The following is a 116800-nucleotide window of genomic DNA, read 5'->3' as shown; positions in this document are numbered from 1 at the left end:
ATGAAAACTGTCCAGGTGAGGTAACCCTTGCTTGCCAAGATGCACACAATACCGTTGTACTCCCTGCACTCCATCACTAGCATTAACAAATTCAAGATAATATCTGTTCGGGGGCAACGATTTTCCCCTCGCACAGCTCGGGGGTTTGGCACTTGGTTGGTTGTCGGGCTTGGTTCTTGCTGGGTATGCTGCAAGACAGATTAGTAGTTAGTCTTGAAAGGTGCATTTCTAGGGTCTTAGGTGTAGGCCTTGAGGCTCACAATCAAAACTAACAAGGATCTTGGGGTGCCACTGCTATCTCAGTATAACAAATGTTGAATAGATGTGATTTAAGTCAATTACTTGCGCCCCAAGTTACTTAAACTTCTTGTTATCAAAGGATTGTCACAGATGGGTCAAGTCTGCATTAAGTTCTTTTTCTTGCCTTGTAAACAAGGACTTTTAGTTTATAATCTTGTATGTTCAAAATGAAGGGAGTTCAGGGCCCTTTTAACCATTTCCTCGAACACAATTTGTTCCTTGTGAAAACATGTTTGTTAAGTTAACCATATTTGAATGCAAATGGACTTTTAGGTAGAAAACAGTTGGAAATAACTTGAATACATGTTAAAAAGTACATTAAGCGATAGATCTACTAAATGGAAGTACAAAACAAAGAGACTCAGGCAAGATTTCACCTTGTCGGGCAAGGTTAAACTTCTTGCAGCCACTTATCCTTTAGTTTACAGAGGTTGTAAGCTAAAAGAGATGGATGGTAAACAAGTTTTACATGAGGGAATCGATACTACAACACTAAAGGAAGGTAGTAGAGCTTTTACACTAGACAAAAGATAGCTTTTCTAAGGGAGATATAGCTAAAAGGACTAAATCTGGACAAGTTTCAGCTTTCTGGGTCCGAACTGGCTTAGGAGTAGAGTTTGTATATTGATTGATTGATTGTTTGAGTGTCATTGCCTCTGATGTCTCTTTCCCCTTTTATAGACAATTTAGCCAGACTGCTTTAGCTTCACTCTTGGCGGATGGCTCTCGGAGGGCAGTGAGTCATCATCTATTTACTTGTAATGCCACTAGAAAGTGTTTTTTCGCTGGTAGTGAGCTGGTCTCTGTCATTTGTCACTTCAATCATAGGTACATGGCTTATGCCTTGGATGAGAAGGCTTCAGTTTTCTTCAGGCCCCATTGCTGGGCTTCGGGCAAGTTCAACTTGTTTTGGCGCCTTTGGGCCTTCCTTAATGCAAAGCCCAATGTTTAAATATCAACCCAAACAATATCTACGTGACATGCCAATATATATATATATATATATATATATATATATATGATGTGGATCAGATGGTAGAATGAAGTGTTCATAAATCACCGCTTAGTTGTGACATATGATAAAATTTAAAGACATAAATCAGCCAACAATGATATAAAAAGAAGATCAAAATTAGGCTTAGATATCATAATAACACTCAGAGAAAGTATGAAACAGTAATCTAGGGAGAGAAAGTAGTGAGAGAATGAAGAAAATGATATATGTTTTCCCGATTAATTAAGGAATAAAATGTTTTGATATTTTGTTAATTGTTTAATTTAAATCCTATTTGGACTCCCAAGGATCCTAGGGCTAAGAGAGATTATAAATAAGATCTTTATGAGTGTTTTTTTTTTTTTTTTATCTTATCAATTATCAATCAATAAACTTTGATGTTTATATAATACTTTTTTGTGGATCGATTCTAGATTTCTTGTTCTTTTAGAATGTTGTTGAATAACCATTTTAATGATGCGTCAATGTGTCATATCTTACCTCGGTTTACCTTTTCTCATGGACATGTTGATTGACCGTGTCATGAGAGAAAGTGTATGTGCATGAGAGAGAGATGTGAAGGTTTGGTGGTGGTGGAAGGAGTTTTGTACGGTTGTAAGTGGGCGGGGGTGGGTTTGGAGCTATAGATCTCTTTGTCTCTTTCAATTATTAACATATCCACATATATGAGAAATATGAATGTATGACTATGAAGAAATGAATGTTAAGAACACACAAAGAGAGAGATTGAATCTTCAAGAGAAAGCTATTGTATTGAAATGAGACTTAATGATACACAATGACGCATGCACAAATTATATAGCCTGCAATAGCTTGCGGTATAAGATAAGTTAGCACACCAATTCTAACAAACTTAAACAACTAATTGTTAACAATCTAACTAACTGCTAAGCTGGCATTGATGATCTGGCATTGCTGAGCTATCCAGGTACCGTCAACACTCCCCCCTCATTCTGAGCTGGGATTTCCAGGCTTCAGATTGTAAAAATGTCTAATAAAGGCAAGACTATGAAGACCTTTTGTAAGAACATCAGTAGTTTGCTCTTCAGTAGGAATATACATCACCTCAAGATCACCTTTCTGCACTCTCTCCCTTACAAAATGATAATTTGTATCTAAGTTCTTTATTCTTAAGTGAAACACTGGATTTGAACTTAATGCAATGACTAACAAATTATCATAGTGAATAACAGGTGGTTGAGACAAAAAAAAAAAAAACAATTCAAATCTTTCAAAATTTGCCTAACCTAAGCAATGTTTGTAGCTGTGCTTGCAAAGACCTTATATTCAGCCTCTGTAGAGCTTCTAGACACAGAAGTCTGTTTCTTCGATTGCCAAGAGATAGGGCTATTTCCAAGATATACAGCATAACCTATAACTGATCTTCTAGTATTAAGATCAGTTGCCCAATCAGAGTCAGAAAAAGTTGTGAGATGAGCTTGTGACTGAGAAGAATATACAATCCCATGTTGCAATGTACCTTGAAGGTATCTAAGAATTCTTTTAACATCACTAAAATGAATATCAGTGGGAGAATTCATGTACTGACGAACTAGAATTACTATAAATGCAATGTCATGTCTTGTAAAAGTTAAGTATTGTAATGAACCATCAATGCTTTTATATGTGCTGGGATCTTCAAGTAACTTTCCATTAGTCATCATCATTTGATTGTGTGGTTTACAAAGAGTTGTAGCAGGTTTTCAAGAGTCCATTCCTACCTTATGAACCAAGTCTTTTATGTACTTTGACTGATTAACAAAGATGTCCCCATTTGGCTTGTATTGTATTTGTAAACCAAGAAAGTATGTAAGTTGTCCCAAGTCTTTCAAATCAAACACAGTAGACAACTCTTGAATCACAATTTCAATTTTACTCACATTTGATCCAGTCAAGATTATATCATCAACATAAAACAAGAGTATGATGATATATGTGGCATTAGTTTTCATGAATAAGCTGATCTCAGAGACTGATGCAGTGAACCCCATTGCTAACAAATAGCTAGTGAATTTAGAATTCTAGGCCCTTGGTGCCTATTTGAGGCCATATAAGAATTTGAACAATTTACACATATGATTTGGATGACTTGGATCAATGAAACCCTAAGGCTGCTTCATGTAAACTTTTTTCTGCAAATCGCCATGCAAGAATGCATTTTTAATATCAAGTTGTTTCATTTCCCAATGATTCATTGTTGCCAAAGCAAGAATAACTCTCATAGTTATATGTCTTACAACTGGACTAAAAGTATCTGAATAATCTACATTATGCTCTTGTGAAAAACCTTGAGCCACAAGTATTGCTTTATACCTGGAAATACTACCACCAGGATTTTTCTTCACCTTATACAACTACTTGCTTCAAACTATTGACCTATTATCAGGAGCAGACACTAAAGACCAAGTACTTTGTACTCTCAATGAATCATGCTTTTCTTGCAATGCCTTCTGCCAATGTGAAATAGATGCAGCTTTTCGAAAACATGAAGGTTCTGAAGAATCTGCAATGTCTGAGATAAAAGAAAAACCTCCAACAAATGGATCGTCATTTGTTATCTGAAAAGTGTCTAACTCAGGAAATTTAGCAACCAATGCTGCATAATTTTTCCTCTATATAATACCAGACTTCAACCTTGTCACCATTAAATGCTTAAGTACATTTGATGGATTAATTGTTGATTCATATGAAGATTCAATTAATGGATAGATGGGAAGAATTACCTCTAGTTATGAATTGTTGTGGATAGGCAACATAGGTGAACTGTCAGGTGATGTACCAGAGTGATGGTGATGGGGAGATTGAAGTTTAGAATTCTGAGGTGCTGATGAACCTGAAAACTGAGACCTTGAATCACTAGAAATTGAGAGTCTGATGAATTAGACAAATCTGAGTATGAATTAATCTTTGTAGCTGACAGACTCTCTGTCTTAATGTGTTGATGATGAACTTGTTATAGCTTTTGGTAATTGTATCATAATAGGCCTTGAGTTTTGTTGATGTGAAGATGTACACTGCTGTGATCCTGAAGACTGTTTAATTCTATAAGGGAACACCTCTTCATCATGCACTACATGTCTAGAAATAACTAACTTTCCAGAACTTATATTGTAACATGATACTCCCATATATCTCATCACATATCCTAAAAACACACATTGAGCTATCCTAGGTTGTAATTTGTTTTCATTATATGGTCTCATAAATGGGTACACAGTTGTGCCAAATATCTTCAAATATTGAATCTCAGGTTCTTGTCCATTTAACAATTGGTAAGGTGATTTCATATTCAATACTCTACATGGCATTTTGTTGATGAGAAATGCAGCATGTGAGCGTGCATGAAACCAAAACTAAGCTGGCATATTTGCTTCTGTCATAAGTGTCACTGCTGTTTCAATTACATGCATATGATTCCTCTCAGCAAGTCCATTTTGCTGAGGAGTATAAAGGCATGAAATCATGTGATTAATTCATTTATTTCCCAAAAAATCAATAAAAGTTTTACTTGTAAACTATCCTCCTCCAAAAATTGCAAACACTTAATTGTTGCATTAAACTGGTCTTGTACAAAAGCATAGAACTTGGCAAACATTGAGAAACAATGGAACCAATATGAGTTACTGCTAAACCTGTACAATTCCTAATAGTGATCTTTGCATCACCATTATAAGGACCGATATGATTGAGATTATTTAGGTTTGCAGTCATATGATAAGTTGCACCTGAATCCAGTATCCAATTTTCTTCTGTGGTAAAACCAATACCATGATCATTTGTAAAAGTTGCAGTAGAAACTTCATTTGTAGATGCATTGGTTTAAGCAGTCATAGCAGCAAGAGAGGGCGGTGGTGGAGCACCCTGATATGCTAAATTGTTTCTATGATAACATTCAAGGGCTATGTGACCCATTTTTCCACAAATTTGACAAATAGAAGCCTGTTTATTTCCATTTTCAACCCTATAGTAGCAATTAGATGCAGTGTGCCCTCTTCTTGAGCATATTTGACACTCAAGTGAGACAGAATACTTAGAAGTAGTATTACCATTCCAATTTGTCTTGGTTGATCCATTTCCAGCAAATGAACCATTAGAATCATTACTTGCGGATCCATTACTTCGAAACTGAACACTTTTGCCATTTCCAGAGTAATTGTTGTTACCAATTCTGTTATTAAACCTTAAGGAAAACTTTGAATTACCATTTCCATTTCCATATCTCCTATTATTAAAATTGCCTATTTGTTGTCCTTGAAAAGATCTGTTATTATTGTCATTCCCATTTCCATTACCCGATAAGCCAATTCCTCCCTGAAAATTAGTACCAGATTGATCACCATTGAAACCATCTTGAGATCTTTGAGTATTTGAACTTTCACCATGTTCATATCCTTGAAATCATTGTGAATTGGACCCTTCTCCTTGGACATATAATGCAGACATTGAATTAGACAGATAATGCATTCTTGATTCAATACTTCCTTCAGCAACTAACAACTGAGCTCTAAAATCTTTTAAAGACATAACAGTGTCTCTTGCCAAGATCGCAATCCTAATCATCTCAAAATCAGCAGGTAAACCAGATAAAACAGCAATCATAAGATCATTATCAGTAATCTTTTCTTCTGCAGACACCAATTGATCCCTTATGCCTTTCAATCTCATTAAGAACTTGTCCACGGATTCCCCACCTTTTTGTGCAGTATACAATTCAGTCTTGAGTTGATTTACTCGAACAATTGAGACTGATGCAAAACGTTCTTGCAAGCATTTCCAAGCTTCATGAAAGGATTTGTAACCTATCACATGTCCCATAGCATCATCTAAGAGAATAACAATGAGTAAACGTAATAAAGCAAGATCTTTCTTTACTCATTCTTTGTAAGCAGTTGTTATCTCCTTTGTAACACCAGTTTCTATATTCAATACAAACTTGGGTGGCCATGGTGGTTCCCTAGTGAAAAAGTCAAACAAATCATATCCCCTTAGTATTGATGAGAATTGATAACTCCATTTCACAAAATTATCATCTTGTAGTTTAACTGTCAACATCCCTAACAAACCCTCAATCTTAACATTCGATTCAGCCATTATAACAAGCAAGAAATCAACAATACAATAATTTTATCAAGATCTTTGAACAAGAATTTCACTCCGGCTATCGGCCTTTGTGGAGGAACAAACAACTTTTGAAATATTTCACTTCGGCTATCGGCCTTTGTGGAGGAATAAGCAAGATTCTAAAGAGGTATTGGCTTCGGCCATACAACCCCTAATCAAGATCGCAGAAAGATGGCATCGGCCTTGGTACCTTTCGCAAAAAGCAACATACTAATATCGAATAAACCCCAACGAATCATTTACACAAACACTTAGAGAGCATAGAACCATGATGCAGAAAAACTTGAAATTTGTAGGAATCACGAACTCCAAGATCTGCGAACACCCCAATCTTAAAGCTTTCAGTAATGGAAGACGCCTCTTGTCAAAAACGGCAGTAGCGGAAGACGATAGCCACCATAGATCGTACATGGCGATGATACCATATTAACATATCCACAGATATAAGAAATATGAATGTATGACTGTGAAGAAATTAATGTTAAGAACACAAAGAGAGAGAGATTGAATCTTCAAGAGAAAGCTATTGTATTGAAATGAGGCTTAATGATACACAATGAAGTAAGCACAAATTATATAGCCTACAATAGCTTGCGATACAAGATAAGTTGGCACACCAATTCTAACAAACTTAACCAACTAACTGTCAACAATCTAACTGCTAAGCTGGCATTGATGATCTGGCATTGTTGAGTTGTCCAGGTATTACTATCAACAACTGGTATATAATGTATGGGTAATTTTTTTTTCCAAACAAACAATATTATTTATCCTAAGAGCGTGGGGCACTTAGCTAAGCCTCACAATAGGCTAGCAATAATGTGGTTCAAATTCGCCTTTGGCGAGAATCAAATATAAGACCTCTCCTTTACAAGTAAAAATGAATGACACTATACTGTAGTTACTAAGTGGCATCGGTAATGTTAAGGTGACTAAATTTGCAAACTAAATAATGTATTACTAATCAGAATTAAACACGTTAATCAACACTTTAATAATAATTTAATTATCAACTTTGATGTCATTTGGTTTACCAAATTTAGTCACCTTAGCATTACTAAATATATATAGGGTTCAAAGCTAACTTACCAAACCAAAGTTACTTTTGACTAAGGCTGGGCATAGGCCGGGCCAGGCCCAAATTCGAAGGAACCGGACCTACCCGTTTTAAAATGTAACAGGCCGGGTAGGAGGATTTTGAGTTTAGGAACCGAACCTAACCCAGCCCGTTTCAAACGGGCCGGTTCGGGACGGGTCCACGAGTCCAATTCTTTTTTTTTTTTTTTTTTGGTTTTTTTGTTGGGTCTGACAGTGGGCTGCTTTTTTATTACAAACAACACACATTTACAAACCCAACAACAAAAGTATGGAGTATGGACCTCCAGAGGACAACGAAACCAAGCCCAACAGAAAAAACCCTAACAACCTGCACTGCATCATCCGCCGTTGCATCCTCTGCCGCTACATCCTCCGTCGCTGCTACCATCAATGGCCTGAAATCAAGCAAAATCGAGAGGGATAAGAGTCAGTCTGGACTCTGGGAGAGAAAGATCGAGAGGGAGGACGTCAAGGAGAGTCTTCGAGAAAGATGTGATGTGTGTGAGATTTGAGTGTGTGTGTGTGTGTGTGTGTGTGTGTGTGTGTGTGTGTGAGATTTGAGAGTGTGAGGTTTATTGGATACGGTTCGGGCTAGGGGCCCATGACTTCAGAAAATTGGATCCGGCCCGCCCCTCTGTTCACTTAGACCCTACCTGCCCCGCCCCGTTTTGTATATAAAATAATATGGATCCGCCCTGAACCGCTAATACACGCCCATACCCGCGGGCCCAGAGCCCATTTGCCCACCCCTAATTTTGACACCTCATTAAAAAAATCGACTTTTCAGATATAACAGCAATAACTAACTTTTATACCGTGACTTACCAGTTTTCAAATTTACACTCCGCCTTTTTATTTTAATTAGATTGCATGTAAAATAACTCCATTTTCGTCCTGCGTACCTCAAGAAATCCACATTCGATCTTGAATTCTAGCATCGCATTGAAACATCCAAGGCTTTAATTAATCTTTCCTGATTCCCATATACGAACCAATTTACATATTATATATGAAATTTGAAGAGAAGAACGACTTTACATAGCAGTTCTTTATATAACAGTTATTTGTATTATTTACTTAGCTTCTTATTATATAAAACCCTTTTCCTAGTTGGGATTTAATATTTACCTTGCTAATCTTTTTCTTCTTTGTGTCCTTTCTACCTCACAGTATTATTTTTCTGTTTTCTTCTTCTCCTTTTAGCCTTCCACTGTATTTGAAATTTGATTGATTTTTATCGAAGAATGGATTTGTTGGCTTTTTTCATTAAATTTCTTATTCTGTTCAAATTAGCTGGTTTCATGGTCAAAGTTGAATCTTCATTTGAGTTGCATTTCCATCCAAATTAATTGATTTCATGGCCTATAATAGTCGAGAGATTTTTCAGGCACACAAGGTGGTATACTATGTGTCACTATATAAATGGTGGGATATATGTGTTAAAAAGTTAATAACTTAAAAAATAAAATTTTCCACCACTTACATAAAAACACATGATGTACCACTCGTGTTCCCGTTACAATAAAAAATTTAACGGTACATGTAACACAGGATTTCTTGTATGACCTACCTCTATCATAAACATATTGTATATTTCTATGTTTATTATCCATCTCTTTCACGAGTAGCTTCCATTTGTTGTATGATAGAGGTAGGTAATTTGTATTACGTATAATGGGTGCCAGTTTCATACCAACTTTCTTTGAATTGGGAAAGGGGCAGATGTCACTTTTTACTAAGGCTGGAGTAAATAAAAACGAAATTTGGTATGAACGTAGAAAGTTTTTGAGCTCTCTACATGGTTCTTTTGTGAGCTTGAACTATTGAATATTTCATTAGTACCAAGTGAAAAGGAAATTTGACTCGTGAAGTGGACCAAAATTAAAATGAATCATAAGTTAAGTTTTTCATTCAAGAAAGTATACGAGTCAGATTAGGTGAGTTGTGAACACAAAAGCTGCCTTCTTAAGATCTTCAAAATCTCACCAATTTTAAAACATAACAAGCAATTCACCGAAGTTTAAATCTCTTGGAGTTTTTTGGCTTCCAACATCAAATTGTTGACTCATACATTTAACATGAAAGAGCTACAGGAGTTGTTGAAAAATGTAAAAAACCTCGTATAAAAATTAAGAAAACAAAAGCACAAGATCATTATTGATAAAATCAAATACATAATAAAAGATTTTACCGCTAATACTACCAACACTTTTTGTGATGATTAAGCGACTACTGGTGTAATTAGTTACGGTTCGCTGGTTCGTCTATGAAGTTTTAGTGGAAGCAAACAAACTCCAATTTAGAGATGGTCATGTGGACTAAGGTTGAATATCTTTGGGCCAATAAAACGCCCCAACTCAGACCCTGCTATTGCTTTTGGGTTGACATTCTAAATCCAACCCATGAACAAAGCATCTTCAAAGAAAGCAACTTCACTACCATTTATCTCCCACAATTTCTGCAAGAGTATCCACCAAGTTGTTAAGAACAATGTTGCAGAAACGTCGTTCAAGTCTGTCTGTCCTGCTTGAAACCTTGTCTTGTTGGATGGGTCCTTAATGTTGATTGAATAGCACATTCTATATCGCAAGAAAATGCCCAACGAGAAATGAGATGCCGTTTTGGGGGAAGGGAGACAGAGCAACATGGATGGAACCCTGCTCTTGAAGTTTCTTTATGCCTTAAATTTATCAGACTACCAAAAATAGTCACTATACTCGTCCTTGGTAACACATCCATTTTTAAGGTAAAGGCTTAAGCTTATTAAGACATTCGTCATAATACCATAGCTTTCAATTATATGCTCACAAAGTGCCTTGATTTCCACATTAACAACTCATTTTTATAATACATTAGTATTAAGGGGAAACACTATTCTTCTCACTCGATCACCACCTCTCTGACAATCAACACCTACATGAATATTCTTACAAACACAATATTATTATTATGGGTTCCATCTAATTCTTATATGAGAAAATAAAGAAAATATTATGGACCCTTAATCTTGCATACAATTGTTTGAGTTGCCCTATTAGTGGAATTCCAACCTGCAGTCTATTTTAGAAATTATATATTGTGGTCATTCACGCTTCTTTCTATTATTAATTTTGTTATAGAACATAATGAATTGTGAGCATATCATTAAAATATGAATATCATTATGACATTATCTAAAATAAAATAAACCGAATGTATTTTCAACACGCGTGTATATATCAACTTATGTTAGTTCACATCATGCATTTAGGATTTCACTATTTCCAAACTACCAAAATTTCATGATTGAACTCTCGATACACTTGGGTTGCTTTGAGCTCAACTTGATCATTTGAGCTAAGCTAGAGCCGAGCTTGATTCTTAAACACCTTAGGTCATCCTCCAGGCAAACTTTAAATAATGCAATAAACTTCGCATCAGTCAAAATCTCTCCCACCCACACTTGCTCGTATTTTATTACATCTTAATTAATAAAGCTGATCTTGCATTATGTAGTTTAAACTTGAGTTCATAGATTTCCTCGTCAAACAAACGGCACAACATCCAGACGGGCATTAGGCCCCAATTGCCTAAGACAATACTTTCAGTTTCCATACACCCTGGAATGAATACATCTGCATATTTAAACCCTTGTTTCCTCTGTCCTAGTCGGATGATTAACCTTTAATCACTTTTTTTTGTTTGCCTTTTGCTATACATACAAATAAAATAACCGAAGTGATAATGCACTGCCATTAATTCTTAATTTATTATTATTGTGATTATTTGTCTGATTAAGAATGGTTTTCCATCTATGTGTGTATTGTGCCGTGTTCGTTTATGTTTTTAGGAACAAATGGGCTGGTTTACTGTTTAGGGCAACTTTTATTCATCTCTATGTAGAGTTCAACCGTGATGAAGAATAGACCTCATTATACTATATTATATTAAAATTGTCTCGATGGTGTTAATTATTGTGCTAATTATCCATGCGAATGGGCAAAATAGTATAAAAAGTTGATAGAAGTTGTCTTGTAGAGAAAATTTAGGCTAAGTTGTTTCATACAACGACATACTTACTAATAGAATTGTAAATTTCATTCGAATTCTCATATTTATGAGTGAGCTGCCACATGTAACAAACCTAACTTATCCAAAGTTTCTCCTATAAAACCGGTCTTAATCACCTAGTTGTATTCATTATTAACTTGATATTATGTTTAATTGATAAGAAGGAGCCCATAGAATTTCTCCCCTACGAATCTTGAACTGTAAGGGAATAATGGTAAAAAGCTCATGTTTCCCAATGTGACATTAGCATCATCAAAATAGATGCATTATAAATGAGAGTGGCAAATTAGATGCTACCATAACTTTGGTCACCTCAAACAATTTGATCATATATTCCATATGAATATGTAGTACATTGACGTTTCAAGTTGGTCCCCCAAGAACTAGTTCATATAATATGGGTCACACGATTCAGACATCCACACATCCACAAGGCTGGAAGTATCTTGCACATAACCATCACCAAGTGATCTGTTAGGAATTTGAAAGGTACCCGAAGTCAATGGAAGAGGAAAATAAGGCTGATCATATCATAAAGAAATATATTTTTTTTTAAAGTAAGGTTTATGCTCAAGTCCTAATCAAGGGTAGGCAGTGGTTGAGCAAAAATTTGTCTTTTAAATCTACGGTGCAAAACGATCTGCCTACTCATCAAGTCCAAATGTCTACTTATCCTGGGAAATTGTGGCCTTATATAAATTGTCACTAAGGACTAGTCCAAGAATGTGGCCCTGTATAAATTGCCACTAGGGACTAGTCCGAGGAGATATTCTTTCCGGATCTCTTCCATCAAGGCCACTGGATCAAGTGATCCAGGCTTTTCAAATTTCATCCAACGGTCAAAAATTATTATAGCTTTTAAGGGGTGAAAATAGGTGGGCCGTTGGATGAAATTTGAAAGGTTCGGATCATTTGATTCGGTAGCCTTAGTGGAAGAGATCTGGAGAGGATTTCTTCTCAGACTAGTCCCACCAACACCAGCAAGCATTCCCACAATACCAACAAGCATTCCCATTCTTTCACTTCATCATAGGGGAATTAGAAAGTAAATTAGGGTATTATTTGATTTCTTGGTTGAGAAATATGATGTTATAACTTGGGATGTTTAATTAAAAGTTCTATTCGTCCAATCAAGAATAACCTATAGATATCAAAAGTCAATCATGCAGAATTTATTGTTTAAATTACTTTCTAACTATAATTTTAGACAAATATGGATGACTAGATAAAATGAGAAATTACAAGATATTGGCAGTGAGGGTGTGTTGGAATATATATGTATTGGAAACTTTTAACAGAAGGAATCTTCATTTTTTTTTTTTATAATAAAAATAGAGATTAGTTGTGCAGTCCAAGACACATCGAACTTTAACGATTCGAACCATCTATTTTTCAAGTTGCACCTTATAGATCATCCTTACAAAATATTAGCCAAATCGGAAATGTTAAAGACATCTAATTGAGTTCAAAGAAATTAATGAATACTTTGTTATATAAGAAACAATGAAATTTTATCTTGATAATTAAATAGGCAAATGGTTTCGGATTGAATTGAATTTTTGCAAGGATGATCTATAAATCGAGACTTACAAAATAGACGGTTCGGATCGGATCGTTAAAGTTCGATGTGGAGTGGGCCCACAACTAATCCCCATTTTTTTTGAAAAAAATGGGGATCCCTTTGCATAAATGGTCTATATAAATATGTATATATATATATATATATATATAATTAATAAGAGATGAGGGTTCGAAACTATGACAATAAGGAGTTTTGAACTCGGACATGAGTAAAAAGCTCAATGCCATATTCACTAAGATATTGCAATAGCATTTTTTTTAAGATATTATGAGAGCCATTTTCCATGCTAACCTTTTGAGGGTGATAGAGGGATCGTACCATTTGAATCTTTGTTTCATATGCTGATTTTTAATTTTAGTCCTATTCTTATTTGGAATTGGTAAAAATAGCACATTTAACATAAATATCATACTTGAAGATACTTACATGGGCTAAACCGCGCGGGTGCTACCTATGCATTGAAGAATTAAACCCTTTATAATAATTTAGATTTAATTTAAAGCAGAATATTATTTTTATAAAATAAATAAAAATAACGAGATCTGTTGGAATGTAGTAAAGTTACAAGAATTAGATGAGTGGGGAATAAAGATATGTAATTGAGAAAATTCCAATGGGGAAGGTCTGTATTTTCCCCCCGAAATAGGAACTGCCGATAATATTATCCAAAGATTTATGATTGAAATTAATACCAAACTGGTCATTGTCCTACAAAGGTTCCCACAGCTTATGCTTATCCCTGAACTCCAATTCTGATTGGATGTGATAATATTGTAGGCTTATCCTTGGGTGGAAAAGTAATTAGGCCTGCATGCTGTTCTTGTCATTGCGATTAATAAAAGGCTCAGCCTTATCTGCAGACAATTTTCAATGCCTAAATATCTTCACACTGCTGACTATCACGTCCAAGTTCTGATTAAGTCCACCACTGCAATCACGTGATGAAAAAAAAAAAAAAAAAAAAAAGGGGACAATTTTATGCTTCAGAAGAAAAACAATTTTGTGCTTCAGAAGAAAATGAAATAAATAAAGAGGAGGAGGAGGACGACGAAGGTGAAAGTGCAAGATAACAGATTTTAAATTGCTGTTGCTGGGTTTTAATTGGATTCACGATAACCCTATCCAAGGAAATTTTCAAAGTAACAGTGTTTTGGATGTCTGCTTCAGTGACATCTCAACTTTATCTACAAGGAGAATCATTGGGTATGGTTCAAGGAAAAAGAAGATATTAGCTTTGCTAGAGTTAAGTAAATAGGCTAGAGCAATGTTCAAGGAAAAAGAAGTTAGTCCCCATTCAGCTTTCACGGGTTATGTAGTTGTATTGGTAAATTGGTAATGTTCTATTCTGTTTAGTTAATTGAGTAATCTATTCATTTTGTTTTTTGTTTTTTCGTTTGTTCATTATCGTACTCTAATTTTTCAACCAAGTATCAGAGCATGTTTGATCCTTTAGTATGCTCTTGTCCTGCATCGGTTATGAAAAAAGAGATACTTCATTAAATAGAATGAACAGGGTTACATTTAGTCTTAATACAATCAAATAAATAAGTTTTTTTCGCAACAAAGGCCAAAGATCTATTCCAAACATGAAAATCATTGAACCGAGAACCAGTACTAATAACCGCATTTGCCATGAAATTTGCTTCTCTAAAAACATGGACTTAAAAATGATGTCAAAAGAAGTTTCCAAGCACTTAATATCTTTGATAATGGTTCTTAATCGCCACAGAATTTTTGCCATCCAAAAAGCATCCTTCAAAGCAGTCCCCACAGCGGCAGAAATCATATTTCCCCCCAGACAACGACAACCAGCAATAATCAAGGTTCCATCTTCATTCCTAATTATAAAACCAGCTGCAGCCTTGGACTCCACGACTGAACCATCAAAATTAATTTTCAAGAGCCCACTTTGAGGCGGCTCCTGTCTAATACTTCGTTTTATTTTAGCAGTTTTCTTACTAGTACTATTTGCTTTAAGATGATCCTTACCCATATTTTCAAGCTTACGTAAACACCGTGTTTGGTAATATTTTTCCATTTCTATACACCACCTGGTTCCTTTTCCTCCAGAATTGCCAGCAAACAATAAGGGCCATACTTAATTGAGGCAAATTCTTTTTATCCGAACTATCAAGATTGTTTAACCAATCCAAAAGACTCAAGGGATTATCAATGTCTATATTACTGAAGGGACAATTATCACAAATCCTATTAATATGGATCAGAAGCCAACTAAAAATCATTAACTTACGAGGATATTTAGTTTCCACATTTTCTTTAACATCAGATTCCTTGAGTTATGTTTTACTGTACTATTTTGAATCAAAGTAGCAGATTTCACTGTAAAATAACCATTAGCATTGAGACCCCAATATATAGAATCTTCCTTTTCAATCATTGCCAAAGGAATGCTATAAATTTATTAGCAATATCAGCTTCCACATACTGCAGTAATAAAGTTTTGTTCCAGTTATTATTGGATATAAAATGACCAACTTTCAAATCTCAATCTAAATTACTGAGATGTTCCTCAATAAGATGAAAGAAAAAACCCAATCATGAATCCAGAATGAGGTATTTCGAGAATTCCCCACCATCCATCTCATACACTTCTCAATTACTTAATTATCTTGCATTTAGAACTTCATTCCAGGCAGTTGAAAGGTTTTGTTTAACTTTTGTTTTCATACTTCCTTTGTGACATGAAGATGCTACTCTTTGAATCGGCCACTTCAATGTTCAAGAAATACTTCAATGGACCAAGATCTTCGATCTCAAATTCGTGTGCCAAATAACTTTGCAATGCTTGTCGCTCTGCATGATCATCACCAGTTACTACCGTATCATCCACATAGACATTGAGTATCGTAGTATTACCTTTCTTCTTCTTTAGAAATGGAGTCTGATTAGAATTAATTATATTGTAACCGAAGGCTCTCATAGACTTTGTGAATTGCCCAAATCATGCATTCGGTGACTATTTGAGACCATACAATGATTTCTTCATCAATCGACATACTTTATTCCAATGTTTGGCCGACCTGTTCGAACCTGGAGGGAGCTCCATGTACACTTCTTTAGTTAATTCTTCATGCATAAATGCATTTTTCACACCAAACTAGTGCAATGGCCAGTCGAAATTTGCAGCCAGTGACAAGAGAACTCCAACAGTGTTAAGCTTCGCTAACGGAGCAAATGTCTCACCATAAACAATTGTATATGTCTGGGTGTATCCCATTGCCACAAGCCTTACTTTGTATCTATCGATCGACTATCAGAATTATATTTCATCATGTATACTCATTGGCACCCTACAAGGTTTTTACCTGGTGGAAATTCAACGATCTCCCATGTCTCATTCTTCTTTGAGCATTTCATCTCTTCGTCCATTGCTGCTTTCCACCTTAGATCGGCAAAGACTTACTGCACATTGTTAGGGATAAATGGATAAAGATAATTGATTTCACAAGTATTAAATATGACTCCGATAAGATTTCATGCATATATTTTTATTTTTCTTTTGACACTCTGTTTTAATCGACTAGCTTTTATTTTAGCATAATTTATTTGTCGTTCTTTAATAAGATTTAATTTCCATTTAATTCTTATAGTGCTTAATTCTTCCAGCGATAAAGCAGAAATCGAACTCAAAATTTGGAAAGTAAGAATAGATATTCTTGTTTGTATCATATTATATCGATTTCGAAATTTTTGAGTACCGATCGACTATAAAGCATCACAAATCTGCCGCGAGGTCTCTGCTTGGACAGATGTCGAACCACATGAACCAACCTCACAACAAGTGAGAGCCACAATACATGGTGATCTATTGAGAATGAATCTCATATTAATAGGAGAAGGATCCTTGTATAAACTTATAAGTAAGTTGGGTTATTCTCCATATTGCCAATTAGTTTTATGGTAGAACCTTAACTTTTTTTATGGTATCAAAGCAAGTTGTCTCACATGTGAAGCAAAACGACCACACACCCTCCAAGTCACCCCATTTTGTTGTCCACGTGTTAGGCTTGAAAATTCATCACACATGAAGGAACGTGTTGAGAAGGAATCCCAATTGATGGAGAAGGATTTTGCATGAACTTATAAGTAACTTGGGCTACTCTCTATATTCCTAATTGATTTTATGATAAAATCTCAACTTTCTTCACGATCATTCATTGGATATCCCCATAACCAATAAGAGATCTTTTTCCAACTTGAAAACCAATCACAATGTGACAAGTGGCAACACTATTTTAACTACGTTCAATCTCACATTGACCAAGTCAAGAAAGTTCTTCCAACTTTGTCTCTCCTCTACTCCCAAGGTTATTGTTGATTACTATTCAACACTACGTTACTGCTAAACTTACAATACGTTGCTAACTTAAGCATCAGAGGCTCTCAGCCCAGTGCCACATCAGTGCCCTTCGATACTTGTTTTTCCTTCTTTTGTAGGTTGCTTCATCTGTCTACCCTTAACTGAAGCACCCTCGCAACCTTTACTACGCTTTATGTTGACTAACTGTTCACCTGAATTTTTGTACCAACAACTCTTTAACACTTGAGTTACCATTCTTATTAACCCTTGTATTTAAAAGCATATAAGTTATTTAGTACTACAGTTTAGTATTATTCTTCTTCACTTGTAAGGTGAGAGGTCTTAGTCTCGATTATCATGAATGACAAATTTGAATTACATTATTACTAACCCATTGTAAAACTTAACCCAATTTTCTATCTTATTAGTGTAAATAATATCATTTGATCGATACAGAAAAAAATAACAATTTTCCAATTAACAGTCTAATAGCCGTTCCACAAGAATCCAATAAAAATTGAGTAGTACACGGTAGTGTAGAGGAAATAATTTAGGTTTGGTGGGATAAACTGTGGGGCCGTGGGCTAAACCATGGGCTTTACTGACAGGTCTTTGACACTTTTTTTTATTCTATGGAACATGTCTTTGACACTTATCCACATTGGACCTTTACGCATCATCTTTTTCTTCTCGGGCAACATTTTCATATTTTATCTCTTTTTCTTCTCCTGCTCGATGCTGACTGCTGAGTTATGCTCTTTACCAATAATTTCGATCCTGTAAACAAAACAGAAGAGAAAAACAAATTGAAAAAAACTTCAAGAATTGGGGAGGGAACTGGGGGAGACACTAGTTTGAACAAGGAGCATTGAGTATCTCATAAAATAAAGGACAAAGTTTGAACATTAAAATCTAACTGTTACAGAAAAGATAAATCATTTAGTTTTAAATTTAAGACAATTAAGACCGTGGGGCATCGTAGTCACTAGCGACACTTCGAAACAACAAAAGTTTCTACCTAAGCCACATTTAAGAAATATGTTTCAACCCAAGCACAAGTAAATATGGAATGATCCTTAGTCTTTACATCACCAAAGATGCACATCGACTACCACGACAGACTGCAAAACACGCATTCTTCTCATCCCATATACTCACCAAGTCCCACAAGTTTATTTCGCAGTGAATCATGTTTTGCTTAAAGGTTGAAAAGAAACGGAAAACCCAAACGAAAAAAAAAATAATTAAAATAAAATCCCATTACTTACGCCTCGTTTCGTGTCCAGGATCGTACTGGATTGGAAAATTCACTTGATTTTTATGTACCAAGTTCTGAAATGGATGCCAGCTTTTAAACTTTGCCCAAATTAAAAAGATGAATTAATCAAGTTTATTAATTCATCTTCCACCTTTAACTGAAGTCAAATTTTGAAATTCATATCTATTTCTTCATTCTACATTCACTAAATCTAATAATATCCAATCTAATCCTGGAAACCAAATCAAGCCTTATTCTTTGTATTTCTTATGTTTCCTATATTAGTAATTTTTTTTTTTTAACAAATCTATATTAGTATATTAGATAGAGCATAATTAACGTCGTATTCTTAAATAAACAACCTAGGAATAGGATTAATTTGGTTGTTAGACAAAGAAGCAGGACTAGCACTACTTGAAAAGTAAGTAAATTATAGATTGCAAAAGTTTTAATTAATCTCATCAGAATACTATAATGCTCATTAACCAGAATAATCTAAACACTATTTCCTGTCCCATTAGTATAAAATATGTCGGAGTGATGTATTTGCACCATTTTGTATTGAGTACGTTAATTACATTTGTATGCTTACTCCACATGCAGCTCATCCACGTTGATTTGGTTGATTATATTTTCTTAATTAATTTGTATGCCAACAGAAATATGGAACCGTACCAGGGGCCACCCATGGTTTTTGGAAGTTAGAAGCTTGGACCCGTTATTTTTAATTCTAATTCGGAATATATGAGCTGATAAGTGGTGGACCAAATAAACTGAGTTGATTGATCACAACTGAGGAATCCTTTTTACAAAAGGAAAACCATTATTTGATATAATATTTGCAAAGAACTAGTACGTTAATTAGAGTTGATTATTGTTTAATACAATCCGATATATGATTACACATGTGGCTGTATCTATATTACCTAAAACGGATGTTTTTCTTTTTATGAGTTCAAATTTTCTTTCTAACAATTCAAATTAGCTTAAAGTATGACACCGCTTGTATTCGTAAAAAAAATAAAAAAAATATAAAAAAACCCCTCATATATATGACTTTATGAGTTATTTATTTTACAAAATTTGTTATTGAGAATTGTTAAGAGTACTCCTGTGATGACCCGTCCCGAATAAATATATATATTTTTCTCTCCAAAGGTGTAAATGATGATTATGCCCTCATTGGCTTGGTGATGTGGACGTGTGTATATAGTTTTAAATTATTTATCTCGCTGGTGTGATTAAATTGTACTCAACATCACGAGAGTGTTGACGCGAGTTTGGGTCGAATCAAGTTCGTAACGAAAATGTTACAGATGAATAAGTGAGATTGGGTTGGTTTTGTTTCTATTTGGACTCAATTGTTTAAACCCTAAATTCTATAGCCCAATTAGGGCTTGAGGCCAAATTGGCCAACCCGTGACCACTTTCACACACACACACGTGCCATTCTTTCTCCCTCACCCTTGTTCTTGAGACTTCCCTATCCGTACAAATCGAGGAATCATCATTCCAACCACCACCAAATCGACACAGATCGTTCCTAAATTGGTCATCATCATCTTCCTCGTGACTCCACGAGTTTATCCATACCCATAGTTGAGGGAATAGATGACGGGAGCTTCGAAGCCTAGAACTTTGATGAAGGGTCCAATATCCTCCGACGCGATCGTGAAGAGATTATGTGGTTTCGAGACTCAAAATGGTATCCACACAACTCCTCTAGTGTTGTAGGCTAGTTTTGGTTAAGGTTGAACGTCAGAATAAGTTCGACCGTGGGTTTCCAAGTTTAGCCGGTTACTCCAAGTCACTTTCTGGTCGTCTTTTGTCGGTTTTAGGACCTCTAAGAGGTAATGATTTATTCTCCTTGTTGAGAGCTTCAAATCCATACAAGATTTGTGAAGTTTGGTGTTGAATTGAAGGAGATATTAAAGTTTTAAATTTTTCTAGAAACCGACGACGCAGCTGCGATTGGCGCCAGAATCTGGCAAACCACAGGACAAGGAATATTTGACGGAATATACTGATGGCGTCAGGTAACTTTAACGGAATATTCTCTAATGCCGTTAGGGAATCCGTCAGTGTGCCAAGCACGTGCCTGCGCATGGTCGGCGCGTAGGACATCATAAATTTTTTTTAAAAATATGGGGATGCTCGAGTAGGCCACGATGGTATATTCAAACACCCCATTGAGCAACATATGAGAATTTATTACACAATTTTGGCTATGTGCTTAAAATTAACGTTAAATTAGTTGTTTCACATATAGGTGAGATGTTTCCAGATAACGAGCATAGCCAGGCGAGACTCGGGGGTTATGACCCTGCTACAAACTAGTGAGTGGGCTTTTGGTTTTCTATATATACGTATATATGCTTTACATTTTCCTAGAAACCATTTTAAAACGAGCGTATTCTTTTAAATGTCATGTCATGCTTGAATTTCATTTTATTATATGCATTGGTATGTATATGCATACTATTGTATGACGCTATGGAGGCCAGGTAAGTTTCATGTGAGTACTGCATGATGTTAGTGGTTGCATTGGTTGTGGGGAGACATGTAGAGCTCATTATCCTGCACCTCGGTGTTAGTGCTCCCGCCTGTGGCCAGGGCACAGTCCTTCACGTGATGTTCGCCTCTTGCACCACACACTCACCTTGGATCCAAGTTTGGTGCACAGCTCTATCGTACAGACCATAATAGGTGGTTTCGACTTATAGGTGACCTGCGATTATTTGCACAACTTTCACGTAATTTTAGCACTTGAGCGTACTTATTTACACCCAGCCCTATCGTACATACCACAATAGGTGGTTCCGACTTGTGTGCAGGCATATTTGATGAGCTATAGGTTCAGCCGTATAGATCACGTTAGGTGACTCCGGCTGACATATCATTTATATTCATTTATTTCACCTGGCTTACTTATTTCATTGCTGAGATACTTAACATGGCATATACTCGGTTTTCATTACTCTCAAGCATGATTTCTACATACGTATGTATTACTATTTTCTTAGAAATTATACGGGTTTTACGATGGGGGGTTATTATTTTCAGAAAGTGAAATGGTTTTAAAAAGCTTTGTTTTTGCTCACTTACAAGGACTCTACGGCGGTTCTAACAAACTTCAAATAATGTAGGGATTTCTATCGTGCCTTGTATAATTATTACCTAGCTGGTTGGACTGCATCTAGGTTACCTATGCTCTGAATATGTGTATCTACACTTTAAATACTTCCACGTGCACTTGTTTACTTAACTAGTGTAAGTTAGGTAGTTCGGTTTTTATTTACTCACATATTCATATCATTATCACTTCCGCACTGCATACATGGTTACGTCATCTTCACGTGATGGCCAACATGCCTCGATTCCGGTTGAGGTGTGTCAACTCCAATTCTTTTACTAGTGTTTTTCATTACTATTTTTCTTTTTTTGTTCGTAACATAATTATTTTTCTAATGAATTAAATCAATATACTTTTTTTCTCAAATACCAAGAAAAATTTATGTGAGATTTTTTTTTTTTTTAACAAACAATATTATCTATTCTTAGAGAGAGAGGGTGGGCTTAGTCTTACAATATGCTAGTAATAATGTGGTTCAAATTCGTCTTTGACAAGAAGCTTACCACTAAGTAGCAAATTTATGTGAGATTTGAATTGTATGATTGTGGTTTCCCCATCATAAAAGGTCACACATCATACTTCAATTGTATGATAGTCTAACACAGGAATGTAGACATGTAGCTTCCTACCGGTGGAAACAATGGCTACTTGCGTACGTTGAAGGGCCAAATTAAATTTTGATTGAATCTCATACGATTGTAATCATTAGGGTCTAAAACTAACAAAAATTACATCATAAGTTAAAGCCTTGCACCTAATAAATCGGGTGATGAAAGAAACAGATTGCAAATAAGATAGAAATTGAGGTTCCATTATAAAACTAACTAATAATATGAGAAGTAGCTTAATCACTTATAAGCACATGTAAAGTTCATTCTTTTCTCACTGTGGATTAATAGTCTCAATTGCCTCCTCATGGTGTCGTGAGTTTTCAAGGGACAACACAAATTGGGTGACGTGGAGCATATATGACCATTGTGGGATGAATACTTTCAACACGTCCTCTCAGGTGTGACGAATTTTCAAGAGACAACACAAATCAGATGACATGGAGTATGTGTGACCGTTGGACTTCACACGTGAGACAGACTACTCTGGTACCATGAAGAAATTGGGGTTTCATCACACGAAATTACATAACATATACAATGTCCATTCTTTTCCTTATATGAGATTAATACTCTCAGCAGAGCATTCATCTTGTTATATCAAAGTTCATTCCCAATAAAGAATATACTATGAAGATTAGTACAACTTAATAGGTTGTAAAACCGGTGGTTTATTTCTTATTTAGAGATTTCTAGTGATAGTCAAGGGATGATACATAACTTCGTGTTCACTTATTACTCATATGGGGTACGCGTAGGAGAAATATAGTTTAACTTTTGGTAATGTTTTCTTGCGCACATAATCTTTTCCAAGTTTATTTTATAGGAAAAAAGCACATTTACAGTTAGGGAAGAAGATTTTTTACAAGATCCTTAAAACCTTAGAAATGATTTTAATCCGGTTGAAACAAAACAAATATCACGCATGCACCAACAAATTACACATTATTAATTGAGTATAATGCTAGGAGATTTATATTTTTGTATGACATTGGAGTGTCACACAAAATAACAAATTGTGCATATAATTTATATCGATCCAATTATATAAACTTGTTATTTGATATTACATTTAAACATTAGTTGACAGATCAAATGGTACACTGATATAGTACAAAAATGCAAAATCCCTAATATTTTTCTTATTAATTACTATCTTCAAGCAATAAGTCCAACATTATATTTGAAGGATCTTCAAACCCAAACTTTCTCATGCGACCTTTTCATACCATATCGAGCTAGTCGATATGCTACTATATATATCATTTTAAAGTCTAGAATTGAGCAATTTTATTAGGTTTAAAATTTAGGATAATACCGAAAAAAGACATAGATAGATACTTGAATAAATGCAGCTGTAGACCTAAGCCACCGTACATGCAATCCAAACAAAATCAAAAGAAATAATAAATAATAAATAAATAAATAAAACTTAGGGTGACGCTATAGTGATCATCTTTTCAGACCATATTTTGTAGACTACATGATATGACGGTTGATGACTAAATTTCTTCTTTAAATCATCAAAATAAAATTCAACCATCAATCACCACATCACACGGTTTATAAAATATGCTCTAAACAAATGGCCTCCCTAGCACTTTTGAGAACGTTAATTATGTCATTGATATCAAGTTTTTGTTTCGCTTTGATACATCTTATTGTTATAATTTGTTTCCGACGATTATGATGATTATCATTATTATTTTTCTTTAGTTTTCTTTAATTAACACTTTAAAAAAATTATGCACTTCTTTTTTATGATAAAAACACTTTAGTGATAAAGTATTGCATGATACACAGTCGATAGTCAACACCAATCCACAACCTAAATGTTAACATCATAAATAAAAATTTAATTGTTTTTAAAAGATTCGATGCCTGATTACAATCATAGGGTAAAAAAAAACAACCTTGATGGAAACGATGAGCAAAAGTAGTTAACTGATGAAACCTGTTTAAGAATCTTTGCAACCAAAACCTAAAACCTAACTAAGCAACACTGAACTCGAGATATTAAAGCAAAAATAAATTGTATCAATTATTCCTCAACTTTAATCAAATTAGAGTAATAGTCCATCAACTAAAAATTCATTACTATTAGTCCCTCAACTTATCAAAACGTGCAGCTATGATCATTTTCGTCAACTTCATCAGAATTTTGTCAAAATGAGTTATGTTAGAGGGACCATTATTACAATTTACTCTTAAAGAAAAACTTAGAAAGTGGTATTGAAAACAAAAAGATAAAAGTGCTTAAAGCAAGAGAAATGGTCGCTATTAACTTGTAAGTTCGTAACCGGAAAAACAAAATAAAAACAATATTGAGTAAATGGCAAGTAATTAAACCTACTTCAAACTTTTAACACCGGCAAAACAAAATGTTGTTGAAGGACATCAAATTTCCAACATTTACCAAATAACAAATCTTGTTTTTGTTTTTGTTGGTAAGAAATATATTTGCTTTTTCCTTCTGTTGTGTTGGTTTAAACAGATAAGAAATTGTTGTTGAAGAAATCATATTTTCACATTTACCAAAACATCCCTCTGTGGTTAGGTTCCGAGGCAAACAACTCCAGTAATTTCGCAACAAATCCAGAAAACCTAAGAAATGTCCGACGTGGCACAAAATCATAACCCTAAACTAAGGAACACCCAGACAGCTCCGCACCTGACAACTCCCTCCTCAATGATTAGTGATTTTTTTACCGTGCACGGAGCACCTTAGAACACCCCATGTCGTCATATAAAGTAATACTTAAAAACATTAATTTATAAATTAAATTGACAAACTAAATAATATATCATTAATAGTTAATATTAATAAATTAATCATTAACACTTATATTATTTAATTTATAAAATTTTATTTACAAATTTAATCTCCCCATTAACATTATATAAATAGAGAAACGCATTTATTTTTGAATTATTAATTACACAATTATCTCATTACTTACATAATAATATAATGTATCACTTCGGAATATAGTGAAAATCTCTCCACGATTCATCCCTAGGCTTGGTGGCTCGACATGTACTCGTGATGCTGGCTCGTCCGGGGGTCCCACACGGCACCCACAGGTTCGGGAATCATCGCCACCCGCAGGTCCCACCCACCACATGCCTCATCACCCTTGATTGGATTATTCCTTTGAAAAAAGCGAAAACAAACGAAAAAAAGAAAAGAAAAGAAAATTTCTATAAAAATTACAACAGAAAAAACGCACAATCATCGCTGGTACAAAGACGAGAATACCCTCGCCCTCTTCCTATATAATAAACCCTGCCCTTCCGTTGCTAGGGATCCCATTTCCGAGTTCTCTCTCAACTCCATAGAAACTAGAAGAAAAGAGTAGATTTTCCTTCTGTTTTTCTGTTTCGATATTTTAGTTAGAGATCAATCATGTTGGCTGTTTTCAGCAGCGCGATCGTGTCGCCGCCAGACGAGTTGGTGGCCGCTGGCAGCCGAACTCCGTCGCCGAAGACCACGGCGGCGTCGCTAGTCAACCGCTTCGTCCAGACAAATGTCGCCGCCGTCTCCATACAAGTCGGCGACGACGCTCAGCTGGCCTACAGTCACAGCAACGAGTCACCGTTACAGCCTAGGTAAGACAGACACACCGCATGTCGTTTCTCTACAACTTTATCTGTAAATCACACGCTGTAGGAGATTTATTAATCGAACTGGATCATGCAAACCACGCTCCAATTCGTAATTAATCAAACTGGAGTAAAATTGTCCAAAGCACTCATTTTTTTATTAGTTTTTTTTTTTGGGATTTATTGTAATTAATTTTATATTTTGTGTGGCTGATTTGTTGATCACGGTTGGAGACTGTGATGATCATGATTGTGAAATCGTGATGATTTTTCTTGATCTGATTTTTCTCGGAGCTTTGGGATCAGCGAAGAGAGTTTTGGCGGTTAGTGCGGTGAGGGAGGTCTTGCATGACCGCCAGGGGATGTTATCTAGAAATAAGATTCTGTTGACTAGATTGTTCCGAATGAACCGCCACCCACTGGATGCTTCCACGTGTCAGGATCTAGTATAAGTTTCACAACAATAAAGTTACAAATGTTTGTGGGTTTTTGGTCCCTTCATTTTTTTTATAAATATTTCATTTTTGTCAAAGCATCTAATGTTAAAATCTTAAGTCAAATGTCATTGTACATATTTAACTTCAAAAATATTTCCAACCAAAGTATTATTTACTGATAGAATTTGAAGGCTTTCTGATTTAGAGTCAAATTTAACATTAATGTTAAATTTATTTTTAATTCATTTTAATAACAAATCTCTTATTCTACTAACATTTCAACTAATAAAAATTTGAAAATTTTAACGAAAAGTTCTCAGTAATGTTTACTTTAACGAAAAATCATATTTTTACACTAAAAAGTCAATGTTGATACTATTCAATTTACCTTTTATTTTGTCATTATTTTTAAAACTTAAAATTTTCAAACTCTTTTCATTAGTTTTTCTTAAAAAATTTGATTCTAGATTTTTTTTAATAATTACAATAATTTAAAACTCTTTAAATAATAAAATAACATTTGACAATTCGGTTGAAGAAGTACAAAATTTGACATAAGACTTCATATTGCCACATCAACAATCATTTGTAATTTGACTTATATAATTTGACATCTCTTTTAGAGGTCGTCTTAGTTGTGGTAAATATTTAAAAGAAAACTAACGAAAAGTTTTCAAAATTTTTATTTTTAATCAAAATAACTAAATAATTGTGTAAGTAAATAGTATCAGAAGTGATTTTTATGTAAAAAATATTATTAACGTGAATAGTATCAAAAATGTTTCATTAAAACTTCCAATATTTGAAGGACCAACTAATATATATTGGGCTGTGTTGTCCGCTTATACTTTTTAGCTTTACATACTTTTTCATATTTTTTTAATTTATTTAATTTAATGATTGAGAATTGAGGTAAGTGTGAAAGTTAAAGAAAGGAGTGAAGCTATCACTAATTTATATATTTTTCAGACAAAAGGAAGCTCCGGGCCAAAAAAGCAGACAAAAAAGCTAATATGTTCTTTTTTAACCAGACAAGAAAAATTGTTTATTCATTAGGTTCTAAAAAAATATTTGGCATAAAATTAAGTGCAGTAACGTTTTAGGATTCGTAAAGCCAATCACACTTAATGAGACAAGAGATTTTGTTGTTTATATTAAGTTCTAAAAATCTTCTCTAAAAAAGTTAAAAGTTTTAAAATTATTATTCTTCCCAATCAATCTCAAAAGTCTCTTTTGAAATAAGAATATCAGTCTGGAAGTCTCCAAAGAATTGTAGTGGAAGGATCTGATGAGGAGGATGATGCAACCGAATATAGATTTAACTGGTGTCATGGGTTCAATACCTACATGATTCAAAAAGTAAACTAATTTGTTTAATAGCCAATTGGTGACAAAAGAATATAAGGATCGATATTGTTTGTCAGGTGTGTTTTTTTTTTTTTTTTTTTTTTGGTTAACAACTGGTGTCAAGCTACGATTATCCATCATTTGCAAGCCCAGAAAGGCTATGGGGATCATTGCTGTTTGTTAGGTGTGATTTGATGCAAAGAAGATGGCAAGATGATGTGTCATGGAGGTCCCTTAAGGAACATGCTCTGTTTTTATCATTTCTTTTATTTTACCTATAGAGATTAAAACTTATATTAGTACTAATTTATTAGATCACAAATTAATTTATGGCTTGCATCATTGAAGGACACAGACAGTAACAGTTGTTTCCATAGGTGAGGAGAGTTGGGATCATATTGTTAACTTGTACATGGACTTGTTTGGTCTAATCATGTGAAAGTTTTCAGGTCATTTGCAGTGAAGGATGAGATATTCTGCTTGTTTGAGGGAGCACTTGACAACTTGGGAAGTTTGAGGCAGCAATATGGACTAGCCAAGTCTGCAAACGAAGTGATTTTGGTGATCGAGGCTTACAAGGCCCTGCGCGATCGCGCGCCTTACCCGCCAAACCATGTTGTTGGCCACCTCAGTGGAAACTTTGCTTTCATAGTATTTGACAAGTCCACCTCAACCGTGTTTGTGGCATCTGTAAGTCATCCTTCCACACCAAGCAAACAATGATCTGCCTTGGTAAAGCTAATAGATTTGATTCGCATCTAACAACAATTGGGTTTGGTTGTAATTGTGACAGGACCAATTTGGCAAGATTCCGCTCTCGTGGGGAATTACTGCTGATGGATATGTGGCCTTTGCTGATGATGTAGAACTGCTTAAGGGTGCTTGTGGCAAGTCACTTGCTTCATTCCCGCAAGGTGCGTAAAAGTTTTAGTGGATGCATCAGGATCCAAGTGGCACCTAAGTCTTTGAGTTTTTGGTCCACCAGTAATTTGACAAATTATGGCATGATGTATGAGTAGTTACAAAAAAAAAAAGAAGACCGTTCTTTGTTAATAATGGTGTTATTAATTTGTACAGGATGTTTCTACTCCACGACGGTTGGAGGACTGAGAAGCTTTGAGAATCCTAAAAGTAAGATCACTGCTGTGCCTGCTACTGATGAAGAGATATGGGGTGCAACATTTAAGGTAAATAAAAAAGTGCCTATTTTTCGTTTTGGTAAGAGAATAGACTAAATTCTGAGCAAAAAGAAAAAAGTGCATGTTTTGAAGATGAAGGTTGTCCATTGATTTGAGGATCATTTAGAAGATCTGATGAAGCCAGTGACTAGGGCCAGGCATTCGTGATTGCAAACCCCTCTTCCATCCCTATAGTTGTACAATTTATTTACAGGGACTAGGACCAGGACTAGGCCATGAAAATTCACCAACTTTATTAATGTTGATTTGGACCACATTTGTCGTCAACTTAACGGGGCGAAATTTCAGGTGGAAGGGCCATCAGTTTTTGCAGCCACAAAGTAGAAGTTTTTCCAGATAGAGTACTGTATCGTCGAGCCTTCAAAATCTGAATCTGTATCGGTTTCGATGGGGAAGGTTTTTACATGGCGTTGGGTGCAAGGCACACATCAGGAGCCATGTCAATAGCTGAACAAGTGAGTGAGTGTTGATAAGAGTGTTTCTCGTGTAGTTTCTGCTGCTTGTATTCTAAGCTTCTATTACCAATGTACAGCTATGCTTTTGTTTAATTAATAATATTGTTGTATTAAGGTTTGGAGTTATTTAATCGGGATCAATCCACATTTATAATGCAATTGCTTCTTCTCCGTTGAATGATTGAATGAATGAATGAATAAATTCTAATCAAGAGTTGCCATTGGAAGAGAGAAAAGAAAAGAAAAGAGGCTGAATAATTTGGCTTAATTCAGTGTTGATTAGGGCTAGTTGGGTATTGCTATGCTTTTTAAAAAAACTGTTTGGGACAAACATTGTAAGTGTCATGCCCCGATTCCGACATACGTCCAATATCAACACGTGACATCACCGCATTCTTGTTTATCTATCATGTATCGCCTCTGGAACAAGACCAAAACACAATCAATGATTTAACCATGCAGTCATTTCCTTTTATTTCATGGTTGCATCTAACATTGCTTTAGACTACCTATGTACCCCAAGAAGGGATCAAGTTATTTGTAGTTCACCTTTCACTGCACTCTGATGTTTATCACAGTATGTTCTAACAAAAAGACATAGCATTCCTCCATCAACTATTGGAGCTTGACAAGCATGAATTACTAGATTCAGGACTACATAACAACCCACATGACATTCAAGATTTCCATTTTCTCAATCATATAAATCACTATGTTTTCACATGATACCTCAATCCATAGCATGTAACATATCAAAGAATCAATGAAGCACAATAATATACTCAAGCCACATTGATCAACTAATCTAATCATAATAATAAAAATCATATCCAACGTCATTCCACAATCACGTCAATTAATCAATTCCACGTATCAAAGATGCACGATATTAACATTTAACCACATTAATTAATCAATGAGATAACATATCATTTCACAAATTTAATTAAAAAACTCAACATAATTCCCTATTTGGATTATGAGTAATAACATGGTAAATCAAATTTATATTCACAAGGTCTAATGTGGGTAATTCCCATTCACTCGAATCTAGAGTTCCAAACTAACCTTATGGAAATGAGCAAAAGTAAGGATTCCGGACCACTCAACGGAATCCAACTAAAATATGGCACCTACCAAAATGTACCAAGTACAACTAATCCTCATAACCCCTAGAATGCATATGGTCCCCCATTGCGGATATACCAAGTAGAACCATAGGCGTAATCTACCCGTCCAGGTACTGATCACCCATCGCGGATATACCAAGCATGATCACCCCTGAAATACGTACGGTCCCTCATTGCGGATATACCAAGCAGGACAACATCCTAACTCTAGGTCGTGATCACCCATTGCTGATAAACCAAGCAGAACCATAGGCATAGTCTAATAATGTAGGCAGTGATCACCCATCGTGGATATACCAAGTATGATCACCCCTAACATATGTACAGTCCCCCATCGCGGATATACCAAGTGGGACTGTATCCTATAGCTCTAAGTAGTGATCACCTATCGTGGATATACCAAACATGATCACTTCTAGAATGTGTATGGTCCCCCAATGCGGATAAACCAAGCAGAACCATAAGCATGGTCTAATTGTGCAAGCGGTGATCACCCATCATGGATATACCAAACAAGAAAACAATTCCATTCCTTTCAAATTTTACATGTATATATAAGTATTCGTTCAACTTCAAACATATGCAAAAGTTTTGATAATGTTAAACCAATGAGATCTTAATTAGATAATCAATACATATAACAATTACCATATATGCTTACAAAATTTATATCCATAAGAAACAAATCCATTGCCAACAAAAATGTCTAAATCCAACAGTAACAATCTAAAAAAACCATACATGCATACAGAAACCATACATATATGTCACACCATCACAGAACATACACACCAAATCAAAGAAGGCAACAGACTCTTAGCACAATTATTACAACTAGCACATGGTATGATTTTGTAAAATTACAACCATAATATTATAAGAGTGACAGTTAAAAGAAAGTCATGCATCCCTTAATAAAAGAGCCTCCCATATAAATGTTGAGTGCAACCGAATATATCTTTGTCTCTAATTCTTTCATTGCATGTGTGATTACACAATATAGTCTCTCTAGCAGGAACATTCGCAAAATCAATACTATTAGAGGCTATATTACCAGGTACAACAAAAGAACAAACAAAAGAAGAGAAAATAGATATCATTACATATTGGAATGCTATTGGTATGATGGCTCTATGGTATTTTTCTCAAACCCTTTAAAGCATCAGAAATTACAAACTTTTGGAATGTGCTTTTAGCTTATCAAATAAGCCTATTATAGTCATAATTCAGCTCCACTTTTCATCATAATTACCAAATTATGATTAAGAAAAATACATTAAAAGCATAATCATATATTTCATATTTTTACTAAAACTTGAACCTGGGGTATAAATGGCAAGGTCAGGCCACCCATTGGCCCCATTCCAGCAGCTTGAGGTTGAAGAATCACCATTTTGCAAGCCCATACAACTCCCTTGATTCCCATTGCTCTGATCATGCTCTGAGATTTTCGATTCCTCCCCTCCTTGAGACTTGGAGTTGATGAGATAATGTGGGAGTAGAAACAGAGAGAGTTCTACGAAAGAGAGTGAGGGTTTCTTTCCCCCTTCCCCCCGAGCCAAGAGAGAACCCGGAACCAAAGAGGGGCGTGGACCCCAATGAACCCAAATAACCACTAGATTTATCTAGAAATGGAGGGATTTTACCAATAATACCCTTGACTTTAAAGTCCCGTAAAAACTTTGTTCTAAAACCAAATCTCGTTCCGCTTGCGCCCACAGGTTCCCAGCAATGAGTACTAATATATTATACATAGTGTGACTTCGTAAGGTCTACGAATTTTCCATTGATCAATAATCAAAATTCAAACTTCGTAATTAGTTTAAGTAAAATCTAGAATTAATAAAATTAAAATATATTCCAGAAAATAATATAAAGTCCTGCTAATACATAATACGTCAATTATAGTTGCCATTTGAAAATTTCTTTAATTGGGCACTAATATGCTTTGAAAAAAAAAAACATTGTTTTTAGAAACATTGTAGACCCTACTTCTGTTTTTCAATTGTCATTGACATCAGTTTAAAGAAAAGAAAAAACTTTTTATTTGTTTTACCAAACACATTTGATGTTCCAGATTTTTTAAATAAGCTCCTTTTTTTTATAGCACCACAATCACAAACCAATCCTCAATAATTAGCCGAACCGAATTGGATAAACCATGTAATGATTGGTATCGACATTTCACGATAAATGTTTACATGAAGACATTGTTAGAAGAAGGAAAAAAAAAATTTGGTAAGTTTTACATGTAGCAAACCTGCACTTCTCATTTCAAGTATTAGAAGATGGGAACGTTCTCTTCCGAAACGACATGGGATGTAAACGTTTTGGCCCTTTTGGAATGGTGAAAACCAAAGAGTACTCCCACTTTTTGTGTTTAAAAGCAGAAATCCATTCGACTCAGGCATTTCTCTGCAATTCATGTTTCTTCTTCTGAATCTTCTCAAACCCTACCGATTCTTTCAGTCAGATTTCAAGAAATTCCTTTATTTCTCAGTAAAATTTAATTACCCTTTTGTTCTCAAACCGTTTCACCATGCCGGATTTGCTCACTTTGCTGTCCGGACAAGCGTTTGTGGTTGGAAGAGTTGGGACCCAAATTATATACTACGATGTACTTGATGCGTTCAGAGATATGGTGTTGGAAGATCAAGAAAATGCCATATTCATTGTCTGGGTCAAAACGTTATTGAGACATACTGGTTCTATTTTTCAAGGAGTTCAATTTTGTAAATGTGATTTAATTTGGCTTATTTTCTAGATAAATTGTAATTTATATTTAATTGAGTATGTAATTGATCTTGTAATTATCATGCAAGATCTCATGTCAATTTGTTTTATTAGTCTAGCCTGTTAGGATTAGATTGGCCGGTCAAAGATGATGGCAATCACATCAATTGATCGTTGGAGAAAATAAAGGGATTGGACGTGAATATTAATTGAGGAAGGACTTTCTAGTCCAAGAAAAGTGTGTAAGGTCACCTATAAATAGGTCATTCACACTCAAAGGAAGACATCTTTTGCAACGCAAAAATATCCATATTGCATTTCAGTGAGCAAAGGAAGCTGTTCTGCACATCATTCAAATCCAATTGTGTGCAACCCTGCTGTGTGCATCATACGTTCAAGATTGAGAGGACAAGGCTCACTAGGTTGTGTACCTAGGTCTCGTATGAATCTTGTAAAGTCTTCATCTTTTCCTTAGTGGATTATTGTTGGCAATCTTGCCTGTTCGAGCAGGAAATCTCGCTAGGAGGGGTCCCTGGCTTGAGCACATAGCTCCCCGAGGAGTTGGCACCTTGGTTGGTTGTCAGGCTCCTTCTTGTTGAGATGCTGCAAGAAGATGACAAAGTTAGTTCTGAAAGGTGCCTTTGTGGGGCCCTAGGTGTAGGCCTTAAGGCTCACAATAAAAACCAACTAAGTGCTTAGGCGTGCCACTGCCATCTCGGTATGGCAGATGCCTAACAAGTGTATTTAAGCCGATTACTTACTCCTCAAGTTATTCTGACTTCTTGTTATCAAAGGAATATCGTAGATGGGTTAAGTCTATATTAAGTTCTTTTCAATGCCTTGAGATCAAGGACTTTTGGTTGTTTATCTTGTATGCTTAAAGGGTGTAGGTCTAAATCTGATTAAGTCATCGGTTTAATTCACATTTAGTCTTCTTATGATAGTAAAACCACTAAGTGAACCAGATCTGAGAACTGATGGAACTTTAGTTCATCAAAACACTAGAAATGACTTGAATATATACTGGGGAATACATCATAACACCAGATCTATTAACTTAAAGACAAAACAAAGAGTTGGGCAAGATTTCACCTTGTCGGGCAAGGTTTAAATGTCTTGCGGTCTCTTCTCTTTGTAGTTACAAGGGGTTAAGTACTAAAGCAGGATGAGTTGTGAACAAGTTTACATAAAAGAATCGATACTATAGCATTTAGGAAAGGTAGCAAAGCTTTTACACTAGACAAAAGATGCCTTTTTAAGAGGAGTCTAAGGCTAAAAGGGTACATAATTTGGACAAATCACAGCTTTCTGGGTATTTGCTGGACTGAGAAGCAAGTTGTGTGTTTGTTTGTTTGATTAGTTGAGTATCCTAGTCTCTGGGGCCTCTTCCTCCTTTTATAGACGAATTACCCCGACTATACAGTTTCTGCTCTTGCCCGAAAGTAATTGAAGGGTAGTGAGTCATCAGCATTTTTACATGTTCTGCCATTCAGAAAGTGCTTTTGGGCCAAGAGTAGGTGGATTTCCATCGGTTATCACTTCTCTTGTAAGCACCTAGCCGTTGTATTAAAAGGGGAGCTGTCATATTGTCTCGAGATGGGTATCTGGGCTTGACTCTAGGCCTTAGATGATGGGCCTAATCATGATTCAACTCATACAAGAGAAGCAGTTAATGCAGCTCTTAATGATGTTCAAGACACTTCATCTCAATCACTCCAAACTAGTGCAAAACAAGTTCAAAGGGATCAAAAGTCCACTAATATCATTGGTTCTTTAGATGATGAAGACTAGGCGACAAGTGGCCGAAAAGATCAGTTTTGTGTGCTATGTGTCTTTACTTGAACTCAAAAATGTCAATGAAGCAATTGTGGATGATGATTGGATAACTGCCATGTAAGAGGAACTTAATCAGTTCACTCGTAAAGATGTTTGTTACCTTGTCCCTCATCCAAAAGACACCAATATAATTGGTACCAAATAGATCTTTAGAAATAAGACAGATGAGAAAGAGAATGTAGTCAGAAACAAAGCAAGGCTCGTTGCACAAGGCTACACATAAGTTGAAGGGCTTGATTTTGATGAAACATTTGCTCCGATGGCGCATTTGGAATCAATGAGATTACTGCTAGCTGTGGCCTATCACCTTCAGTTTGTATCAAATGGATGTCAAGAGTGCATTCCTTAATGGCTTCCTCAAAGAGGAAGTATATGTTGAACAGCCTGCAGACTTCAAAGATCCTTTCCATCCTAACCACGTGTATAGACTAAAAAAGGCTCTGTACGGACTGAAACAGGCTCTTCGAAAATGATACACCAAGGGTGCAATTGACAAAACCTTGTTTGTCAAACTGGTTAAAATTGATTTAACTGTTGCATAAGTTTATGTAGATGATATTGTTTTTGGTTCTACTTCTGAAAGTTTGGTTGTTGAGTTCACTTATGTTATGCAAAATGAGTTTGAAATGAGTATGTGTGGTGAATTGAATTATTTTCTGGGTTTGCAGGTACAACAAATGAAGAATGGCATGTTTCTTTCACAAACCAAGTATGCAAAAGATTTAGTCAAAAAGTTTGGACTTGAAGCAACCAAACCTGTGCGAAATCCAATGAGTACCACCGATAAACTTCACAAAGATGAATCTAGACCAAATGTTGATCATACTCTGTATTGAAAAATGATGGGGAGTTTACTTTATTTTACTGCAAGTCGTCCTGATATTTCATTTAGTGTTGGTGTTTGTGCTCGTTTTCAATCATGTGCAAAACAATCTCATTTGACTGTTGTTAAACGAAAATGCAATATGTGAATGGAACATTGAATTATGGGATTTACTACTCATTTGAGTCAAATGTTGAAATTGCAGAATATTCGGACGCAAATTGGGCAGGTAACATCGATGATCGGAATAGCACATCTGGTGGTTGTTTCTATCTTGGCAACAATCTGGTTGCTTGGTATAGCAAGAAGCAGAATTGTGTCTCTCTCTCTCTCCATAGCAAAACCTAAGTACATTGCCACTGGAAGTTGTTGCACACAAGTGTTGTGGACGAAACAAATGCTTTGTGACTACGGTTTGGTACAAGGGAAGTTAATCATTTTATGTGATATATCAAAGTGCCATAAACATCTTGAAAATTCTAGTTAAACACTCATGCACTAAGCACATAGATATCCGTCATCGTTTCATTCATGACTTAGTTGAAGATGATATACTTGCACTTGAGTACGTACCCACCAATAAGCAACTAGCCGATATCTTTACCAAGGCCCTTGATAGTAATAGATTTGAACAACTTCGGAAATCAATTGTTGTATGTTCTGTTAAGAATTAATTCCTTTAACTCTTGAGTTTTCTTTTTGCATAATCATAGTGTGCTTGCATGTAGAATAGGAATGTGTGTTTTGCATTTTCGGTTGTTTTAAGTTTTAATATCGAATAGGAGTGTGTTCTACATAATCATAATTTGCTTGCATGTATAATAGGTTTTGCTTGTAACATTCCATCCATGATCAAATCTGGTGAAATTTTCTTGAACTGAGATTGGCTTCCAATTTTAAATAAATGTCGACCTGAAATACTATTTCTCTTGGTTCTTCTTATCTCAACTCTCAATTTTTTTTGTAACTCAGTTAATATTGTGAGACCCATCCACTCTTGCTCATTTCCATTATAATATAACGTGAAAAGTGTGCAAATTTGGGAACACAATGGAAAAAGCTACCTTTGTATGGGTGTGAAAGCTCCATAAAGAAGACGCCTGTGTAAAATTTGACAGTCTTCTAAACTATATGGGAAGGGCTACCCCTCACACTAGAGTGAAAGCCACCATTAAAAGAGATGATGCACTGCGTGGGTTGGTCCTCTCTCATTTTTGAAGGAGTTGATAGATGCTTGCATCTCCTCTCGCCCCTTTCCAGTTAATAGTCAATATTCGTCCAATTAATTTTGTGCAAATAATATATATACATTTTTATAGCCTGATGTGGAGTCTCACCTATTTTGAATGCCACCATTATACAATAACACTCAAGAGTTTATGTAAGTCATGTTCACATTTGTTTCTCATTCTCTAACTAAAAAGGCTCTGCTTGAAACTCACTTTTTGATGATCAAGGGGTAGGATCTGCATTTCATAATGTGTGATTGATAACTCATATCATGTTTGACTCTTGTTTTTGGAATTATGATCAACACTTCTTACACTGGTTGAATTCCCTAGTATGTTCTAAAACCAGGTTTCTTCCCCTGATTGTGTTGATATTGGCTCATTTGGCTCTTTAGTGTTTTTCTTGCACTTGATTTTACAAATGTGTGTACTTCCCGCTGCCTCTGAGCATTGTTATCTCTCATGTTGCACCATATGGACCTAATACTCCAATTCCTTAGCTTTTTATTTTCTTTTATACTTTGGCTTTTTTCTGGACAAAAAAGGGGGAGTAGTTTATTTAGTTGTTTAGGGGGAGTCATTTGGTCTAATGCATACTACTCTGATTTTGAATTTATATATGAAACTGATGGATTCAGGGGGAGTCATTTGTTCTAATGCATATTACTCTGATCTAATATTTCTCTTAATGTAAACATGCAGATGTAGGACTACAGTGGCTGAGCAAAATCACATGACAGCATTTTTGGCTTGGTTTATCGTGGGTTTTTGTCTAGAAAATGCCAAAGGAGGAGATTGTAAATGTGATTTAATTAAGCTTATTTTCTAGACAAATTGTAATTTATATTTAATTGAGTATGTAATTTATCTTGCAATTATCATACAAGATCTCATGTCAATTAGTTTTATTAGTCCAGCCTTTTAGGACTAGATTAGTCAGTCAAAGATGATGGCAATCACATCAACTAATTATTGGATAAAATAAAGGAATTAGACGTGAAGATTAATTGAGGAAGGACTTTCTACTCCAAGAAAAGTGTGTAAGGTCACCTATTTAATAGGTCCTTCATACTCAAGGGAGGACATCTTTTGCAACGCAGAATATCCGTATTGCATTTGAGCGAGCAAAGGAAGTTGTTCTGCACTTCATTCAAATCCAACTGTGTGCAACCATGATGTGTGCATCAGACGTTCAAGATTGAGAGGACAAGGCTCGCTAGTTTGTGGACCTGGGTTTCGTATGAATCTTGTAACGTCTTCATCTTTTCCTTAGTGGATTATGGTTGGCAATCTTGCCCAAGGGTTTTTCTCTCTGAGGTTTTTCCCCTTGTAAAGCTAATTCTTGTGTGTTTGCTATTTTTCTATTTTGTTTTGTCTTTATCAGTTCTTTGCATAGAACATGTTTAAAATTGACATTCAATCTTAATTTATCTAAATTACGATGAGAGAAATTCAAACTCAAGCATAGAAGAAAAACACAATGTTCGAGCCAACTTGGCTAAATCATAAATTTGCTTTTTAAAATGATTTTAATAAAGATGCTTATATACCCGTAAGGGATATTGTTTGACCCGGGGTCAAATATACGCTAATGTTTCATATTGTGCAGAAGTCGCGTTCTTATTATTAATGTCTGGTGGGAGTAGGGTTGCTTCTGGTTTGGTAACCAAATTGAAAATGCCAAACCAAAAATTGAACCCCTTAGGCTTATACAGGCCTCCTCCCTTGTAGAACCTCGGCCTCTTTCTCTTGAAGTTGAACTAGTAGTAGAACGTGAAGGTGGACATTGTTAAGTCGTTGGATGTATGAGGCGGTGAAAAAGGCAATTCAGTTGGGTACCCCATGAGGATGATACCTCCACTCCACTATTTAAATCTTTTCTAGGAAACGAGCCCAAAAGCTTTGATGGGCTTCCAAAGTTGCTATTTAGGAGTAGATTTCTGGGTTTCCTTCCAATTTTAGTTGGGAGTTGGACTCCTTGTTAGATTAGTTGTTGGGTTTTCTTTTCACATTATGTACAAAGTCGGGGGGCTGCCAACATAAGAAAACTAGTAGGAAAAAAAAAATTGATGATCTTGGTTTTGAAGATGCAAAGAGGCTGGCCATTAGATCACAAGTTGATATCGATCATCAGCCAGATGAAGAAGAAAAACTAATTGAATATGTTGATGACGATGGGGATCTGGTCGCAAGGAAATTGTTGGCTCTTCAGAAAAAGGAGGAAATTGTAGCACAACCACAAGCAGTAGCACATGTAGTTGCCTCCGCCGCCACCTCGCCTCCGCCTCCGCCTCCACCTCCACCTTTAGACTACTTCAGGCTCGACATGACCGCCTCTGAGTGGTTCTGCCAGCTTAACAACTGCGCTGCCATCCGATAGGCCGAAGAGGCCCTCAAGAAGGGGTTGTTTACCGAGCCACTGGATATAAGCGATGATTCAAACTGCCGCAGCCAAAATAAAGGTCCTTTCTGCTTCTGTGATGTCTGCTGCGAGTTGCGCCGTGGTTTTTACACTTATTACAACAGCTGCTCCCCGGACTGTTATGAGGTCTATGCGGAAAAAATGAGACGGGACACCTGGGCCTGTATACTTGCTTCTAATCCTGAAGCAACCCCTGATGTTGCTCTTTCTGAGGCAGCTGACGCTGGCGCTCGACTCACAGCTCATTGGTACCGGTACCTGGAATTGATCGGGAATTGATGTAGCTGCGCCGTGTGCACCAACTGCTGATTGTCCGTCTATTTAATCTAACAGTTTATATATGATCTTGTTTGTTCAAATTTTGAAAATAAAGAACAAAAAATCGTGCTTTCTTTCAAGATTTTCTTATTTCTTTCTATTCAGATGCAGTTTTCACTTTCATTTCTTCCAATATTTATTGATCTTCATATGTACACGCATGTGTTCATGAGCTTTGTGGTAAGTTCATGCGTCTTCAACAAGTCACGTCGTAATTTATTTTCTGTGTCATAGCTAGTCATGAGCTTTGTGGTAAATTCATGCGTCATAACCCGGGCGCCTCAGGGTGTAGATATTAGAGCATTTGAATCTCGTGCCTGTTTCTGTACCTACTACTAATCGAGAAACTGTTGAACCCGAATGTAATGGAATGTCTGTTGGGGATACGCTGAGATTAATTCACATTTATCTATTAATCGTTGTTCTCCTTTCTTTCTTCCTGGTTTCTTATCTCTGAAATGTTTCTTCTCAAAAACATTAGTCGAACAGCAGCCAGAAAACCAGGGAACAGAAGAGGTCTACTTTTCACCTGCAACATCAAACATTCCAAATGGTCTAGATCACCCTCGTCTAAATTTAGGGGCCAACAAACAATCGCCTGAGGAAGCAGGGAGAAGAAAAGCCTCTCCCGGAAGCTTACCATGGTGTTCAAGGTAAGAATACTCTTGCTGCTCGTTTATTCAAACATCATTGCAAAGGAAATGGGAAAGAAAACCAAGATAACTGGTCTTTGCGTTTCTAAGGAACTAATTAGGCTAAGCAACAAGCTTTTCCCTTATTAATCTTCGCTTCTCTGGATGGTGTTCTAATTTCCACTCTATATTTGGACTGGTTGCTAATCTAATCCAACCAAGGGCGTTTTCTAATCTCCAGTGCTTTAGGTGTTGCAATAAGTTTCGTTATGTTGTTATCTTGGTTATCTTGGTTACCCATCCCCCCACCCCTCCCCCCGCCTCGCATGAGTTATTGATCAGATGGAAAGTTATTGTGCCTAGATTGTAGAAGCAGGTTTCAAACATGCTTGTCATGTTCGACTATACTCAGATACCATTCGTTTGGGATTTGGATAGAGTTTTCTTTAACATCTGCATTTCCTGATTTAAGCTGCATCCAACTTTAAAGCTTCGGTATGATTTTCGTTATTTTTAAGTATATGGTAGAGTTTTTAAAGCATGACATTGTTTGTTTAACGTGCAGCAGACATCGGTATCATTGACAAGTTGGTGGATATTTACCTACTTTTCTTCTGATTTTAGCTGCATTCGACCTTGAGGTCATTTTGTGCTGCTGAGTTATGGTTTTGTTGCTTTCTGTTTCTTCTAATTTGGTTTCGTTTTATCTCTTTGTGTGTGTTTTTATGCTCCAATTCGGATGAGTTTTGCCTTTAACTACCGTATACAAACAAAAAAGAGGGAGAACCATCTAAAAATATTGAAAGTTCACCCCAAGTTAGGATCATCCAAGTAAAGCCGCAAGTTACCCAAGGACAGAAAGATGCGAAGCCAGGAATTGACGGGAGAAGAGGCGAAGTTAAAAGAGTGCAAGGTTTAAAAGAATAGCAACAATCAAATCCTTTTATATAGTAATGTCTTCTGTAATTTATCAATACAAACAAATTACAATTATTACCGATAAGGTTTCATATTATGAAAACGTCTCATAATAGGCTCATTATCAATAAAAGCAAATACATCTGTCTCAATGCAAACAAGCATGATATCACTCAACTATTGATCTTCCATTTTGTTACGCAATGGTGTTTTCATAATCTTTATAGCAAAAAAAACTCTCTCCACCGAAGCGGTTGCAACAAGTAACACCAAAGTCAACGTAAAAAGCTTATACACTAACATATAGTTTGCATACCTCCCGGTCTTCACCAACTCCTTTGCAAGATCACCCATTCCTCTCAATGATGAAAACTCACTATGCATCGTCATATCGTGAATGTAATTGTCAAGTTGAATTGAAAGATTCATGAGGTCCATATCGTGAATGTAATATGCATATTAACTAATCCAACCAACAATTCAATTAATTAATACCAATAAGCATACAAATTATTCAATAAATAGAAATTCACTACAACTAATCATATGAATCAATTATGTAATAATTCAATTAATTAATCAATCAATAAGTCAATTAATTGCTGCTGAGTGGAAGGTTGAAAAGAAAAAAAAAAAAAAAAAAGGGATAGAGAGAGAGACTGAAGGGAACGGGGAACAGAGAAGTCTGAACAGAAGTTAGGAACCCTATATTTTTTTTTTCTTCTAACATATACGAAACGGTGCTGTTTCGTTTTATTTTTTTTAAAATCTTTTTAACAGGACCAAAACGACGTCATTTTGGCCTGGAGGTTTAAAAAAAAAAAACAATTGAATCAACTCTGCTGCTGTGCAGCAAAATTAGTCCCAGACACCAATTTTTGCAGATCTCCAATCCCATTTTCCGGCAATGGGAGGGACAGCCACCACTCTTGGCCCTCACGTGGCTTCGCCACTGCTCTGATGGGATTCTAGGCCTATAAGCATAAAAAGCTTGGACTCCAAGTCCCATTATCTCACTCCATGTTCCTTAGTAGTGGCTGATTCATGTTGCTTTATTTTAGCCCCACTCCCTTGCTTTTAAGATGCATGGAAAATGGCTAGTTTTTAGGATGCATTGATCCTTCAATTTTCACACCCACAGTGCTATATATAAAAACTCCTCATCTAAGGACGATGTTATTTGTACTAGTCCGAATAGGTGGACGTTTGTTCGAATAGTTGTAACTTGATTAAATTGGATCATGGCAATTGCCTTGTGAGGTTGATCTTTTTGGAGACTAGCGGTGAATGGAGAGAGTTAGACCTCCGTTCTCCCTTTCAGATAGTGATCACTTTCCACTGCGCAGCAGCGTTCTGCTACATGATCTCCTGATTTTTTTTATTCCGTTGGGCGTTGGGTAACAAAGTAGTTAATGGTTGGATGAAAGGACTATCTTCTTAGTCAATTTCTTCTCAGTATGGCGTTGTTCGAATGTGGGACCATGATTTTTCAGGGAAAGCAAATCGGAATACAGATACTTCAAAAGTCTGGTCATGGGTTGAACGACTTCGTTGAGATTGACCATTCTTGTTCCGCAAGATACGGGAACCTGATCCAACAAATATTTAGCCAATTTGTTATATTTATGAAGTTCCTACAATCCAGAAATTGGTGTGCGCAAGAAATCACACTCTCAAAATAATGCACTATATATCTATCCTTTGAGAGTCTTCTGACTTAATATAGAATTTTATCCTAAAAAGGTTTTTTCTTCCAACTGGTATGCAGCCCGCAACAAATACAGCACATAAAAAGTACAAAATGTTTTACATGAAGCAATCATGCATGTGCATGAGTCCTCTCTCCTTCCTTACAATTTTTTTTTTTTTTGAACAAACGATATTTATACTAAGAGAGAAGGATGAGTTTAACCTTATAATAAACTAGCAATAATGTGGCTCAAATTCGTTTTTGACGAGATTCGAACCTAAGATCTCTCACTTTCAAATGAAGAGTAATACCATTGATCATCGTAGATCACCTACTCAGTTAATAATGCCATAAATTGTCTTGTCAAAATGACTCGTGCCCAATCCTATTTCTATAATTTTCTTTTCTGACGTGGAATCAGTCATTGTAATTTCAGAAAAAGGAAGTGGGTATATATAGGTCAACAAATTGACTCATGGGACGTGAGCATTGGGCGAAGTCAACGGAGGTTTTTAGTGTCGTGTCCCACTATGTTGGTGATGTCGTGTCCATGGCCCATGGCCCATGGCCCACTCGGAAGCAGGTAACGCTAGATATTTTAGATATTTCAGCAATGGGTCACACCGGTCTAGCGGCCCATTGACCCTTGGCACTCCATTAACAATTTACTAAGCAAAATATCTCGATTTTAAAACTAATTAAAAATATAAATTAGGCAGTTGATTAGTGGAGGGAGATATTTTTATTTTTATTGTATTTATAATTAATTAGTTTGGAGGGCAAAATCGTCAGAGGAAAAAAAGTCAAACTTTAAAGTTATAGTTGCGACGACGAATCAAACCTGGCGCTTTTTTATAGTGGAAGGCCAACACACACACACACACACACACACATACCGTTCTTCCCTTACTGTTTTATTTGATCCATTTTTCCAGAAAAACCCTAGAAATTCACTTCAAAAGGTTGGATTTTTATATTTATTTTTCAAGATATTCGGTTAAATAATTCTGCTTTTGTAGTGTTTGCAGGCCTCTATTTTTGCCTTGAGCTTCAGTTCAATTGGTGTATGAATTTCGTTAATTTATTTGGGTTTTGTTTTAGGGTTGTGGTGGTTGGATAAAACCGAGAATTGGGGAACAGAGCAGTGAGCCAAAGGTACCAATTTTTGTGTTTTTCACTTTCATGCATGGCTTATATAATTTTTTTTATGATTGTTTTTGTATTGTTATTAATTGAGATTTTGTATTTAAATAGTGAAATTTAGTCTTATTATTTGTTCTTGAATTGTTTTAGGGTTTCTGAAACCTAGATTTGATTTGAGTGTGGTGAATTTACTGTTTGTGGGGTATATGCAAGTATAATAGACAGAGGGAGAAGAGAGAGAGGGGGGGGGGGGGGGGGGATGTGTTTGTGTGAAGTCAGAACCAAGAGCATGTTTTCTGGGGTTGGTGTTGGTGTTGCTGTAGAATCTGACTTGGTGAGGTAGTGACCGGAGAATTGAGACTTTGAGTTGACTCAGGTCTTTTTCGCTCGGGAAGCAGGTTATGCAACTCGTTAGAAGGTTTCTACCTTTTGTGTTGTTTTTGGTTCTTCGGTTGGGGAAAGGGGGAGACACATACGCTTTTGGGTATGAACGGTTGGATGCGATTTTCATCGCCTGTGGTGTTGACTTTTGAGTGAAAGGCTAACACACCATGCCAAGTGCAGTTCATGGTTGTTGTCCAATTTTTAGAGGCAAGTTATTGATCAGATCACTTGCCTATTTGAATGAGATAAAAGGTGCAGTGGTAGTGTTGATAAGTCTGATATCTAATTGGAACAATATCGATTGGTATAAACCATAAGAGTACTCAAATGATTTGTACGGTTATGCTAGATATCCTTTTGGGAGCAATTTGGTTAAAGGTTTCTAGTGTTTGATTTAAGGTGGAAGAGATTTTTGGTATTGATTGTCGAAGCTTTAGTTTGACCTTATACTATTAACTGACGGGGCTTAGGTTTTATGGGTTGTACATTTTTAGTATGTGGTTTAATTTGGAGAAGTCATCCCCCTGTTTATTTTTGCCCTTTTGGTTGAATAAATTAAAGGAGAATACAGGGATGGAAGTAAAGGGAAAATGGGCGTGCAAAAGTCATTTTCCACTTTTTGTGGCACAGCTGGTCACCAACCCTTTGAAATGGGTGTTAGCCAGCTCCCAGAGTTGTTTCTGCGTTATCTACTTTCTGTTAGGGTTTTGGAAATTTAATTCTTGAATTTCATAACTGACTAAAACTTCGTAACAGTAGTGTTCATACTGATTGTTTATTATGTACTCTTCACCATAGGGGAACGAAAGGAACTTTTTTGCCAACATACGCCAACATGGATCAGCAAGGACATGGGCATCCAGCAACTATGGGAGTGGCGGGAACTGCAGCTCAAGCATCATATGGTGTGAACCCGTACGGATCAGTTGGGATGATGCAATCTCCTACTCAGCCAGCAGGTCCTGCCGCCTCTTCTCAGCTTGCACAACACCAGCTAGCTTATCAGCACATCCACCAGCAACAACAACAGCAACTGCAGCAACAACTCCAAAAATTTTGGGGAGAGCAGCATAAAGAAATTGATCAAACTAATGATTTCAAAAACCATAGTTTGCCATTGGCCAGGATTAAGAAGATTATGAAGGCGGATGAGGATGTGAGGATGATATCAGCCGAAGCTCCTGTCATATTTGCTAGGGCCTGTGAGATGTTCATTCTAGAGTTGACAATGCGGTCGTGGAATCACACAGAGGAGAACAAAAGAAGAACACTGCAAAAGAACGACATTGCAGCAGCAATTACGAGGACTGATATATTTGACTTTCTAGTTGATATCGTCCCAAGAGAGGATTTGAAAGACGAGGTGCTTGCATCAATCCCAAGAGGTGGGAATCCCCCAGTTGGGGGTCCATCTGATGGTCTTCCTTACTATTACATGCCTCCTCAGCATGCTTCGCAGGTTGGTGCTCCGGCGATGATAGTGGGAAGGCCTGTGATGGATCAGAATCTCTATGGCCAGCAAACACATCCGTACATTGCTCAACCAACATGGCCACAGCAACAACAGCATCCGCACGACGATCTTGAGTAAAAGAGTTAATGGAGTAAAAATTGGAAGACCAATTTGACTATATCATCATTGTTTGTAATTGAAGGCGTACAATTTAAAGTGTTTATCTTGGATACAATAGTTACATAGTTTGCTCTATTTCCGGTCCTTACAAAATATTTGGGTTTGGTACATGAAAATTGAAAGGTTCTGTAAAAGGTGTGGATTCTGGTACTGTAAGTAATCTGATTTTTATGTAATTTGATCTGCTTGTAAATCCAAAGCTTGACAAAGTGAGGTAATTGAGGAGGAAAGTGGTCAAAAACACAGGCACTTTAAAGATTCTGGTACTTTATTCATTCTGCTTTACTTTTTCTACAAAAATTCCTTTTCTAGTTGTGGTGTTCTGGTCCTCCATTTGTAGTGTCAAGCCACCTTTGTACACGTACACGTTGTGTTTACCTCACTCGTAAGGTGTATTATTCGTTTACGAGGCAGATTCTAGATTATGTTAGTGTAAGGAGCACGCCTTGTTTGAAAGATAATTATCAAGGGGATGGGGATTTAAGCTGAGTCATAATTAAGTGTCGAACTTGTCATTCATGGGAGCCGAACCTAAGATCTTTCGCTTACAAGTGCATAGGAATACCTTGAATCGTAGTGCTTCTGTGTGTGTGTGTCTATAGTGCGTACTGCCTTATGATAGAAATACAAACATGGGAAGAACCAAAATTATGAACACATACTTAGACTGTTAAAACCTCCTACTCAAATCCCCATCTCTGATCCTTTGGCGAGCCCATGATAGAAATACACCAACGCTGAAATAACCAAAACAAGTTTGTGTTAGTTATCTGTTAGTGCAACAGAACATAGCATTCTGTAAGCTACTAAAATTTCATGTTCAGTTTCACTCGTTCAAACATAATGTCAACAATTAGAGTGAAATAAATAAATTCGGAGGGCCTTTTGGGCCCCACCACACACGATACCTTTCCTTGGTTTCCTGCTTTTTGTACATCTGTAGCAGAGCCAGGAGGGAGGAAAAGGCCGTAGCTTTTGGTAGCGGTTGTTGGTGGGGGCTGGAAGAAAGAAGGAAGAGAGAATGAAGGGGAGGGTGAAAGTGAACTCGAATGCGATGAGATCGGGGGTTGTGGTGCTCGGAGCGCTGGCGTTTGGGTACTTGACGCTGCAGCTTGGCTTCCGGCCCTTTCTCGAAAGAGCTCAATCTGCCGTTGACGACTTTGATCCGGCGTCCTCCTCCTCCTTCGCCCCCGCCGAACAACAAGAACAACAACAACCCGACTCCAGCAGCTCCACCCGCCACTTCTAAATAAATAAACACCGATTACTGATTACCCTAAACCCCACAACCCTTGCTTGCTTTTTCTTTATTCTGTTTCTGTTGCTTTTTTTATTGGATTCGGAAGTTGTACTGCGCTGCGCAACTAGGTTTCTTTGCTGAATGATGGAATTGCTGTGTCCAGTCGTGCTTCCGAAAGGTATGGAATTGAACTTGATTTCATGGAATTACTACTGCTGATGATGGATTTGGATTCATGTTTCTTCCCCAAAATTAATAAAACATTGTGACAAGAAAGAATTCTAGCTATAAAGGGATGTGCTTTGCAATTGGTTCGGTGGTTTTTTTTCAGTTGATAATCACCCATCTACTTATTGTGAGTTCATGTCTTTTTTTGCTTTGTGAGGATGGTTGAAATTAGAGCTATGCATTTGGAGGCTTAACCGCTTTAGTTTCTGGATGTGTTGTTAACAACGAGTTTCGAGTTCCATATGGTTTCTGAAAAACTTGCTTATCGCCTGAATTTCAAGTAAACTCGAGGTTGATGAAGACATGGCACAAACATTCTTTTTTAGAGTGAAGAAAAAAAACAATGCTCGTTTCATTTGGGTTTATGTAAAGTTGCATTCTCATGGTTCTCTAGTAACGTATATGAATAATATCATTGATTTAGAAATGTCAATGTTTACGGCACTGTAATATTTTCTTCACTAGGATAACAACTGTATTTGCTACCCCAATACTCTGTAGTTTCTTACAACTCTTCAATTTAAAAAGTGTGGTTTATAGTTGTGTATATATATATTTTGCATGATAAGAGTCTCTCTCGCCGGATTAATGTTCATACTCCCTTGTAATTGTAGCTGAACTCCCATCTCAATCCGGTTATCATAATATCCAAAATCATAGTTACAAAAATGTTTAACCTTTGGGTTGAAGCTAACAAATGTACATGATTGCATTGTTTTCTTAAACCAAAGTTGTGATGCATGTCAAACTGGGCACATGCAGTGTTTGGTTGTTCTAAATTCTAATGCTGTTTTACAAACATATTATTTAAAGAGACTGTTAGAGTCGTTATATATTTAGTTGTATTACACAAATGTTTTAATGGTAAACGCGTTGGGGCAGATCATGAGGAAAAACTGAAAAAGAACTGGATGGCATTTTTGGTAGGCAAAGAATCACAGTGTTTCGAATTCTTTGTCATCTACTTTGTGCCCTATTCTTGAGCCATTCATATATGTAAATGGCATGAAGGTGTCAGTGTATGATTTCTTTGGTCAGAAGAAATTGAACTACGGCTCCACAGGACCACACGATGATTTATGCAAGAGAGGGCTTAATGTTGAAGGGAAGCACTTAATGAAGTTGCAGAAGAAATGAGGGAATGGAATATTATTTCTAGTTCATGTCTATTACTTGTTGTGAGTTCATGTCTTTTTTTTGCTTTGTAATCATGGTTGAAATTAGAGCTATGAGGCTTAACCGCATTATTTTTTGGTTCTGTTGTTAACAATGAGTTTTTGGTTCCAAATGGCTTCTTGAAAAACTTGTTTATCGGCTGATTTCAAGTAAAATTCAGGTTGATGAAGATATAGCTCCATTGTGTGACAATGAAACTTCTTTATGATAGATACATTACAACGTACCTTTCTTAGCTTTTTGGCTAAGATCAAGATATACACATTACAACAGCATGGAATTGGAATTCAGTGTAGAGTGAAAAAAAGTAATGCTCATTTCATTAGGGTTTATTGTGTCGAATGTGCCATCTCTGACCTCTCCTCTTGTGTATTCATATCGTTGGGAATGGTAGTAGGTCTGTATGAATTATATCATTGATTTAGAAATGTCGATGTTAATGGCACTGTATTCTCATCACTGGGATAGGAATCTGTCACTGCTACTGCTACCCCAATAATCTGTAGTTTTTGAAGTCTTAAATTTCAAGTGCTGATAGTAAACTTTCTGCTTGTAATTGTAGCTGAACCGGCAGTCTCCCACCTCAGTCTGGTTACTAAAAGATGAAAACACAAGTGCACACACAATCACAAAAAAAGTTTAAACCTTTGTGTTGAAGCTAACAAATGTCCAGATTGCAGTGTGGTCTTAAATGAAATTATGATGTATGTTAATTGGATCCTCACACGCGGTTTTTGGCTGTTCTTGTGCAGTTGTATTCTACTGGCAGACTGTTTAGTGGCAAATGTGTTGGGGCAGATCATGAGGAAAAAAACTGGACAGAGGATGTGGTAGGCGAAGGATTGCAGCGGTTCAAGTTCTTTGTCATGTAGTATGTGCGTTACTCTTGAGCCATCCGTATTACTGCAAACAACAGCGTATGATCGATTTCTTTGGCCAGAAGAAACCAAGACTCCGCGAAATGATTCATGCAAGTGAAGGCTAGATGTTTAAGTGAGGTATTTGACATAGTTGCAGAATAAGGGAAGGGAATGGTATTTATAAGAGGGCTCCAGGATAGCATGTAAGTTTTCTTTAAATCAAGGAGGGTTGTGGGTAAGTGGAATTTGAACCTCATGCATTGTTGTAGAAATCAAAAGAAAGAAAATGCGTTTGTTAGCGAAGCCTCTCCCTTTCCATCTTAATGCCAAAGCCCAATTAGCCGAGAAATTTTCAACGTGCCGCTATTTTTTTTTCAAAGTGCCGGCAATTTTCTTTTTCCAAGTGCCGGTAATTTTTCTAGGAGCCAGTATTTAAGTGGGTACTTCAGGTGTCATAAAATAAGTGGAGGAACACGGATAAATATATCATTCTCTCTACTTTTATGACATGTATGTGTCATAAAATAAGTGGAGGAACACGGATAAATATATCATTATCTCCATTTTTATGATATGTGAAGTACCACTCGAATACCCAGTATTTGAAAAAAAATCTCTCAAATTACCTCAAGCAACGAGGGAGGCTGTGATAATGGATTGGGATTATGATCAATCTAAGGTTAACGCTAAAGAGATTAAATTTGTAGGTCAAATTTACAAACTAAATTACGTGTCACTAATATGAATGAACACGTTTATCAATGCATATGTAATAATCAAATCATTAACTTTCATATCATTTAATTTACAAAATTTAGTATATAAATTTATTCTTACTAATATTACTCTAAATATAACTGCTGATCAATGATAAGCATAACGATGGAGTCAGATTGTTATATTTGAGAAATAATGGATGGGAGATGGCGTGTACGTTATGCTGTTTAAGGTTTTCTGTCCCAGGTGAGACAGGTGGCATCATGTAATTTGACCATCCTCCTCCTCCTCCTCCTCCGGATTAATCCCATGAATATGCATGAATGGTGTTTTATTAATACAAAAAAGAATGGTGAGAACTGAAAAACCAGGTTCACGTGTAACTCTTGTTATTTTATTGGTTCCATCTTTTTGAATGTTTCAATTTGCTAGAAGAAGGCAATTAGAAAAAGGGATCGGAGATGGCAGTTAGAAAGTACTTTTGCATTGACCTTCTATTTGTGTTAGTAAATTTCACAAATCATAGAAAAATTATTATATATTATGACAACTGGGAATGCTAACAACTTTTTGATTTTGATCTTCTCATTTTACTACTTTTTTTAGACTTCTCATTTAGACTCATTCTACCTTATTATTTCTCATTTTCATCCTGCAATACTGTACAAGATAAGAACCATCTATTTTTCTAATTCAACATGTCACATCCTGGCCCGGGGGGACCACTTCCCAGGCCCGCTCCACCATCGTAGCACGATATTGTCCGCTTTGAGTTTACCATTCCCTCACGGTTTTGGTCTCACGGTTTTGTTTTTGGGAATTCACGAACAACTTTCCAGTGGGTCACCCATAATGGGATTGCTCTAGCCCCCTTCTCACTTAACTTCAGAGTTTCCATGAAACCCGAAGCCAGTGAGCTCCTAAAAGGCCCTGTGCTAGGTAGGGATGGGAATATACATATAAGGATCACTCCCCTGGGCGATGTGGGATGTCACACAACATCTCTACAAAAAATCTAACTAATTTGAAATCATCTATTGCAAGCATCTCCCTCTTTGAAAGGTCCATGTAACAAGAACACATGCTTGACTTTTTCACTTTTTAGAGCTCATCATGAAGGTTGTAAGTTCATTATTCTGCTCTTTACAAGTTGATTAGTTCAATTATGTTGGTCATTACAACGTACCTTCAGGTCAAGTATGAGTTGTTTCTATTTGGTTTGAGGAGGTTTCACGTTTGACCTAATATATATTTATGTTTGATACCTAATCATAAAATAATTTTATTGTAGATGTGCATTAGAGACTTTTTGAATTTTGGATTGACACGCAACACCACGTTTGAAGATTGAAGTAGAATCCAATAAGTTGTATCCAAAACCCTTGGGTTAGCCCAAATAACGAAGGAGGTTGAGATAATAAATCAGGATTACGATAGATCCATGTTTGGTTTTCTCTGATGTAACAACAAAGCATGCTTTGTGTTTTGTGGGGATCTTAGGGATCTTCATATTATTACTGTTGATCGTACATTATGGGGTCAGTTTTTTGTTAGATATTATTTGTGTTTAATCTTAAATAAAAAATTTCAAATGATTTCTGACCGTATGATGTACGATAAACGGTTAGGATGTGAGGATCCTTAGGATCTCCACAATTTGGATTCGGATGGGATCCAAATCCCAAAAAATAGATCAAAGTGCTGAATAAATGGAAAGCGTTGTCATTCAAATATGTGTCATCGAGTTAGATTTTCATCTTTGAAAAAATTATTTAAACATGGATGGAGATGGCGGGTACGTTATGATTTTACAAGCCACCAAACCACAGAAATTGAACACATCATGCTTGCTAGCAGTAAGACGAGGATTCACCTGACTGCCATATGGTAACTAGATTAAGATAAAAATCCTAGCAAATGATAATGACACACCTACTGATTTTAAATTCTTACGTGATGGTAAGAAAAAAAAAAAGGCATGGAAATCACAAGCTCAAGCACGAAAGTTGATTAAATTAGTCCAATCTTATCTTTAGAATATATGCTAATTGTCTTGATGATTGAGCTAAGCATCGCACAAAGTAAACATCTCTTTTGATTAAGGCCCTGTTTGATATTCCAAGAGTATGTTGCATTTGTACACCTTATTATCATGACCCCAACAAAAATTAGAGGTTCTCCTTTCATTAGGGTCACTTGTCTTCAGTGACGGACCCAAGAAAAATTATTCGGAGAATCACATGTAAAAGTTTATAAACAGTTTTTAGACATATGATAACTTTAAAAATTAAACCACAGTTCCATCATTCATAACATATAGACAAATAACAATACACGTTATAATTGTCCACAATGTTGTTTTGACCAGGTAATATTTAAAAGAATAATAATATGAGCAACTCTTCTTTGAGGCATTTTATCACACAGTTAGAGTGCTTGTGTGAAGGCCAACTCCAACTTTCTAAGTGGCAGCATCTAAGTTATCCATAAATATCCATCGAAGTTCGGAGGGTCAGCTAATTCTCTATGCTGTTGAGAGGCTTAGTGGCGTTCGCCTCTGCTTGTGCTTTTTCGATTTTAGATTCTTTTATGAAATGTAAGTATAAATATTTTTGTTTACAACAAATTTTTTTTGGTTGAACTGTTTACCGTCAATTAGTAGTCTTTTGTCAATTCGTAGAGTGATTTTATAACATTTTGGTGGAGTCTCAATCATTTTCATGAAAACTAGTATATGCCCACATATATAAAATGTGTGTAAAATTTTTCATTTTTGTTTTTAAAATTGAATGAGAGAGGAGGAGAGAGACAGAACGTGAGAGTGGGGGAGAGAAAAAGAGGTTTATTTTTTTATTTTTTTTTAAATTAGAGATTATAGAATCATCTACAGGCTTAAACAAAAAACAACAAAATTTTATTTTGTGAAATTATGTTATTATTCTTAACTTTTTTGTTGTGATAAAAGAAAAAAAAATATATCTTTTCACTTTTTTTTTATTGACAAAAAAATTTTCATTAATATGTAGTTTAAATAAAACTCGACTATGTCAATAAGTTTTTGTAGTACGAAAAAGAAAACCTAGTCAACAGAGATGGGCCTGATTCCTCAAAATCCAAACACAGAGAGCAAAAAGGAGTACAAGTCGGGAATTCCCCACAACCACCCATACGGCACCCAACTTCACATTTATGTCCACCCAATTTGGATTAGTTAGATATAATATCGCTTCAATGTGAGAAAAATTAAATGCTCCGAGCTGGTGAGTATTGTGGTCATGAACATAGTGAAATTTTTTATAGCCTTTTCAGGCTCGGAAAGAATCAAGATAACCGCTTGCCACCAATTGTTCTCATATTGTAAAAGGAAAAAAAAAACAATTATTGTTGTTCAAAAAAAAAGAAAAACAATTAATTTTTCAAAATAAAGAGAAATTGGAGAAGAACAAGTGGTTTGTTTTATTTTTTTTTTAGAGAAAAAGAATGAAGACGACGGTGGTAATTGGCAAAATTAGGGATTATCATACGATCAACTCCCCCACGCTCCACCTCCTCCGCGTGCACAACATCCCCCAAAACGTTTCGTCTCCCTCCTTTCCTCTTCTCTCCAATACGTCACGTTCTAGCAATAAAAAAACACGGCAACCGCCCTGTATCCGTTACCCTCTCTCTCTCGCTCTCTTCCCCTCTCCCTCCCCACTAACGCCACAACTCCTGTCCATTCTCTGCTGGTCCCTCTCTTCTCTCTCCTCCCTTTCTCACTCTAAAAGACCTTAACCTCCATCTCTCTCCATCTCTCTCTCTCTCTCTCTCTCTCTCTCTCTCTCTCTCTCTCTCTCTCTCTCTCTCTCTCTCTCTCTCTCTCTCTCTCTCTCTCTGCGCTGAGTGCTGACTTGAAGTCTTTGGATTTTGTTTTTGGCCCATTTGAAAAATCAATCCTCATAAAACAGAAGTATATCTCTATGTAATTATACCCACAAACAGTATTATGATTAATTAATTAACTCTAATCACTAATCAACTCTCTCTCTCTCCCCCTCCCAAAAAGTAAGAAGAGAAAAGGCAAAGTATATATATATATATAACCTCCTCCATGAATGCTTCCTTGCTTCCTTAACAACCCATCTCCCTTGTTTTTTAAGCTCTGCATCATTCATTACTAGCAAATATCACTGACCTACCAAACAAACCAACTCATCAAAGCACAATCCCAGACAGGACATATTTTCCAATCCCATTTATGCATATGTTTTGCTTCCACCCTACACATCTCTGCTCTCTCTCTCTCTCTCTCCCCTCTCTATCTCTCTCTAAAAACTTGATCACTGCAAAACCCACATCCCAGAATACGATTCCGAGCTCCAATGTCTAAGGACCCGTCCCAGCCAGGCCCAGAAACCATGCCATTCTTCGAAGCTTTCAAGAAGTTGAAGCGTTTGAAGCCGTTGGAGCCGTCCCTGGGCGTTCTGGGATTCTTCTTTGCCAGTGTTACTGTGATTTTGTGCTTCTTTTACTTGGATTACAGAGCTGTTGTCAAAGAGTTTCGGTTCCCGGGCCAATCGGCGCGGTTCATGTGGCTGCAGAGCAATAACGGGTGGGGCAGGGACCGGAGGGTTGAGTTTCTGGGAGAAGAGGGTGGTGGGTGTGACGTGTTTGAAGGGGATTGGGTGTGGGACGAGGCGTATCCGCTGTATCAGTCCAACGACTGCCGGTTTGTGGATGGAGGGTTTAGGTGCTCTGAAAATGGCCGCCCTGATTTGTTCTACACCAAGTGGAGATGGCAGCCCAGGCACTGCAACTTGCCCAGGTACTTCAATCTTTTCAGTTTTTGGTAATTTTCGATTGCGGTTTCGGAATGTTTGGTTGCTGAGAAAGAGAGGGAAAATAAAAGAAATCATCAAAGTTGAAATATGTCATTTCTTCTTAGTCACATTGATTTCCCTTTTTATTATGAGAAATGATGTGAATATAATTTATAATTACCTGTGGAATTGAATAGTTTAAGTTGACTTGCTCTATATACTGTCTCAGCTATAATTTGCAGGGATAAGAGTTTGATTGTTTTCCTGAATTTTCTCAGCAACCAAACAACTTGAATCCAACGACGTAATTTGGAGTAATTTTCAGGGTTAGGTAAAATAAAATGTCACCTTGACAGTGATTTAACTTTTTTGGTTTCATCTCAGGCTTCCTGTGAGCGTTCCGTTGGTAAATACGGCAAGTTTGAATTTTAGTGTCATTCCTATTTAGATGTGGACTATATTTTTTTTTTTTTTTTTTTAATTTTGTCCTTCCTTGTGTAACTCTGTGTATGCTTTATGGTGACATTTTAGAGTTGTTTATGTGATTTTATTTTTTACACTCAAAATTATTTTTCCTGTGGGGATAACGAACAGATTTGATGCCAAGTTGATGTTGGAAAAACTGCGTAACAAGCGGTTAGTGTTTGCTGGCGATTCAATTGGAAGAAACCAGTGGGAATCTCTCCTCTGCATGCTCTCTTCCGCAGTTTCTAATGAGGATTCGATCTATGAAGTGAATGGGAACCCAATTACTAAGCACAAAGGGTTCTTGGTGTTCAAATTCAAGGATTATAACTGTACAATGGAGTACTACCGGTCTCCATTTCTTGTACTGCAGAGCCGTCCTCCTTCTGGAGCTTTAAGAAATGTCAGAACAACTCTGAAGGTGGATCAAATGGATTGGAATTCCGCAAAGTGGAGAGATGCAGATGTGCTGGTCTTCAACACAGGGCACTGGTGGAATTACGAGAAGACTGTAAGAGGGTAAATCTTTAATCTCAATCCTATTTGACTACTTCACAACATTCACTCGTTTGCATTCGCATGAACCCTTTACTGCAATGTATGCGACCTTAGTGGAATTTTCAATGAAGGGTCTTAAGGAGGTAACTCTTCCGATCCACCCCAACTGTTCTCTTTGTTTTTCGCTTTCTAGATTTGGTTTTAATTAAAAGAAAGTAAATGGTACCTGAAAAAATGTTTAATACTGAACGATTGCATCACATCAACCTCAAGTTTTGGTCGAAAGTTGATGCAATTGGTGTTAGGACTTGTGCTGATGGCTGTCTGTAGTGTTTGGAGTATTGTAAGTTATATCACAAAAATGATGGACTTGGACTTTAGGACTTGTTATATGTGGGGATGCAATGAACCTTGGACTTTAGGGATTATTTCAAGTTTTATAGTTTTATACACAATATTTCTTCTTTCATTCTGATTCTCCTCGAAGTGGAAGGATTAAAAGTTTCAGTATGTTTTGTTCAGGGGTTGTTACTTCCAGGAAGGGGAGCAAGTAAAGATGGAAATGAGCGTAGAAGATGCGTATCACAAGTCCATGGAGACTGTGGTGCACTGGATAGACACTCAAGTAAATTCAAGCAAGACTCAAGTTTTCTTTCGAACATACGCTCCTGTGCATTTCAGGTTCGTTTTGTTACTTGAAATGATTGGTTTTCTTTATTGAACGCATATCCTATCAACGGTTCAGCATATTCTAGATGTCTTAGACAATTGATACTGTCATTTGTACATTTTCACAATCGCCAAAATCATGAATCCATCTCTTTTTTGATCTTTTCTGGTGAAGTAAGATACTATATGCAAATCTTTTATGAAAAGCTGAAGTGCTATGCTTGAATAATGCAGAGGTGGGGATTGGAAGACCGGGGGAAACTGCCACTCGGAGACACTGCCTGAGCTAGGTTCCTCAGTGGTGCCTCCTCAATCATGGGATCAATTCAGGGTAGCCAATGTTGTGCTATCAGCTCACTCAAACACATCACAGACGACAAAGATTGATATACTAAATGTAACTCAAATGACTGCACGGAGAAAAGATGGACATTTGTCTTTGTACTTTCAGGGTCCTAAACTTGGCCCTGCACCTCTCCATCGCCAAGATTGCAGCCACTGGTGTCTGCCTGGAGTGCCTGATACATGGAACGAACTACTCTACGCGCTATTCCTAAAGCAGCAGGTGATGGGCACATATAACTCCTCAACTTATAGGGCACAGGTATGATTGAACCAAGTCTCCTGTTTATATGTTATATGGAAGAAACGCTTTGATGCGCACAGCAATGATTCCGAGGGGAGAAGGGAAAAGATCAAAGAAACGGGCAGATATCATCAATTTTGTCAGGATTTCGAGTTTCAGGTTGATGGCAGGCCTCAGATTCTTATGTTAATAGTGCGATAATTTATGCTTTATGGAGGAACACCAGAACAGCATACCTTTGGAGGATAGTGTAAATTTATAGGTTTCCAAGGGTTAATTGAATCAAATTATGAAAGTTTAAACTTATAGTTTGGTTTTTTCTTTTTACTTTTAATTATTAAACAGGCACTGTAATCCTTTGGAAATATGTAATTAAATAGCTTTTTTAATATATCGTAACGTTAGACACTGTCTTAATTCAATTTCAACTCATCAATTGAGAATCATCAGCAATGCTCATTACTGTTTTCTTACTCTCTTCTACTTTTGCGTGTGTTTGAACTCCCCAGTTTCAACCTTTGATCGTTTTTCACTACTTTTTTATATTAGAGGTTCGGGTTTCAATTTGAATTAGGGGTTCTAAATCTTTGTTCATTTTTCACTACACATTGTATATAAATACGTAGTTAGACCCATAATGTAAAGCTATTGACAATGAGTTACGAAAAATATTACTACATCACAAAAATAAGTACAACAAAAAAATCTGAACGCAGTCCCTCTTTGTTTCGATAATAAAAATTTAGAAGTGAAATGTTTAAGTTCGAATCTCATGAATTTGATACCAAATTGATGTACTCAAAAAAAAGAAAAAAAAAGAAAAAACTAAAACAAAAATACTGATTTTTAAAATAAATAATAAAATTTAAATAGGGATTCCAATGTGCTATTCTCCCGGGTTCTAAAACCACTCCGTTTCGCTCAGTGAAAGTAGAAAGATTCTCGCCTTCTGTACGTTGGGCCTTCTCGTCTCATCAGCAAACAGCGACCAGAAAATGGCACCACCGTCTACCGCCGAAGACAGCCGATCCAGGGACCTCGACAAGCTACTCCTCCGCGCCGGAAATCTCGTCGGACCCACCTTCGAACCCGGCCCCGGAGTAAACCTTTCCCCCCCCTTTTCCCTCTCTCTCTCTACCATTCTTTTCTTTCGATCGATTGTACGATTTCGTCGGTTTCTTACTTTTGCTTTTGTTGCAGCTGCGAGATGACCTCAAAGAGTACGCCAGAGTTTTGGTGGTCGGGGCTGGTGGGCTGGGCTGCGAGCTGCTCAAGGACTTGGCTTTGTCTGGCTTTCGGGAGCTCGAAGTCATAGACATGGATCGTATCGAGGTTTCCAATCTCAATCGCCAGTTCCTCTTCAGGTTATTTGAAATTTTGTTGGTGCCTTTTGCTTTAATTTGTTATGGGTATTTTTTTGAATCGGAGAGTTTGTTGAATATGCTTTTTTATTGCCCCGTTATCGCGGTCTTTCACTCGCTATAGAGTGTCGAAAACTTGTATAATCTATCAATACTTTAGTTCTGGTAAGTGATCTTAGGCTGAAGTTTTCGGAGAAACCCGACTTTCAAATCTTAATAGTAAACTTATCACTGAATCATTCATGTTTGTGTATGTTACTGAATGTCTAATATCTCAATATTAGGATTCTATCTGCTTCGGAATCGTCTATTTTGATATCCGTTCCTGCTGCGTTATACTAATGAATACTGTGGTTTCCTATCTATTATATGCATTATCGATTTGAAAAACAAGGGAAGAAAAAGAGTTGGAATGTCAATTTCTTGTTACAGTGCTTTCCTCATGAAATTATTGTTGTAGACTTGAAGATGTAGGCAAGCCAAAGGCTGAGGTGGCTGCAAAACGTGTCATGGAGAGAGTTAGTGGTGTAAATATCGTTCCACATTTTTGCCGGATTGAGGACAAGGAGCTTGAATTTTATAGTGATTTCAGTATTATCGTCCTTGGTCTTGATTCCATTGAGGCTCGGAGCTACATAAATTCTGTTGCTTGTAGTTTTCTTGGTTGGTACTTCAACCTATCCATTTTTCTCATATTTTGTCTCTCTACTACGTTTGTGTAATTCATTAAAAGTATTATACGACTTCAGGTGTTCCTGTAATTATACTTGCATTTGTTCTTTGTGTGGTGCTGATTATTGACCTTCCTTGTTGCTCTAGTTATTGATAATTACAGAGTTTATTTTCGTACGAGAACAGAAAGAACAGATTTGAATAAAATAGTCCCAGAAAATCCTGCAGAGGATAGATTTTGGTTATTAAACTTGCTATCCAAAACTGGTCCCGTTTTGCAACTTTAAGGTGTAGAGTCTAAGGTGTCAAATTTGAGAAACTGACTCCACTACCTTCCTTATGATATGCATTTGCAACTTCAAGGTATCAAAATTGGTCTAGTTTTTGGTTTGAACTTTTGTCTCTAGTGTCGGATATATGTATAACTGTATTTTGGGGCTATTGTTTTTTTGGTCCCTGGTAAAGTCCTTATGTCGTGGCTGGCCTTATCCCTTGCTACCCTTTATACGTCATTCTTGAAATGATGAATTGCTTTTACTTTACTATATTTGAGCTAATGTGGCCCTTCGCATTTTATTTGTTATTCTTTTGGAAGAGTATAATTCTGATGATAGCCCACAAGAAGAAACCATCAAGCCTATGGTGGATGGAGGGACTGAAGGTTTTCAAGGACATGCTAGGGTCATTATGCCAGGGGTCACTCCATGCTTTGAGTGCACCATCTGGCTTTTTCCCCCTCAAGTGAAGTTCCCTCTATGCACCCTTGCAGAAACCCCTAGAACTGCTGCTCATTGTATTGAATATGCTCATTTAATCAAATGGGATGAGGTGATACATTGCCCAAAATTTCAATGTTCTTTCCCCTTTACTTTTCATTACACTTTATAACTGTTGCATGAGAGAATTGATGGAATGGCAACTCAAAATGCATTCTACAAATAGGTACATAGCGGAAAGGCTTTTGATCCAGATGATCCAGAGCATATGAAGTGGGTCTATGATGAGGTCAGTGAAGTAAAGTTATGGAGTGATTTACATTTTGTTTATACTGATGTTCATTTTAACTTAGATTTTGTTGTTCAATATCCAATAGGCTACCAAGAGAGCTGAGCTTTTCGGTATTCCAGGAGTCACATATTCTCTTACTCAGGTGCATATGTACTTAAAGATGTCTGTTTCTCCTAAGATTATTTTCCTTTTAAGATTTTATGCCACTTAACTGCATAGTTTGGCTTGGGTGTTAATTAATAAGCAGATTATGTTGTTTACAGGGTGTTGTGAAGAACATCATACCAGCTATTGCTTCCACAAATGCAATTATATCAGCTGCATGTGCACTAGAGACATTGAAGATTGCATCTGGATGCAGCAAAACACTATCAAACTATTTAACGTGCGTTCCATTCCTCTTCTATACTACTCGACTTATCATCTTGTCCTAGATGTCATAAGTCATAACCAGTATGGTTGCAAATCTATGTATAGGATTAGTGAATGATCACCCGCAAAATAGTTTAGGATTAGTGAATCCCCCCTATCCTCTTAATTGCATTTACTCCAAGTTTGCATTTCATTATACTTAAATCTCTAAAAAGTTAGATTGCAATGCTAAGGTTGTGAAAAGTGCCAATATCTTCTTACATTGTCAAATTAGCTTGCTCTAGATGCTAGGTCATTGTTGAACATTATTTTCAAAATTAAAGTGAATGGCTGCACATGTTTCATCTAATCAAACTTGTAGCAAAAGGTTAGATTTCAATATTTACCTAGTGTTCGGAGTCTTTGTAGTTATAATGGTGCAGCAGGTCTCCACACGAAAGTGACTGAATTCGTCAGGGACAAAGACTGTATTGAATGCGGACCAGGTGTTCTTGTTCAACTGGACACCTCAATTACTTTGCAAAAGGTTATTTTCTATTTCCTTTGATTTGCTAGAATTTGGTTTCTGTGAACATATCTTTGGAGAAAATTTAGTTTCGGTGACATTCATGTTTAAGTTTCAAAGTCCTGCATGTTAGTTATATTCCTAAGATATAACCGGAATCTATTGCTCGTCGGATGAAAGCTATTGCATGTCTAGGAGGCAAATGCTATACTATGTTTTAGTTATGATCCTTTTGATCTTCGCTTTAAAACCTTCTGAGTAGTGATATTTATGTTCCTTGGCGTTGCTTTTGATGTCAGTTCCGCTTGTTTTGTCTTCTATTTTAAAAGGTTCGTGTAACTTAATAAACAAAAAGGGATTCTAGTCTCTAATTCAACTTATGGTAACAGTTCATCGATCTACTTGAAGAACACCCGAAATTGCTATTATCGAAAGCAAGCATCTCACACAGAGGGAAGAATCTGTACATGCAGGCGCCACCTGTACTGGAAGAGATGACCAGATCAAACCTAAGCGTACCACTTTTTGAGCTAATGGGTAAAGTTGCTAAGGATGTTGTACATGCGAGCGGTACAACCTCCAAGAATGACAAAAAGACTTCGTGTCTGAGAAAGTTGCGTGTTAGTTTCGAAGGAGTTGATGGGATCACAGATATGGATACCGCAGGAGAGGCATGAGTTTTTCACTGGACCTAATCAAAGACCAGAGGAGTGACAGAGCTTTTGAAGATTCTCTCACAAATACGATTGAAGCAAAAGGCGGGATTGGTGAGGCAAGGTTGAAAACCATTCTAAGTTGTAAATTTTGTCTTGGAATATTAATATCTCGAAAGATAATTGATCTTTTACTATGACCATGAGAGCAATGAGATTTTACAGTTTCAAGTTGCCCTGAACAATTGTTTTGATGAAAAAGATGACGGTTTTCCGGTTATGGCCAATGGATTCACGTCTTATTTAGTCCGGTGCTACAAAATGCCTTCTTTTTACCTCCTGTTCTAATGATTGAATTAGTCCGTTTGGAATCGCTTCAGTAGAAATCCTTGGGAGGTCTTCCTCCACTAGCAGGTCTTTTTCCGAAAAACTTCATTTATTTGGGCTCCTATTGCTTGTAAGCGCTTTTGCTAGAGTGCTTTTATTACAAACATGTTGAAAATTTTATCAAAAAATACAAGTGTAAATCGAGTAATCACGTACCAGTTGTTTCTTCATAAAGTGCTTCAAGATCTGGAATCACTTTTTAAGTTTTTCTGTGAAACATAGGATAGTATTCCAAAACATGCTCTGGTAGAAGATACTAGTGTAATTTTCCAAAATACGAGGGATGCCATTGCAAGACAAGTTTGAAGATTATTTATGATTGATTCGCAGCCAAGATGATCCAAATATCCGAAACTTGATTGCCATTGAAAAGTCAGAGTATGAATGCGCAGCTGTCAAGTTAACCACAACAAAAGTAAGATCATGGGAGCTTGAGGATGAGGCTGTCTTTCCAAATTAAATAGTTCAAAATCCCCAATTAATTTGAGGCCTATGAGCCTATGACCAGCTTCAAGGTTGGATCCCACATCCAACCCAACATTCTACTCCGAGAAATGAGGATATTGAGTAATCCTCGTTCAACTAATATAATATAATAATCAAATAACATGTGAAGTAAATTACCAAATTAAACACCATTGTATTATTGAGAAAATCTACTGTGTCACTCTAAAGCTCAACCAAAGCCAACCATGAAACTATGATTTTTTTTTTTTTTTTAATTTTTATATTTGTAAAGAAATCTAATGCGTAATCCAAGTGCATTTTTCATGTTTACAATTTCATCATCTGCTACATATCACGTGATAATTGCTACAAACACAAAGAAATATATTTTAGATCGTATGAGTATTGTAAACACAAAAGAAAAGAGATGTATCACAAAATAAGATCTTTTCATAACTATTTGTTATGCTTCAATCAATTGTCTTCTTAGGGGTCATGATATTCCATGCAGCACTAATGCTCAACCAACGCCAGCCATGAAACCGTGTGTAAAAAGGAGGTGGACCATGCAATGAAACATGCAAGTGGAAAGAAAAGAGACAATATTGCATCTTACTCAGTCAATGCTCTTGCAATTGACTGACCGATACAGTTTGTTCCTTGAAGGGGGAGGGAGATGAATGAAGAAGTGGGAATAAACAAGCACACACAAAAGATCAAATTTATCTGCCAACAAGTCTATTTCTCTAGGCATGAATTCCGGCCCACATGTTACTAAAGCTCAACCAAAGCCAACCATGAAACTATGATTTTTTTTGGTTAAGAAATCTAATGCGTCATCCAAGTACATTTTTTATGTTTACAAATTCATCATCTGCTACATATCACGTGATGATTGCTACAAACACAAAAAAAAAAATATTCTAGATCGTATGAGTATTGTAAACACAAAGAGATGTATCACGAAATTCACGACGGTAAGATCTTTTCATAACTATTTGTTATGCTTCAATCAATGGTCGTCTTAGGGGTCATGATATTGCATGCAACCCTAATGCTCAACCAACGCCAGCCATGAAACCGTGTGGAAAAAGGAGGTGGACCAAGCAACACCGTACAATGAAACACGCAAGTGGAAAGAAAAAGAACAATAATGCATCTTACTCAGTTAATGCTCTTGCAATTGACTGACTGATACAGTTTGTTCCTTGAAGAAGGGCGGAGATGAATGAAGAAGTGGGAATAAACAAGCACACACAAAAGATCAAATTTATCTGCCAACAAGTCTATTTCTCTAGGCATGAATTCCGGGCCACATGTTACGTAACCCTAGTGAACCAGTTGGTGCTATTTGCACCCTTGGTTGATGGATTTTCATGCACATCACACTAGCTCCTTTCATTTTCAAAAAAACTAACCCATTATTTTGGTTTTGATTTTTTCTTCATTTTATGGCTTATACAAGATATGCATATGAGGGCTAATTGAACATGGATGGATGATATGTTTACTCTTCAAGTTAAGTATTACTAAATTTATGTGTTTCCGAACTTATGGATTGGATTCGGTTAGTGTAAGAACGTCAATAACGAGTGATGTTGTTAGCTATCAGCGAAAGTTTTCATTAGTTGAGTATTAGTGCTTTACTAATAGAATAGTAAGGCTTCTCCGTTGAGTGAAGCTGCAATAAACACAAGTGGATTAGTAACGAGAACATGTTAACCATAGTGAACCAAATGGTTCTACATGCACCCTTGTTGTTTGTGATTGATTTTCATGCATACACATCATTCTCCTTTAATTTTAAAAAAACAACACATCATTTTGGTTTTGATTTTTTCCTTCTTATTTTTGCTTATACAAGAGATTCGTTATATATATGATGTCTAATTGATGGATAACTTAGTTTATATTTTATGGTATATTATCATTAAATGTACGCGTTTTCTTATTTATAGTTTTGATTTATTCAGCATTCTGAAATAGTCGAGAAAGAGTTATGCTCTGATTGTTGGCGAACTCTTCCATAGGTTGGCCGCTAAACGCTTTACTAATATAATAGAAGCTGCTAGCAACACGAGTGGATATGACAATTTCTCCTAATTTACCTACATCCTTAAAATAATACTGTAAATGAACCATGTTTGTTTTGTGTGGACGTGTATGTGAATCTTGAACCATAAACTAGGTCTTTTTAGGGAAGTGGATGTGAGAGGCAGAGAAGTCATTTACAACCAAGTATGCAAGTTTTGCTAGGGATTTTGAGTCGTCCATCTTGGATTGGGATATATCTGGGTGTGGGTTGTTGCCGGCTGTTCCTCATCTCTTATAGGGCAACTGGATAATATGATGACACACAACATGATTCTTGCGGGATCAGTGGGACTTAAATTACAGATAGGCCAACTGCCACCGTAGACCCCACCACTCCACATGGCTGCGCAAAGCCATCCCCTTCCCTCCCCCCTTTGCTTTTCCCCTATTTAAAATCCCTACTTATTCCCTTTAGATTTTATCAAGAGAGCTTCAGATTTGGAGACTTTTAAAACCCTTCACTGATCAGTCTTGCTTAACACACAGAAAAACTCAAGTTCTAGATTGAGCTGCAGGCATGGAAGTTGCCATGGAGAAACTAGAGGATGACTTGTTCTTTGCAGACTTAACTAAGCAAATCTCCCTTCTAATTATGGATGATGAGGAGGACCCTATGGCAACTTACCCTTCAGTTTCTCTTCAGGTATACACTTCATTTGCGGTGATTGTAATCGTTTATCTTCTTCTTCTTCTCCTTCTTCTCCATCTTCTCCTTCTTCTCCTTCTTCTTCTTCTATACTGGATACCCTAGCAACTTGTGGACGTAGCTCATATTCATGCAAAGTGATTTCCGCAACCTCTTTTCCCTCTTTGCATATTCTTTGTTTATTCCTCGCATTTGGAATGAATAAGCCAAGCGATGTGCACAAGAAGAAAAAGAGTGTGCGGTAACCATGTTAAATATTAGTGTCGTTGTGTGTGATTGTTTACTTTTGAGCTCTTGATCGCGTTTATATCGTTTTATACTTGTTCTATCTGGGAGATGAAAGGACTGATTAATTGTGCTTTGAATTTACAGGCTTTCTCTTGTGCAATCCATCCACCTGCACATCCTGTCTTTCGGTATGAGCAATCCTGCAGAAGAGAAACCAAAGGAACTGGAGTTTTCATCCCCCAATCAACACATTCAAGAAGAAAGCACAGACAGGGAAGGTTTGCTTCATACAACCCAAAATCCCACAGATCGTCACAAGCTGATCACAACAAAAGGATGGTTTCCCAAGTATCTTCGGACTGCGCTTTTAGACCGAAAAATGGATGAGATTTAGAACCAAAATTATTAAGAATTATTGTACAAGGCAATAAATTTCTGCTGATGAGTCCCTTTGCCAAACATGGCAAGCTTTAAGGCAAGGCAAGGAAAGGCTATTTACTTTTGTTCCCTAATTACTCTGTCAAGGGGAAGCTTACCAAAGCGTATAGGTTTGTACCCCCTTTGAATTGTACATGTGTGGGGGATTTTTCGGTTGGATATAGGATGAGCTTTTCTCTAATTCATTAAATCGTTTTATTTTGATTTCAATTTGATTATTTGTCCAAAATGTTGTATGGCATTAGCTTAATTTGAATTAAGTCAAGATATGTGAGTTACGTTAGTTGATCAGGGCAATTTGTCCCCTTACTTGCACCCAAGTTCGAATTTTCCTTCCCGTAGTATGGAATAGTTTAGAATAAGGAAATTATTTCTACACACCTTTTTCTCCATTTTTATACTCTGCTTGTTCTTGTTTGTTGATTTTCTTTATTCTATTTGATCTAATGGTCAGAAATATATAAGCATAACGTGTAAATGTGGAAACAGATGGTGTGTTGAAATCCATTCCGCTAAAATACTTGCCAAAAATGAAAGTTCGATTGAAGGCAACATAAATGTATGCCAGATCTAATGAGAGTTACATTTGTAGTAAAAACAAGTACTTCAACCAAGTTACCCTAGTTGGTGAGCATAAACCCAATTGGGAAAACAAAGATCTTGGCACGGATTGAGGTGCAACATTCAGACAACAAAGCTTGGCAGCTTGCTGGATCTGCAAATTGGAAGAAAACATCTTGGAATCGTTTTATGCTTGGAATTATGGAAAGGAAAAAAAACAGATGATGTGGAAGTTACAAGCATGTGAGCTATTTGCCAACCTATAAAGGAAAGCTATTCATTTGGGTATAAACATATGTTCTTGTTTAAATTATTGGAATCAATTAGGGCCGTTGGCAAAGGAGCTGCATCATTGCAGATCATTGCAGGCATCGATTTTCAATTTTCTCTTTAATCATGATCATACATAATTAATCATGACATAATTAATCACTTCTCTTTTCCTCTCTGAACTTTGCATGATGTTTTGTGATTGATACTTTATAGAGTCGTTAGAGTAGTATGATTGAAGCTTAATCACCAAACCCTACTCTCATCATTATTCACTAAACTTTTTCATTTGCGATGCAATCAAGCATCTAATTTAAAATCAATTAGCAACAAATTAATAGGTTCTTGGTCGGACTTTCATGGCATAATAATGAGGATGATGTGGTGCAAGAGGTGTTACATTTTCAACATGAAATTTTACATGTAAGACTCATCTTGAGTTGTCAATTATTATGAAAAACAAATAACTTGAAAGTCTAAGTAATTTGATCTTCAATTTGTTTGATTCTCATAGTGATTTATATTGATTGACAAGAATCATGGAATCGAGATAGTTCAGTTGGTTATTTGGAACCCTAAGTAAGATATACTGTACATACCTTGGTGAGACAACATTTTTGGTCTAATAGTGATTAGGTGTCTCTCTCTATTAACTATAATAGGCGGTTTTAAAGGAACCCTAATCACTATATTAAGGATGTCCCTGCTTTCACAATACACACGTTTCATTATGAGCAAACCCTATCATTGCTGAAACACTTCCGTTTGGTGAGAGTAGAATACTCATTTATCATCCGTAAGAGTTGTGTCTTCCGTATGCTACAAATAAGTTAATTGTTATTGGTGTATTAAATCTGTGATCCTAATGTCTTGTTGTTCTTATGATTTCATAAATATCTTATGTTAAACAACTCAACAATTTCAGTAAACTTAAAAGTAGCTCTATTATACTACTATCAATTCATTTCTCACTTTAACATGTTTGATTAAACAGTTTTCGCTAGGGTTCGAAAACAACTCTGCAGACTCTTCCCTCAGAATGTCACGTTTCGATAGTACAACTACATGCATGATCATGCATTTGTTTCAGAAGGCATTCCTTTCATTTTCGATGCCATGTTTGAGTTCTCTCTTTAAAGTCTAAACACCATATTTTCCATTTCTTTTAGGAATTCTTTTCGGTTCTTTTTCTTATATAGTTTTCAACTTTTGTGTCCCTTCCATGCTGGCAGCCCAGCAAGCCACCTGACCTCTCACTTCTGATACAGGCCCTGTCGGCTGAGGCTTACATAGAATTGTTGAGAGTGTGAAATCATAATTATCATATATCGAAAAATTGAGAAACTATGTATGAGTTTATTAGGAGTTGAGTTGAGTCTTTCACGTTTTATGGTAAAATATCAAAATCCTTTATGTTATTAGAATACTTTTCTAACGTGTTGAATCAACACCCTATTATTAATATATTACGATAAAACTTTAACTTCCTTAAAAACTTCAGTAAGTAAATAATTCTTTTGTGTGCAAGTGACCCTTTATCATAGTAGTGGAAAGGCGTTGAGCCCTTGTATGACGTCATGGGTTCAAATTCTGGCGTTAGCTAATCTAACAAAATTTATCGTTTGACAAAAAAAAAAAAAAAAAAATCTTTTTGTGTAGTAACGTTTCCAAACTGGTAGTGGAACAATAAAAAGAGAGACTGACAAATTATTGAAAACAAATAAGAATATTTGTCAGGGAATATTTGCGTTGATTTTGCTTTGAGATCTAGATAGCTATTAGTTTTATTTATTTTTCCTTCTTTTTTGGATGAGATTTGAGATTTGAGATTTGAGATTTGAGATTTGAGATAAGGGATTTATAATTCCCAAATTTCAAAATAAACAATCGGTGAATTATTCAACGAGAATGAATCCATTGGTGCCGCACTATACGTTTGTGTCCATCCATATCTTGGAATGGAATTGAAAGCTCAACATTTGCTTTTAAAACACAAGAAAATGTCACGATTCACAACTCATGATAGATAACAATACGGAGATTCTTAGCAAATTTTCGGTTATATATATATATTTACATTTTATGTAATCACAAAAGGAGAATCATGCAAAAGTCCGTGGTAGTTTCTTACTTTAACATACCTTGAGATTTGATGAATTATATAATTCAATTTTCAACTCATATGTGATGAGTCTTATGTTAATGTCTTTTATTTTTATTTTTTGGAACAAATGATGATATCTACACTAGGACGGTGAGGGAGTAAGCTAAATCTTACAATAGACTAATCATAATAATGTTGTTCATATTCATCTTTGGCGAAAATCGAACATAAGACCTCTCACTTACATATAAAGATGAATATAGTACTAAATAACAGTTTATATGGTAAAGTAGAGTATCGATAGATGGAAAAAAAAAATATATATATATATATATATATTAACACTCTACATATAATTGAATACAGCCTACACTTATTTTCTCCATTAAAATTTATCTTAATAATTATATTCTCGTATTGCCCGCATACCCGACGCTACTTACACACCAAACTTTTCACACACACCCCCATACTTTCTGCGAACTCTCCACTTTTTTTCGGCCAAAGAAATTTCATTTAAACAAGTGACAAGATCTATTGGCTGCCAAAATAGGCTACTTTGTTTCTCCATCGTTGTCTCCTTCATAATTCTATTTTATGCTTCCCTCCTTTTGTCTCCAAATTTAGTTTATTTATTTGTAAACCAATCTCTCTACGATATAGAAAGATTGAAGATAATGGGATAATAATTTTTTTGCACCCAAAATAGGTGTGATTTCTCTGTGGTTCTAATAAAATATTTGACAAATATTAAATTTAAGACAATAAAATTAAGAAATGTTAATATAATAATTAAGTGTTAGTGGGTCACAAAGAAGTTACACTCATTTTGAATGCAGAAAATTTGATCTCAGATAATGGAGGGTGGGAGTTACAGTTATGTTCAAGTGAATGATTTTGACTTTTGAGAGCTTGAGAAAAGTAAGTTTGGGGCCTAAATAGTTATTTCATATTAGGGGTATAGTCATTTAATAGCAAACTTAAAGCTTAATTTTAGCTATGCACTTTGTAACTCTATTTTGATCTCACTTTGCTTATGGAACTCAAAAAGTCATCACTTTACTCTCTGAAACTCAAGATTCGTTCCGCTTTGACTCTTGGATTCTCTCTTCTCCCTAAAACTTATAGGTTGCCTTCTGAAACATATGTGGAACTCAACACCGAATAAGACTATGCTACATGTGTAATAAACTTGATTATCAATCTCTATTATGCGTTAACATTCAACAATAAGAGAATATTAAGTTTAAAATAAATTGAAAAGATGAAAATAAATAAATAAATAAATTGATTAGTCTGGCACACCCAAATTAAACCCACATAAGAAATGAACAGATCTAAGGTAATGTGAAGCGAATTTTGAGTTTTATAGAGACGACTTTCAAGTTTAAGGGGGTAAAATGGGATCAAAATCGAGTTCCAGGGGCAAAGTGGAGTGAACTATGAGATTTAGGGAATAACGTGGGATTGAAATCGAGTTCCAGGGGTGTAAGCCTAAGTTTAATTAGGAAAGTACTTAGGGTGGGTAGAAAGTATGTAATTAAAGTCTCATATGATTCGCCACTTTGTACTGCGTATTATTTTTTAATTGTAAATGAGAGGTATTAGGTTCGAATTCAATTCTCCCTAAGACAAAATCGAATTAAAATTATTATGGCTAATCCATTATGAAATTTATTCCAATATAATTATTAATATTATTAGGCCTGGTTGCACAACTTAAGACCCAAACTCTGCCATATTTCAGTTCAGGTGGGCCAAGGCCTGAAAATGTATTTCCTGTCCGGGTCTGTGCGGCCCATATTTTAGGCGGAGATCACAAAGTAGTCGCTGAACTGAAGTACACAACGCAAACACTCACACTATCAACGCTTTCGCATCTCCGTCAATGGCGGACCTCTCCTTCCTCGCCCTCCTCCTCCTCCTCCTCCTCCCGCTCGCCCTCCTCTTCCTCATTCTCTACGTCATAGTCCGGCCCCACCCCGTCAACATCCCAATCAAGAATCGCCACGTGTTCATCACCGGAGGCTCCAGCGGAATCGGTCTCGCCTTGGCCCACCAGGCCGCAACGGAGGGCGCAAGAGTCTCCATCCTCGCGCGCTCCCTCGACAAGCTCGAGGAAGCAAAGAACTACATCCAGCTCTCCACCGGCATCGACGTGTCAATCTTCGCCGCCGACGTCCGCGACTACGACGCCGTATCGAAGGCAGTGGAGGAGGCGGGTCCCATCGACTTGTTGATCGTGAACCAGGGGGTGTTCGTCGCCGAGGAGCTCGAGAAGCAGGGATTGGATGAGGTGAAGTTCATGGTGGAGGTGAATCTGATTGGGAGCTTCAACATGATCAAAGCCGCTCTCCCCGAAATGAAGAAGGGAGAGGACCGTGGGCCCCGCTCGATCGCGCTGATGTCATCCCAGGCCGGCCAGGTCGGAATCTACGGCTACACGGCCTACTCCGCCAGCAAGTTCGGGCTCCGTGGCTTGGGCGAGGCTCTGCAGCAAGAGGTGATTTCTCACGACATTCACGTTTCTCTTGTATTCCCGCCAGACACAGACACCCCTGGTTTGGCTGAAGGTAAAACTGTAAAAGAGTTGTAAATGTTGGACGTGGAATTTGATTGTTTCGCCTTGAGTTTTCATACGAGCGATATTCTACTTTAAACTAATACAAACTGCTAAACATGGGGAGAGGGATTCGAACTTGGATGCATTGGATTGTTAAATGCAGGTAGGGAGATTCAAACTTTGGTGCATTGGGGAGCACATCCTCTCTAGACAATGTGGCTTCGCGTGATTTCGCTCTAATTTTGATATTCAATTGTTGTAGAGAACAAGAGGCGGCCGCCGCTGACTGGCATTATAGCGGAGTCGTCTGGGGCGATGAAAGCCGAAGATGTTGCGAAGAGGGCTTTGGATGGGATTAAGTCCGCTTCTTTTATTGTGCGTTGCAACTTTGAAGGGTTATTGTTGTCCATTGCCACTGCTGGGTTGTCTCCTCAGAGGTCGTTCGTTATGGCATTTTTTGAGGTGGTTGCAGGTGGTTTGGTTCGTCTTGTTGCTCTGTGTTTTCAGTGGAGTTGGTATACCAGCATACAGAAGTGGCAAGCACAGAACAAGAGTAAGTATTGTTTCATATCGCGGTTTAACGGATTATGTTTTAGTTTTCGGTTTGATCTTACTGCATTAGAGATTATATTTCCCAGACACATTGCCAATTGTTTGTACATTTCCTGTTGTTATCCAAACTGCCTAGTTTAACGAATGATGCTGCCGGGCTTAGATATTTAATGCATTTGAATTGCTCGTATTGCGTATCCAACTTTGCAATATGGTCCATGATCGGAGGGAATGCAGGACTAGCTCCGCTGTAGCTGACTTTGAACGGTTGTCATTGCTAGTTAGTGGGAGATGAACTCATGAAAGTGAATGCTGCTCCTGCTTATTCATCTGTCGTCGTAGAATATGTGCCCCAACAGTGGCATCTTAGATTCTTAAGAACCAACTTTCCCTCCGATCTAACGCAACAGTCTGGGAATCCGATTCTTTTCTTTTTGGAGTGTGCTATCCACGCACCGCATTTTACTTCTTACACACCTCTTGATAATTTCTGTCCGTTGATCTTCTTTAATTCATCCGATCCGACGATTGAAAATTAAAAAAGTGTGTGAGAAGTAAAATAGGGTGTGTGGATATCACACCCCTTCTTTTTACTGTGATGATTTCCTTGCATGTTTAGTTATGAATGACACTTGACCGATTCTTGTTTTTCCTATGATTTTTAATTTCAGGGACCTGAGATTCGTGGTGCTTTGTATTGCACTTAGACTGCAGCTGTCGGTTGTGGGTTACTTTGGTCCGTCGAGTCTCTGACCTCATCCAGGGTCAAATCTAGTTGTAGAATAAAAGAAGTATCACTACAAAACTAGGGCTAAAAACATTTTTAAATACTTACAAGAGAATATGGTAATTGTAGTAAGAAATAAGATAATTGTAGTAAGAATAGTCATACCAGGTGTTTCCACAAGGATTGAATAAATAATTTGTATTTAAACTAATTCTTAATTGACTATTTAAAATAAAGTTTGGAAAGGGTTTGATTTTGAAATTTAAAATAATAATAACGAATTTAATAAAAACCCCAAAATGACTTTTTTCAAAGTTTGAGATGTCCTGAACATATAAGACCGTTGTCAAGACACCTTAGATGCCAAAAAGCTCAATTAAGCCTAAAATGTCACTTTGACAGCATTATGCGTTGCTTTCATTATTTCATCGTCATAAATTATCCACCAAGTAGAAAAATCTAAAACTTTGACACGAACATCCTTCAATTAGAATTACTTCAAAACTTGTCCATTTGATCAATTTTTGATCAAGAGGAAGTCGAATATCCTACATTGAGAATATCAATCAAGGTATCAAAATTTCACCAAAATAACCAATAAATTGTAACTAAAAGTAAGGTAAAATATATAGCATAATATCGACTCATCAATAGATGCCAGGAGATTGAGACAACTCTTGAGATTTCTTTTGATACACTGAATTTTGTTTCTAGTTGATTTATTTCGTTGTTTATATAGATTACCTGAGGACAGGTGTAAGGACGGTTGATCAACGAGTTTTTTTTTTAATTTTTTTAAATGCGTTGTATTTCATTCCCCGCCAAAAATTCAATATGTTCAGATGAAATTGTTTTTTGCGGAATCGGATCTCCTCCGGACCCAATAAAACTAAGCTTGCTGAGTAAGGGATCTGAGCCGTTAAAATTTGATCCAACAGCTACAAACAGCCCCCTTCTAAAAGTTATAATAATTGTAGCCGTTGGATCAAATTTCAATGACCCTGATCCCTTGCTCAGCAGGCTCAATATATTTGGGTTTGGAGGGGATCCGCTTCCCTTTTTGCCTCGTAATTTTGTTGTCGTAAATACTAAAGATGAGGTGGCATACGAAATTTAGGCTTGGACATTGTTTTAGTGTAAGAAATCATTCCTCCTTACCTGCAATTCATGAATTTGAAACATATGCGACAATAAGTATTAGTCTAGAAAAAACTTTATGCACACATAGCAAATTATCATTTGTTTACAAGAATGAACGACTTTTTACCTGTAAGAATCCAAATATCTTCTGTGTTAAAATACAAACTTGTAAATAAATTATTCTAATCAAAAAGTCGTTTCGACTAAACCAATACCTAAGAAAAGTTATTTTCCTGCACTTTTCCTCTTATTTTTTAAACTTTACATTGTGTTTGAGTGAGGAAATTTAAGATTACTAAAAAAAATTCCAAAATGACGGAAATAGAAATGACAAAATTTGTTTTTCTAGAATGAGTGAATTTTTTTGTTTGATTAACCTAAAAAAATAATTAAATTTTGAATGCGGAATTTAATGTGCATAGTCATTAATATGCAAATGAGAGATGGTAGTTAGAAAATGTGTTAATAGTGATGGTGGTGGCGGTGACATGGGTCACAGTGGTATGTGGCGGTGGTCACTCATGATTAAGTTTTTTTGTATATTTTAATTTTAAGCTAACTCTCATAGAAATTAGAAAAATGACACAGATTTATATAGAATTAGACTTGGAAATTAGAGGTCCTAAATTTCAAAAAAAAAAAATAAAATATTTCATGCAAAAGTTCTAAATTATTACATTAATGAATCTAAATAAGAAAACCGGTGCATGTGAATTTTAAATTCTGATTTTTGTTCGAATTCTAAGTTTATTAAATCAAAACAAACCACTTAGTAATACCATTTGATGGTATTCCTTCTCACTTGGAAGTGAGAGGTCTTAAGTTCAAATCTTGTGAACGGATAATTCAATACCAAATTAAGATACCAATTGTATGACTTAACCGAACTCTTTTTTTTCTTAGTATAAAATTATTGATGTACTATGAAGAAAAAAAAAAATCAAAACAAAATCGATGGACAGAAACAAACCGATTCGTGCTGACGAGAAAATGAGATGCCCATTCCGAAGACCAAAACGACGGTCTTTTTTTTTTTTTTTTTTTTTTTTTTTTTTTTTTTTTTTTTGTGGAAACTCCAAGACGACGTTGTTTCGCATTTCGGCCCATGAAAGATCCAGACGTGACTGCCAGCCCGAGTGAGTAGAACCATTCAGACCGTTATCTTAGGGCCCTCTCCTCTGATAGGTCGTTACAATCGCCACCTTCCTCCAATTGGGGAGTAACTTACCAACAAGGCGAAACGAATCGAGGCTGTCGACTCTGCTGCTCAGCACTCAGCAATGGCGTCCACACTTCTGAAGCGAACGAGCTTCTCCGCAATGAAATCAGTGGTCGGAGGCTTCCAAATCGGAGCTCAATCAAGAGCCTACGCAGCGGCTGCTGTCGGGACCGACTTAGTCTCCGCCGCACTCAATGTTTCCCTCCAGAAAGCTCGCACCTGGGACGATGGTGTCTCCTCCAACTTCGCCGCCACTCCTCTCAAAGACATTTTCAAGGTTTGATTTTTTCAGTTATTTATTTAATTATTCTGTTAGTTTTCTGGTTTCAGTAAAATTTCAAGATTTTGGAGGCTCAATATTTTGTGAAAATTGTGTTTCAGGGCAAGAAAGTCGTCATCTTTGGGCTCCCTGTAAGTTAATCTCTCTGTTTATATCATAAGTTTGATGTAATTAGATATATGTTAGTGAGAAATGCCAAATTTAGGGTCAGTAAAACACTGAAAAATTGAGTAAATTATGAATCAAAAGCACTGAACTTTTGAATCTTGTGAGTTTCTAGTAGAGGAATTTATGTGGGTATTTTGTTTTCGATATGTCAGGGTGCCTTCACCGGTGTTTGTTCTGCGCAACACGTGCCTAGTTACAAGAACCAAATTGATAAGTTTAAGGCCAAAGGGGTTGACTCTGTGATTTGTGTAGCTGTGAATGATCCATATGTTATGAATGGCTGGGCAAACAACCTCGAAGCCAAAGAAGCTGTAAGTTTTCTCTTTATATTGAGTACTGCCTTCTTGTATCTCGAAATAAGTAGGTTTTCAGGTTGCGCTGCTCTTAGTGACTTGAATTGAATCAAAAGTAGATAGATGGATGTCTGAATCATCAATCCTAAAATGAAATTCCAAATTGTAGCTAGTTGCATTCCTTGTCTAAGCGGCTAGCTTATAATAGTTCATGAGTCAGTCTCGAGGGGAGAACAATCGAGGTTTTTATAGTTGTGAATTTTTAATTTCTTTGTTTTCGCTTGTACATAGTACAAACCTCATTTGGCAATTCCTTCAAAGTTTAGCAACAGTGCTTTATTGATTCAATGTAAACTATCGCACCATCAGTTTACTTATTTGAAATTTGGCTAAATAGATTGAGTTCTATGGGGACTTCGATGGGAGCTTCCACAAAAGCTTGGAATTGGATAAAGATCTCAGTGGTGCTTTGCTTGGACACCGCTCTCAAAGGTAATAACCATCAGTTGTATTTGTTTTTGTGTTTTGAAATTGAGTGTTTTTGGTCTCTTGATGCAGATGGTCAGCTTATGTGGTTGACGGGAAGGTGAAAACTCTAAATGTGGAGGAAGTCCCATCAGACTTCAAGGTTTCTGGCGGGGATGTAATTTTGGGACAGATCTAGCTCTTAGCTTTTATGACAATTTACACACTGCTTGATCTATATGATGAGACATGTCATCCATCTGCATTCTTAATAATCGAGTTCTGTTGAGTTTAGTTTGTGAATAAGGTTATGAAGAAGCCCGAGTTTCGGCATGAGATATCTCAGCTAGTTTGAAGTTTTCGCATGTTATGGTTTTACGACTGGGGCATGTCCCGCCATTGGCTTTGTTTCCCAGTTCATATTTTACCCAAGAATCCGACCATATTTTGCAATCACATTCCCCTGTTTTTGTTTATGCATTCCTAATTTATCTGTCAGGTTTAGTTTGGTTGGTGTGTAGCTTCAAAGGGTTTCATAATCGATCATTGAACTCATTTTGTATGGTGGGAATTGCCACGATTTTGGGCGCTGCTCTGTTATGCGACATTCATGGTGCTACCGTAGAAAATACTTTATACAAAGATGGTTGGGGTGCAGATGCCTGCTTAACCGAACTCAAGCGGAAGAAACTTATTCAAGGTCACACCAGTAATCACTTTTGGTTTGAAATCATTAGTTTTTGATTAAGTAATTTTATTGGTAGCTTCCAGGACTAATGAAAACAAAAGACGCAGGACATGCACGTTATAAAATAAGTTCAAGCAGTTGCGACGACTGCTGTATATTAGGAATTCCCACCAGAATCCACTTAATATTAAGCAAAGGAAAGGAAAATGTGCAGGGCAGGAGAAATAACTCATCGACTGCGGTTTCTATGTTGCATAAATAGGCAACGAGCAGGACGCAAAACCAACCAGCGGTTTGGCTCTTCGCATAACGTCACTTGCTGGGGTGTCTAATGCTTGACAGGTAAAACACATGCCGTGCACTTTAGAGGTTAAACACAACCCGTTAGGAGTTGAGCCAAACCCAAACTCCGTATGGCATCAGTGTCCGCTCTGCAAGAAAAGCAGGTGTACGTTAGGTGTTGCTTCACGTGTAATACAAACGGAAATAAAGTTGGGCAAATGAAATGATAATGCACATTTGAAAAGGCTTCTGTGTATCAAAATGTTGTTCTTGGTTCTATATTTTGAAAAATGGTTTCAGATTTCAATATTATCTAGCAACAATCAATCAATAAAAAAAATGGTCCAAAATGTAAATTTATAGAACCTGTGCAGAAGAAACTTCAACTCGGTCTGCTGTAGCAGCTTTGACACGAGAGGGTGCAACTGAACTTTCATCACCAACTCTCCCATTATTATTACAAGAATGAACAATAACAGTCTCTAGCACACCTTTTCCCTTGAAGGATAAGTTTGAAGTCCCTCCTCCGCTAGGGCAAGAAACAGGAGTAGGGGCTGCAGGTTTCTTTGGAGTAAGGTCGAAGCGCTCAAACATTCTTGCAACACCAGCAATTCCTGCATTCATCTCACGTTGAACTCCTTTGCTCAGCTCCTTGACTGAGTTGTTACGAGCAAGTAGCTTTTCCTTAAAGCCCCGAGTGCTTCTTGAGATTGACTCTTTGTATCTTTCACAATTTTCAAATATGAGTATAAGAAAGGAGTCAACATCAACTTCAAAGTGAAGTACAGAAGTAGAATTTCTACCTGGCCGAGGCAGCAGACAACGTGGATTTGATAGAATCAGGCAAATTGACAGTCTCGGAGGGGCTTGGTCTGTGTGGACCATCAGGTGATGGCCGGCCATAAAGCACTCTGGAATGACCAAGAAATGGTAAGCCACCGGAAGATAAAAAGAAGATATGAATACTATAGACAACAAAGATGACAAAACAAGCTTAAATCATATTCCTGTGCCACGAGATAACACCTTCTATCCATCCACTTCATATTATATTGCAAACTACATTCCAGGTGACCAGCACAAGGCAGTAACTTTTTGCAAAATATTCATTTGCATCCATGAGTTGGAACATATATCCATTTCTTGTGTATGTACTAGAATAAAATAAAATTTAAAGTGCATCCACATTAGGGAATAACTTTTGGCCTTAGTTGCATACCTTGGTTTGTACGGGATATCACTATTGGCAGCAGTGCTGCAGATAAAAGACGGTGGAGATTGAATAACCGATGGCCCTTGAGAAGTTGGCGAATCTTCTGGAGAAATTGGGTATGTTTGCTGGAAACCAGGCACATTTTCATGATTGGAAAAAACAAAAACATGGGAAGGACCTAGTCCAGATGATCTCTGTCTTTCCCTTCTGCGAGCATAACGAGCTCTGCTAGAAGCAGCAGCAAGATGCTGCATGATGCGCTCATCCAAATCGGAGTCATCTGATAAAGATTCCTGAAAAGTTCAAGTTGGCTGTCAATGAAAGACCCGTTCTCAGCAAGAAAAATTAAGTATTACCAAATTTTTTATAAAAACTCACGTGCTCAACATCAAAGTCCTCAGATGAATCACAAGTTTGGGGTGCCATGGAAGATGTTTTTCTTGACCTTGAGTTCCTCTCATTTTGTATAGCAGCTAGAAGCCCTTGGCTATGCAAAAAATAAAATTTTCATTGAAACATAACAGAAAAAAACCAAGAAGTATCACATGCATGAGTTAGAGAAAGTTACATACCAAGCAGGATCCTTCAGGGAAAATAACTGCCAACAAATTGGGCATTCTTTACTTCTTTGTGACCTAAAAGAATGGCAAGATCAATAAGAAAAAACCAGTCTCAATTAAGAAACCGCAAATTACAAATTTTCATGGGTAGACCAAGGAGGATGGATAATAATTAAGACATTAACCTATATATAACATAAAGTGGGGTTACCATTCTAATATACAGTGAAGATGATATTCATGTTTGCAGCTGGTTATCTGAAGCAAGAAGAAATTCTAGGGTTAAACACTCAGATAAACGTCTAAATCTACGAGTGCAATACTCGCAGACAAAGAACATATACAAGATATCTAGCATCCATTCTGTGCTACAGTTATTTGGTACGACAACAAATACAATATAACTAGTTTTCGCGAAATAACTTTAGCATGATCATAATCATCACTGTGCATTCTCGCTCGTTCATCTCTATCAAATCCCAAACAATCCGAAAGATTGTGTTAATAAAGAATATACTTCACTGAATCATCATGCTTTATGATAACAATATACATCAAATCAAACACAATATTACAGATTGTTTTTCCATCAACCATGTTTCTCAGCAACCGAAAGAACCCCAAAAATTCAGATAAAATAAAACAAATTATCCTAATTGACTAACAGATCACAGTTTATTTCAGCTACCAAAAAGAATCACACAATCAGAAATCGCAAAAGCAAGCACTATAATCAGACTACCGAAAGCGATCTTAAATTCAAAATCCCAATCAGCATTACAAGACTGACCCAGTAAAGACTGTCAGTTGGGTAAGCACAAAACACTGAGTTCTACAAAAATACACAGGCTTTTCAGGTTTTCAAGGATCATACAGTTGCTGGGTCGTCGCAGTTGAAGGGCTCGAGGCAGATGCTGCAGGAGTCTTCGTTGGAGTCGTCGAGAAGATCCGGGGAGGACGAAGGCGGAGCTGAGACTGGTTTTGGGTTAAGAGAAGAAGAGGGAGCGAAAGACGCCATTTTTGAGCAATGCGGAGGGGGAGAGAGAGGTGCAGAGGGAGAGAGAGGTTTATGGAGGAAGTGGGGGTGAATGGTGTGGGAGGAAGAAGAGAGGGAACCCTAGAAAAGTTTTTTTGGGTGGGGAGGGGGGGAATGAAAGAGTAAAGGGTCAAAGTAAGGAATTTTAGGGAGGAGAGAGAGATAAAGAGGATCATGAAACGCAGCAGCAAAGCTAAACACCGATTCACACGCTTTGGTTTGATGGAATCAAATGCTTGATTGATGAGAAAAATACAAGGAAATTTAAAAAAAACTTTCGGTATTGTTTATTTTAACGAAAAATCATATTTTTACACTAAAAAGTTTATCTTGGTATTATTCACTTTATCCTTTATTTTATCTTTATAGTTAAACTCAACGTTTTCAAGTCATTTTCATTAGTTTTTCTAAAAATATAACCAGTCTCAATATTGTCTAGTTTTTACATTTTTTTCTTTTTCATTTGGTCATTTGGTTTTGGTTTATTGTTGGCAATGGCAAAGTCAAGTCAAGTTTTCTAGCAACCCACTACCTTCGCAATTTTCTTACCAAAAAACTAAGCAAGTCTCATTGTCTAGTGAAAATAGCTAAAAACGCGTTCTTCCAATTAAAAGTGATGTTCAGCAGAATTATTTAAAAGTGCTTAAAAAGTGGTTCTTACAACAAAGTGATATTCGGCATAATAATTTGAAAGTGTTTACAGCTCATATTTCTAATAAGTGTTTATAAGTAAAATTAACTTGACCAAAAGTAGTGTGGCGGAGGAAATGACAATTTCACACTTCAACTTTCTTATATAGGTAATTACTAGTGAAAATGAGAAGAAAAAACTAACATTTGATGGGGGAAAAAAACCCTCCACTATCCTAACTTTGGTTTTTCTTTTTAAGATGATCCATTAATTAGTGTAGTATTGATCTTGATTCTTCAACGACATAATAGTTTTAAGTGATAAAAAATGAGATTTTCCCAAATAAAAAGGACTTTGGAAGAAATATTGTGTGAGATCATGATATTCTAGGGCTGGAGTCAGGCTAATCGGAATACAACTATTTTAGAAGTCCGATCATTGACTCAACAGCTTCTATCACAGTGTTGCACATATGGATCAACGATGCGGCCATCATTTTGTTGCAAAGTAGTGGACGAAGTCCATCAATTTCGTTGAGATTGACCATGTTTGTTTGATAAGGTATGGAAACCTGATCCGGTATGGAATCATTTAATTTCCCTATATTCTTGAAATTCCTACAATCTAAAGATTGGCGTGCGCCGCAAGTAATCATAGTCCTAAAAGGATGCACTATCTACTCTAGACATCTCGGGGATTCTCATAGTTTAATACGGATTATCCTAAAAAAACTCTTTCTTGACTGGTATAAATACACTCTTTTAGAGTTCATCTCTAGTAACTTAATTATCTGATCCTTATTATTTTGTCTAGTCCCTGAATCTCAAATATTACTTACTACTTAATTGTCGGAGAACCTTTAACCGTCACCTCACTGGTCCTTAAGTTGTTTGTTGTTTTACAAGTAAGCGAGTTTGTGTATCTCCACCTTCTAAAAGGTGCGTGAAAACGATTACAACATATAGTAAAGTGTAAGGGAATAGGCCAATGATGTTAGATTTGATTAAAGCTTAATGAGGGATGACTCGTCGTTGGATTGACCTTCCAACAACTCCAACCCCCCGGATCTCTTCTATCAAGTCCATCAGATCAAGTGATCCGAACTTTTGAAATTTGATCCAACGGTTAAAAATAAGAGCTTCATTTAAAAGTTATAATAATTTTAGATGTTGAATCAAATTTTAAGGATTGGGATCACTTGATTCGGTAGTCTTGGTGGAAGAGATCCGGAGAGGATCTCTTTCGCTCCAACCATACTCCTTCAAGCTGACGTGTCTCTCCCTGACAATTTCGTTTCTCACTCCTATTACAAAATTAAAAGAAAACGGACACGAATACTATTCCTACTTAATATACGTTATCTTCCCTCTACAATCACAGCAACCACCACCCCCCCCCCCCGGCGCGGGGCCCGGGGGACCGAGTCAGCGACTCCTCTCATGTGGCTCAATGTTTCTCAGCTCCTCCATCTTCCACTCTCACTCCCAACTCGGAATCCCCGCCATGCCCATTTTCACTTTCACTCACTAAGCCTTAACCCTAGGCTTTTCTCCTTCAATGGCATCGTATCCAGTTGTCGTCCATTACAGGCCATTCTCAACACTCCCCTTGTCGCCACCGACGCCGAATCCGAACATGAACCCCTCACTGTACGCTAAATCTGCCAATCCCACGTGCCTGACCACGTGCTTTACGTAATGGAAGAACTGGGGTTCGTCACGCCGATGCCCATATAGCGGCAGGCTCTGTCGACTATATTTTCTGGCTGCGACTGCATACTCCACGCGCAGGTCAAAATTCGTAAACCCTTTGGTGCCGTAGGTGTGTTTTGTAGCCAAAGTTTGAATCTTGTTGTGTGATTTATGGTAATTAGACAAGTTCTGGGAAGACGCTGACGTACCTGCTTTTGATATTTTCCGTTGTGAACGCTCGGAGATTGGTTGTTCAAGCTCTCATTGTGGTCCCCACTAGGGAACTTGGGATGCAAGTTCGATTCTCTTGCACTGATTAAAAATGGCTGCATTGCATTTGCACTTTGTATGGTGTAAATTATGCTTATTTTGCGTAAGTGAGTTCAAGATGATGAATTTATGCGTATTTGATGTGCAAGGTTACGAAGGTTGCTCGGATTGGCCGCGAAGCCTAAGGAAGGTGAATTCGAGCAGAAATTGTGTACTGTTATGGCGCTTTTAGATGGAGGAATGTTGACCAGGCACAAGAGTTGGTTAAAAGTGCTGCAATTTAGTTTATATTGTTCATTTTGTTTTACATGTGTTCTATGATTTAGATTTCTGTAGTTGTATGATGTTACACAGAGATATTGTATTTGAATGATGTGGTTTAATCGGTGCATCAATGCTGTTTCAGGCGGAACCCCCTACTATTGTGGTGGCAACTATTGGGAGTTTGTCCAAATGCTTGAGAAGCAGATGATTAAGCTTGAATCGATGCTAGTGCTGGTAATTGATGAGGTAATTTGGAATGCAATTTGGTGTTAAATTGCTCATTAGCTAGTTTTGTGTGGCAGATGAAACTTTTATGAGTAGAGTGAGATATTGTCCAAAAGGTTAATCAAGTTTGTCTGAGAATAATGAACTAACGTCGTATATTCACTGTTTGGTTAGGTTGATTTCACGTTCAGTTCCAACCAAGTTGCTTCTCTTCGAAAACTTTTGACATCCTACTCTTCAATCAATACTCGACAGACTGTTTTTGCTAGGGCTTCTATCCCTCAGCACAGACGATTTTACATGACTGTATACAGCAGAAATGAACCAAGGTTTGCTGATGTAGTTCTAGTTCCATGTCACCTTTATACGGGTTTCATACAATGCTCCCTAATTTCATGTGTCATAATAGTATGTTTGTGTTTTACAGAATGATGCAATTCATGTCCATGTTAATCCAGTTCAGCCTATGCCATCATGTTTTTACAGCATACATTTGTTGTACGAAAATTCTTAATTATGCAACCGACTTCATCCTTCTCTCTGGTTTACCTATCATTGAATCATGTATTCATGTTATACATCTGCTTTTTCGGTACTTTTTTCAACAATTGTCTTCAGTCACATTACATAAGAGATGTCTTTGCTCATAATGATCTGATTTCGAATATGCTAATTCTGTTAATACTCAGCAGATATGCCGTAAAAACAGAAGGAACGAAACCTTGCTGTCCTTTACAGTCTGATGCACCAACAACAACAACAAAAACAGCAAAGCTTTTTTTTCCACTAAGTGGGGTTGGCTATATGAATCCTAGAACGCTATTGCGCTCGGTTCTGTGTCATATCCTCCGTTAGATCTAAGTACTCTTAAGTCTTTTCTTAGAGTCTCTTCCAAAGTTTTCCTAGGTCTTCCTCTACCCCTTTGGCCCTGAATCTTTGTCCCGTAGTCGCATCTTCTAACCGGAGCGTCAGTAGGCCTTCTTTTCATATGTCCATGATGAAATTGAGGTTTCACCATAAAACCAATTGGCAATATGGAGAGTAGCCCAATACCATATAAGCACATAGCAAACATTGTCCCTCACCAATGTGGAACAACTCTCAACAGTCCAAACCATTGTAACCAATTTTCTCTCATATTTCCTTCAGTTTCGGCTACTCCTACAGTCTAAGGCACCGCAGTCTGCAATTATTTTTGTTGGCGAACAGGCTTTCATCACATATCCCTCTTTGTGATTTTGTTTTCATGCTGAAGTAATCATATGGTATTGTCCTGCAGCTGGGCATAACTCTGATTTGAACTTAAGTATTACTCATAATTTTACTAATGGTTTACCCAGAAGGTAAACCTCTAATAAAGATGCCACACGAGTGCTAGATATCTAAAATTTTAAAGCTTATAATTTGTAATTGTTGATTTAATTATAAGTTTATATTTTGAATGATGTAGGTGGGCTATCCATTCTATTAAAATCATCTCTAACCGAGCCAGCCAAAGGGTCATACTGTCTGGGCCAAAAAATTTAGGATCCACCAGGCCATAAATCAACCAAATGGCTAACGGGCTGGAATAAGAAAGTCAGCAAGCCAGCCCAATTTTTGAAAGCCCAAATGTGTCTAATGGTAAGGTCATCTCCAACCGAAAGGGCTATGTTTAGCCTCTATCTAGATTATAACTCTACAAGAAATTATTTTTTAATGAAGTGCCATGCCATATTTATATATCATCTCCAATTGAAGGGGGTTATTTTTTAGCCCTCGCAATAATTTATTATTTTAAGTTTGTTTTTTAATTTTTGGTTAATTAAATTAAACTACCATATTAAAATAAGGTTTCCGGACATATTTTGAATGCCACTTGTCACTAAATGAATAAGCATGCGAATTTCTTGTCTTTATATAATCTAAATAACTTTTCAGATAGGATTTTGAGCAACACGTGTCGCTAAAGTGAGTAACTCTTCATATTTCTTATCTTTATGTAATCTTAATAATTTTTTGGATAGGATTTCTAATGTCACGTGTCGAGAAGTCATTGGTTATGCAAATTTTAGATAGGATTCTTATCTACGTGACACTGCTTATCTTTAATTTCCAATGTTAATAAATTGACTAGATATTAGGGTAGAATTCATACACATTCATCTTTGTCCTCTCCAATATCTCTTGTCATTGTCTAAAATTTGTTATTTCAATTCAAGTTTGCAATGAATTCTAACTTTGGGTCCTCTTCGTATTCCAACTGGGTCCTCATCCAATTTCGAATTGGAAGATAAATAGGCGGAGCGGAGACGAAAAGATGAAGAGTCCGATGAAGAAGACGAAGCATGGCGCAATACAACATTTATGGCAGCAATAACTGGGGCCATGGCGTGTGAGGAAATTCAGGAACAATCTCAATGGGGTGCTTTGTTGTTGGTTGCTCTTCCAAAACACGAAAAGAGAGATCACGCATGAGACTCTGATGAATAACTATTTCAACTCAAACACGGTGTACCCATAAGAGGATATCAAACGTCGCTTTCGGATGAGATGTCATATCTTCGAGTGTTTGCTTTATGATGTCCAACATGTCATCTATACTTTCGGCAGAAGATTGATAGAGCATACCGTTCTGGTTTCTCACCTCACCAAAAGGTTACTGTTGCACTCCGAATGCTGGCCTATGCCTCCCCAGCTGATGCGAGGGATGATACATATGGTACGTCTGAGTCTACAAGTCTTGATAATCTTGCTCAATTTTGTCATGCAATTATTCAGATTTACAAAGAGAAGTGTCTTACTTTAATGTGGCTTCTCGACGGTTGCCTCATTTGACACATGAATCTGACATGCTTTCTTTGGAGTCCTAAGATCCCAAAATGACATTACAGTACTCAGGCGTTCACCTCTCTTTAATAACCTGACAAAGGGTAAATCACATCAAAGGGCATCAGTACAATATGTGATATTACCTAGCAAATGACATCTACCCAAAGTGGGTGACACTTGTCCAAGCAATTGCAAACCCTGTGGATGACACCGAAAAATGGTTTACCTTACAACAAGGGGCATACCGGAAAGATGTTGAGAGATCTTTCGATATTCTACAAGCACGGTTGAAAATCATTAAGGAATCGACAAAAGGGTGGAGTCAAGATAAATTGAACTTCATCATGATGTCGCGTATTATATTACACAACATGATTGTGGAGGATGAGTGAGATGACTATATTGATGAAGAATCTGATAACGACCAAGATGATCCAAATAGGACAAGGATGGCTCATGCAAGAATATATGATGGGCCTAATTTGCCTTTGTATGCAAGAACTGCTAACATATTTTTAAATGAATACATAAGGCATCATAGGATCATACGTTCGCGTATCATAAACAAGTACTTACAACAGGATCTTGCTGCACATCTTTGGGCAAAAAGAACAATGGAGTAGGCGTAATAAACCAAATGTTGTTTAAGTTTCAATAACTCCCCAAGTAGTACTTAACTATTAAAGACTACAATTGAAACTTAAATATTGTTTAAGTTTAATGCAAGCATTTCCTTACATTAAATAAAAGTCAATTCATCCACTAGCTTTTCTAGGTAAATGCTCCCAAAGTAAAAAAGCGAGCGTACTCTTGCTTTTCTTTTATAGCACTCCACATGGTCTACATCTTTCAATATAGCCCACCGAAATGTGATCTCTCCACATGCTTTTCTTTTATAGCACTCTACATGGTCTACATCTTCAAACAACATGCTTGTTGATGTGAAAGGAAAACATTTTGTGAAAGTTTTTCATTACTTGTTAAAATGCTGATAGAAATTACTAACACAAAAAAATCTTGTACTTTGTTTCATGTTGTTTAATTTTCAATGTAAAGACTACAACAACTTAAATTTAAATACTACAACAAATGGTTATAATAATGATCTTCATCCGCCATTGTAGGAGTATAGTCGAATGTTGTAAACAACTCCTGCCGGGCCATAATTTTTTTTTTTCCTATCAAAATATGCCTTACTCATTGGAGTATAATTCATACAGTCCATTTCCATGTTCTTATCATCCATCTCTTCTTGTATTTGCCAAAGGCGTTTTGCTCCACCATTAATCGCATTGAGGAGACCATTTCCTCTAGAAAGGCTAACTCTTCCTTTTCCTTGCCATTTTCCTTCAATTTTCTAGCCTTGTTTCATCTCATAGCCTTAGGTATGGAAGATTGACCTGGAGACAGATTTTCTAGCCTTGTTTCTTCAATGATAGGAGATACTTATTCGTCCCCAACTGTATTTGATGAAACATTTCCGAACACTGGCGCATGACCAAATCTTTCTTGAGGTGGATTTTGAAATAACACCTACTTTTTACAAATTTTCCGACAACCTTGATGAGTAAAGGGTTCTTTCATGTCATTCATATACAATTACTCAGCTTGGCATTCTTAGAAAATATAATTATAAAAATTAATTTATGAAATTAAATATTTAAAAGAACTTGTGACAACACTTACTTCGTCGTATAGATTGGCTCTGCTTTAATGTCTCATTTCGGCCGTTATCACGTCTTGATGCCTTTTATTCAACCTTGAACGAAGATGTTTTTTCCATCTTGAAGAACAACTATCATGGTTTCTGGGGTTCAGTGGAGTGGTGCCTTCGTAGAACTCATAATACTTTTTGGACGTACGAGTCCAAATACCTTCACTTGTTTGAGAAATATCATTGACACTATCTTCCGAAATCTATCTATAAGCCTTGCAAAGAGCTTCCATCTTTTTTTTTTCGGATCCAAGCCTTTCTTTTGGTTGAAGATGTGGTCATTTGAAAATTCTTGAAAAAATTAAAGGAAAGATTATTGGAGAGGTAAGAGAATAGAATGTGAAGAATTGAAATAAAATGAGGTAAGATAGTATGGAGCGGTGAAAAGGATGAGAGAAATGGTGTAGAAATGGCTTAGGTATTTATAGGAAAAAGAATTAGAATTTTAATTTTTTTTTTTATAAATTTCGTCTAAAAAATTCAAATTCCAACAGCTACATAACGTCAGCTAGTCGTTTCTAGCTGGCGTTAAGATGCCATCATGTTAGGCCATCTCCAATTGAGTTGGCCAAAGGGTCATAGGCCAAAATATAATCCGTTTTGATACAAAACCCATCTCCATAGAAGGCTGGGCCAAAAATTTTTGGAACCCACTAGGCCATAAATCAGCCGAAAATGGTTAGTGGGCTGGCCAAAGAAAGCCAGCCCGATTTCTGAAGGGCCAAATGTGTCCAACGGTAACATAACGTCATCCTAACGCCAAGTGGCAATAGCTAGCTGACGTCATGTAGCCATTAGAATTTGAAATTTTTTTTAGACATTTTTTTAGACAAAATTAAAAATATATATATATATATATATTTAAAAAAAATATATATTTTTTTTCTATAAATACCTAAGCCATTTCTACACAATTTCTCACATCATTTTCACCATTTCATACTAGCTTACCTTATTTTATTTCAATTATTCACATCATATTCTTTCACCTCTTATAATAATCTTTCCTTTAAGAGTAAACTGCTGATTTGCCCGTGAAATATCACTTAACTTTCGATTTCCCTCTTGAACTTTTTAATTTGAAAATTAAGGACTTAAACTAATTTTTTTGGCTGATTTCCCCCTTACCGTTAGTTTTTCATATATTTCATCTAAATTAATGTTAACTCTTATCACGTGCACACCACATGACTTTCCCTTGAGGACCAAAGCGTCACTTCACTAGCCCTTCAGACACAAAAACTATAAAATCACACATATTTGCATATGTTTACATTTTTGAAATTTAAGGTTTTCAATTATTTTAAAGAATGAAGCGTCTGAACTACCCTTACATGTTGTGCACCATTTAACAGAAATTTGGATGGAATGAATGAAAAATTAACAGTCCGTAATTTTTGTAATTACATTTTCTAGGGACGCCAAGCGGAGCAATTGTAAATGGATGACATGAAAAAACCCTTTACTCATCAAGGTTGTTAGGAAATTTGTGAAGGGTGGGTATTATTTCAAGATCCACCTCAAGAAAGATTTGGACCTATGCCGGTGTTCGGAAATGTGTCCTCAAATACAGTTGGGGATGAAGAAGTTTCTCCTATCATTGAAAAAAACCAAAGCTAGAAAATCCGTATCCAAGTCAATCTTCCATACCTAAGGCTATGGGACGAAACAAGGCTAAAAAATTGAAAAAAAAGTTCAAGGAAAATGAGGAGTTAACTTTTCGAGAGGAAGTGGCCTCCTCATTGTGATTAATAACGGAGCAAAATGCCATTACCGGAAGAAATGAAGGGTAGACACGAAGAACGGGCAAAACAAATATAAGAAGAAATAGACGATAGGAACATGGAAATGGATAGTATGAATTATACTCCAATGAATAAGGCATATTTTGATAGGAAAAAGAGGAAAATTATGGCCCGACGGGAGTTGTTTACAACATCCGACTATACTCCTACAGTGGTGGATGAAGATCATTATTATAATTAGTTGTTGTAGTCTTTAATATTCAAGTTGTAGTCTTTAAATTTAAGTTGTAGTTTTAATAGTTAAATTGCTCTCTTTAATATTTAAGTTGTTATAGTCTTTAAATTGAAACTTAAACAAGTAATGAAATTTAAACAAAATGAAACAAAATACAATATTTTTCTGTATTAATAATTTCTATCACCATTTTAACAAGTAGAGGAAAACTTTCACAAAATGTTTTCCTTTCACATCAACAAGCATGTTGTTTGGAGATGCAGACCATGCAGAGTGCTACAAAAGAAAAGCAAGAGTAGGCTCACTTTTTTTACTTTGGAAACATTTATCTAAAGAAGCTAGTGGATGAAATGTGATGTCTTGCCTTTTATTTAATGCAAGAAAATGCTTGCATTAAATTTAAACAACATTAAGTTTCAGTTGTAGTCTTTAATATTTAAGTACTACTTGGGGGAGTTATTGAAACTTAAACAACATTTAACAAGTGACAACAATCTCCACCTTAGTAATACTTGGGGGAGTTATTAAAACTTAAATTTATTATGCCTACGCCATTGGTTTTTTTTTTTTTTTTAATCCAAAGATGTGCAACAAGATCCTGTTGTAGGTACTTGTTTGTGGTACACGAACGTATCATCCTATAATGCCTCATGTATTCATTTAAAGATATGTTACTAGTTCTTGCATCCAGAGGCAAATTAGGCCCATCATATATTATTGCATGAGCCCTCCTTGACCTATTTGGATCATCTTGGTCGTTATCAAACTCTCCATTAATATAGTCATCTCGCTCATCCTTCACAACCATGTTGTATAAAATGATGCACGACATCATGATGGAGTTCAATTTATCTTGACTCCACCCTTTTGCCAGTTTCTTAATGATTTTTTTACCATGCTTGTAGAATACCGAAAACTCTCCCAACATCTTTCTAGTATGCCTCTTGGTGTAAGGTAAACCACCTTTAGGCGTCATCCACAAGGTTTGCAATTGCTTGGACAAGTGTCGCCCACGTTGGGTAGATGTCATTTGCTAGGTAATACTCCATATTGTACTGACGCCCGTTGAGATGATTTACCCTCCGTTAGGTTATTAAAGATGGGTTAATGCCTGAGTACTGTAATGTTTGGGATCTTGGGACTCCAAAGAAATCATGCTAGATTCATGTGTCAAACGAGGTAACTGCCTCTAACACAATAGTTAGCTTTCTCGATCTTCCGCTAAATCCTCATTGCCATCCGATATGACAATTCTTCCACTACTACTACATGCAATCTAATGACCCTATCATGTCCGGAAAGTCACATTTTTCAGCTTTAAAAAGGAGCGAAGCAAGATCTGCTTGATTTGGTTCACAAAGGTACTTATCTTTTTAAATTTGGACAAATTATGTGACAAAATTGAGCAAGATTATCAAGGCATATAGACTCAGACATACCATATGTATCATCCATCGCATCAGCTAGAGAGGCATAGGTCAATATTCGAAGTGCAACAGTAACCTTTTTGTGAGGTGAGAAACCAGAGCAGCTTGCTCTATCAATCTTTTGCCAAAAGTATGGATTGACATGTTGGACATCATGAAGCAAACACTCGAAGACATGACACCTCATTCGGAAGTGACGTCTGAAATCCTCTTCTGGGTACACCATGTTGGAGTTGAAGTAGTTGTTCATAAGAGTCTTATATGGATCTCTCTTTTTCGTGGCTTTTAAGAGCAACCAACAACAGAGCCACCCAATTGAGATTGTTCTTGAGTTTCCTCACACGCCATGGCCCCAGCTAGAGCTGCCATAAATGTTGAATTGTGCCATGCTTTGTCTTCTTCATTGGACTCTTCATCTTCTCACCTTCGCTTCGTCCATTTATCTTTCAATTCAGAATTGGATGAGGACCCCCAATTGGAATTTGTTGCAAACTTGAATTGAAATAACAAATTTTAGTCAAACAAGAGATATTGGAAAGGGTAAAGATGAAGGTACGAATTCTACCCCAATATCTAGCCAATTTATTAACATTAGAAGCTGAAGATGAGAAGCGTTATGTAGATAAGAATCATACCTAAAATTTGCATAACCAATTACATCTCGACACGTGGCAGTCGAAATCTTATCTGAAAAATTATTAAGATTACATAAATATAAGAAATATGAAGAGTTACTCACTTTAGCGACACGTGTTATTCGAAATCATATCCGATAAATTATTGAGATTATATAAAGATAAGAAATTTAGAGGCTTATTCATTTATGGACAAGTGGCACTCAAAATATATCCAGAAACCTCATTTTAATATGGTAATTTAATTCAATTAACCAATAAATTAAAGAACAAACTTAAAATAATACATTATTGAGGGGCCTGACACTGTTCATTAAAAAAAAAAAAAATTCTTGTAGGGCTATAATCTGGACTGGGGCTAAACATATTTCTTTCGGTTGGAGATGACCTACTATATATTTCTTATCTATTTGGTTAGTCATAGAAGGCTGGAAATGCTCCATCAACAACACTATTAATTGATTTCTTGAAGGCTTCGTACGAGGGATATTCAAACATCCTCCTTTTGGAAGAAGACATGAATTTCAATTAACGAGCTGCTTCTCTATCTGTAAGTTATATGCTTTTCCCTTCTGGTTTGACTTAGTAAATCATGTTCACTTCCTCGAAAGTAATATCTATACTATTATGAAGAGAACCCTCCTTGTCAACTTTTTGCCCAATTTTTTCCTATTTTGCCCTTACTTTTGATACACAATACTTACATAACTTACATGATGAGGGCAAAATAGTAATTTTGTATCTTTTGAAAAAATGACAATCATATCCCTATTTTTCCTACTTTTGATACATAATATTTACACAAGGACGACAAAACAGTAATTATGTAATATTAAGATAAAATATGCACTTATTAATAAAAATTGTCCCACCATCATTTTTTCACTCTTTTTAAAATTTTAAAAACTAATCACACTCCTTAATTAAAAAAAAAACAAAATGAAATTGTTCACACACACAGTGTGTGCTCATCGACTAGTTAGTTCTAACGGAAATGCTCAACAGGAATGAATTTTCGTTTTCAATATTCCGAAGTACCTCTTGAAAACATCCAAAATTTCCAATTCTACGGCAAAATATGCTTGGTCTTTGGTATGCCATTTTCGAGTTGATATCTTCTGATGTATCTATATTCTATTTACTTTTAGGAAGTCAGACAAGGTGGAAGTTATCTCCTTGTATCAACAGATATAGCAGCCAGAAGGGTTGACCTGCCAGACACTACTCATATATACAACTTCGATCTGCCAAGAACTGTCGTTGATCATCTTCATCGAGCTGGAAGAACAGGTAGGAAACCGTTTTCAGACAAGAAATGCTCTGTTACCAACATTATAATGTCCGAGGAGCGGTTTGCTTTGCAAAAATATGAAAACGAGTTGATGTTGAACTGTGAAGAGCTAATTGTACAGAGTCAGTGGAAGTCTTAATCTGTAGCTCTAGGGAGTAGATTATGTATCCCTTTCCTCATAGAACAATTCCGGTAGATTAACCACAAAGCAATCACAAATGCTTCATAGCATAAGCGCATATGCAGATGCTCGCTCACTCCTTTCTCTAAACCTTCAGGTTTCATGAGTATATAAATCTTTGCACCCTCGATTTTCAATACACATTGTCTTAACTTTTTGATGGACAAGATTGTCCTCTAAAACAAAGATGTCGCTAATTGCATGTCGTTTGCTGTACATGTATACAATTCGAGTGAATCATAAATCGTTCTCAGAAATGGATTCACAGAATTTGTCTGCAAGGTAGTCGTTACTTGATTTGGTTATTTTAGGGAAAATGATATGGCATGGTTGCTTATAGCTACTTGATGTTTGCAAAATAACAAAGCTTTGTACACATCCGGATCATGAGAGTGTCTTGCTCTACTGACATGAGTATATATGGTGATTCCTATTGCATTTTCTCTTTTACTTCCATCCTGGTATACCCAAAAACTAGAAGGATGGAGGGGTGTTTTAGATCACAAGTCCGTCGACGATGGTCGAATTTTTCAATACGATGGTTATACCAGAGCGGATGTAGAACCCTTCCGATGATCTGTCAGCTTCCTGCACGCCCTGCAAATCCATGCATAAACGTTGAGAACAATTAGACTAACGCGCGTGGATGATTTACAGCCGTTAATTGTTAAAGGTTACTATTCACAGAGACAGAGGGCACGTCGTACCTCCGAGTTTGCAATAACAACGTTCTTCCCGATCCTTGCGTTCTTGTCGATGATGCAGTCTCTGCACATGACATCAAAAGCCATGATAAGCAAATAATTTTGTTGAAAACTGTAAAATTCATAAAAGATAGGGAGGTTTAAGCAGGTTGTACTTGATTTTCGTATTCTCTCCAATTCCGACGGGAACTCTTCCTTCAGCTAACAGTGTCACTCTCTCAGAATCGGTTTCGTAGTAATCAGCACCGAGCATTACTGTATCCTGCGTGCATTTTGACAATTCTTTCGGGTGGAATTTTAACAGATTGAGATTAACATTCTGTGGAATTTTATGGGACTAACCTTTAAGTGAACGTTCGAGTTTATTCGCGATCTGATACCGACAACGCTGTGCTCTATGAAGCTGTCAGTTAAGAAACTTCCATGCGATATGATGGAGTCAACAATCTGCACAAAAAGGAGGCAGCTTAATGTTTTATATATGTTGGCGTTTCACTAATTTTGCTGGGAGCTTCAAGTGCATATCAAAGACAGAGCTGACAACCTTGCTGTTGTCAATCTTCGATGGAGGCAAGTTTCTTCTTGAAGTATACATTGGCTTTGCTGCATTGTAGAAGCTAAACTTATTTGGCTGAAAGGTATGGAAAAGAAGGGTGCGTCAGATTCTATCTGTTACAGCAGAAGCTGCTTCTGCTACCATAGAAACAACCACCATTCGGAGGATCAGCTTTGCTTACATGCTCAGTGAGGGCAAGGTTGGCCTCGAAGAAGGATCGGATGGTTCCAATGTCTTCCCAGTAATCATTGAAGAGATAAGCCTGCACAGCGTTTTTACAATGAACCCTCCAGGCAGAGCCAAAATACAAAGTGATAAGCAAAGGTAATTGAGTTCAAGTTAACATATAATACTCCCAGACAGAGATTTGATATCGACCTTTACGAAGAATTCTTTAACTGAGGCAGGGATTATCTCTGATCCAAAGTCATTTGCAGTTGGAAAACGCCATCTGACTCAAATAGTTAGTGTAGTTTTCTCAAATTTCTTTTACACAGTGTACGTGTTTGTGCGTTTGTGATTTATAAATTTTAATTCATAATGCGACTGGCACCTTAAGAGATTCAGAAGTATCTCCTTCTTGAAGACATACACTCCCATGGAAGCAATGTATGGTTTCTTCAGAGCTTCCTCCACCGAAAGTCCCAAAACGGTCGTATCTATTGCCTGCAGATTGATGTTTGTACCAAATCCAGCATACAGGTATTCATATTCCAATGTCAATTCAGATTATTGTAGCTTACGCATGAGTATTACCATTGCCTTCAGGTCGTTTCCCTTAGGCTTTTCGCTGAATGATAGGACCCTTCCCTTCTTGTCTATCTTCATCAGACCGAAATCTGAGGCTCGGCTATCAGCAAAAGAGAGGAAAGTCTCAAAAGGTTGATGGTCAATTGCTATAACAGAAACTGGAGTTGAAAAGAAATGTGTTGTGCAAGCTTTACCTGTCATCCATCGGTAAACAAGAAATGGTAATATCTGCGCCGCTCTGCCTGTGATTCTGCAGTTTAATTGAGAGGTAAAGTTTGATGTATTTGAGAATTGACCTTTCGAATGTTTTCAGTTGAAACAAAACTAACTGTTCCGCCTTACTTGAACGTAGTCCAAGTAGTCCATTCGATACAAATGATCTCCGGATAGAATCAGCACATCCTCAATGTCCCTGCTTCTTGCATCCTGCAGCATGAAAACCCATGGTGAAGTTTATAACGCCTCCCAAATTTAGGTCATCTGACTCGAATTTTATACAATATATGAAACATAACATCGACAGGAAAGGGAGAAAGACAGTAACTTCCACTCTTTAATTCTTAATTTAATGCTTAGTCCTTAATGGCTCTTGCTCTTTAATATAACCCATAGCTCTCCATATGTTCCCTCAGGAACGATTGAAGATCTTGATCTTAACTGATTCCGTTTTCTAAAGAAAAATGGCCATCTAGCATTGTTTCCTAATCCTACAAGCTTTTGGGTTTGTCAATGGTTCCCTGGCAAAGACGAAGTTAATGAAAGGAAATTCTCTGGGAAACGTATTAAGTAGGGTACAGCTATTGTATCCCTCACGGTCCTCGACAAAAACGGAAAACTGGCTGACACTGTCTTAGGGTTCGATTCGGTTAAGGATTACATGAACAGTTCCTCTCCCTTTGGTGACATTGTTGGACGGGTTGCTAGCAGGATACGCGGCGCTGCATTTCCCCTCTGAATGGAACTCATTACAATCTAGTTCCTAACGACGGTAACAACAGGATTCATGGTGGTCCAAGAGGATTCAGTCTTGTGATTTGGAAGGCAAAAAGATATGAACCAGAGAGCGCTAACCCTAGCATCCAATTCTCGTATCACTGCTCTGATGGTGAAGGCGGATTTCTGGGTGATCTCCTTGTTAGTGTGATGAACAAACTCATTCGAAACAACCAAATGATTGTAACAATGAAAGCCACAGCTCTAAACAAGCCTACTCCAGTGAATCTAGCCCAACATGCTTTCTGGAACCTAGGTGGTCACAGCAGCAACATTTTCACCATTATGTACAGATTTTCAGATCCCATTTTACACCGGTGAATAGCCAGTTTATACCTACTGGTAAAATTGTGTCGGTGAACGAAACACCCTTGATTTCACCTCACCTCACAGCATCAGAAGCAGGATCAAGAAACTGCCTAACGGTTATGATATCAACTATGTGCTGGATGGTTTTAAGGGTGACAAAAAGAAATCCGGAAGAGTGTTGGAGCTGGGGACAGATGCTCCAAGCATGCAGTTCTACACCGGTAACAACTTGAAGGGTGTGAAGGGAAAATGTGGATGCGTTTATAACCTACACACAGGACTATGTTTGGAGACTCTAGGCTTCCGTACCGCGGTAAATCATAGAAATTTCCCTTCACAAATTGTGACCAAATGGGAAAGCCTTACAATGCTGTTCAAGTTTACTACTTCTCCACAGCTTAGTTTTACATGGAATTTTCTGTCTTTGATGTGTATTAACTTTTTCTTGAAGCTCAAGAAACAAAGAACCATTTTGAATTTTTTTTTCTGTTTACTAAATTGTTGTTTGTGAGTACCTCGAAAAGCCAATGGAACTGTCTGACGGCATCTGCAGTACCCTGGAACCACCTCTGCCCTGCCTCGCCGGGAGTTTGAGTAGCTGCTAGAACCTGGCATAGAGCGAAAGAACGATAGGTGATCTTGCAGAACATACATTGTCATAAATATAAATTCTAAATGCAGGCAGGCTAATCTTTACAGGGTTTGCGTAACATTTTGTACTTGATATACTTGGTGCTGATTAAGTCGGGATTAATTATGTTAATCGAAATGTACCTCTACATATCCGTCGCCGAAGGAGGTGCTGCCGCCAAAGTTGTAAGCTCTGGAAATGTGTCTGTTGAGTGATGCTGAGTTGAACTGAGTGAGGATATAAACTTTGTTGATTCCACTGTTGATGCAGTTACTCATTGGCACATCAATCAGCCTGTATGCTCCTCCTATTGGAACCTAAAATGAAGAAGAACAAATGTAGAACAAGTAAAGGCAGCATCCTCAACACCTTAGTGCGGGTTTAGTAACCATTTCGTTTTTTGTTTTTTTTTTCAGGAATAAAATTTGTCATACACTATTATACTAGCAGTAATGCGTTAAACATATGTTCATTGGTTGGACTTACAAAGTCACATTTATTATATATTGTTTAAAACGCAATGCGCACAAACTAGAGCTAAGTGCATCACATCTGCTATTTGGATTAATATTGTATCAATATTATCTCAATGTATTGATAATATATGGATATGTATATTTTGTTACTACAATAATATCGACCATTATAAATGACACGTTAATTGTGTATTATTTAAAGAATGGACGCATGTTTCATAGTCGGATGGAGTAAAGCTTGAAGTTTTGTAACAAGGAAGAGACTTACAGCAGGTTTTGCACGCCTCTTGGTGAGTGGGAAAAGCCGAGTACCAGCTCCGCCTCCCAGTATGATTGCAACGACCGTCCGTGGATTCCTCTTGTCAATATCGATGTCCCCCAACTGTTATATCCACCCAAAGCCCGTATATTAACTCCACATCATATGCAATGTTAATTGGGCACGTATTAACACATCATAGGCTTCTTATCAAGCCTAATTTGACAATGTTTAAATTTTCGATTAATAATGCTAAGTTTATCGTCACGTAATATTAAAGTCTAGTGATATTATTCTTAACTAGTGATTGAGTTATCTTTGAATATTAAGGATAATGAGTTTGATACCAATTTATTTCCCCACTCCATAAAAAAAAATCTCAAGCCATTGTATAAATTTTTGGTTGTACCAAACAAAATATTATTACTCATTTGTACAAAATTTCAATACCATATTATGTGAAATGTCACATCCCGGCCCGGGCCCCCACCACAATCTGGGCTCGACTCCACCGTAGCACGATATTGTCCGCTTTGGGCCCCTACCACGCCCTCACGGTTTTGTTTCTGAGAACTCACACAACTCGCTTAACTTCAGAGTTCCGATGGAACCCGAAGCCAGTAAGCTCCCAAAAGGCCTCGTGCTAGGTAGAGATGAGAATATACATATAAGGCTTACAGGATCCACTTCCCTGAACGATGTGGGATGTTACATGAAATGTGATTACTAAATTAACATTTATTGAAATAAATGATTTATTGACATGACATGTATGTATTATTTGTCATATAAAAAAATGTGGTTTGACTTGCATTATTTCTTTCGTTATTACTAAAATAAAAAATACAGTAGTTTTGGCACTCATCTTTTAGCCATATGTACTCGTAACGGATTTTTTGTAAGTTTTTATATGCTTGCAGAAGGCAGTAGGAGGCTAAAGAAAACAAGTGTTAAAATCACTAACCAAGAAAAAACGTGAACATTGAATAATGCCAAGCAATCTAAAGCCCAAGTAAACTTCAGAATTCAAGTGACGATTTTGTGGAGAGAAAATCTCATCAAGATACAGCAAATCATGCATAAAATCAAATTTATGATTGGGAAGTAGCAAATTAATCAGTAAGTAATGCTTATTTACGTGGCGAGTTTAAGAGCTCACTTTGGCCTCGCCAACTATATCAGCAGCAATCGACATGCAAACATGCTTCCCAACCCTACTAGTCTTACCACCTCCAAGTTGAAGCTGAAGCTGAGGCAGGTTCAGTTTCTTCCCCATCATCTCTCCACTACAAAACTTCACAAGCCTCTTGTTCCTACCCGGCGCTCCCGCCGCACTGTGCCATTGGCTGGCGGCGGAGAGCGAAATCCGGCAATGATCCGCTGACACAGCCATTTTTTGCCCTTGGATGTAAATTCCAGGAAGGAGAAGGAAGCAATAGAGCTTGAATATTTCTACATGGTATGCTTGTTAGCTGTTGGAGGATTAGGCCACGTTATCCGGACTCAATAGCATCCACCAGTTACATATTGTGTTTGTCTTCTAGTCACGAAGAAAAACTCGTAATTGCAGATTAGTCCCTCGTGACTTCTTTGAATTTATGAATCCGAGAAGAATATGCTTATGAGGGGCAGCCCTCGACACGAGATTTTTGTGCATGCATGCACTATATTGATAGAAAAACAAAACAAAAATTAAGTGTGTTCAAATCGTTGTCATTGAAAAAGATGTTTTAAATTTGATTTCTCTCACCTTATTGAAGTATTAATGATAATTTTCTAATTAAAGTCAATCTGAAACGAAAAGAGTTATTTATAAAAGTTATTTGGGCTTGGCTTCAATTATTTGGATGTTTTACCATTAAATTTGATTTCAAAAATTACTAAATTTTTTTTATTTTCAATCGTAACAGTTCATGGTTGTTTAATCAAGATCGCTTGAACTTAACTACCAAAATAGTACTAGTGGGAAAAGAAAAATGGAAAAAAGTATTAGAACGTTATGGTTTGGAAGGAATTTAATGATCGAGAGGATGAAAGATATGTGTCAAAGCCTAAGAAATTCCCTCCTTTCTGACATCAAATTCAATTCTCATTCACAAGTAGACTTTTCTGGAACCAAAAATCTTATGAGGAAGATGAAATTGAAACGAAAATTATCTCAAGCTCGAAACTAAATTGGGATGACCGAATGAATTGATCCAAATTGCATATAAAGCAACCAAAACGATAGAGACCCAAACAAAAACACAGAGAATGAATAGCCAGACGAAAGAGATCTAACCAAAAAACTGAACAAACGGCAACTGAGCTTAACCATCAAAGTCGTTGTTCAAAACAGTGGGGGGCAATTTTGTGATTATACTACCTCCACGTGTATACTTGTTTTCCTTTTCCTAGGGATCCTAGGGATACCGTGATTGTGACCGTTCATCTTACATCATGCGATCAATTTTTGTTAGATATTATTTATAGTTAATTTTAAATTTGGAAATGATTTCTAACCGCACAAAATACGATAAATGGTCACGATCACGAGATCCCTAGGAAAAGGATCGGATCATTTTCCATTTTCTCTCTGTCTAATATATTATAAATATTGTCTCTCAACAAAATAGAAAGTGACTCTACATGTAATTTCTCTCTTCCACTAGATATGCTAGTCACAAAATAGAATTTTATTGGCCAAATTTTTTTTCATGATCCTTGCGATGATACCCTACTTTTAAATAAATCTATGTGGTGAAAAAGCTATTCATTGTAATCTTGTGGTGAAATTCGTTATCAATCATAGTCCAAGTTGGATTTTTGCCTCATTCAATAGTCATTTGTAGGGGCAAAATTGTTATTTTCGTTTTATTGATGTTATCAACCAATCATAAAGTGCCATATGGACATAATTTTTTTTTTTTAAAACTTTTAGAACTACAATAAAAGAGTAAATAAACAATAAAATTACAAGATTCATACTATCAGACTTTCTCATTTCAAGAGAGCCAAAAGTCCAAATCAAGATTTAAAAAATCACAAAGTATCTCGTCGCTTTTAGGTTAGAATATAAGTTATTATGCAAACGTTGAATACAATTTCATTTTAAGAAGAACAGTGGTGGACGGGATGGCTAGGGTTATGTGAGAAAGATGGGGGAAGGTGGTGGGTGGTTGCTGTGGCTGTGGTTGTGGCTGTGGCTGTGGCTGACAAGGGTAGGGATTGGGGTCCCTTTTTTTTTCCTTCTATTTTTGTTGATTATAAAAAAGTTGAATTACCAAAACAAATGGAATGACCTTTTTACCCCTACATGCGGATGAGATTTTGACAGAAATTTCAATTTGGACTACGATTAATAACGAACTTCACCACAGGGTCAACACTTTTTTCACCACATGGGTCAATTTAAAAATAGCATCTCTAAAATCCTTTTTGTAAGGATTTTAGAGATCATCTTATCAGTCATATTGTGATTAAAAATTATTTTAAATTTTTTATTTAAAATTGAACACAAACAATACTTAATAAAAGCTGATCCCACAGATGAAAGAAATCCTCGTCTGAATGTCACAACCCTTAACCAGTATGAAACTAATAGTTTCTTCCAATATCACATGTGACCTTAAGCACAGTGGGTTCAAACCGTGAAGGTTCACCAAAACATTAAAAATTAGAAAATTTTAACAAAAAACCCTCAGTACTGTTCACTTCAACGAAAAATCATATTTGTACATTAAAAAGTCAATCCTAGTACAATTTATTTTACCATTTATTTTTTTCTTATCGTTAAAACTCAAAGTTTCCAATTAATTTTCATTAGTTTTCTTGAAAATTACCCGAAGTTCAAATGGTATACTTTTGACTCCATAAACACAGTAGGTTCAGACCGCGAAGGCTCACCAAAAAGTCGTCGTCACGTTCAGTTAGGACATCTCTTCGGCAGCAGAGTTTGCTTCTACTTAAAGCAACAGAGAGAAAAGCACACTCCCACAAACTAAACATTCTCTGCACCACCACCGTCATTAATCTGATCTCGCAAGAAATCCACCAGAAGTTCCGCCGACAATGGCGTCACCGCTGCGTCTCCTCCTCCTCCCACTATTTCTTTCCTGCATTGTTTTGTTGAGCCACCAGGTCAAATGCGATGGAGGTAAAGTTTTGTCCCTTTGCTCAACAGCTTTAGTTGACTTCCAAATCTCGAGGCTTTGTGACAATGGTGGAGTTTATGAATTCTGTTTCTGTTTTTATACATTCATGATTTTATTTCCATTTTGGTTTTGTTTCTAATTTATCAATATTGTGTTCAAACCCCCACTTCAGATGAGATCTGATTAGAGGATATTAATCTGGGTTTAATTAATTTGGATCAAGAAAAAAACAACATAGAATGTGTATTAGCTTACTGGATCTTGTGGATTTAGTGTTTTGCAATTGTTGTTGGAGTGTTGTGGGAAAACTACAATTTAACTCTCTGCATCTCACTGGAGGAATCAATGATCTGTAAAGACCTAGGAAGAGATCCTAAAGACTTGTATCATTCTTTTCTTGAGTTTCATTCCCTTTCGGAAACATCTGATAAAATTGGAATGATACAATATAGGCACAGTTCGCGTTCAAAAAATAGGCGTAGTTTGGGAATTCGATGGAATTGGAATGATGCAAAATAGGCGTAGTTCGCGGGACTTGTAGTTCCTAAGTTGTGTAGGATCCAAGGTTGTCAATGTTGGTCAGAGAGTTGCATTGTCAGTAAAAATTGTTGTGCTATATTGTTTCTAGTTTTAGTTCCATGAACTCTGGAAAGATAGGAACATATTCTTGGGGCTAATTCTATACAAGACTGCTTGTCGAAAAGATAAAGCGGAATAGACCAACCACAAAACACTACATTGCTTGCCTAACTAAAGAATATTCAGGCCAAGACTCGAAGCTAAACTCTGGTTTGAAAGCCGAAAGTTAACTTGATATGCTGCCGCATGATTGTCTAGTGGAAGACTGGAAGTAATATCTCCCTGTGGACTTGTAGATCTTGCTAATGAAACTTCCTTTTCTCTTTTCTGCAGTAGATGAGGAAGATAGTCTTCTTCAAGGCATCAACAGCTATAGGGCTTCCACCTTGAACTTAACGGCCCTTGCAAAGAATGCCAACGCAGAGTGCCTTGCCAAAGAGATAGCTGAGCAATTCAAAAGTCAACCCTGTACAAACACAACCGGGTCCAACACAGTACCAGGCACTGAACCTAATTTTCCTGACTATCCAAAACTTTTAGCCAAATGCCACTTGAATGTCTCTAACACAAGAGATGGGGTTGTAATGCCTGCTTGTGTTCCCAGCCTCGTTCCTAGTCTGGTCCTTACCAACTTCACAGAGTCTCAGTACTCTGATCATCTTAACGACACTAAGTTTACCGGAATTGGAATTGGCTCTGAAGAGAACTGGATTGTTGCTGTCCTGACCACGAGCACACCAGAAGGAAGCTTTGTGACTGCACAAAGTTCACCAGATGCGCAAGATTCCGCCAGTTCAGCTTCCAAGATCAATCTGGTTCCCTACTTGCTATTTCTGCTAATGGGTTTTATCTTTCATTTGTAAACCAAGAGGATCTCCATACAATTCATATTTTCTTGGCTATTGCCGCATTTACGGAGAAATCTCAAGCAAAGGTTGCTATAAGATAAGTTTTCTGCTTTTTCGACACAAGAGATGCATAAATTTCCAATGACAGCTGCTTTGTTGGTGGAAAGATTATTTCATTCTTGCATAACTTGATGTGTCCTGTAACTGATAGTATCACCGTTGTTATTGTGCTTTCAATTTTCTGTAGTTTTGTGGTAGAATGCATGAACCGTGCTCATTTTCTTCGTTGTCATCAGTACTTAAATAAAATTTGCACTCCGTTATATTATATATATCGAGTCACAACAATGCGGTATGATTCAATCATTCAACCAACAAGAATTTAGTCGGTTAAGGCTGACCATAATTTCGTGTGAACCAAAACAGGACCAATCGACAGATTATGTTATGATCAATTATTTCTGATCGAGATAAGATTTCAACTCTTTACAACCTTGGATTAGAGTTTCTTATCTCAATCTCATTTGTCAAATTGTTATCTTTTGATCCCTTCACTGTAAAAGTGAGGTCTCTTATCTCTTTCGCTTTCACCCTCTTTTATGAATACATCCTTCAAACCCTCAAATTACTCTTCCCAATTACCAAACTACAATGGCACAAGAAGGATATGATGGCTAATCCTCCGAAGAGGAACGCCAAGCTATGGTGATGATATTGGCTGTGTACGAGGAATGACAAAGGATTCATAGGAAAAAAAAGCCACAAGGCAAAGCATGGCGGTGCATAATCAAGCCGAAAATGCATTCCACGACGTATCTGGCCCAAGCGGACTGAAGTTCAAGGGTGACGAGTTCATGCATATATGTGATTGAACAGGACAACTAAAAAAGCCAAATTACATCAAAGTAAAAAATCTCCTCTCTAATCCATATTTTCCTTGCTGATATGAAACTAGACTTTTCCAGCTTCGACCAATATTGTTGCATCCGATGTGAAAAACTCCAAATGTGAACAAATCCAATGATACACTTTTGATACGAGAACTCGCTTCATGTATTCAATTCTCATTGTCATCGCTAATTCAAGCGCTCTTTAATCTGCTCTTGTTGACAAACAAATACCTCCTCACAGCAAGCAATATGACCCATGTTGTCTTTGTGATCTTTTCCTTTATCATCAAAAGCAATGCCGAGCTTAGCACAGTTTTCAGTATCTGAGCCTGTAATCCCTTGAAGAAACCCAACAGCCCCTCTCGTTTCCAAATGGCATAAAATGCACCTGAAACTGTCCTTTGGGACTTTTGAGATTTGCTTTGAGCTCCGTTGCTGCCTTCTTCATCTTCTTCTGCAGCTTGAATCATGACCTTGCACCTGTTGCATTACATAAAGGCCGTATATGAAGGGAGGTACGATATGCATCAATTCTAAAAACCTGTGTTGCCTTTTTCTGTGAAAAACTAAAAATAAAGTATATGCGTGCTGCATAGGGGATCGATAGAATTGAATATCCACCTGATGGCTGGGTATGTCAAGCAGGATGCAATACACTTTGAGACAGCACCCAATACGAAAGCAGAAAGGGCAGAAAGAGCTTCTGGAGATGACTTTGTACCTGTTCTTTTGCTCAGCTGTCCTCTCAAAAGCCTTTGTTTGAGCTGATCAAATACTGTGTACTGTACAAAAAGCAGCTCAAGATTCAAATTAAGTCGTCGTTTTAGCATCTACAATTATAATAGCCTGTATATGGTATATCGTAACCTGAGCGTACACTTGAGTACCTGGATAGATGGGTTAGATGTCAAAAGAAGAGATATGCCAAGACCGTCAAATGCCTCAATCCACGTCCCCTCTGAAAGCGTCTTCCAGAGTCCTTTGGATTTCCCAAACTCACTTGTCTGCATCTTTGAGGATGCTGTATCCAAGGGCTGCAAGTAAACACCAGAAACTTGAACATCTTATAGCAAGGACTAAAATTAGTAACTAAAAAGATACAAATACGAGGCCTTTGCTTTGTGACAGAATACGATTTGGAACTGGTCTTTGACTCTTAATGGATTAGGACTAACCGGCATTTCTTTGGTAAAGGAAAATATTGTTTTTTTAACTCACCTGTGTCACTATGACTGTACAAGCCCCGGCAGCGGCTGCAACCATCAAGTTTGCTCTTGTTCCCATGTTTTTATTTCCACTTTTCTCCAAGTATAACCTCTTAAAAAAACTGTATCCATAGAAGTAGATGAACTGTGAAATAAAGGACTGAAAGTTCTTTGTCCCAAGGCCCTGGTACAAAGAAAGCACCTGATGGGTAGAAATTGCTTCCCATAACACATCAGAAATGTTCCTGCAAATGCCAGAGAAATTTAACTTTTGGAACTAAAGAAGTTTCAGATGATAGTTGCTTTATGAATCATTAGAAAAGGCAGTCGTAAGTTAGCTGTAAAACAAGAGATCAGATAACGTTCAACCTACGAATAATACTTCCTAGGGTGAATGAAATTTCCTTCTTTCCTGTACTTCTCAGGTGAAACAAGTTCAAAGTGAAAAGGAAGACAAAGATACATACCGAATTCCGTTAACTAACAGAAGAGACAGAAAAGAATGATAGAGCTGGTTCAAAACAACAAGCTAAATCACTGGTCGCTAGCGTTTGTTACTCTACGGTTAGTTCATGGAATTTACCTCATTGCTTTTATGGAAAAGACTAAGGGCTCATTTGGATGTGCTTTTAAAATGATTGAAAGCACTTTTAGAGAATGTTTTTAGTTTCCAAAAGCAGTTTAAGTGCTTCTTCCAAGAAGCATTTTAAGTGTTTTTCCAGGATTTACTAACATTTTTACTAAGGATTGTTTCCAAAAATATTTTCACCAAAAGCACTTTCAATCCTTTTAAAAGCACATCAAAATGAGTTCTAAAAAGATCACATTTTGGAGGCATATCATATAAAAAAACATTGTTTAAGCATAATACACAACTGCAGGCTCGTCTATGAACAATCTTTTCGGATATCAGACACACACAGAGTAATCAAATACAACTCTAGTTCGACTTTCATCTTAAGTCAGCATGAGTAACAATTTCTTTGGCACAAATGTAGAACTTAAACTTAATCTGTAATCCTATTCTAGCAAATGACTAAGCCAAAAGTTCAAATTTTGAACATGCCAGCCTATGAGATAAACTGCAACTACATTTCCAACAAAATTCAATATGGGTAACAATAAAGCGCAAATCATACAAACAATTACATATCTTAGGACCCAACGGTACAATTCTAGTAAACAAGTAAGCCAAAAGCCAAAAGCCAAAAGTCAAAAGCCGAACACCAAAAGCCAAAAGCTTTGAGCATGCTAGCATACAGCATAAACTGCAATTACATTCCCAATAAAAATGTGCAACATAGCTAACAATAAAGTTCAAATCATACAAACAATTAGACCCAACTCAATAAATAAAAAACCACAGAAAAGAAAAGTTGCTGAAATAGCAACCTGTATTTCTGCTGATGGTGGGCTCGGACTTCAGCTTGGTACTTGGTCTTGCAGGTGTCAAGAGGGTACAGGATGGTGGTGCTGACCAGAGCTCCAATGGCGCCGGACGTTGCCTCTGCAACTGATTCCAGATCAATTCCCATCCTCTTCTCCTTGGGGAATCGGAATCCTGGGTTGGGAAAAGAATTGGGACTTTAAGGGAATGGTAAAGGAATGCAATTCATAGGGAGCTGGCAAGGGTAGGTCCGTAAATATGGAGGTATTGTACGGCTGCCGGCGTTAGTGAGCAACTGAAAGTGACGCAGAGAGAGTAGTAGCCAATAGGGGAATTGGATCCCCTGCCTAGGGATCCTAAGAATCAACGCACACAGACCGTTGATTAAAAATCGTGCGGTCATAATTTTTCTTTTTTTATAATTTTCATGCAAATCGAGATTGCTTTATTTTTAAAAAATATAAAAAACATTTAATTGGGGCCGTACGATTTTTTATCAACGGTCCGTGTGCGTTGATCTGTAGAATCTCCAGGAAGGGGATCCAACGAGGATCTAAATCCGCCAATCGGGATGGGTTTGGGTCATGGTTTGTGTATCTTCTTGGGAAACAGAAACATGAACAGTATTCTCTCTCATTGTCTATTGCATGGTTTCCAACCCTTTCTTTTGTAACGCTTTTGTTAAGAGTGTTTTCAACTTTCAACTATAGTAGAGTTGAAATTTACAATATTCAAGTACTAAATGAAAAATTACTTGAAAAAGTATTTGTTAGACGGTTCTTAAAAAAGTATGTCAAATTCATATAAAAGCGTTTTTTACTACCAGAAAGCGATTTTACTCGTTTCAGATGTAATTCCAAACTTGTTGATGATAAGAAGAAAACCGATCTCTTCTACTACTAAGAACTTTTTATGTTCATTAACTTCCTAAAACCACTTTTGGGAGATGTAGAACAATTTTTAGTGTCACACTTGCTTCAAATCATAGGATTGTTGATGCATTACATTAGTTCGTTGGATTTAGCTTTGTTATATTTACCAAAATCAACCCAAATTTGGGCAAGTGAAGGTATTACTTAAAACCTAAAGCTACCAAGTTTCATACTCATTCTTTTATGAGCTATTTGCAAATGAGTAAGTCTTAAAACTCGGCTCTGTAGTCAAAATACTTGAGCATCGCTTTTGTATAACGTACAGTTTGACCAAAAAATACATCTTTAAAAAAAATCACGTGTAAATGACTGGTCTCGTTAAAATTTTATCCGGATAAAATCACATAAGAAAAACTCCAGTAACCAAAAAAAAGTACCACACAAGTCAAACAACACACAATCATCTATTTACGTCGTTTATCAATGATTACAGACTCATTTACATATCTATTATTGCAACTTGACTTTAACAATTGATAGGTAATGAATTTTTGTTTTTCGATAACTAATTTTTTAAATATTTCACACTGACCTTAAAAGTTGTTGAGGCTATATCTAACATCTTTGATAAATATTGGGGGCAAATGTTTAAAAGAAAAAAAATTAAAGTATTGGTTCATTAATTTTGACTCAATTAGATTTTTTATCTATAAATAAAAAAATTGAAAGTATTAATTAATGAACTTGTCAAAATGTGAAGCAATAATTATTTTGGATAATTTTATTAAAACTTCCGTCCTATTGCAGTCATATTTAGAATAAGAATGTGATTGTGTAAATCCTAGTAGATATGGGAATGTATCTTATATTCCTATTAGGAGTTGATTACCTATTAAATGTTGTAACCTAAAGGGAAAGGTTTTTACCTATCCTACTACTATAAATAAAGGCACAATAATGTGAATCAAACACACCTCACAATTACACATCTCTCTCTTCTTCTCTCTAATTGTGGTCGGCCCCCTCTCTCTCTAAACCCTAAATCGTTCAATTAAATAGGCCTACAACATGTTATCTGCATGTTCTTGCCAGAAGTTGAGGAATTGACGCATCATAGGAGGAGGCTATCATCCACCAAATTCAAAGGCTTATATTCGTTTTCTGCTAATTAGGTATGCTTAAAATAAAAGAAGATACTTGAAACGTCCACGAAGCATGAAAACATTCCCCATGATGCATGAACCCCTCTATGTTTATATTTTCCTTACTATATATATATTGTATATGTTCGTATATTTGTCAATATATATATATATATTTGTTTCATGCTCACACAATTAAATTGTTATGTGGAATATGTGAGTCAATGTATAAGATTAAATTAGAAGCAAATTTAGGGTTTAGGAAACCCTAAGGGATTTCAAAAACAAATGGGGGATTGGACATGGTGCGGCACACCACCACACCATCACTGTACAAGCAGCAACCAAGCCTCGGCCTAGAATCAACCTTGACAGGGCCTGAAGCCCCGAGCCTAATCATGATGCCTTGGCCCGCCTGCCAACAAGCTCATGTGCTTAATGGGCCTTATGTTGCCCCGAGCTGCAGCCATCCAATCCAGCCCAGTGGGCTGGAGTTTTTCCTACAGCCCACAAGGATGGGCTTAGCCCTTGTTCGCCCAAACCCACAGGCCAACTTTCGCTAGACCTAACTCGTGCCCCCCTCGGCCCAGACATGAAACCTAGTTACAGCTGAGGTTTTTCTCTAACTCCCGTAAGCATTTGGGCTTACCCCTTGGAACCGTGGCTTATAGCCACCCTAAGGGCTAGTTTTAGTATATTGCATTATGTGTTTCTTGCATGAACCTCTCATTATGAACTAATTTTTCATAAAACTAAATTGAAGTTGTAGTTTCAAACTTAGTGCCTTTGAAACCTGAAGTTTTCATTCAAAACATGCCATATGAAACCTGTAGTTTTCATGTATAAATTAAACCAATACATGTCTATAGAACCTGTATATTCTACGATATATGTCTATGGCTTCTATATGACTAATCACATTTTTTCCCCTCTGTTTTAGGGATATTTCGAACTTGAATAAACTCAATTTCTCCGCTCTATAATTCTTTAGAAGAAACTTTCTGAAATGGGTTCAAGACGTGAAGCTCCATCTAACTGCAAAGGGCATTAGAGCCACAATCGAGACACATATCCCCAACAAACCTGTTGACGAAGCTTAGAAGGTTACTGCAATGATCTCATTTGAAGACACATCTATGATGCACTGCAGACTGAATATCTCGTTAAGGAGGACCCACGCACCCTTTGGCTTGCTCTAGTCGACCGTTTCGATCACCAGAAAAACATCTACTTGCCTGAAGTAAGACACGACTAGCAACATCTTTGCTTCCACGACTTTAAGTCTATGAATGAATACAACTCTGAAGTTTGTAGAATCCGTTCACTATTGAAATTCTGCAAAGTGAAACTAACCGAGTCAGATCTCTTGGAGAATACCTATTCGACATTTCATGCTACCAATATTGTCCTACAACAACAATATAGGGCATAAAAATTCACCAAGTTTTCGGATTTGATCTCTGTTTTACTTCTCGCTGAAAAGCAGAACTAGCTTTTGATGAAGAATCATCAATCTTAACCCACTGGCTCGAACGCTGCGCCTAAAGCTCATGCAAAATATTCTAGCATCCATAAACGATGAAAGAATCATTATGGTCATGGCAATGGGCGGCAAGCCCCACCACGGGCCCAAGGTCAACAGAATGTCGTACCTAAAGGAAGAAATATGACCCAGCAGCGTCCACCACTTGCCCCTAAGACCCCAAACTTCAAGAATAAGGGCAAAGCTTCTGTTCAGCCCACTTCTACTAAACTAGACATGTGTTATCGCTATGGATCAAGATATCGTTGGTCGCGCGTATGTCGAGCTTCCCCTGAGGCTATTGCCAAGTATCATTCTCGTCATGGGTCTAACTTTGCATATGTGGATCATCCGGAAGATGCAACTACATCAATGGAGATATTGGATTTTCAGGAGGCGTCAGCGCCTATGGATGAATAAATTAGACATGTTTTTAGGGTGTTTACCCTTAGTGCCCAAACCGGCCCTCCCCCCCCCCCCCCCCCCCCAAATTTTTCTAGGTTTATAGTTTAATTTTGAACAATTTTTCTAAGTATTTGGAATAATTTGTTTGGTTTTGGTTTGTTTTGAATTATGGATTGTGTAAGATCCCACATCGCCCAGGTAAGCGATCCTTATATGTATATTCCCATTCCTACCTAGCACAAGGCTTTTTGGGAGCTCACTGGTTTTGGGTTGCATGGGAATTCTGAAGTTAAGCGAGTAGCGCGCGAGAGCACTCCCACGATGGGTGACCCACTGGGAAGTTCTTGTGTGAGTTCCCAAAAACAAAACCGTGAGGGAGTGGTCGGGGCCCAAGGCCAACAATATCATGCTACGGTGGTGGAGCGAGTCCGGGATGTGGTGAACCTCGAGCCGGGATGTGACATATTGTTATTTGAATGAATATTATTTTCCCGAATTGCTTAATTGAATGAATGGACTTATATTTATGCATGTGAAAAATTCAATCAATTTATTTCTAGGTATGTCTATGGATGAATAAATTAGACATGTTTTTAGGGTGTTTACCCTTAGTGCCCAAACCGGCCCTCCCCTCCCCCCCCCCCCCAATTTTTTCTAGGTTTGTAGTTTAATTTTGAACAATTTTTCTAAGTATTTGGAATAATTTTGTTTGGTTTTGGTTTGTTTTGAATTATGGATTGTGTAAGATCCCACATCGCCCAGGTAAGTGATCCTTATATGTATATTCTCATTCCTACCTAGCACAAGGCTTTTTGGGAGCTCACTGGTTTTGGGTTGCATGGGAATTCTGAAGTTAAGCGAGTAGTGCGCGAGAGCACTCCCACGATGGGTGACCCACTGGGAAGTTCTTGTGTGAGTTCCCAAAAACAAAACCGTGAGGGAGTGGTCGGGGCCCAAGGCCAACAATATCGTGCTACGGTGGTGGAGCGAGTTCGGGATGTGGTGAACCTCGAGCCGGGATGTGACATATTGTTATTTGAATGAATATTATTTTCCCGAATTGCTTAATTGAATGAATGGACTTATATTTATGCATGTGAAAAATTCAATCAATTTATTTCTAGGCATGTCTAGTGGGAAAGTTAGTTGTCTGGCAGATAGTGCAACCACGCACACTATATTACGTGAACAATACTATTTTACTAACTTAATACCCAAGAAAACTCCTTTGACAACTCTCTCAGGCCCATCCAACTTGATTGAAGAATACGGAAAGGTACCTATCATGTTGTCTAATGGTACAATTTTGACCATTAAGGAGGCACTCTATTCTCCACGTCCCGGAAGAACGTTGTTGAGTTTTAAAGATATTCGACATAATCAATATCATATTGAAACCATTGAAGATAATGGCTCTGAATTTCTTTGTATCACGTCATATGAATATGGTCAAAAACGTATTCATGAGAAGTTGGAACGTTTGCCGAATGGGTTGTACATCACAATCATTCACGGCATAGAAGCCCACAGTGTGGCTGGCCCTATGCCTGAGTTCTAGGACACTTTGTTGCTTTGGCATGGCCGTTTGGGACATCCTAGATGTGACATGATGCGCCGTATCCTCAAATCTTCACACGGCATAAGTTACATCCCTTTGTTAGACTCCCACCATATAAAAGATGTTCTTTAGGGAAGTTGAATACTCAACCCTCATATACAAAGATTATTACCCTAAATTTCTTCAGGGGATACAAGGGGACATTTGTGAACCTATCCAACCAATATGCGGACCATTTTGATATTTTATGGTGTTGGTTGACGCATCGACACGTTGGTCACATGTTTGTTTGTTGTCCACATGCAATGTCGTGTTTGCTAAACTCCTAGCTCAAATCATTAAGCTAAGGGCTCACCACTTTAATTATCCAATTAAGTCGATTCAACTAGATGACGCTGGAGAGTTTACGTCACAAACTTTTGACGATTATTGCATGTCAGTAAGGATTGATGTGGAACATCATGTACCCCATGTTCACACCCAAAACGGCCTGACAGAAGCTTTCATAAAGTGACTTCAATTGATCGCTCGGACTATGGTTATGCAAAACAAACTGCCAGTATCTGCCTGGGACTATGCAATATTGCATGTAGCTATGGTGGTCCGCCTGAGGCCCACCACTACTTAACCACATTCACCGTTACAATTGGTCACTGGATACAAGCCTGATGTCTCGCATTTACGGGTGTTTGGGTGCATCATTTATATGCCAATAGCATCACCGCTACGTACCAAAATGGGTCCTCAGAGAAAAATGAGAATCTATGTCGATTATGATTCGCCATCAATTGTTCGTTACTTAGAACCCTTGACATGATATCTCTTTACAACACGTTTTGCAGATTGTCACTTTGATGAGACAGTCTTCCTGTCGTTAGGGAGAGATAAACATGCTAACGTTCCTATAAAACGTCGCGAATTGTCGTGGTATGCTCCCACTATGTCTCATTTAGATCCCTGCACTGCCCAGTCTGAAACTAAGGTGCGACAAATTATAGATCTTTAAAGCATTGTTTAAAGCATGCCAGATACTTTTAATGATCTAGCAAATGTGACAAAATCACATATACTCACTGCAAACACACCTGCAAGGATAGATGTACCTAATGTACATCAACAACCTGCATGGGAAAGTTAGATAGTCCTCGAAGGTGGGGAAGCCGCACCCTCCACGCGGTAAGGTACATTGGCGGTTAGCCAATCATCTGCTTCAACCCTGAAGCATGGCAGACCCATTAGTTCAAAGGATTCACAACCCCGGAAGAGGAAAATGGCACCAACTAGTGTTTGAATATGACCATCGCTCACTCATCCATTCCAACGCATGAGGTTATTCTAGATTACGGTGATGCTTCAGATGATTAGGCCACGTTATGGAATACTTTTGACTCCATAACCACAGTAGAGCCATAACGCATAACGCATGAGGTTATTCAAGACGTGAAGCTCCATCTAACTGCAAAGGGCATTAGAGCCACAATCGAGACACATATCCCCAACAAACCTGTTGACGAAGCTTAGAAGGTTACTGCAATGATCTCATTTGAAGACACATCTATGATGCACTGCAGACTGAATATCTCGTTAAGGAGGACCCACGCACCCTTTGGCTTGCTCTAGTCGACCGTTTCGATCACCAGAAAAACATCTACTTGCCTGAAGTAAGACACGACTAGCAACATCTTTGCTTCCACGACTTTAAGTCTATGAATGAATACAACTCTGAAGTTTGTAGAATCCGTTCACTATTGAAATTCTGCAAAGTGAAACTAACCGAGTCAGATCTCTTGGAGAATACCTATTCGACATTTCATGCTACCAATATTGTCCTACAGCAACAATATAGGGCATAAAAATTCACCAAGTTTTCGGATTTGATCTCTGTTTTACTTCTCGCTGAAAAGCAGAACTAGCTTTTGATGAAGAATCATCAATCTTAACCCACTGGCTCGAACGCTGCGCCTAAAGCTCATGCAAAATATTCTAGCATCCATAAACGATGAAAGAATCATTATGGTCATGGCAATGGGCGGCAAGCCCCACCACGGGCCCAAGGTCAACAGAATGTCGTACCTAAAGGAAGAAATATGACCCAGCAGCGTCCACCACTTGCCCCTAAGACCCCAAACTTCAAGAATAAGGGCAAAGCTTCTGTTCAGCCCACTTCTACTAAACTAGACATGTGTTATCGCTATGGATCAAGATATCGTTGGTCGCGCGTATGTCGAGCTTCCCCTGAGGCTATTGCCAAGTATCATTCTCGTCATGGGTCTAACTTTGCATATGTGGATCATCCGGAAGATGCAACTACATCAATGGAGATATTGGATTTTCAGGAGGCGTCAGCGCCTATGGATGAATAAATTAGACATGTTTTTAGGGTGTTTACCCTTAGTGCCCAAACCGGCCCTCCCCCCCCCCCCCCCCCCCCCAAATTTTTCTAGGTTTATAGTTTAATTTTGAACAATTTTTCTAAGTATTTGGAATAATTTGTTTGGTTTTGGTTTGTTTTGAATTATGGATTGTGTAAGATCCCACATCGCCCAGGTAAGCGATCCTTATATGTATATTCTCATTCCTACCTAGCACAAGGCTTTTTGGGAGCTCACTGGTTTTGGGTTGCATGGGAATTCTGAAGTTAAGCGAGTAGCGCGCGAGAGCACTCCCACGATGGGTGACCCACTGGGAAGTTCTTGTGTGAGTTCCCAAAAACAAAACCGTGAGGGAGTGGTCGGGGCCCAAGGCCAACAATATCGTGCTACGGTGGTGGAGCGAGTCCGGGATGTGGTGAACCTCGAGCCGGGATGTGACATATTGTTATTTGAATGAATATTATTTTCCCGAATTGCTTAATTGAATGAATGGACTTATATTTATGCATGTGAAAAATTCAATCAATTTATTTCTAGGTATGTCTATGGATGAATAAATTAGACATGTTTTTAGGGTGTTTACCCTTAGTGCCCAAACCGGCCCTCCCCTCCCCCCCCCCCCCCCAATTTTTTCTAGGTTTGTAGTTTAATTTTGAACAATTTTTCTAAGTATTTGGAATAATTTTGTTTGGTTTTGGTTTGTTTTGAATTATGGATTGTGTAAGATCCCACATCGCCCAGGTAAGTGATCCTTATATGTATATTCTCATTCCTACCTAGCACAAGGCTTTTTGGGAGCTCACTGGTTTTGGGTTGCATGGGAATTCTGAAGTTAAGCGAGTAGTGCGCGAGAGCACTCCCACGATGGGTGACCCACTGGGAAGTTCTTGTGTGAGTTCCCAAAAACAAAACCGTGAGGGAGTGGTCGGGGCCCAAGGCCAACAATATCGTGCTACGGTGGTGGAGCGAGTTCGGGATGTGGTGAACCTCGAGCCGGGATGTGACATATTGTTATTTGAATGAATATTATTTTCCCGAATTGCTTAATTGAATGAATGGACTTATATTTATGCATGTGAAAAATTCAATCAATTTATTTCTAGGCATGTCTAGTGGGAAAGTTAGTTGTCTGGCAGATAGTGCAACCACGCACACTATATTACGTGAACAATACTATTTTACTAACTTAATACCCAAGAAAACTCCTTTGACAACTCTCTCAGGCCCATCCAACTTGATTGAAGAATACGGAAAGGTACCTATCATGTTGTCTAATGGTACAATTTTGACCATTAAGGAGGCACTCTATTCTCCACGTCCCGGAAGAACGTTGTTGAGTTTTAAAGATATTCGACATAATCAATATCATATTGAAACCATTGAAGATAATGGCTCTGAATTTCTTTGTATCACGTCATATGAATATGGTCAAAAACGTATTCATGAGAAGTTGGAACGTTTGCCGAATGGGTTGTACATCACAATCATTCACGGCATAGAA

The 116800-nt window shown here is 37.1% G+C and overlaps 11 protein-coding genes and 3 pseudogenes across 14 annotated transcripts; 10 read left to right on the top strand and 4 right to left on the bottom strand.

The window, feature by feature from the left end:
• Positions 1-5134: 5134 nt before the first annotated feature.
• On the bottom strand, positions 5135-6136 carry LOC148691903 (uncharacterized; annotated as a pseudogene).
• A 19646-nt stretch (positions 6137-25782) lies between these two features.
• LOC137737175 (stem-specific protein TSJT1) lies at positions 25783-29686 on the top strand. The gene is made up of 5 exons (XM_068476575.2): positions 25783-26095; positions 28323-28563; positions 28667-28787; positions 28951-29060; positions 29361-29686. Exons 1-5 carry the CDS (start codon positions 25893-25895, stop codon positions 29394-29396), a joined length of 711 nt encoding a protein of 236 aa, XP_068332676.1. The 5' UTR covers positions 25783-25892; the 3' UTR covers positions 29397-29686.
• Positions 29687-35021: 5335 nt separating this feature from the next.
• Positions 35022-36767, top strand: LOC148691902 (secreted RxLR effector protein 161-like; annotated as a pseudogene).
• Positions 36768-44104: 7337 nt separating this feature from the next.
• On the top strand, positions 44105-50225 carry LOC137737464 (nuclear transcription factor Y subunit C-3). Its single transcript, XM_068476951.2, has 4 exons — positions 44105-44220; positions 44360-44413; positions 45584-47836; positions 49815-50225. The coding sequence occupies exon 3, from the start codon at positions 45621-45623 to the stop codon at positions 46374-46376; it is 756 nt and encodes a 251-aa protein (XP_068333052.2). The 5' UTR covers positions 44105-44220; positions 44360-44413; positions 45584-45620; the 3' UTR covers positions 46377-47836; positions 49815-50225.
• A 3971-nt stretch (positions 50226-54196) lies between these two features.
• LOC137737121 (protein trichome birefringence-like 10) lies at positions 54197-58073 on the top strand. Its single transcript, XM_068476504.2, has 4 exons — positions 54197-55443; positions 56033-56422; positions 56924-57082; positions 57305-58073. Exons 1-4 carry the CDS (start codon positions 55001-55003, stop codon positions 57678-57680), a joined length of 1368 nt encoding a protein of 455 aa, XP_068332605.2. The 5' UTR covers positions 54197-55000; the 3' UTR covers positions 57681-58073.
• A 122-nt stretch (positions 58074-58195) lies between these two features.
• Positions 58196-62533, top strand: LOC137737014 (NEDD8-activating enzyme E1 catalytic subunit). Its single transcript, XM_068476356.2, has 9 exons — positions 58196-58756; positions 58857-59020; positions 59478-59680; positions 60285-60517; positions 60632-60694; positions 60783-60839; positions 60961-61082; positions 61478-61595; positions 61964-62533. Exons 1-9 carry the CDS (start codon positions 58652-58654, stop codon positions 62249-62251), a joined length of 1353 nt encoding a protein of 450 aa, XP_068332457.2. The 5' UTR covers positions 58196-58651; the 3' UTR covers positions 62252-62533.
• Positions 62534-65263: 2730 nt separating this feature from the next.
• On the top strand, positions 65264-66750 carry LOC137736151 (uncharacterized). The gene is made up of 2 exons (XM_088682388.1): positions 65264-65798; positions 66174-66750. The coding sequence occupies exons 1-2, from the start codon at positions 65673-65675 to the stop codon at positions 66414-66416; spliced, it is 369 nt and encodes a 122-aa protein (XP_088538514.1). The 5' UTR covers positions 65264-65672; the 3' UTR covers positions 66417-66750.
• A 4489-nt stretch (positions 66751-71239) lies between these two features.
• Positions 71240-73455, top strand: LOC137738384 (3-dehydrosphinganine reductase TSC10A-like). Its single transcript, XM_068478019.2, has 3 exons — positions 71240-71975; positions 72228-72518; positions 73189-73455. Exons 1-3 carry the CDS (start codon positions 71291-71293, stop codon positions 73194-73196), a joined length of 984 nt encoding a protein of 327 aa, XP_068334120.2. The 5' UTR covers positions 71240-71290; the 3' UTR covers positions 73197-73455.
• Positions 73456-75538: 2083 nt separating this feature from the next.
• Positions 75539-77285, top strand: LOC137737288 (peroxiredoxin-2F, mitochondrial). The gene is made up of 5 exons (XM_068476730.2): positions 75539-75880; positions 75985-76014; positions 76204-76362; positions 76742-76836; positions 76903-77285. The coding sequence occupies exons 1-5, from the start codon at positions 75665-75667 to the stop codon at positions 77006-77008; spliced, it is 606 nt and encodes a 201-aa protein (XP_068332831.2). The 5' UTR covers positions 75539-75664; the 3' UTR covers positions 77009-77285.
• Positions 77286-77526: 241 nt separating this feature from the next.
• On the bottom strand, positions 77527-80809 carry LOC137737287 (E3 ubiquitin-protein ligase RHF1A). Of its 3 annotated transcripts, XM_068476729.2 has the most exons (8): positions 80427-80809; positions 79764-79810; positions 79565-79627; positions 79371-79479; positions 78999-79285; positions 78583-78690; positions 78146-78503; positions 77527-77928 (listed from the first exon to the last, which is right to left on the bottom strand). In XM_068476729.2, the coding sequence occupies exons 1-8, from the start codon at positions 80568-80570 to the stop codon at positions 77917-77919; spliced, it is 1128 nt and encodes a 375-aa protein (XP_068332830.2). In that variant the 5' UTR covers positions 80571-80809; the 3' UTR covers positions 77527-77916. The 3 variants fall into 3 exon arrangements, with proteins under 3 accessions (XP_068332830.2, XP_088539292.1, XP_088539293.1); XM_088683166.1 differs by lacking the exon at positions 79764-79810 and having other exon boundaries at positions 80427-80806; XM_088683167.1 differs by lacking the exon at positions 79764-79810 and having other exon boundaries at positions 77734-77928; positions 78271-78503; positions 80427-80787.
• Positions 80810-93978: 13169 nt separating this feature from the next.
• On the bottom strand, positions 93979-99892 carry LOC137737197 (glucose-1-phosphate adenylyltransferase large subunit 3, chloroplastic/amyloplastic). The gene is made up of 15 exons (XM_068476603.2): positions 99546-99892; positions 98396-98509; positions 97795-97968; positions 97536-97628; positions 96061-96144; positions 95913-95968; positions 95725-95818; positions 95522-95634; positions 95347-95419; positions 95150-95230; positions 94957-95043; positions 94755-94859; positions 94568-94674; positions 94416-94476; positions 93979-94305 (listed from the first exon to the last, which is right to left on the bottom strand). The coding sequence occupies exons 1-15, from the start codon at positions 99777-99779 to the stop codon at positions 94204-94206; spliced, it is 1578 nt and encodes a 525-aa protein (XP_068332704.2). The 5' UTR covers positions 99780-99892; the 3' UTR covers positions 93979-94203.
• Positions 96162-97531, top strand: LOC137737264 (uncharacterized; annotated as a pseudogene).
• A 2351-nt stretch (positions 99893-102243) lies between the features above and the next one.
• Positions 102244-104274, top strand: LOC137737303 (putative GPI-anchored protein At3g06035). Of its 2 annotated transcripts, none has more exons than XM_068476745.2 (2): positions 102244-102521; positions 103432-104274. In XM_068476745.2, exons 1-2 carry the CDS (start codon positions 102437-102439, stop codon positions 103959-103961), a joined length of 615 nt encoding a protein of 204 aa, XP_068332846.2. In that variant the 5' UTR covers positions 102244-102436; the 3' UTR covers positions 103962-104274. The 2 variants fall into 2 exon arrangements, with proteins under 2 accessions (XP_068332846.2, XP_088538637.1); XM_088682511.1 differs by having other exon boundaries at positions 102286-102521; positions 103435-104274.
• A 452-nt stretch (positions 104275-104726) lies between these two features.
• LOC137737302 (peroxisomal adenine nucleotide carrier 1) lies at positions 104727-107736 on the bottom strand. The gene is made up of 5 exons (XM_068476744.2): positions 107434-107736; positions 106055-106286; positions 105724-105870; positions 105458-105618; positions 104727-105316 (listed from the first exon to the last, which is right to left on the bottom strand). Exons 1-5 carry the CDS (start codon positions 107574-107576, stop codon positions 105028-105030), a joined length of 972 nt encoding a protein of 323 aa, XP_068332845.2. The 5' UTR covers positions 107577-107736; the 3' UTR covers positions 104727-105027.
• Positions 107737-116800: the final 9064 nt, after the last annotated feature.

This window comes from Pyrus communis, chromosome 13 (assembly GCF_041283825.1).
Source record: "Pyrus communis isolate YQ-2024b chromosome 13, ASM4128382v1, whole genome shotgun sequence".
In the NCBI taxonomy this organism is placed as follows: Eukaryota; Viridiplantae; Streptophyta; class Magnoliopsida; order Rosales; family Rosaceae; genus Pyrus; species Pyrus communis.
The sequence above is the reverse complement of the archived record's forward strand: the minus strand, read 5'-3'. Positions and strand labels throughout refer to the sequence as shown.

Bases quoted from the DNA above. Each gene is read 5' to 3' on its own strand.
- LOC137737175 (XM_068476575.2), top strand. From the start codon at position 25,893: ATGTTGGCTGTTTTCAGCAGCGCGATCGTGTCGCCGCCAGACGAGTTG. The intron at 26,096-28,322 runs GTAAGACAGACA...GAAAGTTTTCAG, and splicing joins GAGTCACCGTTACAGCCTAG to GTCATTTGCAGTGAAGGATG. The intron at 28,788-28,950 runs GTGCGTAAAAGT...TAATTTGTACAG, and splicing joins ACTTGCTTCATTCCCGCAAG to GATGTTTCTACTCCACGACG.
- LOC137737464 (XM_068476951.2), top strand. From the start codon at position 45,621: ATGGATCAGCAAGGACATGGGCATCCAGCAACTATGGGAGTGGCGGGA.
- LOC137737121 (XM_068476504.2), top strand. From the start codon at position 55,001: ATGTCTAAGGACCCGTCCCAGCCAGGCCCAGAAACCATGCCATTCTTC. The intron at 56,423-56,923 runs GTAAATCTTTAA...TGTTTTGTTCAG, and splicing joins TACGAGAAGACTGTAAGAGG to GGGTTGTTACTTCCAGGAAG. The intron at 57,083-57,304 runs GTTCGTTTTGTT...TGAATAATGCAG, and splicing joins TACGCTCCTGTGCATTTCAG to AGGTGGGGATTGGAAGACCG.
- LOC137737014 (XM_068476356.2), top strand. From the start codon at position 58,652: ATGGCACCACCGTCTACCGCCGAAGACAGCCGATCCAGGGACCTCGAC. The intron at 58,757-58,856 runs GTAAACCTTTCC...CTTTTGTTGCAG, and splicing joins CCTTCGAACCCGGCCCCGGA to CTGCGAGATGACCTCAAAGA. The intron at 60,840-60,960 runs GTGCATATGTAC...TGTTGTTTACAG, and splicing joins TCACATATTCTCTTACTCAG to GGTGTTGTGAAGAACATCAT.
- LOC137736151 (XM_088682388.1), top strand. From the start codon at position 65,673: ATGGAAGTTGCCATGGAGAAACTAGAGGATGACTTGTTCTTTGCAGAC. The intron at 65,799-66,173 runs GTATACACTTCA...TTGAATTTACAG, and splicing joins ACCCTTCAGTTTCTCTTCAG to GCTTTCTCTTGTGCAATCCA.
- LOC137738384 (XM_068478019.2), top strand. From the start codon at position 71,291: ATGGCGGACCTCTCCTTCCTCGCCCTCCTCCTCCTCCTCCTCCTCCCG. The intron at 71,976-72,227 runs GTAAAACTGTAA...CAATTGTTGTAG, and splicing joins CACCCCTGGTTTGGCTGAAG to AGAACAAGAGGCGGCCGCCG.
- LOC137737288 (XM_068476730.2), top strand. From the start codon at position 75,665: ATGGCGTCCACACTTCTGAAGCGAACGAGCTTCTCCGCAATGAAATCA. The intron at 75,881-75,984 runs GTTTGATTTTTT...ATTGTGTTTCAG, and splicing joins CTCTCAAAGACATTTTCAAG to GGCAAGAAAGTCGTCATCTT. The intron at 76,837-76,902 runs GTAATAACCATC...CTCTTGATGCAG, and splicing joins CTTGGACACCGCTCTCAAAG to ATGGTCAGCTTATGTGGTTG.
- LOC137737287 (XM_088683166.1), bottom strand. From the start codon at position 80,764: ATGATCCTCTTTATCTCTCTCTCCTCCCTAAAATTCCTTACTTTGACC. The intron at 79,628-80,426 runs GTATGATCCTTG...CCATTCTTTTAG, and splicing joins ACTGCGACGACCCAGCAACT to GTCACAAAGAAGTAAAGAAT. The intron at 78,504-78,582 runs GTAGAAATTCTA...AAATTGTGAAAG, and splicing joins TTGTCTGCTGCCTCGGCCAG to ATACAAAGAGTCAATCTCAA.
- LOC137737197 (XM_068476603.2), bottom strand. From the start codon at position 99,779: ATGGCTGTGTCAGCGGATCATTGCCGGATTTCGCTCTCCGCCGCCAGC. The intron at 95,420-95,521 runs GTGCCAGTCGCA...TATTTGAGTCAG, and splicing joins ATACTTCTGAATCTCTTAAG to ATGGCGTTTTCCAACTGCAA. The intron at 94,860-94,956 runs GTTGTCAGCTCT...CTTTTTGTGCAG, and splicing joins CGAAGATTGACAACAGCAAG to ATTGTTGACTCCATCATATC.
- LOC137737303 (XM_068476745.2), top strand. From the start codon at position 102,437: ATGGCGTCACCGCTGCGTCTCCTCCTCCTCCCACTATTTCTTTCCTGC. The intron at 102,522-103,431 runs GTAAAGTTTTGT...TCTTTTCTGCAG, and splicing joins CCAGGTCAAATGCGATGGAG to TAGATGAGGAAGATAGTCTT.
- LOC137737302 (XM_068476744.2), bottom strand. From the start codon at position 107,576: ATGGGAATTGATCTGGAATCAGTTGCAGAGGCAACGTCCGGCGCCATT. The intron at 106,287-107,433 runs GTTGCTATTTCA...TGGCATTTGCAG, and splicing joins CACCATCAGCAGAAATACAG to GAACATTTCTGATGTGTTAT. The intron at 105,619-105,723 runs GTACTCAAGTGT...CTTTTTGTACAG, and splicing joins CATCTAACCCATCTATCCAG to TACACAGTATTTGATCAGCT.